General features: G+C 35.8%; 1 long non-coding RNA gene and 1 pseudogene across 1 annotated transcript in view; one reads left to right on the forward strand and one right to left on the reverse strand.

The window, feature by feature from the left end:
* Window positions 1–33,247: 33,247 nt before the first annotated feature.
* LOC123600479 lies at window positions 33,248–76,064 on the forward strand (annotated as a pseudogene).
* A 47,768-nt stretch (window positions 76,065–123,832) lies between these two features.
* Window positions 123,833–144,179, reverse strand: part of LOC123602594 — a 23,719-nt gene continuing 3,372 nt past the window's right edge. The window contains exons 2-4 of the long non-coding RNA XR_006714517.1: window positions 141,818–141,823; window positions 129,658–129,661; window positions 123,833–124,263 (exon numbers count right to left, since the gene is read on the reverse strand). This is a non-coding gene — a long non-coding RNA (uncharacterized LOC123602594). The remainder of the gene's footprint in view (window positions 124,264–129,657; window positions 129,662–141,817; window positions 141,824–144,179) is intronic.

Here is a 144,179-nt window from a genome sequence, read left to right on the forward strand (position 1 = left end):
CCAAAACCTATTTTCTCTTTTCCCTGGAAACATAGCAAAGCTACATTTCCCAGCCTCTTTTACGGTTATATGTGGTTATGTGGTTGACTATAGCTACCATAAGTTAGGCAAAGGTGATGTTTGCTACTTCTAGGCCATTAAAATATCCTTTATTTGCTCCAAAATCACATTATGCAGATAACTAGAAGATATGCATTTTAGTAGACTTCTCATCAAAGACTGCTGTCTCTTTTATTTAAAAAAAGAAAAAAATAAGACACAATAATCCACTGCCAACAAGAAATCCACTTTAAATATAAAGACATCATTATGTTGAAAGCAAAAGGATGTAAAGATATACCATGCTAGTATTAAGGGAAAAAACTGGGGTGACTATATTTATATCAGGCAAAGTCTATTTCAGTGCAACAAATATTACCAGGGATACAAAAGATCATTTTATAATGATAATACTTTTAATTCATTAAGAAAATTTAATAGCCCCAAATGGTTATGTACCTAACAATGGATCTTCAGAACACTTGAAGTAAAAACTGATAAAATAACACACAGAAGTACACAAAACCATAATTTCAGTCAGAACTTTTCACAGCAGTGTTTCAGTAATGATAGAATGTATACAGAAAATCAGAAAGAATAAAGAAAACTTGAAATCTGTGAACTACCTTTACATAATACCAGATGTATAGACCCATATATGAAGACCACTCCATTTATGAATAGCAGAATACACATTTCCTTCAAGTATATACAGAAAACTTATGAAAATAGACCTGTTCTTCACCATAAAGCAAGTACTGACACACTTAAATGATTCAAGTCAGGCGAAGTGTATTTCTCTAGAAAATGGAATTAATTTAGAAATTTAGAATGAGAGAAAGGTACTTGGGAAAATTCCAAAATATTTATAAATTAAATAGAAACATCTAAATATCTCCTGGGTCAGGGGCATCTGGCTGGCTCAGTCGGAAGCGCATGTGACTCTTGATCTCCAGGACAGGAGTTAAGACCCGTGTTGGATGTAGAGATTACTAAATAAAAAATAAATACATCAAACCTTTAATTTTTTTTAATGTTTATTCATTTTTGAGACACAGAGAAAGACAGAGTGTGAGCAGGGGAAGGGCAGAGAGAGGGAGCCATAGAATTCAAAGCAGCCTCCAGACTCTAAGCTGTCAGCACAGAGCCCCACGTGGGGCTCAAACTCATGAACTAAGAGATCATGACCTGAGCTTAAGTTGGATGCTTAACCTATTGAGCTACCCAGGCACCTTTATACATAAAAATTTTTAAATAGGGGGTCCTGGCTGGCTCAGTCAGAAGAGCACGTGACTCTTGATCTCTCGGTCATGAGTTCCAGCCCCACATTGGGTGGAGATTACCTGAGTAAACGAACTTAAAACAACAACAACAACAACAACAACAAAACACACACACACACACACACACACAAAACACTATTAAATACATTTTTAAAAGGTCAAAAGGCAAAATAGAAAACAGATCTTATGTGAACTGAATGTGAGTGACAGGGCAACATATCAAATATATGAGATGCAGCTAAAGAAGTATTTAAGGGAAACTAGAGTAGTTAATATATATGAAAAAAAACAATGTTTTCAAATCTGTGAACCTAACTTCCATTTTAAGAACTAGGTAAAAAAGAGAAAATGACACCAAAAATTTGCTGGAAAAAAAAAAGGAGATAAAGATTAGAGCAGAAACTAGTGAAATAGAGAAAGAGAAAAAAAAAGAAAACCAAAAACTGATTCTTTAGATCAATAAAATTACTAAATCTCTAGTCAGTGTTTCTCAAACTTTCACTAATTTTTAGTCCTGAAGGGGATTTTTTTAGTTATTTCTTTCTCCAATAATTGCCTAATTTCCTCTTTTGAAATTTCAATACTACAGATATGGTGCATATCTACTGTATTGTGTGTATCTGTATGGTGCATATCTACAGTGTATTCTATACTGTGTATGTATACTGTGTATGTATCTGTGATTTTCAGATAAAAAGAGTAAGATTTTTTTTTAACTTTTTTCTTATCTTGGCAAGAACTGCTTTTTCAAGACCTTGGTAGCAATAGTGCATCTCATTGAAAACGAATTACCTAAGCATTGGTTGTGTAAATAGGGAGAGTATCTAAATTACCAATACCAGGAATAAAAGAAGGGGTATCATTACAGATTTTATTTTTTTTTAATTTTTTAATGCTTGTTTATGTTTGAGAGAAAGAGAGAGAGAGAGAGGGAGAGGGAGAGAGAGAGAGAGAGAGAGAGAGAGAGAGAGATTGAGCGTGAGCAGGGGAGGGGCAGAGAGAGAGGGAGATACAGAATCCAAAGAAGGTTCCAAGCTCCAAGCTGTCAGCACAGAGCCTGACAGGGGGGCTTAAACTCACAGACCATGAGATCATGACCTGAGCCAAAGTTGAACGCCCAACCGACTGAGCCACCCGGGTATCCCAAAATTTTAGCTATATGCTGGATTGTCAAGGAATATTATGAATAGCTTCATACTAATAGATTGATCAACATAAACAAAATGGAGTGATAATTTGAAAGATGAAAATACTCTTCAAAAAAAAAGATAATCTGAATAACTCTATATCTATTAAAGACTTTTATTTCTTGTTAAAAACCTTCCAGCAAATTGGATGGCCTGGGTGGCTCAGTTGGTTAAGCATCAGACTCTTGGTTTTGGCTCAGGTCATGATCTTATAGTTGTGAGCTGGAGCCCTGAATCAGGCTCTGAGCTAGTAGCAAAGCATGCTTCGGATCCTCTGTCTCTCTCTCTTTCTCTGCCCCTTCCCCACTCTCACTCTCTCCCACCTTTCAAAAATAAATAAAGAAATATTTTTTTAAAGTCCATTAAGAAAACATTCCAACAAATACAATTGCAGAGGTAGATAAAATCTCTGAAAATTCTGTCAAGCATTTAATGATGACATAATACCAACATTATATAAAGTCTTCCAAAAAAATAGAAGAGAAGTAAACATATTTCAACTAATCTGTGAAGCAGGAATTACTCTAATATCAAAAGGAAACTTCAGACCAATGTCCCTTATTAATATGGATGAAAAAATTCTGAACAAAAATTTAGCCAATGAAATCCAGTAATATGTAAAAAGGATAATAGATCATGATCAAGTGGGGTTTATCCTAGGATGCAAGAACAAAGGCAGTTCAAAGGAGAAAGTCTTTCAAAAAATGACGGGGCAACAACTAGACACTTACATGGAAAAAACAACAAAAACAAAACACAACACAACATTGATTCATGTATAACTCAGCCCACATACAGAAATTAACACAAAATGGATCACAGACTTAAATGTAAAAATAAAACATGAGAAAAGATCTTTCTGTCTTTGTGTTAGGCAAATGTTTCTTTAATGAAACACCAAAAAGCACAGTCCAAAAAAGAAAAAAAGAAATGATAAATTTGACTTCATCAAAATTAAGAAATTTTATTTTTTGAAAGACTATGTTAAGAGAATGAAAACACAGGTCCAGGCTTGGAGAAAATATTTGCAAATTATACATGTGATAAATGACTTTTATCCAAAATATATAGATAACTCTTAAATCTCAATTATAATGGTAAAATAACCAAAACAAATCAATCCAGTAAAAAATAAGTGAAATATTTGGAAAGACACTTAAAGAAGTTACAGGAATAATTAAGCACTTTAGAAAAATGCTTAATATCATTAGTCGTTAGGGTAATGCAAACTAAAACCATGATGTAATATATCTAAATACTTATAAGTATGGATAAAATTTAAAGGATTTACCATATCTAGTTTTGGCAAGGATGTGGAACATCTAGAGTTCTCATGCACTAATGGATAATATGTAAAGTGATACTACCACTTTGGAAAACAGTTGGGTGGTTTTTAAAAGTTAAATGTTCACCATATGATATAAGTTAACTATTATCCTACCAAGGTACTCTTAGGTATTTACCCCCCAAATGAAAGAAAATGTCCACGGATGTACTTATACATGAATGTTCATAGCATCTTCATTGTAACGGCCAAAAATTGGAAACACTCTAAATGTGCATTAACAGTAAATGGATAAAAACAAATTGTGGGAGATCCCTACAATTCTACTATGCAATAGACAGGAATGACTATAAACTCAATAACATAGATGAATCTAAAAATAATTATGCTGAGTGAAATATGCCAGTTAAAAGAAGCTACATTTTGTATAATTTCATTTGTAGAAAATTCTTGAAAATGCAAGCTGCTGTTGTATGAAAATGGGGCAGGGGCAGGAGAGGGGGATTGCAAAGGAGCATATGGAAAATTTCACAATCATCTGTACGTTCATAACTCGATTTCTGATGTTCACATAGGCATATACAAATATCAAACTTACCTAATTATATTTATTAAGTGCATAGAGTTTATTTCATGTTAATTTTTTAAAAAGCTGTATATGAATACTTTGCACAGCTTTACTTAAACTTATTGATGTACCTCTGTACATTTGAGTACTCAGCAATAAAAATGAATAAACTACAAGCAATAATATGCATTTCTTATCAAAAGCATTATGCTAGGTAAAAAAGTTAGAAGTTACCTACTGCATGATTTCATATATACAGCATTCTGGAGAAGGCAGACATGTTTGGAAAGAGAAAACAGACTAGTGGCTTTCAGGAATGGAGGGAGAAGAGATGGATTGTTTACAAAGCAGCAGGAGGGAACTCCTGGATGTGATGGAAATAATTCTGTATCAACTTTTCTGAGGTAGTGTTTATATGACTGTATACATTCGACAAAATTCATAGAACTATCTTCCTAGAAGAGTCAAATTTTGTCTATGTAAATTATACCTCAATAAACCTGCCTTAAAGATATATTCTTTTCTTTTAAATTTTTTAAATCTTTATTTTTTTCTGACAGAGAGAGACACAGGGTGAGCAGGGGAGGAGCAGAGGGAGAGGGAGACACAGAATCCTAAGCAGGCTCTCAGGCCCTGAGCTGTCAGCACAGAGCCTGATGCAGGGCTCCAACTCATGAACAGTGAGATCATGAATGACCTGAGCTGAAGTCAGATGCTCAACCAACTGAGCCACCCAGGTGCCCCTTAAAGACATATTCTAAACCTGCATTAACAATTGACTTTCTTATCCCTTTAATTGATTACATTCACAAAATCAACAAGCTTTCTCTGTGTTCAGTGCTAACTGCATGGTGTACAGATTTAGTACGTGAAAATTTTAAAAACACAGTCATGCCTTTTCTTTCATCTTCATGCCTTTCTCTTACATAAAACCATTCTATCTTGCTGCGCCTTGCATGGACACTCTGGAGCATTGCTGTATTTAAACTGATGCATGATAACTTTTTCTAATATATTGAAGAGTTAAAAGAAGAAAATGTAATCGAATATGGAAGATTTTCATCAAATGATATATCCGTGTGTTTAATGGTTAAGCATGCATATTCTCTAAAGTAGTGCTCCCCAATCACTTTCAACCCCTAACTCTCAATTCATGAAAATGTCTCCGATTTGTGTTATGAAAACAATGATACTGTCTTTTGTTTCTCAGATATAAAACAGAATTATAACACTACACGTGACTTTTCAAATATATATATTCCTCTACCCTATATTCTCCCAGAATTCTCTTTTCCACTCCTTGTCCTCTTTCAGAACCTCTGCTCTAACACCAGGAAACAGCCACACTGTGCCCATGGCCCCTTTTCCGCATCTCAGGGCCACAACTTAGCCTGGGCTCATTTTGGACCCTCCACACCTTCTCTACCTATGACGAATCTTTTGGACATTTTGCCAATATAAATAATGGATAGATTTTATAATTTCATTCCATCTTCCGACTGGCATCCTTTGAAATAGTTATTTTGGTCATCAGAGGCAAAGTAAAAAATAAAAACAAAACTCAAAAAGCTCAAGCATTCAGCCCTCACTATTGGGGTTTTTGCTATTCTTTCCCAAAGGAAATTAGAGACATGCTTGCTGAGACCTGTTTATTCTAATCAGATCCTAGTGAACCTTGGTACCATATGTTTTCAAGAGGCTTCATAGAAAAAAAAAAAAAAAGATAGCAAAAGAAACTCAATTGCCTTGTTTGCCTTTGCAGAAAATAGCTTTCACAGACCTTAATTTTGCAAGTCCTGTCTTGCGCAAATGAGTGTTAACAACCATGGTAGGCTGAATAATGGTTCCCCAAATATATCCAGGTCTCCCAGAACCTGTGACTATGCTACTTTATATAGAAAAATTGACTTTGAATATGCAATTGATTGTTTAAAAATCTATAAACCATATAGCTTATTGAGAACAATCTGGCATTATAACAATCTGTCTTCCTGTTACTAAATTAGTCTTTAATACGTCAAGCTACCTGTCTGATGTTTCTCGAACCTGCTAGATATGTCTTATACTTAGGGTCTGAATTATCTATTGCTGCACAACAAATTACCCCAAAACTCTGTGACTTAAAATAACACATTTACATAACCTCAGATTTTGTGAGTCAGGAATTTACGAGTGGCTTAAACAGGTGGCTCTAGTCAGGGTTTCCCATGATCTTACAGTCAAGATATTGGCCAGAGATGTAGTCATCTGAAAGACTGACTAGGCCTAGAAGATCCACTTCACAATGGTGCATTCACATGGCTACAGGCAGAAGGCCTAAGTTCTTCACCAGGGGCCTTCTTCCTATGGCTGTTTGGTGTGTCCTCACAATATGACAATTGGCTTCACTGAGTGACTGACCCAAGAGGAGACCAAGACAGAGCTTCCATGTGTTTTATTACCTAGTTTCAGATACCACATAATATCACTTTTGTTTTATTGGATGCATTGAAAGCAAACTACAAAGTCTGGGCCACATTAAAAGGGAAGGGAATTTACATCCAGTGTTTGAAGGAAGTGCCAAAGAATTTGTGGACTTACTTAAATTATGATAGGCCTTTGCTTTAGCGCTCCTTACTTGTTGAAATGTTCTCCTCTTTGATTCTGCTTGGCTACACTCATCAGCTCTCAAGTCTTTGTGCAAATCTACGTTGTCAAAGAAACCTCCCATGACTCTTGTAGCAGACACCATTATACCAATCCCCTAATGTTCATTTTTCCATTTCCTTTTACCATTTTCCTAGCTTTCCATCTAACACTTGCAACCACGACACTCTATGAAAGATTGTTCTTGTGCCACTGGAGCTGCTTTGCCATTTCCAGAGACCCAGAAGTGCCTGGGAGCTTACATTCCATCTCAGTCCCACCAGGGTAGCCCTCAGCATGATGTGGAAGTATAATAGCCCAGCCCTCTCATCTCTTGTTGAGACAGAAACTGATTTAGAGTCCAGAGATCCTGCGCAGTATCAGGCTAGGGCCAGTAATTCGCTTGAAATTGAATCTTTGCTTTCTTTTTCATCATTATCCTGTTTGCCCCAACATTTTCTTTTGATAACACTTGTAATAAGTCATTTGTACCCTTACTTTGACCTTTGGGTCAGCTTCCTGAGACACTGATGTAACTACCCAATTTAAACCTGCAAAATTTCTACCACCTACCATACATGTCTCTTAGCTCTTCTCTCTTTTTCTAAATGTTTATTTATTTATTTTTGAGAGAAACAGAATGTGAGTGGGGTAGGAGCAGAGAGAAAGAGAGACAGAGAATCCAAAGCAGGCTCTGTGCTGCCAGTGCAGAGCCTGATGCGGGGCTCAAACTCATGAACCATGAGATCTGAGCCAAATCAGACACTTAACCAACTGAGGCACCCAGGTGCTCCTCTTATTTCTTTATTATTCAGTAGCACCTATCACCTTCTACTATACAATGTACTTACCCATTTTCCATTTACTGCCTGTCTTCCACAACTAATAAGTAAATTCAACTAGCACAGAATCATTGTCTGCTTTTTTTTTTTCCTATGGCTCTAAGTAAGTTTTGTTCCTTCCATTACTTTGGGAATATTAGAAATTTCCCTGTAAGGGTGATGCTTAGTGACCAGGTGAAAAGTGAGCAAAGTATCAATTACCATAGAAATTTCACAAACCCCATTACAGTCCAAAAAGCAGCTATCTTCATAAATGATGACTGAGCTTTGAAAATTTGTACAATTTTAACACAGTAGAATCTTTAGGATAAATTAAATGTGGACAAGCATCTGTCTTAGGCAATCAGTGGCACAAAAGTAGAAATCTAGTAGCCAAAGATCTTTTCCAGCATCATATTGATGATTAAAATTGCAGACCTACAGTCCCTGTTATTTTTCACTGCAGAGTGAAATATGATCATGAATAAGCAAGAATAGAAACTGAAAGTCTCCTAACTACCCCCACTATAATCATCTTACTTCAGAGTACAGAAATTCCAATCTAAGAGTTTGGAGCAAGATGTGTGTGTGTGTGTGTGTGTGTGTGTGTGTGTGTGTGTGTCAGAGAGAGAGAAGAGAGAGAGAGAGAGAGTGAGAGTAAGAGAATGTGAATGTTATATACTGCATTCTTTTTCTCTTTTTTCCAGAAATGTTCTTTTGTCATTTCTAAATTTGTTTATGTATTTCTTATTGTTGACATAAGATATCAAAATGCCTATGTACCTCATTCAGAGGCTTCTTTGGTATATACTAGACTCTATCAGAGATCCAGCATGTAATGAATATCAATTTCACCCTGTTTATTGCAGATCTGGCTCATGGAATCTCTTATACCAATTCCCTACCTGTGTGTAGCAAAATATATTTTGTATCTTTGATTTTCTCTTCCCTTTCCTTTTTCCTGTGGCTATTAAATATGATGGAGTGTAGTGTGAAAGAATGTGAATGTGAAGAAATAAAATTTATAGCTTGCTATTCTTGATTTTTACTCTTCCAACTAAATCATAAACATTCATTTTATCTATTATTTGACAGCATATAGATAAATGTTTCATTCACTGTACTAATGTCAAGGAGTCCTACATTTAAAATGTCTAAGCTATCAACCTCAGTTGAGTTGCAACCTTCTAATATTTTATAATGGATGATTTCATCATTCATTCATTTATTAAATAGGAATTGAAGGATATGGCAGGGAAAAAAATAGACAGTAATCTTTATCTCTGTCTAGTTTTTTGGGTTTCAGAGACTGTGCATGTAATCTTACCAACAATACCATTCACATAGACTACACGATGCATATTACATAATATGACACACTCTGAACAATGTGAACACAAAACATAGTTTAATTATTCAGTATATCGTGGTGACTATTTTTGTGTACTACTCATATCTCTGTTCTAGATACTTGGGATACCTTGAAGAGGAAAATAAACAAAAGTTCTTAATTTCATTTTATATTTTATTTTTTACATTTTATTGAGATTTTACATTTTCTTGAGAGGAGGTAGATACTTGAAAATTTTACAAAAGCAACAAAAAATTAAAAATTCAAAAATAAAATTATAGTCATGGCTAAAAGGTGATAAGTCATATAAAAATAAGCAAACAAATAACATGGCCAGGGGGACCTGAGGGAGTAGGAATTGCTGAGTAATTTGCAGCAATAAATAGGGCAGTCAGATAGATATTGCTTGAAGAAGGTAAAGGATTTTTGCCAAATATCTTATGGTAGAGTACTTTAAGAAGTGGGAACAGCTAAGCTGCTAAGAGCAAAACTGCTAAGATGTTAAGAAGGATAGTGGGGTCCTGTGGGCCATTGCAAGAGCTTTGGTTTGTAATCTGACTAAAACTGGCAAACCCTGAAGTTTCTGAGCAATGAGTAAAATAGTTGACATGTCATAAACTCATCACTCTGGCTGCTCTATTTTGACAATAGAAGCAATGAAATCAAAGAGAGGTCATCGGATAATCCAGATGAGAGATGATGGAGGCTTGAGCTGGTGGTAACATTGGACATGCTGATAAGTGGTGGATTTATGAATGCATTTTAAGTAATGAGCCAATAGAATTTTTGATCTACTGGGCCTGAGGTTTAATAAAAGAAGGAAGTTAAGTTGACTTCGAGACTTTTGACCTGAGCAATTGAGAAAATGTAAGTATATGGTTGCCATCAACTGAATGTGTGAATCAGGTTTGGAAGTTCAGCTTGGGACACGTTGAGCTGAAATGTCTAGATCCCCAGTGGAGTATTAGAGCAGGTGTGTATATAAGTCTGGAATTAGAATTCTGGGGTGGAGGTATATATTTTGAAGGAGGCTGGAAGGTTAGATAACTATAATTGAGAAAAGTTTCATTATTATGGGGGATATCCTCACTGAGAGGATAGCATTTGCATAACACCTGAAACACAAGGGGAAGCATCATTCAGCTGTCAATGGGGAAAACATTCCAGACCATAGTAACAGAATGCACAAAATCCCTGGCTGATGGAATTGGGAGAACATTGGGCCTACTGTGTTGAAGAACAGTAAGGAAGGCAGTGTGGCTAGAGCAGAGTGAGCAAAAGAGAGAGGAGGAGGAGAAGGAGAGGTCAGAGAAGCCTGGAGTCAGATCATGCAGAGCCTTCCAAGTCCTTTAATATCAAGAAATGAGGTTTTTTTTAATTTTTTTAATATTTATTCATTTTTTGAGAGATAGAGAGAGACACAGAGTGTGAGTGGGGCAGAGAGTGAGGGTGACACATAGTTGGAAGCAGGCTCCAGGCTCTGAGCTATCAGCACAGAGCCCGAAGCGGGGCTTGAACCCATGAACTGTGAGATCATGACCTGAGCAGAAGTTGGTCGCTTAACCGACTGAGACACCAGGCACCCTAATAAATGGGGGGGTGTTAACATAGATTTTGGTCAGAGAAGTGACATAATTTGAAAAGTTTGTAGGAAACATTCTAGCTGGTGAAGTGAGAATATTTTGCAGGAACTGCAAAGATGAAAACAAGACAAAAATTCCACAAATTACCTTAAAAATCCAGACCAGAGATAATGGTGGTGTGGACAAGTGTAGCAGTGAAGATGTAGCCTTTATGTGTGTTTCCCACATGCAGATTTTGAGGCAAGTATTTCAGGGCAAGTGGACAGGAGAGAAAGCAGGGGACTGGAATAGACAAGAAAGAAAGTCAACAGAGAATACATCATCTAACAAGTTACTTTGCCTGTAGGCATCTGGTGCCCAATTCCTCTGGAAACCTCTGAGAGAAAGGATAGAGCATACTTGAGAGTTATTCCAGTCAAGGGGTCAGGAAGCTGGAGGAGATTTCCGTCAAATTTCTGCTAATCAGGGGCTGAGGACTACTTAAAGGGACATTTCTGATTTGCCCTCTTGTGGTCAAGAATGTTCTATTGCAAGTCAAAAGCCCTCAGGTGGAGATTCGTGGTTTTCAAAATAAGCAGGCTTTATCATGTAGAGGGAAGTGCTGGGAGAATATTAACTTGGTGGGGACAGCAACTGCTTCAGTGGTGAGAAGGGTTTGAATTGTGGATGCATTATGAAACTAAAGCCTGAACACAGAAATGTGAAACACACACGCACACACATGCACACATACACACACACAACTATATTTCTATTAAAAGTGTTTATTATGAATATGAGAACTTCAAGTTTCTCATTTCATTTTTTAAACAAATATTTACTGACATCTACACAGTGCCACGCATTTCTGAGGAACTGAGATATACCAGGAGGAAGAAAGCATTAAGTATTGACCTGGAGGCACTCAAGTTTGAGTAGGAAGTTTAATTTTTTCTTCATTAATTACAGTATGCACTAAAAGATGAAGAATGGCAGGGCACCTGGGTGGCTCAGTCGGTTAAGCCTCCGACTTCAGCTCAGGTCATGATCTCACAGTTCATGGGTGCGAGCTCCAGATCAGGCTCTCTGCTGTCAGCACAGAGCCCACTTCAGATCCTCTGTCTCCCTCTCTTACTCTCTCTGCCCCTCCCCCTCTCGCTAGCGCGCGCGCGCGCGCTCTCTCTCTCTCTCTCTCTCGCAAAAATACATATATTTTTTTAAAAGATGAAGAATGGCGTAACAAATAGTAACAAAATCACATAGTACTTATCTTAGGAAAATAATGATAAGAGCCTAGATTAATGAAGTGATCCTAGAAATGGAGGCTAGAAGCCTCATTTATTTCATTCCACCTTGAATTGCCAGGTCCAAACCCAGAGCCGGGCACGGAGAAAGTGTGCAATATATACAGTCATATCGCTGTCTCACAACATGGTAGCTTCCTTCTTCAGAGGCAGTAAAAGAGTCTCTCCCTTACAAGCAAAGGCCCATTTTTTATTTAAAGGTTTTCATCTTATTATACCAGGTTCACCAAGGGTAATCTCCATTTTCCTTCTTTCTTTCTTTTTTAAAGTTTCTTTCTTTCTTTTTTTTTTTTTTTTTTTTTTTTTTTTGAGAGAGAGAGAGAGAGAGAGAGAGAGAGAGAGAGCATGAGCAGGGAAAGGGCAGAGAGAGGAGGAGAGAGAGGATCTCAAGGAGTTCCATCACAGTAGATTTTAGCCTGATCTTTTCAGCTTCATACTCTCTGCAATCTGCCATAAACTGGCATCTGAAGGTCAGTCATCTATATTTAAATATACAATTGTATTTAACATTATAAAATATTACCATATTAAATCCTCATTCTTTCCTCTATTTTGGTTGCAAATGAAAGGATCTCAATTCAAATTAGCTACAGCAAAATGGGCCTTTTCTTTTTTTAATGCTTTACAAACCAAAAAATTCAGGATAATTTCTGCCTTTAAATTAGGCTCTGGCTTTAGTCTTTCTTCTTTTAACCATCACAGCAATGTTTCTGAGCTATATTCTTAGGGGACTAACATGAATCATATCCATTCTTAAGTCACTATCATTGTCAGGAGAAAACCACTGTATACAACCTATCAGGCCTTGGTTACATTCTAATTACTAGACTCATCTCTAGTAAAACAATACTGACTGAATATAGAAGGGAATTAGGTCTTTCAAAGAAATTATATTATTTTATGAAAAAAGAGGTGGGGGAGTCAGACATTGGGGAAAATGTCTATACAGAATATTGTCTTAAAATTAGCATGGGTCAGCATATCCATTTTTTTTTTATTGATATATAAGTTCTCTTACTACATTGTCTCTATCCAATTCATTAGCTTCTCCATGACACTTCTTTAGGATAAGGATAGCTTTATGTTCCAACATCACTTTATTATCTAGTCTCTAAATTCACTCTCCATATCCAACTCTCTGGTCTGGTGTTGTTCAATCTGGAAAACTCCCCCTGCCTTCCCTCTAAGGAAACATCCTCTTAAAGAGTGGGGGAAATCTCTTATTCAACAAAACCAGTTTCTTTGTGAAATTGTTCATGTCTCTCGAGCAGAATTAGCTGTCACTTATTCTCTGTTCTCAGTAACACCTTATACAAACTTTATTTTGAACTTAATTTGTATCCAGTAAATTTGTATTTAGAGTTCTGCCTCTTTTGCTATAGATTGAACTTGAAGTAAAAAAAACCTACCACATTCAGCCTTCTATAACTAGTGCCTTGTATGATGCCTATGTATTTCAGATCTCATAGAGTGTTTGCCAAATTCATAATATTAAGAAACAGGCAGGGATACAATATTCAAACTTCATCTTGCCAGCCAAAGTATGGGACACTCAGGTGTGTTGTGAAAATAGATCAGACTAAATATCTTTTTGGGGTGGGGGGGAGGAATAAAACTACTATTAGCAGTCTCTGGTCAAAAATTGTTTTTATTTATGACTTTGTATGTTTTTGTCTATTATTCCATATAACTAAATATATGTTCTTGTTTTATAAGAAAATGTTGCCAATGGTGATGATGAAGACTTATCTTTAGCTTCACAATAAGTAGAAACACAATTTTTAGGGGCTCCTGGGTGTCTCAGTTGGTTAAGCGTACAACTTTGGCTCAGGTCATGATCTCACCATTCCTGAGTTCAAGTCTCGCACTGGGCTGTGTGCTGACAGCTCAGAGCCTGGAGCCTATTTCAGATTCTTTGTCTCCCTCTTTGTCTCTGCCCATCTCCCGTTTGTTCTCTGTTTCTTTCTCTCCCTCTCAAAAATAAATAAACATGTAAAAATTAAAAAAAAAAAGAAATACAATTTTTAAAGGTCTTTAAGTACAGTGTGAAGATTGTATTTTTATTTGGCTAGGTAGACAATTATAAACTGCATCCTCAATGACCTTTATAGTCATTCAATAAATAAGCAAAGACTAACACATATCACAAGTTTCACAACGAGTCCTAACCCTGGTCATCATGGAGAATATAGTCTGTTCCATTTTTTTCTGCTTGAAGGTGGTTGGGTAGAGTGTGGATGGAATAACAGAACTTGGGGATAGTTCTCTGAGTGGTGGGCAGTGAAAAAAGGAACTTCCAGGTTGCTGTAAGTCTATGGAAGGTTGTTATTTATTATTTTATGACACATTACAGAATGCCAGTGTGAGAGGAAATAATAGAGATCATGTTTCTTTATTCTGAATAAATCTCACAGCACAGACAGTACACAAAAACCTAATGCCACACAGCATATGTGTGGTAAAACCGACAATGAAAACTCTGATTCCCAGGATAGTCTATGTTTTTGTTTTTGCTTTTATATTTTTTATTCAGGATACTTCTTAGAAGGCATTTTAGTGGCACATGATATTATTCACTTGAAATTAAGATTAATAAAATAGAAATAGGGGGATGTCATTTGAGGCATTACATGGAGAAAAATTTTCCTTCTATTACTCACTAGCTAGCTGATCCCAACATCCTCCTCTTAGGGGTTTCTCAGTCATCTGGCAATATGTTACAGATGGATTTTCTACAGGTGACATGCTCCCTCTACTCTTTCCTCAGAAGGATGCACACACACATATGCATGCACGTGAAAGGGAAACCAAGTGCAAGCTAACTCTGGTTATCAATAAGGGCAGGGTGGTATGATGGCAGGACAAAGGGAATGTATGAGCTTGTTGACTTGGCTAGGTCCCCCCATGTTAGCTTTTCCATCCGTATGTAGGAATCCTTGACTAGATGACTACTGAGGCCCCCTCCTCCAGGAACGTGAGTCCTGTGAGCATGGAGTCTCTAGACAGTGCACACAAAAGCACGCTGCAGCCCCTCTCTGCCCAGTCTGCTGGTACTCCTTGGCCTTACCAAGTCTCCCTTGGAGAGACCATCAGTCTCTCTGATCACTGATGCTGGTGTGATCTCTATTTCAAGCATGCTTTCACTTACTACTGAGATAAACACTCTTTCCCCCCCCCTTCACTCTTTCTTCTGCTTTTCTTAGTAGTTTCGAGGAAACAAAAATTAAGTTCATATTTTACTACTGCTAGCTCTCACATCAGTAAACCGCATTTGCTACCTTTGATGATGACTTTTTTTCAAAACTTAATGAATGTGCCTAATCTTCTTGGGCCCTCTTTCCATTACATCTGTTTTCCTTTTATACTTCCTGAATTCCTAAGTCACTTAATTTCTCTGGATGCTGCCTTCAGCTGGCCTCATTCCTCCCTGCTCAATTTATGCTTTCTTTATTTCTTCCATGTTCCTTCTCAACACAAAATGTTGTATTGATCCCAGCCCAAGAGAGAGTTCAAAGTCTACAATGTATAAAGAAAGTGGTCATAAGTGACTACCTGAGGCATAATTAAAATAAAAAAAAAAGTACTTGCCTAATGAGTAAAAGCCCTTAAAAGGAAAATACAGCAAAGTCAGAGAGAACACCATGTATAAGTTGTTGTTAGCAGCCTAAATGTAGAAGTCATTCATCGTAAGATTGAAAAAAATATTCCTAGATATGTTGTTCATAATTTCCATCCACAATAGAAGGGATGGTCAAAGCTTTGGAACCAGTAACTTCTTAATTCATGCCACTTTACTCTCTAGGACGCAAGCAAGTTATTTATATTGCTAAGCCCTAATGTTCTTCACTGTTACCTGTGGTTGAGATTATCTATCTCACAGTTTTTTTTTTTTTTTTTTTAGACATAATGAAATTTGGTTTTGTGACCTCTTAGTTTTACTAGGTGGTAATAAAAGGGAAAAAAAGATAAATAATAATTCTGGCAAACTGTAGTCATGCTGTCCCTCCTTTTGAAAGCTAATTCTCAAAAGAATTCATTGGTTCACTCTAAATAGAAATGGATCTCTAGGTTTTCCAATATTTATGAGGTGGCAAATCATTTAGTTACACTTATTCTTTTAGAAGAGTTTAACTGTTTGGTGATAAATAGATGAATTTCTGATGGCCAAGCACTTTCTGATCATTATGATAGATGACTTATTTCATTCATTTAATAGTCTAAATATCTCTTTGGCCCACAGTCATGAACACTGTAGAACAGACATAAGCATTAAAAATTACCTCTCCTCATAGAACTTTATGCTCAAGCCCTTATCTCATTTATGGAGCAAAACATTGGCCAGTATAAGTCCAGATGCAGATTCTAATCATTATAGGTTTATAGTAAATCTGAGCAAGTAAAATATCAGAGGTCCTAATTTTAATAGAACTTTTCCAAAGCCTGGGAGAATGCCCAAAAATGTATTCACATTATCATAATTTTTTTGAAGCTTTACCGAGGTATGATTGATATATAATGAATCACATGTATTCAAGTGTGCAGATATGTAAATAGCCAGGAAACAATCTCCATCTTTAAGACAAACAACATATCTATCACCAGCAAAAATTTTCTCATGATTACTATAGACTTATTATAATCTTAAGTCCTCCATCCTTGTTCTTCTTTGCAAAGATGGTTCAGCTTTTCTGGTTCCTCTATATTTTTATATCAATGTTAGAATCAGTTTGCCAATTTATAAACTAGTGGTTCCATTTAATTCATAGATTGATTTTGGAGGTATTATTATTTTAACGATATTTATTTTTGCAATCAATGTGGATGAAATTTATCATGCACAACCATTTACTTTAGATCATTTATAATTTCCATCAACAATCTTTAATTTTCAGGTATAGGTCTTGTACATATTTTGTCAGATTTACCTCTAGAAATCATATTTTTATGCTATTATAAACTCTATTTTTAAAATGTCAATTTCTGGCTCTTTCTTTGTTACTATGTAAAAATATAATTTGGGGATATTGATTTTTCTATCCTACCACTGTGATAAACTCACTTATTAGTTATACTAACACTTTTGTCGATTATATAGAATATTTTAAATAGTTGATAATTTTGTCTATGAATAAAAAAAAGTTTCTATTCCTTCTTTTTCAACCTGGATGCCCATATTTCTTTTTCTTATTATACAACCTAGACCCTCCTGTATGATGTTAAAGATGGCAAGAGCAGTCATCTTTACCTTATTCTTGATATTAGGAGGAAAGCATTAAATCACTCATCATTAAATATGTTTTAAGCTAATGGTTTTTGAAAGATATATTTACAAGGTTGAAAAGTTTTCTTTCATTTCTAGCTTATTAAGGATTTTTTAAAGTTTATTTATTTATTTATTTTGAGAGAGAGAGAGCCCGAGTGGGAAAGGGGCAGAGAGAGAGAGAGAGGGAGAGAGAGAATCCCAAGCAGGCTCCATGCTGTCAGTGCAGAGCCTGATGTGGGGCTAGAACTTATGAACCATGAGATCATGACCTGAGCTGAAGTCAGATGCTCGACTTACTGAGCCACCCAGGTGTTTCATCTTACTAAAGATTTTGATTAGGAAATGTTGGCTCAGCTCAAGTGATTTTTCTGCATATGTGAGACGACCGGATGATTTTTCTTTTTTGTCTGATAACATGGCAAATTATATCGATTAATTTTCAAATGTTAAACTAAACTTGCATTTCTGGGATAAAATCTACCTGGAATTGATGAATTATCCATTTTACGTATTATTATATATGATTCTCTAAAAGTGTGTTAAAATTTGCATTGATATTTGGTATTGGTCTCTATTTTAATTTATTATATCTACATTTATTTTGGTATCAGAATAATGCCAATCTTTTTAGAATTAGTTGGTAAATATTTCTGCCCCTTTAATTTTCTAGAAGAATTTGTATAAACTTGGTACGATTTATTCCTATGTGTTTAGTAGAATTTACCAGGAAACCATAGGAATGGAAGATTCTTGGCAGGAATATTTGTGACTAAAATTCAATTTTGTAGCAGATATTGAGTTGTTCAGGGTTTTTTTTTTTTTATTTATTCCTGAGTGAGTATGATAGTAAGTTTATGTGTGTCAACTTGACTGGACCATAGGATGCCCAGGTATCTAATCAAACATTATTCTGGGTGTTTCTGTAAGGATATTGGGGATGATATTTACAATTAAATCGGTAGATTGAGTAAAGAAGATAGCTCTTACTAATGTAGGTGAGCCTTGTCCAATAAGTTGAAGGCCTGAATATAGTAAAAAGGCTGGCCTTCATCTTAGTAAACAAGAATTATTCTGCTTGCTAAATGGTTCAAACTGGGGCATTCGCCTTTTCCTGCCTTCAGACTCGAGTTGAAACATTGGCTCTAATGGTCTTGAGCCTGCTAGACATTGGATGGGTGAGCTTGGTGACTACCCCTATAATGTTAACATCTGCCAGCCTCCATCGTCATGTGAAACAATTCTTCACAATACTTCTCTCTCCATATAAATGCTGGTTCTATTTCTCTGGAGAACTCTAATACAGTGATCTTTGGTAGTTTGCTTTTTAAGGAATGTGTCCATTTCAGATAATCTGTCAGATTAACTTGCATAAAGTTGTTAAAAATATTTCTTTAGTATCTTTTTATGTCTATATAATCTGTGATGATATTACTCCTCCCATTTCTGATGGGTATTTTGTGCCTTCTCTCCATTGTAATAAGTTCCGTTCTAGAACTCTCAGATCTATAACTTGGAAATATAATGCTCTCTGACATACAGATGTGATAGCTTTGGAGAGACAGAATGCTTTTAGATGCAGAAAACCTTTGTATAACTTTTTTTCCTCACTGGAAGTTCCTGAGGTGACTCCTACTGCTAATTTTCTAGAAACTGTATATTCTACAAAACTGTAATTTAAATTTAAAAATTTCAATGAAATCTTTCAGATTATTTTTTGAGTCCTTGATCTTACCTCTAGAGTCTGATAGGACTTTATACTGACATCAAAACACAACACACTGGGGTGTCTGGGGGGCTCAGTAGGTTAAGCGTCCAAATCTTGATTTTGGCTCAGGTCATGATCCCATGCATTGTGAGTCTCATGCTTTCGGCATAGAGGCCACTTGAGATTCTCTATCTCCCTCTCTCTGGCCCTTTTCCACTCAGTCTCTCTCCCTTTCCCTCTCTCTCAAAAAAGTAAAAAAAACATTGAAAAAACAGTGATTTGAATCATAAATATTTACATGCTTTTATGCTCCTCATTGAACAGGGGTTTCTTTTAGAACAAGAGTTCTTGCCTCATTCAACCCTGTATTCAGATCCATGAGACCATAGAATGATGCACTCAATACAAATTTTTCAGTTGACTTACTAAAGACGTGACTACATTTGTCCATCTTGGGACCATTAGTAATACTCAGGCCATTTCTCAAAAAGGAGTGGCTGGAAACAGATTAAAAATGGTTAAAGAGTGAGGGGGTGTGAGGGAGTGAAAACAGCAAGTTATACTCGCACATTTTACACTGTGCGGAGCTGTAATTTTGAAGTGAAAAGTTTCCATGACCACTGCTGTGATAATTGGTATTAGCACTATATATTCTTGGCATTTTAAATGAAAATTACTGCCTTCGTTCATACTCCCACTGGTGTACTAAAAAGCTCAGCTACCACATGACTTAGAGCTGTTAGTCCCAAGAAATACACTTAGATCATTTGGATGAACGTGTTCTTTTGATTTTCCTATTTTTCATCTCAAATTTTCCATCACTCTTGCCTTTTCAAGTACTCTTTTAGAATCTAAGAGAGACCCCTAACATTTTACAGTGTCCACTTTTTGTACCACTTAAGGGAAGCAACTTCTATAAAGTTACTTTGTTGCCTATGGCTACCAGTGAGATTTCCTGCAAGATAGGAAGAATTGTGTTACCTGCCTCCCGGCACCAGACTTATATAATTTATACATATTTATCAAATTGGCACGATGCATTTAGGATAGTTCGACTTAAAATATAAACTGTATATTATGTGGGAATATGTATGTATTTATAGGAGGGTCCCTAGGGAATTCTTTACAAAGGGTGTATATCTACATCGTTTTTTAATAGTATATACAGATATTAAGTATTTAGTAGACTTTAATATACATGCATTTTATTTTTTTTAATTTTTTTTAAGATTTATTTATTTTTGAGACAGAGACAGAGCATGAGTGCAGGAGGAGAGAGAGAGAGAGAGAGAGAGAGAGAGAGAGAATCTGAAGAAGGCTATAGGCTCTGAGCTGTCAGCACAGAGCCCGACGTGGGGCTTGAACTCATGAGCTTTGAGACCATGACCTGAGCTGAAGTCTGACACCCAACCGACTGAGCCACCCAGGTGCCCCATTATACATGCATTTGAAATATATATATATATATATATATATATATATATATATATATACATATATATATATACATATATATATATATATACATATATATATATACATACACAGACACACACATATATTATTATCAGATATATAACTTAGACAGAATAGGGAATTGGGTCAGGAATGTACTTTCTGAAGAACGAGAAAAGATCTTAAGGAAATTGTAGCCACCTAAAGAGAGAGGATTTGATTTCCAGAGAAATTAACCATGAAGTAAAATGAATAGACTGTTGGACTGTTGATTAGATATGATATGTTCTAGTATTAGGAAATAAAAATAAAGTCCAGAGTGAGCAATGTCCAGGAAATACTTGGAAGAGACAGGTCACCAGCATCAGGATGTCTTAAATGAAAGAAATTTGGATTATTTCAAATATTTTAAATATGTTATATTAAAGAACTGGTCAAGTAATTCACTACTTCAAATTTTCCTCTAATGTAAATTCTGACACAGAAAGGGGATCTAGGGGCATAATGTAAATCACTGGTAAGATCATATTTGAACCAATTCTTGTGACCCCATTGACAATATTTATTAATGGAGAAACTGTGAATCCAGACAGGGGAGATGATATTCAAGTCTACAATATATGAACAAGTGATTAAGAAAGAACAAACAAAAGAGAATTGGTATTTATCGCCCAGGTAACACTAAGTTCCTCAAAATAGGAAATCATTAAAAATTTCTTATATTGTAATAAGCCTCATCAAAAAAGAAGATCTATATTATAGGCTTTAGTTTTTATCTGGCTGCTTTTTACATGGAAAATTTTCAGTCTATGCCCCACAGTAAGCAGCAGAATAAATGTATTCAGATGTGCTTTGAATAATGTAAGCTATGGAATATTAGATTTTGTTATAAAATTAAAGTTATTATAATTCTCTACTAACTTTACAATTATAAGAAAACATTACAAGCATATTTTTCTATTAAAATATTTAAGTGATTAATGATTCTCCCCAATACTTAAAAATACATTTAGAAATAAATTGTTTTAGTATTTCTTTTTTCAATACCTCTTATTTAATGAGTGCTTAATATATGTCAAATATTTTACATATCTATCTAATCCTAACACACCTTGTAAAATGTTTTATGATACCTATATTAAACCTATGAAAACTGCGGGTCACATAATGTAAACAACTAGCTTAAGGTTATATATAACAATTACAGTTATCACACTAGTGTTTAAGTATTTGATAATTATTTATTTAATGTGTATCTCTTCTGTTAAACTTTGGACACTGAAAGTAGAGACTGTCATGTTTGCTATTTAGAAACTTTTCCTGGCACAACAAGAAAAATAAATAAATAAATGGTTTGTTGGGCTGAATTTTCAGAGGTTTGAGATTGCACAAAAGCAATTTGATAAGTAGGTTGCTGCTGCATTTGGGGCGCATATATTTCTGAGCCTAAATATCCACATTAGTAACCTCTCTTTGTTAAATATTTTTGGAATTTCCCTTTCTTTGGGAAGTGGATTTAATCTTATTTATATGAATTTTCTGGGTTGTGTTACATATGCACTATTTATGGATAGATTTGGTTTTAGGATCATGCAAAAACATCATTCAGAGTTAACTATAGAGTCTCTGGTGGGTGATTAAAATAGAAGATGCATTAAAAATAAAGTATACAATAAAGTAAGGAAAAAAAATTTTACTAGGTATGCATAACATTGTGCTCCTAGCTGGACTCCTGGTTGGCTCAGTTGGTGGAGCATAAGACTTTTGATCCCAGAGTTATGAGTTTGAGCTCCATGGTGGCTGTAGAGAGGACTTAAAAAACTCTTTTGGGGTGCCTGGGTGGCTCGGTCTGACTTTGGCTCAGGTCATGATCTCATGGTCCATGAGCTCAAGCCCCACATTGAGCTCTGTGCTGACAGCAGAGCCTGGAGCCTGCTTTGGATTCTGTGTGTCCCTCTCTCTACCCCTCCCCCACTCATTCTCTCTCTCTCTCTCTCTCTCACTCTCTCTCTCTCTCTCTTAAAAATAAATAAAATAGGGGCGCCTGGGTGGCTCAGTCGGTTAAGCGGCCAACTTCAGCTCAGGTCATGATCTCGCGGTCCATGAGTTCGAGCCCCGCGTCAGGCTCTGTGCTGACAGCACAGAGCTTGGAGCCTGTTTCAGATTCTGTGTCTCCCTCTCTCTGACCCTCCCCCATTCATGCTCTGTCTCTCTCTGTCTCAAAAATAAATAAATGTTAAAAAAAATTAAAAAATAATAAATAAATAAAATATTTTTAAAAATCCTAAAAGTGCCTTCAAATGTCCTAAAAAAGAAGTGCATGCTTGACCTTCAGAGTGGATTACTTGAATGTAGTGAACATTCATTAGGTGTGGGTTTTTTTTTTTATGGAATCTTGATTTAAAAATCAAACCAAATCTCACCATAATTTGAATATGTGTGATCTCCACAGATTTAGAATTTGTAGTTACAAATGTTAAAAATTTTCAATTCTTTCATCGATTGAAACATTTTAATTTTATTTCATTTTATTTTTTTATATGAGTATAGTTGACACACAAAGTTACATTAATTTGAGGTGTACAAAGTGATTTACAACTTTATACATTATACTATGTTCATTACATGTGTAGCTAACCATCTGTCCCCATACAACATTATCACAATATCACTTACTATATTTATGTGCTTTTATCCCTGTGACTTTGAACGGAACATTTTTTAAAAGGAAGGAAATAAACACATTAATGCCAAAATTAATAAAAGAGAGCATTTGTGTGTGTGAATGAGTAATCTAATAGAAAATTTTTATATAAAAGTACAGAATGCAATACACTATTCTGAGAACTTTATATTTATTAAATTATTTGTATATTATCCTTTGAAATATTTATTATTATTATTATTGTTATTATTCCCATTTAGCAAAGGAGGAAACAGTGACACAGAGAGGTTATGCAACTTGCCCAAAGTCAAATGCCTGTTAATAGTCTCTTAATTTTTCAATAGTCTCTGTACCTGGGTAGTGGAAACACAAACATTTCTCTCAGTAGACATTTGGCCTGTATCTACTACACCATGAAGAAATATATGCTAATGTGTGTGTGTGTGTGTGTGTGTGTGTGTGTGTGTGTGTGTGTTTATCTCTCTATCTATCTATCATCTATCCATCCGCAGGTTGAGGGTGAATTTTGCTGACTTTGCAATTTGTTTTGAGGCTCTATTAAAATCAATGTAAGAGAGGAATAGTCAAGTTCCTTCAAGAAGTATTCTATTCTGAAAATTTGGAAGCCAGCATACACTGTAAATAGAACATGCATCACTACCTGAAAAGTGGCTCGCAGGGAACAGTGGGGAAATAGTTCACTCCCAAGCAATTCAGCACCATTTTTGTGTGTTCAAAAGAAAGAATAGAAAGGAATATACTGCAGACAGTTGTAGCATTATTGGTGATTTGCTCGTCTCTCCCAGGTCTAAGAAAGTAAGTGAAATTCAATGAGCTGTAGATAATCTGGGTATCATTGCAATGAGTTTCAGCCCATATTGTATTAGCTTTGTGTTTTGGATAGGTTTAGAGAAAGAAAGATTTGTGGCTGAGTTAGGTCAGAGGAGATATCTGTTAGGTGGTGAACTGCTTTTTATGTGCTGCTTTAGTTTATCTTAAGGTTGTTGTATTTAAAATGGTAGATATTAAAACTTTAGGTGTCGGGGCACCTGGGTGGCTCAGTCTGTTAAGCTTCAGACTTTTGCTTTCGGCTCAGGTCATGATCTCACGGTTTGTGAGGTCGAGCCCCTCATCGGGTTCTGTGCTGACATTACAGAGCCTGGTTGGGATTCTCTCTCTCCCTCTCTCTGCCCCTCATCAGCTCATGTGCTCTGTCACTCTCTCTCAAAATAAAAAAAAAATAAACTTAATAAATAAATGAATAAATAAATAATAAATAAAATTTCAGGTGCCTACCATTAACTAACTGAATCTTTAAGAGTTTTGATAAAGCCAGAAATTCAAAACCTCATGTCCAGCACTCACATATTTGTAAAATGAGGCAGGTGCAATTCTAAACGGATCCTAAGTATTTGTGAGAGTCCTCTTTTATCATTTTATTATTTTACAGAACATGCATATTGAACTCTTGGATTTCTTTAAATAATAATAATTATTATTTTAAAGCAGAAAAGTTTGGGATAAATTTGCAGGGACAAAAGAAGGTAATAGAAAGTGAGAAAATATATTTTAGCTGCTTCTCTTAAACGTTTATTAAGGATAATGTCAATTAATTGGATTTTAAATAAGTTTTTAAAAATTTTTTACAAATAAAAGATAAATTGAAATAATTTGGGAGTGTTGAGTGACAAGTGGTCAGGCACAAAAGAAAGCCTCTGAAATGTTTGTTATGATAGTTCCTGACCTGTTGAGCTTTCTAGAGAGCAGCTTCGCTGAATCATGTAGGTTCTTATACCCTCATGTAATGGATAGCCACAAAAGTCCTGATATCTTTTTAAAAGCTAATGATTCTGAATTCTTTTCATATGTCTCTGTATATCAAACGGTATTTTCTAGTTGCTAAGGTTCATTGGGTTTTCTCTGATTTTCTCTCCTTAACAACCTCATTTGAGTGAATACCAGCTACCAACAAGTACTGAATAACCTTTAGTTTTAGAGTCACTCAAAAAGGAGGGGGCAAAGGTGAAGGGATTGTGCTGCTTATTGTGTGTGTGTGTGTGTGTGTGTGTGTGCACGCATGTGTGTGTATGTGTGTTGGTTTTTTTAGTAGATTCATGTCCAGTGAAGAGCCCATAGCAGGGCTTGAACTCACACACCTAAGATCAAGACCTGAGCTGAGATCAACAGTGTGTTGCTGACTGAGACACCCCCGTGTGTGTGTGTGTGTGTGTGTGTGTGTGTGTATGTGTGTGTGTTAAACAAGTCAAAAGACCCTTCTGATTTTGTTTTCTCATCAACAAAATGGGGCTTGTGCTGTGCCTGCCTCCCACAATTGTTTCATATTTCGATTAAGCATTAAGTATTTGGGAAGTTTGCCTTAAGGTACAAAGGTTACAAGCTGAATAAGACAAACAAAATCCTCTGCCCTCATGAGCATATACTCGAGTTCAGTCAGTTCTAATAGACTGACAGAACACTGGGTAATAACTCAGACTATGGGCCCTAAGAAATTTTAAAGCCAAACCAAAAATTGGCTCAATGGCTCATTGGAATAGTGTCGTTATTTATCTTCCCGAACATTTCAGAGAGATTGCAAACTAAGACTCTCTCTAGCAACACAGAATGCAGATATTCAAAAAGAAATAGAAAAAAAGTCTTGTCCCACACAGAGAGCCTGGTGGCTGACAGCTACCAAGGGAAGTTTACTGAGCGGGGGAGGGAGGCATGTCTGTGGGCTCTATTAGAAATACCTTCCTTTGGGGGTGTCTGGGTGCCTCAGTCAGTTAAGCCATGGCCACTTGATTTCAGCTCAGGTTGTGATCTTACAGTTTGTGGCATCAAGCCCCACATCAGGCTTCACACTCACAGTGCAGAGCCTGCTTGGGATTCTCTTCCTCTCTCTCCCTTTCTCTCTCTGCCTTTGCTCTGCTCTCTCTCTCTCTCTCTCTCATCTCTCTCTCTCTGCCTCTCAAAATAAATAAACAAACAAACTTAAAAAGAGAAATCTCTGCGTGGACGTTAGGGAGAAGAATGGACCTGCTAGCCTGTTATTTCCCATCACTGCTCTAAAAAATCTGTTAATGCTTGAGATTGAAAAGGCCAGTATATTTCTGTGTTTTTCCCTTTGTCTTTCCCTTTGTCCCTACATCTGTATAACCTGTCTGCATTGTTCCCTTAGCTCTTCACCCCCTGAGAGTTTCGTAACCCACCTCCCATATGCATGGGGACAAATAATATAAGAAAGACCAATTTGGAAACAAGTAACAAGGAAACAGCATCATTTAAATTCTCCTTAAGAAAAATATCATTTCCTTTAAAAGATTAATGAATAACAAAAAGATGTCCCAGAAACACATTCTTCTCTTACCATTCAAATTTAACCTTGTATTAGAATAATTAGGTAGTGAAATGAGAGAAGAAAGAAAATCAGAGGCATGCATATTAGAAAGGAAGAAGTAAAACTGTGGTTTTTTGTAAATGTCATGATTGTCTACGTAAAACATCCCAAGAAATCTATAAAAAGCTCTTGGAACTAGTAATGGTTTTATAAGATTATGAGATAAAAGATTTTATACTAAAGTCAATTTTCTTTCTATATACTAACTCATCACTGGTATTTGAATTATGTTTCAACTGATAATTAAAACAAAAAAATAAAACAGTACTATTAATAATAGTACCAAAAAATCCCAAATGATTGGATAGAAATCTAATTAAATATCTAAAGGATTTTTATGGTAAAAACTAAAAAATACTTACAGATGAATTAAGATGTTGAAAATGGGGAGATAGACCGTGTTTATTTATGCATTGCAAGTATCAGTATTAAGACATCAAATCTTCCCAAACTGATCCATAAATTCACCATAAAATTCTTTCAGAATTTTTTGTAAGTCAACAAGTTAATTTTAAAACTCATTGCAAGATAAAGGAACTAGAATAGTCAAAATAACTTTGAAATGAAAAATAACGTTAGAGGATTTGTACTATTTGTTTCCAAGTCTTGCTATAGAGCTACAGTAATCAAGACAGTGTGGACATCATGCAAACACAGCCATAGAGAACAATGAAACAGAAGAGAAAGTCCAGAAATAGACCCACACACATAAATTGCCATAATGGTCACGTAATTTTGAGAAAATAAACAAAATTGCTAAGCAAAGTGTTACAAATGTAGCTGCAGTCAATTGATTGATCATAATCAACTTTCATCTCTCTGTACATTTCTGGCCAGTTCCTAGCCATTAATTATCATATGTACTTCTTTGGAATAAACTTCTACCAATCATCTTTACTAAAACGATTAGCATTGCTGAGCCTTTCACATCAGTGACACATGGTGACATCCATTTCCAGCTTTGTGTCAGCTGTGTAACACTGCCTGGCCTAGAAAGAACTACACTTGTGACCTTTCCGATTATTGAGCTGGATAGAGTACCATGAAAGCAAAATTACACAGCCAGAAATCTAATCATGAAAGCACTCTTGCCAGAGTAGATAGGTGTTTCATCAAGCAATTTCCAAGCCTCTCTAATGTGGTAAAAAAGAGTTACTAATGTAGAACAAGCAAGACAAATAACAAAGAAGGAACAGTGTTAAAGCCTCATTAATACCGTGAAAGACTCTTAGCTGCTCAGACAGCTTTGCGATGATTAGCTCACACTTCTCTACTTAAACTTCTTCACATTTCCTATCAATGCAACAGTCAAAAGTTTCCTTCCTTACATTAAGTGGATCATTTGCATCAGTGTCCTGGGTCTGGAGAGACACAGAGCCTTGGGATTGCTAGGGGCAAGAGAGCTCCGTAATGGCAGAAATGTCAAACATCTGACATCTACCACCTGAGGATTTGACTGTGATTGTTCAGATTTCCAGGGCTAATGTGCCATGCTCTTCAGCTCAATCACGTAAATGCATTTTAAGGGTATGCAATGTTCTTGGAGTATAGTTTTATACTGGCAGATTTTAATTCTTGCCTCAGGTCTGCCATTGAGCATCCATATAAACTTTAGTGGGCGATTTCATCTTTCGAGTCTCAGTTCCCTTTTCTTTAATACAATGCCTTTGACATTTATTTACAATCAAAAATATACGAAGACAATAGACTTTAAAAGTAACCTGTAGGGGCGCCAGAGTGGCTCAGTCAGTTAAGCTTCTGACTCTTGGTTTTGGCTCAGGTCATGATCTCATGGTCATGAGATGGATCCCCGCCTCAGGCTCTGTGCTGACTGCAGGGAGCCTGTTTGGGCTTCTGTCTCTCCTTTCTCTCTGCCCCTCCCTCTGCTCTCTCTCATTTTCTCTCTCAAAATAAATAAACTTTAAAAAAGGAACCTGTAGACATTTAATCATATGAAGTGTATTATTATTCCTAAAAGAGTTCCATGAGAGTTCTTAGGGCAACCAAGTTGAGAAACAGAGGAGAGAACACAGGGATCGATATTTTTGTTGTTAGAGAACAGAATACAGTTCAGGGGCAAATGTCCCCAGAAAACACAATATGACTCAGGGCAAATGGACGTTTGGTAGCTTCTCTATTAAATGAGAATCATATGCACATACATACACAGAACCAGAGGAAGGGTTGCTGGCATCTGCTGCAGGGAAGCCCCCGTGGGCTTAGTCCATGGATTGCTGGAGAATGAGCTCATGCTGAAAAAACAGAGAGGTACACCTCCCTTGTACATATAGTGACCGTTTTCTCCTCGGATTTAACAGTCAGATAAATATGAATGGGAGATAAATACGTAAAGTGTTAGAGGCTTTCTTCTTCATACTTCCTAAAGAACACAAGTTTCAATTTTTCATTTCAACCAAGGTACAGATACAAGAAGAAAGAATCAAATGCCCTAAGCCCTGACCAAGGCTGTAGAACTTTGACTGTGATTTTAATGACATAAAAGTGATCAACTGTGTTGGTAAAGAGAATTTTACAGAATACGATTAATTTTCTTTGAGGAGAAAAAAACTGACAAAAATTATAAACACAAACTCTAACAAAAGACAATTTAAATTTTTGTCTGTGATACTCTCTCTCTAGGAATCAGATTTCCTCATGAATTCAAAGAGTAGTCTGAAAAAAAGTATTTAGTCTGAAAAAAAGGTTTTTAGTCTCAGAATCAAAAGTCAGAGAATAGAGAATGAATACTGTAAAAGGGAAAGAAGGTAAACAAAGGTGGAAGGAGTGTGCAGAGAGAAAGGAAGAAAGAATGAAGGCAATTGATCTAGAGAACCAATAAGCACTTTTTCCATTTTGTTTTATTTATTTTATTATTTTTTCATTTTAATTCCACTGTCATTAATATATAGTGTTATATTAGTTTCAGGCATACAACATATTGATTCAACAATTCCATATATTACCTAGTTTTCATCAAAATAAGTGTAAAATGCAAACATCTAGGAGGTTAAAGGAGTCAAAAATAAAGAGGAGAATGAGATATATTCAAAACTAACCACGATTCAAGATGGAACTAAGAATATGGAATCTAATTCAATTTTCACGAGGGTTAGTGGAAGCCTAAGTGATTATATGGAAGAAAATAAGTGAGACTTTAAAAAACAGATTACTTTCCTCCTGAGATAAAATCAGAAGCAAGAAGATATTGAAAGTTTGGCTCTTAAAGCTGTAACTAAGGAGTTAATAAGAATAATTGAGAAGTCTGGAACAGAAATATTCTATCGTCACATACAACCATGAGAAATTTGAAGGGGATGATTAGATGACACATATCAACCTTTATCAGATGAGATTCAAGGTCATAGTTGTTTCTGCTGGTGTGACAATTGCATGACGACCATCCCCAGCACATTGTATCAGATTGAATCTCTTCAGAAAAGATAAACCATATGGAAGAACGTCTTGGGGAGGAATGGGAATATGGATGGAGGCACTTCCTGAGTGGAATTATCTGCTTAGGGATGTGGAGGTGAGCCAAATGTGTTGGAACATATGAACCCTCATTTACTTCACTTTTCTTGCTTTAGAGGATATCCATAAATCCAAATATAGAGAAAACATAATCAGAACAAATAGCTTGGCCTTAAGGCAAACAAACAAAATGTAAAATAAACAATGGTACACTACTCTGATCTAATCAACAGTGATAACATGGCACAAAAACAGCAAAGAAAGGCAATATAAAAAATAGTCTAAAATGTTGCAGACTTAGGAAAGATGACTAGATGTGGGGGTGCAAAACAGAGAGAAGTGAAAAATGAGGACCATAGCTGCAGGAAAATTCACGGTATAAAGCAATATACTTTTGATGACCTTGTGCAGCTAAAATGTAAGAACCTATTTCAGCTAATTCCTTTATAAAAGAACATACAGGATGTGGAATAGGAATTTATAGGCTTCAAAGTTCGCCCAATGACAATGATAGTACATAGGGCTAAAAGTCTTATGGTATAATAACATATAATATATTAATTACATATAATATGATAATGTAAAAACAAGGGTGAAAAGCTAAGAATGTGGTGAATGCAAAGATAAGAAATGAATTTGAAAAAATTTCCTTTCCAAATATATGTATTAATATATCAACACAATCAGGTGGAGTTGAAGTTATTAGAGAGAGCCCTCATTTAATTCATGATTAAATTGATTACCAGAGACACAAAGTTAAAATAGCCAAAGCAGTGCTCTAATCTTGTAGCAATTTATAGGTTCAGATAAATCACTTCTAATATGGCATTCTTGAAATGCCATATCCAACAGAAAACATTGCTTTTTAAATGTATGCTTGAGGTGGTCTTTCATGAAAGGCAAACATTACAAAGCAAATTTAATCCAGGGGTTTGAATTATAACTGGTTCCAGAGTTTAACTTCGAGGACTCAGCTGATCCCAGAGCCTGAATCTTCACTACAGACACTTCAGCACATGGTGATGGGCACCAGCTGAGGATGGGTCACCCAACCCAGAGCATTTATGGTGCAAGGAGGAGAGTCTGTGCAATTGGATAAAAAGATACCAAAGCAGAGGCTAACAGTATGGTGGTCAGATCAGAGGCAACTGTATAAAGTAGAGACACCTAATAGGTGACACCTTTGGGGGTATAATGGCATCTCGAGAAGGAGATGCTACAGAAGACTCTTAAACTCAGGCTACCCCACATGTAGATTTGGGTCTAGAATTTATGCACATGGATGCTCTCTTTCAAAACAAAAACAAAAACAAAAACAAAAACAAAAACAAAACCAGAAAAATTAATTAACTTTTCTTTGATAGTTAAAGTTGCAGAAGCTTAATAGATACAAATGTAATTTCTCTTTAAGACACTGGACTCAAATAATTCCAGGGAAATGAGATTACAGAAAAGTATCATTAAACCCCTAAAAAAAAAAAGCAAAGGGAGATGGTTAGCAAAACTTTTTAAAAATACATACAATCAGACCCGCGAAATGGATGACCTCTCCCCTCTCATATATAAAGGTTAAATAAATTTAATAGAGCTAAGAAGTAAGTAGGCAGAGGTATTATAAAATAATCTGAGGCCATTGAAATTAAGGTGACATAATGGAAAAAGAACAAACAGTATAAATTAATAAAGCATATTATTAATTAGGACTCTAAACATTAGTACTGAAATTTAATAAAAAGATTAAATTAGCTGAACATAAGGAGGAGACATATAGACCTAACATATCACAAGAAATAACTCAGAATAAATTTCACAGACACAAAAATAAGAAAATATTTGAAATGAGGAATGAACAATATGGAGTATAGAGTGAGAAAATTCAAAATGAATCTAATGAGAGAATTAAAAGTAGAAATGAAAGAAAACATACAAAGGGATATACAAAGAGAGAAAATGGCTGAAGATTTCCTAGAGTTAGTGAAATCTACCAGTTATTACATTTAGGAAGCCAATAAATTCCAAGCAGAATTAAAAAAAGAGAAAAGATACTGACATTTAGAGACTTCACAACATAATTAAAGAACAGCAAAGTTAAAGAGAGAGATGTATAAGCAGAGAATTACTAGGAGCAGTCAAAGGTACTGGGGAGAGCTATTCAAGGTCAGCAATAGAACACAATAATAGAAACCAATAATAGAATACCAATATACAGTAGAATCATATATCCAAAGCCTTGAGGAAAAACAACTGTCATTCAGGAATTTCATGTCTACATTTTCTCTAAAGTACAAGAATTACATAAGCATTTTCAACCAAAGAAAATCAGAGATCCCACTGTCAACAAGCTATTCTTTACTAAAAATACTTCTAAGTATAGTATTTAGAAGGAAGAAAATGACCCAGGAAGAAAGGTTTTAGGTGAAATCTTGACATTAATATTTATTTGGGAAGCAGATTGGATCTGTGACATATTGTATTTTTTTTATGTTTATTTTATTTTTGAGAAAGAGAAAGAGCAGGGGAGGGGCAGAGAGAAAGGGAGACAGAGGATCTGAAGCAGGCTCCATGCCAACAGCAGAGAGCCTGATGTGGGGCTTGAGCTCCTGAATCGCGAGATCATAACCTGAGCCCAAGGTGGACAGGTAACTGACTGAGCCACCCAGGTGCTTCCATGTTTTTTTTTAAAGGCCCAGAATAATTATGATCTCCTATGTTCTTTTAAAATTTTGAGATGATACTTTTTCCTCCTCCTTTTTAACTTGTGCAAGCCTTGTGATTGCTTCAATAAGTAGAATGTGGTAAAAGTTATTTTTAATGTCTTTTGATAACTAGGTTGTAAAGGTTGATGTGGTTTCTATTTAGCTCTGCAGAGACCATAGGGAAAGATCGCAAAAAGGAAGACATGTGCAAGCAGTCCCAATTATTCCTGTCCTCAACTGTTTTGAGTTTCCTAGTAAGGCGATTAATGTGTAACAGAGATTTCAGAAGATGCCAGCCCCAGCCACTATCTGACTACAACTTCCCCAAAGAATCTGAATAAGAACCACCCACCTAACCCAGCCAATCCCCTAAATCATGACAGATAATCACTAAATAGGTGGTTATTTGGAGTCACTAAGATTTGTGCTGGTACACCACACCACAATAATAACTGGAAGCTGTTTCAGCACCTGAAAGAGGAGTGATGCTAAAACATATGGAATTGGCTTTCAAGCCAGGTATTGGGAGAAAAAAATAAAACTGCCTTAGAGAAACTTAGCAAAAGCCTGATGGGTCTCGAGGAGGCTGTCAATAAGAACCTAAAAGTGAGGACAGTGATCTCAGGACCTGTGGGAAATGGGCACTTGTCCTGTGGTGACAGAAAGTTTAACAATACTATCAACTGCAGTGACATGGAAAATAGAAAAGTACCAATTAAACCAGAGGATCTAGAGAAAGAGGTTTCTAAGCACAGTGCTGAAGGTGCTGGTTGTCTTCTGATTGACTATTAAAATATGAGAAGAGGGATAACCAGTGAGATAACTGGTAGATAGAAAGGCACCAGGATCTGCATGGACCTAAAATAAAACTGATTCTTATTCCTTTTTTTTTCTTCCAAGTTTTTATTTAAATTCAAATTAGTTTACATGTAGTGTAGTACTGGTTTCAGGAGTAGAATTTAGTGATTCATCACTTACATGTAACACCCAATGCTCAACACAAGTGCCCTCCTTAATGCCCATCACCCATTTTACGCATCCCCCACCCCCCACCCCTCCAGCAGCAACCCTCAGTTTGTTCGCTATAGTCAAGAGTCTCTTATGAAAACCGATTCTTACTCTGATTATCATATTCTCAATGTTAAAATTGAGAAATTGCTTCTGGGAAGACATAAAATCCAGGGTGCTGTCAAGGAGAATGGTTTAAATACAGAATTCCAGTTATGGAATGAGTAAGTTACAGTAATAAAAGGCACAGCGTAAGGAACACAGTCAATGATATTGTAATAGCATTACATGGTGAGTGATGACGGCTACACTTGTGGTGAGCATAGCATAATGCATAGAGTTGTGAAATCACTAAATTGCATACCTGAAACTAATGTAACATTGTGTGTCAAACTATACTTAAATTTAAAAAAAGGGTATGTGACAAGATATGATTTACAAGCTTTTGTTGACACCTCAGAAAGATTTAAGGAGGTGGCATAAACAGAATTCCATTCAAGGATCTTAACAGCATGTCTTACAAATATTTTCTGTTAAGCAATAGAATTTCTTTCTTTCTTTCTTTTTCTTTCTTTCTTTCTTTCTTTCTTTCTTTCTTTCTTTCTTTCTGAAGAGAGAGCATGAGTGGGGGAAGGAGCAGAGAAAAAAAAGAGAGAGAGAGAGAGAGAGAGAGAGAGAGAGAGAGAGAAAATTTCTTATGGGGCCCAGGCCTAGTGTGGAGCCTGACTCTGGGCTCAATCTCATGACTACGGACTATGAGATCAGGACCTGAGCCAAAATTAAGAGTTGGACGCTTAATCAACTGAGCCATACAGGTACCCCTAAGCAATAGAATTTCTAGAAGTCTTAAGATTGTTGTCACTTAACAACCTTGTAGGAAATCCAAGACAGAAAAGGCATATTTTGAAGAGATTCTGTCTATTAAAATGACAATAGCTTTTGTCTATTAAAATGAACCATAATAAGAATTATAGGAACTACCAATGCTTTAAAAAGAATTATGTTGGCAGAACACCATCAACTAGATCTAAAATGGATAGAGACTGTACAAAATCAGCAAAGGTCTTTGGATCCTAGAATTATCATTGACAAAACTGACTCAGTTTTAAATATTGTTATTTACCATGGCAAACAAAGGATGACTTAGAAGAACTAAGAACCCAGAGGTTGAAGTTAAAAGTCATTGCAAATAGTTCCCAAATAGTCAGACTTAGTCCTAATGAAAGAAATTCCAAAATGATGCATTTTGGAACTACTATGGATCAGTGACTTCTGGTACCTTGTATTTTTCACTATTTTGAGTGGAATGGTCTATAATTCCTATCATGACTGTCCCACTATTGTATGTTGGTTGTGTATGTGGGGGTGGGGCAGTGCAGATTAATTATTTCTTTAGTTTACACAGGTCTTTATATCAATTAGCTGACTTAAAGTTATTGCAACAGAAGAGTCTCATCTACTTATAAACTTTACATATATTATGAGATCCTGGACCTCAAGCCTAAATCTGATGTAGTTAAGAGATGAGATATCATAGGGAAAGGCTGATTTCATTGTGCTTGCGAGAGGGATGCAAATTGTTTTGACCAGAAGATGAATTGCAGTGTATTACATTTTCCAAAATTAGCTATGGCAATATATTCAGTCTCATGTGGTCTTCCTATCTACTCACCATCAATATGAAGAACCTAATTCTTCTCTTGAAGTTGAATGGAGCTTTGTGACTGCCTGAATGAATACAATGTGGCAGAGTTGACACTGTTTGATTTCCAACACTACATTATAAAAGATAGTATGGTTTGGCCTGACGTTCTCTCTTTAGGGACAGATGTCTTTGGAGCCTAAGACATCATGAAGGAAATCTGGATCCCTTGATGTTGACATGATAGGGAGGACACATGGAGTTATCACATGGAGATCAAAATAGAGTTCCTTCAGCAACAAGCTCTTTAAGTGTTCCCTTCTAAGGCATTAGATATGTAATCCAATGAACCTTCAAATGATTCCAGACCCAGCCTGTCTGAAATAGTATGTGTATCCGAGATTGCAATGACAAAACAACACAAAGAGAAAACAAACAAAAACCCTATCTGACTAAGTGATAATAACATATTAATGGTTTTTAAGCCACTTAGTCTTTTAATGACTACTAACCAACAACAGATAACTAGAACAGAGTTAAAGTACAAACTGCTCTCTGGTTTAAAAATGAAATGAAAATATGAATTATCCGCATACTTTTGTTAAGTCAAATAGATGGGGTAAAGTTCATATGTTAACATTTAAAAACATCAAAATAAAATGTATATGTAGGGTACATATATTTATTGATGGCAAAATCACAAATAAAAACAAGAAAATTATGAACACCAAATCAAAGAGAGTGGTTACCTTTTGGGAAGGTGGATACAGTCAGAGGAAGGCTTACAGAGGACATTAAAAGCATGATGGTGTTGGGGCACCTGGGTGGCTTAGTCAGTTAAGTGTCTGATTTCAGCTCAGGTCATGATCTTGCCTTTTATGAGTTCGAGCCCCACGTTGGGCTCTGTGCTGACAGCTTGGAGCCTGGAGCCTGCTTTGGATTCTGTATCTTCCTCTCTCTCTCTCTGCTGCCCCCCACCCCTACTCACACTCTGTATCTCTCTCTCTCTGTCTCTCTGTCTCTGTCTCTCTCTCAAATAAGTAAACATTAAAAAACAAAAAGTATGATGGTGTTCAATTCATGAAGCTTGTTGAAGGGCACAGGCTTTTTAAACACTTTAAAAAATGTTTTATGTACTTTTTTGGGGGATGCACATGATTCTACAATTAAGATGTAAAGATATTAGAAATCTCCAGCAAAATAAAAATCTCAGTAAAAAAAATAAAATAATTGTGATGTACCACCTGGCTCTTTTCATCAGAGTAGGTTGGCCGTTGGTACAAGAGAGATCAATTCTCGTATATCAATGCAGGTAGTCAACAAATATTTAAATGTCCAAAGTTAATCATTTCAGAAATAACATTGTTATCATAGATCTACCAGAGGAAATAGTTAAGAACTGCAAAAAGGTGGCTGTTTTAGGAAATACAAATGGGATGGGGTAGTAAGATGTTGGGCAGGAATTTTCATAAACTTTTTTGCATATTTGAATCTTTAATATCCATTAAACTATGCTTAAAATACTATAAAAGTAAATGTTAACTTTACCAGTTAGTGTAAGTTGTAGCACAGCAAATTCTAAAATTTTAGAAAAATAAGATTGTTGCAAATGCTATTCTACGAGAGAGGAGACACTACGTTGTTTACCTAAACTCTGTAAACATACGGTATAAAAATTAGTCTCTAGTTGAAAGTTTTCTTTCAATTTTAATTTTAGAAGTTGAAATTCCAAAAGGTTGAAATTGTAAATCTATCAAAGACTAATTGTCTCATATCTTAGCTAGGCTGACCCAATAACTTTTATGTTTGTTCTGATGATTTTTTTGAATACTTTTTACTGTCTGATACATTATGCCTACACACACACACACACACACACACACACACACACACACACACTAATTGCCCATCAAAAACAATAATGTGATTCTAAGTTACAGTGTGTTTTGAGGTTTGGAAACATCATTTTCATGGGATAACTATTGTGGGGGTTAATGATTTGCTTCTTTTTCCCCCAATTGTTCTTTTGATAAACACATGTCTCATCTTGATACTTTGGGCTCATTTAAAAAGTGAGAGCCACCTCAATGCACAATAAAAATTCCTAGACTAGAGCATATCATTTATGAGAGAGTTGCTTAAAATCTCTCTTGAAAATATTAAGATATTTCCCCCCTGTGTTGATTGAAAGTATTATGTGAAATCTCTCCCTTATTCTATTCATAGTGTATATAATATTAATGGGTTTTCAGATCTCAAACATCCTTGAGATAAACCTCACTTGGTCCTAGTAAGACAGATGTAATATTGCTGTCTTTGAGATAAAGACAAAAGGTGACTAGCCATGGGATGTGGGCATCTTTTGGGAGATGGTAAAGTTGGGTAAATGGACTCTTTCCTTGAGCACACAAAAAGGAACTCAGCCCTGCTGCCATATGGATTTTATCCAGTGGGAATCATGCCAGACTCTGATACACAGAACTGTAAGATAATAAAAATGTGTTATTTTAAACCTCTAAGTTTGTGGTAATTTGTTACAGAAGCAATAAAAAACTAAGACAACACTCCTAGCTGAACTATTTCCCAGGAAATGACAATGATATAAAATTATAACACCCCTATATAAGGGGAAATGAAATGATAGAACGTGCTATGACTGTGTGTAGCTTTTGCTCATGGCATTGCAGGCAAGTTCTCATTGAGAAATTGATCATGGTCTTTAAGCGTAATCACCTTGAAAAGCATGATGGGGAACACAATGCTGTATATACCTTTTTATTTTCTGTGTGTACTCACTCAACATTAAATCTGTATTCCCAGTCTAAATACGAATCAAATTCAAACTTATCCTCAGCAATTTATAGAGTACTACAATTTAGGCATTTTAAACATGAGTTAGTATGACCCTACTTCAGCATTTATCTTACTTCTTTTTAAGCCTGTTACAATATTATTAAAAACTATTAGAAGAGGAGGTGCCAAATTTAAGGGATACATATTGTAGGGTACATTTCCAGATAATGTATTATTACAACCGAGTAAATCATACTAGTATGCTCGAATTTAAAAATGTTACCAAGCTCTTACTATTTGCTAACCTTGAGAGAACGAAGATGAATAAGATAAAGTCCTAGCCATTAGATAAATCATAGTCTCTCCTAGCAGGTGAGAGAAATATAGTCCAAATGTAATGCATTATGATAGTGTGTATAAAGCACATGCACATAGATAGACTGGGAATAATAAAGGGGGAGTGTAAACGGCAAGATGAAAAATGATAGGAACTGAAACAGGCAAAGTAGTCAAGTTATGAGACAAGGTTATGAATGGCCTTACAAACTGTGCCACTAGGCTTGGGCTTCACCTCTAAACCATGTTTTTCAAATGTTATTAATTTGTATGCTATTTTTAGGATGTGTATTTTCCACACATCAACTGAGGAAAAAGCTCTTATTCCATGATCTCTCTGTAGGATATATATATAAATGGATCCAGTTGTGTCTCATTATCTAAAACATAAAGTATAGGCTCAGGGACACCTGGGTGGCTCAGTCAGTTAAGTCACCAGCTCTTGATTTCAACTCAGGTAATGCTCTCACCGTTCCTGAGATTGAGTCCCATGTTGGCCTCTGTGCTGAGCATAGAACCTATTTGGGATTTTCTCTCTCCCTCTCTCTCTGTCCCTCCCCTGCTTGTGCATACTCGTGCACTCTCTTTCTCTAAAAAAAATAAAAGTAAAAATAAATAAATAAATAAACAAACAAATGAATAATAAATAGATTATAGCTTCATGTATCATATACATTTATATCACACATGTCACATGTGTATATACATAAAGTAGGACTCTTATTGAGTGAAAGTTTTTACATGCTTTTATGTGTATAAATTACAATATAGACATTATTACTCTGGTTCTGTTTTGCCATTTTTCTAGATTATCTTATTTTTAAAATATTATTGTATACAATATATCTAATATCTCCAAAAGTATTTTATGAAGATGGAAAAAGTGTTAGACTTAAGCCCTACTTCTTATTCTTCCCACTTACTACACTGCTTCCTGAACCCTCTGGTGAAGTAGTGAGGACTATGTAGGGGCTGAGGGTTGGGGTAACTGAAAGCCTGGGGTTGACCTTTCCTGAGCAAAGATGGCAGACAAAGACTGCCCTGAGATTACAGCTGGATGAAGGAGACAGAGTGGCCTAGACACAGAAGGCTAATAACCTATCCAGACAGAGGAGGAAGCCAAACAAATGCCTGTGTGTAAGGCACAGATTGGAAAGTCCATGGTCAGGAGGAACATTCCTTTTAGGTGAATGAGAGTTCCATCACCCATAAATCCCCTCGTTCTGGCCCCTGGGAATGTTTGTAAAATTGTCTCACTGGAATTGAATACAAAAGGAGCCTAGTCAATATTCAGGATCATGGAAATAATTTACCAATGACCAGGTCAAAGTGGCCAATTGACCTGGAAATACTAGAGGACCATGGGAGAAACATCAGTGAGGGTGGTAAGGCTGGAAAACAGAAGCAGAAATAGGAAAGCTATCTGGGAAGATGTCGGGTAAGGACTTCTCAAGAGACTGAGAGCTGACCAAAGCACGAGATAATCAACAAAGTGGTACATGCTTAGCTTCAACAATTAACAGACATAACAACTTCATAAACATAACAGCTATAAATAGATCAGAGCACAGGGTAAATATAGATCCCATGGTAGAAAGCCCTGTAACTGGTTAAAAGTATGGATATAATCTGGATTCAAATTCTTATTTTTCCACTGTGGGATCACCCATCTTACATTGTTTAACCTCTCAAATCTCAAAATCTCATGTATTAAACTAAACCAGCATATTAATAACATAGGTTGCAAATACAGCTGTGCAGATTCAATGAATTAGTACACTCACAGCAATTAGCAGAATGTTTGTGACATGGCAAATCCTGGATAAATGTTAAGGAAGACAACTGATGATGATGATTAGAAACAACAGTCACAATGGCAGGGGAAGGGGTTAATTGACTTGGGGAAAGCGTGAAATATCAGAGTAATAATTATATCTAGTATATAAGGAGTGTCTTCTAGATCTCAGGTATCATTCTAAGTCCTTTATGTTTTTTAATTCATTTAATCCATACAACACCTCTGTAGTAACTGCTACTGTCTTTTCTACTTTACCAGTGACAGGTAGAGGGTACAGGACAGTTGGAGTAGCCAAAACGAGAGAGCAAATAGTGGAGTTGGATTTCACATGCAAATGGCCTGTTTACTCTCCATGATGGTGAGTTGGCTTCATAGAAACCGTGTTGAGCAGAAACTTAAAGAAAAAATTCTAACAATTATCACTAAAGAAACTTGAGTATGATGACACCTGAGGAAAACAGGGATTTGAAACAGTTTCTAAAGAGAAGAGTCACTGGGGAGCCTAGGTGTCTCAGTCAGTTAAGCATCTAACTTTGACTCAGGTCATGAGCTCACGGTTTGTGAGTTCCAGCCCTGTGCTGACAGCTGGAGCCTGAAGCCTGCTTCAGATTCTGTGTCTCCCTTTCTCTCTGCCCCTCCCCAGTTCATGCTCTCTCTCTCTCTCTCTCTCTCCCTCTCTCAATCTCTCTCTCTCTCTCTCAAATAAATAAATGTTTTAAAAAAACATTTTAAAAAAGAGAAGAGTCACTGTAGAAATCTGGGCAAAGTTTTCAAAATCCAAACTTTGCCAACAGCAAAAAAAGAAAACAAGAAAAAAAAAACCCAAAGAAACCCCAGAAGTTTCAAAAATTTCTCAACAATACCCAAAGGATCCAGCTAACCACACTATACTGATTAAATAATTTATTATGCTGAAACACAGAAAATGACTGTACTAAAATGGAAATCAAATGAAAATTATTTTTTAAAAAATTCATTTTTAAGGAAATAAAATGAAGAAATCTTAGCTTTATCAAAAATCCGATATGTGTGTGCATTTTCATACATCGTTCTCAGAAAGCACAGCAATATCAAAATTATGGCAGAGGGTTAATTTTAGCAACAGCCTCTTCACAAAGGAAAACAAATGAATTGGATCTCCAGAGAACATTTCCTCTCACTTTCCATGAAGTGAATTTCAAGACTTGAAAAAACTTGTAAAAATTATGAGAGAGGCTTTAATTCGAACATTCATACCAAGAAATCTTAAATCACTGTATTTCTCTACATATCATCTTTCTGAAAGTAATATTGCTTTAGTACTCTAGATTTACATTGGTTTTTAGAAATAAAACTCCATTGAAATAAAACTATATGAGAGTCTCCAGTGTAAAAAACAGCTCTAAGCAGGGCTCTCCTAGACAGTTAAAGTAGTGGTGTGGATCCCAAATCTGGCCCTCTTACATTTTCTTCTCAACCAGGAAGTCATAGAAAGGAAAATCATAGATGGATTTTCTGAAACAATCCAGCTCCAATTAAAATAAGTACAGTGAATTTACATATTCTAACATGGAAAACTGTCTCCAGCATATCAAGTCAAAATGCATTTTGTAGAGCAATATGCATAATATGATCTTTAAAAAAATAAAAATCACAAACAGAAGGGTGTGCGTGTATGTGTGAGTGTGTCTAGAAAAATGTCTGATAGAACATTTATTACAATGTTAACAGTGGTTACCTCAGGGAAGTAAGCTACAGAATTTCAATGGTACACTTTTGTGTTGTTTCGACTGTTTACAGTGGAAATGTATTATTTTATAATAAATACACAGTTTTAAAAGAAAACAGTGCTCCATGCTTTCACAGTGATGACTTAAACATAGAGATTTACTTGTACTCTTGTTTAATATAAGTCAAATTCAAATAACCCAGCAGCAAGCTCTTGAAGTCCAAGTGGGGAATGTTATGTAAATCTCAGGCATATTTTTCGCCAGCCAAAATACCCTGCTCTTTTGAAAAAAAAATTTTTTTAACGTTTATTTATTTTTGAGACAGAGAGAGACAGAGCATGAACGGGGGAGGGTCAGAGAGAGGGAGACACAGAATCTGAAACAGGCTCCAGACTCTGAGCTGTCAGCACAGAGACCGACACGGGGCTCGAACTCACAGACCGCGAGATCATGACCTGAGCTGAAGTCGGATGCTCAACCGACTGAGCCACCCAGGCGCCCCTTTCCTGCTATTTTGAATGGTAGTGTTCAAAATCTAGGTTCAGCGCTCTTTGACACCAAAGATAAGACGTTTAGTGAAGATAACAATTCTTGAGATCAATCATCTCTCTGCTCATGGTGAGAGTAGCATCCTCAAGAATTATATGAATTAATAGAGAACATATTTAAGTAAGGGTAGGAACATTCTTTAAACTGTGTTTTAAATGATAATTTCACTTATAATTATCAGCTTATTAGAACTCAGGGTAAGAAATATAGGATCTGACAAAAAATTCCCTTTATTTCTGGAGGTTCACTCCTAGCTTCAAGCCACAGAATATAGTAGAGTAACTTAAAAAAGTGTTTGAGTACAGTCATCTTGCACTTAGAAAATCATGATATTTTACTTATGTCACAGATAGAATGCTAAATTTTTCCTTGAAATATCTCTTAATTTACTTATGAACTTGCATACCCTTTCTAGTCAGGTATAAATGATATCCTAGCAAAAGTAATATAAAGTAGGATGGAGGTGTCATAGCTGAATATTAAGATAGCTTTGGTATGGGGCACCTGGGTGGCTCAGTCAGGTAAGTGGCTGATTTCGCCTCAGGTCATGATCTTCTGGTATATGAGTTGGAGCCCTGCGTCAGGCTTTGTGCTGACAGCTCAGAGCCTGGAGCCCCATTCGGATTCTGTGTCTCCCTCTCTCTCTACCCCTCCCTGTCTTGCACTCTGTCTCTCTCTGAAAAAACAAATAAACATTTAAAAAAAAAAAGACAGCTGTGATATAAATCTGTGAAGGTAAAACAAATGGGCTGATACTTATTCAGAAATTCAAGTATTTATTTCTCATTATTTACCAACTAGATGTAATACACTTTGCTAGTTATTGAATTTACCTATGGTTCATGTCCAAATCTAAAAATAACCTGCCTTTTACTTTTGTCTTTGGTATCTAAACTTGAGGCCTGACATTTAGTATCTGATACAATAGCTTTTATTTGTTGTTGTTATACGTAATTAAATTCAATAAAATTTATTCGAGTTATATGCATACATCATGGCTACCGGCCTCCAGTATCTCAAAACATAAAGATTCAAAAATATATTTAAAGTACAAATGAGAAGTCTGAAATAAGGAAGTCTGGCCACCAGATCTCAGAAAATCAGACAATGATACTGATGATGCCTATGCTGGTTAACTCTCTCCTACTCAAAATTACCAGAAGTAATTAGTCACACCTTTAACAAGGCTTCTACTTTGTTTCCCAGTCTCTAAAATTAGGTAATTATTTGAAGCCCAGTAACTGGGCTTATGAATTCATGCTTATGAACTCATAAGACTTCTTCTGTATCCAAAACCAATTCAAATTCTGTTTGCATGGCTGTACCTACCATAATTCCACTTGAAAAATTCATAGATATCATGATAGATTTGGGATTTGGAGGATGAAGGGAGAAGTTGGTAACTTTTCCATCAACATAAGAAGAAGAAAGAATGAAGAAGGCAAATGATGAGGTTACACATTCCCAGACTTAGCCTAAGGGACCAGCTCCAAAACACACTGAAAAGGAAGGTCATGACTGGAAAGGCTAACAAACCTGAACAAATAAAAAGATTTTTGAGACTCACTACAAGTTATGCTACCAATTCCAAATGGCTTTACCCTACAGAGTTACATTTCTACCCGACAACTTAGAGCAGAGACAGCAGTCTTTGGCATGGCTGATGAGTGGACATGAGTGGGGAAATGTGAGCTGATATTTTTCTTGGCCTGCGTGATTCTGACTTCATAGATCTCCCTGGCATAACCAAAAAAGACTAAGGATTTTGGTACGGTGGGAAGGGTGAGGCCCAGCCTGAGTGGCTGAGAACCAAATGCTAATGTGCTCTAATCCTGACAACAGGTTGGAGATGCAGTTCATGAACATTTACATTACCCACAAGCTCCTGCTTTCCCTGTAGACTAGTTACTCCCTACGTCTTAGCTCATCTATCACACAGTATTCAATTCCTGCTCATGCCTTCTGCACATTTATTTTGAGCAAAAATATCCCTCAGGGAAAATGGAATTTAGAGAGATTATTGAAAAAAAGATAAGTAAATTTTATCCCTTAATAGGTTTGAGGGTTTTTTTTAAATAATTTGGGCTTTGTAATAAAGGAAAATATAAAGTGTCCTTGGGGTCTAGACAGACACAACTGTTTAGACCATTCCTAATAAACATCATTCTGCAGAATTTTGCAGTTGTAATAGATTGTAGCCAGATAATATCCAAATATTACAAGGGAAAGGACCATAATGAACATACAAGTAGTCTCCTAGTCCATTTATTTAGAGATTCTGTTTATTTTTATTGAAAAAGATATGTAAGTCGTCAATGAAAACAATATGGGATAAAATATATACACAAAGAAATAAGAATAAATCTTACCCTGAGAATAAAAACAGATTATCTCACCATTCTGTGAATTTGCTACATTTGGAACACTCAGATCTGCTACTATGCAACCTCTCCTGATGATTCACTCATGTATTTAAAAAAGAAAGGATAATTGGGTGGTTATATTTCAATCATGCACCACTGTAGGAAGAACGAACAGATATTCTCCTATATGTGTGGACTTTATAATCCAAAAACAGAGCTAAACTTAAAAATTTTTTTGAACATTTATTCATTTTAGAGAGACAGAGCACGAGTAGGGGAGGGGCAGAGAGAGACACACAGAACCCAAAGCAGGCTCCAGGTTCTGAGCTGTCAGCACAGAGCCCAACACGGTCAAGCTGTGAGATCAAGACCTGAGCTGAAGTCAGATGCTTAACCAACTGAGCCACCCAGGTGCCCCAGAAACTTTAAAGAAATAACCACTCTTGAATTGTAAAATTAGAACTGTATTTGAAAAAGGTAAAATGCATAGCTCTATATTATAGTAGGAAAATTTGATTTATTTAAAGAAATAGAGAAAGGGAAACAGAAGGAATGTAATAGTTGAGCTGAAATATGAAGGTATTGATTACTAACAGTTGAAGAAGAGAAAAGGAAATCATGCCTGGCAGATGATCTGAATATTCAATTCCCTTATAGGTGTAATGAGCAAAACACCTGTGGATGCAACCAAGACAGTTGACAAAGAGAAGATTAGGGTGTGTCAGTGGAGACAATGATTCTAGAATCATTCTCCAGCCACTGATTGAGACTCTGGTAGCTGGTCTTGCAAAGAAGTACAGAATATCAATATAGCTCTTTGAGTCTCCTGGACACATTGTGACTTTGACAGCTTCAGTAATGCTTTTATAAACTGTCTTATTTTACTCACAGCAAAATCTGCTTTATATTACAAACAGCAAAATAATCCAAGGAAGGAAGATGTGAAAAACATTGCCAACTTTATAAGAACTATATAAACAATGGATCTTCATTAGATTTCAGGAATTTGAGGCCATCTTCCTATACTTTTACTAGAATGATGATTAATTTTCTTACTCAGCTTGTAAACTTGCAAGCAGTGTGAGAAAGGTGACAATCAGGGCTGGTGCATCACCAGCACTGATTACATGCCATGATGGTCACCTCCACAATAAACTGGGAAACTTTGTTTGGTGGTTACTCTCAATGCCACCAAACATGCTGTCTTGGTGAACATCTTTATGATATTGAAGCCCATGTGGTACCAGGCGAACTTTTGCTCAGAGCTTCATGCTGCATATTTCCAGATTTAACTTCAATCTGACCATATAATGGCAGGGGTGACCTGGAATATTAGTCCCCTGGGAGGAGGGGCTTCCTCTGTTCATTCACTGCGGCATCCTTAGCCACTAGGACAAGGCCTGTACACAGTGGTTCTTAAATGACATTTGTGGGATGAATGACTAGCTTCCTTCGAAGAAACTTTGGTTATGTCAGTGCCATGGGAAACTGCCATATAGGAGAAGTCACATCTTTAGTGTAAATCTGCCTTTTATATGTTATTATATAAAAATGAATATAAATAGATGAGATGATATTGTGATCCTACACTCTACTTTGAAGACAAATTTTGTCTAAAGGGAAAACTAATTGAGGCTTCTCTTCCATTTACTTACTGATTTTACTTATAATTCTGTTTTTAACATTTCCCCCTACGTTGAAATTAGTTATGTCTATCCTTTCACAAATGTCCGTTATCACTGTAGAGTTTAGTTGATACGATTACCATATAAGAACTAACATAATACACCAACATAAATCATATACATAGAGCAAATGAGAGGTTTTTTTCTTATATAAGTGTCCCATGGTTTTTCCTACCATTGATGACCCTTACCTTTTTTATCACCTCTCTATAACATAAGCTGATTTGGAAATTTTTTTACCTACCTGTCAATGACTGATTTAGTTTTGTGTGCATGTAAGCAGATTTAAAGCCTCAAGCTAAAGGCATGTGACTCCTAACTTTGAAAATGGATTTCAAGCTTCTTTCAATCAAAGAAAAGGTATGTACAGCTTAGAAACTGTTGGCATACAAGTATCTAGATCTTCATATCTCTACAAAGACCTGGTCTTGAATTGGAAAAAAAAGAAAGAAAAGAAAGGAAACAAAGAATAACAATCATCTTCTGTAGTTAGGACAATCCTTTATTATGTTGTATTAAAGGCACTCAGCAGAGAATGGCAGAGATACATGGACCTTTATAATTCAAATGTGGGGGCGCCTGGGTGGCGCAGTCGGTTAAGCGTCCGACTTCAGCCAGGTCACGATCTCGCGGTCCGTGAGTTCGAGCCCCGCGTCAGGCTCTGGGCTGATGGCTCAGAGCCTGGAGCCTGTTTCCGATTCTGTGTCTCCCTCTCTCTCTGCCCCTCCCCCGTTCATGCTCTGTCTCTCTCTGTCCCAAAAATAAATAAACGTTGAAAAAAAAATTTAAAAAAAAAATATATATATATAATTCAAATGTGGAAACTGAGGGACAAAAAGAAGGGACTTAACATAAAGTTTCATATCTAATGAGTAACAGCAAACAAAAAAGACTAGAACAGTTGTCTCTGGTACAGAGCCCTGGGAATTTTTCAGTATTCTTACAAAATCGAGTCTTAAATCTCAGGCTATCCTAAAACATGAAATATTAATTCAGTGGCAAGAAATATGAATCAAAAAATAATTCAACACTACATGATCAGAGAGGCATGGAATAGATATAGATCCAAATAAAATAAAAATCAGTATTAATAAAAACTCACATTTTAAACCTTCTCTCTGTGAACAAATAATCATGTTTCATTATAATTATTAGTATGTCATTGCAAAAAAAGGTGTCATTTATGATTCTTATAATCATATCTGTAATTTTATATGGCTCATAAAAATGTGACATCCATGAAATAGAGTATCAATTGTAAGATGCCTTTTATTTGCTTTACATTTTTGGAGAATCGATTCAATTAGCTTTCATGATTAGATCCAAATATTGAACTTGCAAGTTATAGCTCAATGTGTAATGGGTGACTTAATGGATATCTTAATAACTTAAACAAAATATGCCATTGACATGAAATATATTAGTAAGTAAATAGGTGATTATTTAAGTGAGTATAAAACAATAACAGAAGAGAGAGAAGAAATTAGATTATCAATCTAGGGAGGTTTATTTTCAATATCTCTGTTCCATCTATCCCAAATTTCAAAGACTATTTTATTATCCTTTCTAGCTTCCCAGCTACCCTGGGCTCGAATATCATCCTTAAATTCATCCTATATGATATAGCATGAACCAAACGCATTTAATGTATTTTTTATTAACTTACAAGAGTTTTAGCAACGTCCTGAAATACCCATATTGTGTGCTCAAATTTTTTAAGAGGATAATGTTTAATCAAAACAAATATATATTGGTAGAATCTCAATTTTGTGCCAGGTTTTTGGAAGGGGGAAAGGAACTAAGAATTTTGAGCATTACAGTATATATGAATGACAATCTACAAGGTAATTTATGTCTAAAATTTTATTTAAATCTCAATTCTGTAATGTAGGTGTTAATTTTAATTTTAATAATTTTCAAACTGAAACTTTTTTCGAAATAAATAGAACTTAGTAAAATTTTCATGTTTATCTTACTAGGAAATGATTTTTTTTAATTTTTCAATGTTTATTTATTTTTGAGAGAGAGAAAGAGACAGAGTGTGAGTACAGGAGGGACAGAGAGAGGGGGAGACACAGAATCCAAAGCAGGCTCCAGTCTCTGAGCTGTCTTCACAGAGTCCCACGTGGGACATGAACTCACAAACCTAGAGACCATGACCTGAGCCGAAGTCGGACGCTTAACCAACTGAGTCACCCAGGTGCCCCGGCAGGGAAATGATTTTGGACTGCTTGCATTGTTAGCATTTTACTTAGGATTTGCACTTCTAAATTCTTAATGACAGAGTTCTTATTTTGTGATTTTGTTGTCAGATTTCATGCCAGTATTCGTGTCTCTCAATAAATTTACATCAGTTTTCATAACTTGCCTAGGCTAAAATTTAACTGAAACTTTAGGAAACAATTTCCTTTATTCATTACATAGGCAATTATGCCTTACCATGATGGAACCGAAAGGTACAACCTTTGAGAATTCAAAGAGTAATAAATTTTAGAAAATACAAACTAATCTATAGTGACAGAAAGGAGATCAGTTGTTGCCTAGGACCAAGGTGAGGAGGCAGAGAGGGATAGGGAGTAGAGATTATAAAGGTATTTGAGAAGGGGTGCCTGGGTGGTTCAGTCCTTAAGCATCTACTCTTGATTTCAGCTCAGGTCACGATGTCCGGGTTCGTGATTTCAAGCCCTGCACCAGGCTCTGAGCTGACAGTGCGGGACCTCTTGGGATTCTCTCTCCCATTATCTCTGCCCATCCCCTGTTCATTTTCTCTTTCTGAATGAATGAATGAATGAATGAATGAATAAATAAATAAATAAATAAATAGATGTATATAGACACACACACACACACACACACACACACACACACACACACACTAAAAGGTATTTGAGGAAACTTGGGAATCTGGATTATGTTCATTATCTTGTTTAGCTTAATGGGTTCACTGGTAAATACATATGTCAAAATGTATCAGATTGCGTACTTTAAATACTTGTAGTATTTTTTTTTTTTGTGTCAAGAACTCCTCAATAAAGGTGTTAAAAAGAGAGAATTCAAAGAGCAGACATAAGGGAATTAGAGTTGTACTAATTCCATTTCTACTGCTTTGTTTGATGAGCTTTAAATTTTGTTTACCATAGCAATTAGCAATACAGTTGTAAAATTGATAAAAATGTGAGCAATGTTTAAAAAGGGCTTTACTCAACATAATACATATTGTAGTAGAAAACAAAAGTCCCATATTCTTGACTAAATGTGAAGAAATCAGATGTAGATATACTGAACGATGCTTTAATTTTATTGCTATGTACAGAAAACTATTACAAAAGCCAACTTATTAGTAAAGTTCATGTAGGAAAAATATTGCTCCTCTAAAAATATCTGAATTTTAAAGCCCAGAGCCCTCTCTTTTCTCATTGAAATAGTTGTATTTAACAGCATATTTTAAAAATAAAATTCGATATCTTAGAGATAGAATTGTACCACTATAGCATATTGCTGTGATTTTTGCTTAGGTTTTGAATAGTTTATATACAGCATGTGAATTATATTCACTTTAAAAGTTTGACAGAAAACAGAATTAACGTCTCCTGGGTTTATAATTGATCATTATTGGAGATAATACTTTGATAAAGTTTTCAAACAATTCCATATTGCTTTTCCTGCAAAGCATTTTATTTCTTCCTTTGGTGATTTTTTTTCCAGAAAATTCTGATTAAGATTTTTGTATGTATTTGCACAAAGATGTATATATTATTCTCATATCATTCATTGCCTCTGAATCTGGTTTTTATTTTTTCTTATTTTGAATATTATTTCTACTTCCTCCTATTCAGATCAAGAATGAAGTCACCATTAACATCCTTACTTCTGTTAGTCTCATTGACGGGTTTCTTGTATCATACTCATATAGACATTTTCAGATTAGTAATAGTAAAAACACTATTTTTTGTTAAACAGTAAAATGCTTTTTATTTTTGACATGATTTTTAAAACTCTGAGCCTTGTTTCTTTTCAAATCTATTTTTATTTTCTATGTTATATTCTGACTCAACATCCATATTTATTTAGTCTTCTTCTAGTCCAAAGATGGTGACATATTCAGGCTTATTATAGGTTCTTCAAGAGAATTTATAAATGGAATAATTTGTTATGTTTTTACTGTTTCTCAAGTTTCTACTTAAATTCCAGTTAGTATACAGTGTAATATTAGTTTCAAATGTAGAATTTAATGATTCATCACTTACATAACAACAGCTAGTGCTCATCACAAGTGCCCTCCTTAATACCCATCACCCATCTAAACCATTTCCCATCTATCTCTCTCCATTAACCCTCAGTTTGTCCTCTGTAGTTGAGTCTTTTATGATTTGCCTCCCTCTTTTTTTCCCTTTCTGCTATCTTCATGTTTTGTTTCTTAAATTGTATTTGTGAGTGAAAGTCATATGATATTTGTCTTTCTCTGACTTATTTTGCTTAGCATAAGATTCTCTAGCTCCATGCACATCATTACAAATGGCAAGATTTCATTCTTTTTATGGATGAGTAATTTCCATTACACACACACACACACACACACACACACACACACACACACACTACATTTAATTTCACTGAGTCAAAACCATTCCCGGGAAATTCTTAGGATCTCACATGAATGCTCAAACAAAATTGAAATAAACTTATGTGTTATGCCCTTTTCTAATTACAAAGTTTTGAAATTGAAAAAATGCACTTTTCTATCCTTCCTCTACCCATTTCCTTTCAATGGATCCTCTTATTTTACAGAAAGTAAAATGATACATGGTATTATATTGTCCTAAACTCGAATGACTTCCCTACTGCCAGTCAACTTCTTGACTACTTCTTATCCATGAGCTGTTCATATATGCATGCTCATATCCATGAGAAATATGAATAGATTTTATATATTTTAAAAAATATTTATATATGATATTTTTAATCCAAATTTACTCTCTCAGCTTGGGTTATATATTATACACGGAGTATCCATTATATAAAAAAAACAAGCCTACGATATCTGAAATTTAAAAATTATATACAAATAGAAAAGAGGAAATATAGTTAAACATTTTTCAGATACACAGACCACAAGCAGTTATTAATATGATACAATTAGTTTTGGTAGAGTAAAAAGGGAACAAAATTCAGATATAAATGTAACTTACTGAAAAACCCACACACTCATACTGAAAAATCAATATGGAAGTTCTATTTGCATTATTTATTTTCCAATCATAAGACTTACTATATTGCTAAGAATATTGTTTTAAAAATAAAAATCATTTTATGCCATATTTTATATTATACAAATGTAGACATTAAACTCAATTTGATAACAACATTGCCACCAAATCTGACATTTATTTGCTGACTTAGACTCAATATTAAATGGGAAAATAATGGTTTTATTGTTTATTGTCTTTGAGGTAACATGATTATCTTGAATTCTGAAGAAATCTAGTATTCCTAAGAAAAGTGCTGACCAGCTTTCAAACTACTCAATAAGTACTTACTCTGTACTAAACAGTTTTCTAAGTGCTTGATAAATTCTTGCTTGTTAAATTATTTCAGTTATCATTCATATGGAAGATAGGTATTATCAATGTGTTTCATAGATATCAAAGATCATATCTTTCATATTTTAATATCTCTAAAATCAGGATTTATCTCACAAGTAATGATATCTTACAAGCAATGATAGCTTGAAATTGATGTTGGCTGGGGGTTAGCTGTGATATGGTTGTTGATACCTAAGCATTAATAACCATCAAGAGTAGCAATATCAAAATTTGTAGATAGGATGTCAAGAGTTTGGAAGAATATCTAAGAGCCACTACTGAACCATTATTTTAACCTTGAGGGACCAAACCATTGTGGAAAGGGGAGGTAGTGTACCAAACATGTTTATAAACATTGCTAAAACTGAAGCAAAAAATAGGCTGGGTTTACCTAATTTCAAAGTCAGTTTAAGAGCTCAGTACCATTTTTTTAAAAAATATTTTACCAATTATCTTGAGATGCTATATCACAAATGCTATTTATGGCACAAAAGATGGCACTGTATGGAAAAACAAGGAGATTAATCACTCCGAGCTGAAAATTGAATTGGGATCATTAAAGTCTGAATGCGAAAATATTTAGAAAAGTCTTAATATTTTTCTTATGTTTTCCTTATTACATACAATAGTGTTATATTAATAAAATCTCTAATAAAGATTAAAAGAATTATTCTAATCAGTATAAAATAAAAATTACTAAAAATTAAGTTGAATTGGCAAATCTTTCTTTTCTTAAAGGTATATCAAAGAACGAAGTACCTTTTATAATCAAAGTTATTTCAAAATAAATAAAATATTATATTCCTGTTTTATTGATGGGAAGCTCATGTTTAGTGAGGCTAAAACCCCTTGGAAATTCTGAGATCCGAGCACAAATAGAGAATAATATAAACAAACTGTAAAAACCTAATTCTTGATCCATACCATAACATAATAAAGCTAACTTAGCATGAATATTTAGTTACCATAGCAGACAAATTAAAACACCTGAGGTTTGCTCCTGGGGAAGGGATTTCTGATTCAGTTACACTGAAGCAGGAGGTAAAAGAACAGATTAAAACCCTGGTCTAGAAGTGCTTGCCCTGACCTTTGACCTTGGGCATTAATCTCAACCTATGGCTTTGGAAAAGTGCATGAAACCACCTCCAAATCATTTCCTGCCCTATGTTCCCCCATTCCTTGTCAGCTGAAAAATGCGTATTAGATAGCCTGTATAAATGAACAAACTGACTCCACTTTGAAATACAAAATCTCATATTTAAGAAAGTTTTCAATTCCAATTATTTTCGAAGCATGCAATTCATCTTCACTGAGCCTTCACATTTTATAATCTACCTGTCAAGAACCCCTTATCTCTGATTCTCTCCCTTTAGCTCAAGCCTCAGCTCAAAAAATGTTTCTTCTTTCTTGAAGCTTTCCTTGGCATGCCCCTACTCACCTTGATAGGGTTATGTTCTCTTCTGTGTGTTTATCGAATACTAATGTAATGGTCATACAAATGTTATATTTAAGCATGCTTTGCCCCTATGCTAACCCTGTGTACCTAGCATTAGGCCCTCTGTAAGTTAGCAGATAATGTTAACTGAAAAGGAAATATTAAAAGATAATTTGATCTCATAAACTTACTCTGAATTATTTTCCATTGCTGATCAAATTATCTAATAGAAAACATAATACAAATTTTGAAACAAATTGGGAAAAATACATCCTTGATGAAGCACTACAGAAGAGATTTTGTCTTATCTTTCCTAAAGCAAACATGCAGGGATTTAGCAGGGAGATCTGGACATGGGTTCATCCACTGAAGCAATTCCTGGTCTAAAATGAAAAGGTTTTCATTTCTTTAAAAATATTAGACCAAGACTGCAACTCAGTCACCTTGGTTAACTTATCTTAGCAGAGGTGCCTGAGGGTCTACAATCCACTTGAGATTCTTACTGTAGCTTCTTTAAAAATATACTAGAGAGCCGAGAGTGAAAAAAATGTTTCATTTTCTTCATTTGCTATATAATAAATGTTTATTGGACAGATTGAGGTATTTCCTTCAGGAGAAAAGTGATGGAAGCAATCACTTGGCTTACTATAGTCCTTCCAATGGATTTCTGGTATTTGGCTCCATATTTTGTGTTGTTCTTTGTAAACAGTTTGTAAGAAATAGTGAGATGTTCCACTAAATAAATAAAAAAAAAAAAAATAGAGTTGACCTCTGAGATTTAAGCTAATCAAATCTGCAGACAATGGGATAAGATAGACAGTTTGCTAAAACCACTGGAACTACTGTCCAGATTGTAGGAACTGGATGGGAAATATAAGGAAACATAGTATCAGGGCACCTGGGTGGCTCAGTCAGTTAAGCATCTGACTCTTGATTTCAGCTCAGGTCATGATGTCATAGTTAATGAGTTCCAGCCCCACATCGGATTCTGTGCTGAGAATGCAGAGCCTGCTTGGGAGTGTCTTTCCCTCTCTCTCCACTCCTCCCCTGCTTGTGTGTTCTCTCTCTCTGTCTCTCAAATAAATAAATTAATTAAAAAAAAATAGTCTCAGAAGAAGGAAGTGACCAACTTAGAAAATTAAGTTTAGACTATCCCTGATCCCTAAATCTTTTCTAATCATTTACTCAACACAGCTATATCTTGCTATTTTGGCTTCCCAAAGGCTCCAATAAAATGAAAGTCCATGTATGTGAGTGTGTGGGTGGAGAGGAGCCTTGTCATCTTTCTCCAATACAAGAATAAAGATCATCAGAGCCTTGCTAAGTCCTTCAAGTAAAGTCCAGTATGAGGACTCCTTGAGCTGACATTTTGTGGGTCCAAACACCTCCTCTAACTTAACCACTGCTGTCCTGCTTTACCAACATCAGTTGTTTCTTTGCTTTTCATCCTAAAAATGTATGTGATTGCATCCTGTACATTTACCTCTTTTTCTTTCAAGGTACAAAAATCAGTAACTATCTACACGCAGTGATTAGAATGATCTTCCCTCCTAAAATCCATGGTAATCATGTGATATTACTAATGGGCTGAAATTTACCTTCTAACTGTGTTTCAAAGTATAATTTACCTCATTCCCCTCATGATCTGAGAGGTTATATCTAACATGTTATAAATTGCCACATCATTCAATAAATTCACTTAACAGAGCCATTGGGCCCCTGGGTGGCTCAGTCAGTTGAGTGTCCTGACTCCTGATTTCGGCTGTGGTCATGTCTCACGGTTCGTGGGGCTCTGCACTAAGAGCACAGAGCCTGCTTGGGATTCCCTCTTTCCCCTCTTTCTCTGCCCCTCCCCTCACTCTCCCTCTTTCTCTCTCCCAGAATGAATAAATAAATAAACTTTAAGAAAAGTTAAACAGTTCACTAAACAGAATCATAGAACCAAGAGTCAAATGGGACAATATAGTTACCTAATTTAACCTTCTCCCTGAATATTTAATCTTGTATAAATTTCTTTAAATTGTAAAGTGAGGCCTGGATCTTGAGGCACTGGTTACTGAGACACTGGGCTAACCTATTGCATCAAAACCTCTGGCTGTAAAAATGTGTGTATCTAAAGCTTCCAACACCTGTTATTAGGTCAAGACATAAGTTATACAGAATGTTAAATGTTTTTCTGCAAATATACTCCCCCAGGCTGAACTTTACGCTAGTTTCTTAATTTGTTCCTTAAATAGTTTTGACACGTCTCCAGACTAGCCGATTTCTTTTGAATACATTTCATTTCATCTATATGGTTCTTATAAAGAGCAGTTCTCTAATGATTGTATTATCTCAAAGATATTCTGATAACAGGTACAAAGAAGAGTGGTATCTATTTTTTAAAAAATTGTTAATGAAATAAGCTCTATGCCCAACATGGGGCTTGAACTCATGACCCTGAGATTAGGTGTAGCATGCTCTACCAACTGAGACAGCCAGGCACTACCTCCACCCCTCACCCTGAGTGGTACCTATTTTTATGTAACACTCCCACTATCTATGCTGGCCTGGTTAGGGTGAGTGAGCAAGATTGGCACACTGTATCATTGACATATATTGCATTTATAGCCAGTTGAAACCCCTGAACATGATTCCTACTGTGAATTATGTGAGCCCTGTCTTCTGCATCCTATTGATACATGGCACTTAGATTGAGTGAGGGACCTTGTTTTTCCCCATCCAGTTGACTTAACCATAATGTGATAAGAGAAATTATATTTCTGACTATTCTGAAAATTACCCATAGTGTCTTTTGAGCTGTGTTAACTACCTTTGGTCTTAAGAGGCCATCCAAATGTAACCCACTGAGACAATTCTAATTAAGGAGTATTTTTATGCTATTTGAGTTGTAGTCCTTGTGATCTCTGGGTTAGAGTACTACAATGACCAATTTTGGAATGATTCCTTGAAAAAGCTTAGTCTAGCAGTGGCCCTATTCTCAGGCTCTGCTCCTTAATGGAAATCTAACACTGGTGATATCTTTCAGATCCTTGTTCCTGGTCACTGTGATCACCATGTTCTTCCCTTATGTCTAGAGGTTTAATTTCTCTGCAGAGGAAATTCAGTTTGGAGTCTATTTTTCAGGGGTTCTGCAATTTATCTTGACTTATTTGGGCTTCTAAGATAACTATGGACAATTAGAGTTGCATGATCATACAAATTCAAGAATCAGATGGATGACTTGTTGGTAGGTTTTGTGGTCTCTGCATGGTACTTGTTATTTGGAGCAAAGAGAGGCAGTGTGACAGAAAGATTAAGTGCTCAGAGTCTGGAGGTAAACCGACCGGGATTTCAAATTCTAGTTGTGTCAGTTATTAACTTTCTGACCTTGGGGAATTTACTAAACTCACTGTGCCTTGGTATCTTTACCTTTGAAATGGTTTAGAAATCTCACTGTGTCTCAGTTTGCTCATCCACAATGCACAATGTGTCTAATGTTCACATTGTAGACTACGGATAGGTTTGTTTGGCAAAATAAATGAAAAAACATCCAAAAAGTGCTTAAAATTGCTTGTCACATCGTGTGAATATATATTTTTTGTTTTATCCCTGCTGTTCTATTTTTAGTATGGAGGCAAAACCTATCTTCTTTTAATTGTTCCATGTGTGACTGTGTATGCACAGACACACAAAAAGGAAGGTGTTAAGTTGTGAATGGAAGCAAAGATGTCACTTGTGCAAATCAACAGAATTTTACAGCATGTTTGGGGATCTGAAAACACATATATACATATGCACAATATCATGTATGGCTTTGGATTAAAAAAAAAGAGGAAAATATAACTCCACAACTTATTCTAAAACATTTTTGGATGTTTATCTTTAAAACAATGAGATATATATACATTTTTTTTTCCAGGAAGCAAGATCATTGTTCCTGTAATATAATCATACTGGGAAGAAAGTGTGGGCTTAATGATTCAAAAACTGAGGCAAGAATTCACTAGACAAATGTGAATGGGTAAGGAAGTCTCTGTTCAAGGGTGTTACATTGGAGGAGACAGACCAGACATGCTGACCTCATCTTCCCTGAAACAAAGAGTAGAAGTATTTCTAAGAGTTGGGGTATGAGCATTGCAGGCCATGTATGTTCACAAATTGGCTTTAACCAAAGGAAAATTAAACTCTCTAGTATCTTCATGACAGGTGGTATAGTCTCACAACTTGGAGCAAGGCACCCACCCAAATTGGGCTCCTACCCTTCCATAGAGACTGGGAGATAGGGAGAAACACTATCTTCCTGGATGATTACATTTCATTGTGATAACTTCCAGGGCCTTGAGAAAAATAGACCTGGGTTGTAAATGACAAAAGGCCATAAAACAAAAATTTATATATCAAAGGCGCAAAGAAAGAATTTACAATGAAAGGTTTTTCTGAAGTAAATGCTTCAAGAAAAGGGAAACTAGAGGCCTAGAGACAGGAAGAAGCCTGCCCAAAGTTTCATCATGCTGAGGGAAATATAAAGGCACTCTTTTTCAACATTTAACTTGTAAATTGAATTATAAATACACCAACAACAGGATCATCTTGGGAAAATTACTTAACCTTACTTACCTCAGCACTCTCATCTCTGAAATGGAGATTTTACTACCTGATGCACTGGATTAATTGTGAAGGTTTAAGGAAACACTGTAGGTAAAACACATAATGCATTGCCTAGAAGATTGTTACTCAACATAGCAGTTGCTATTTTATTACTGTCATTGTTTTTATTACAGAGTACAATTGTATTTGCTCCATACAACATCGACCTATCACTCTGAAATGTAACACTACAGGTATTTTTAAACAAAATAAAAAAAATTTCAACCTAGCGTTTTGGCATTAAAAGCAACACAGCTATTATCTTCTTGCTAGTTAATTGCTGACACAGTTGAGGTTCCGTTCTGAAAAAACTTTTGAACTGCTTCAATAACATTAAAATCTGACATTATAAACATACTTCTCACATTTAAATATGCTTTTTCATTCTAATGAATAATTTTATGTTTTAATACATCATTGCTATTTTCCCTATAATTATATTTTTTAGCACTGGGAAACATAGAATATCAAATCATAAAAACGTTAAGGAAAACTAGAAGTTTCTATATCACCATCTGCTGCTTGCAAGGTTCATAGTTCCAAAGTTAATAGTCAAATTCATTAAACAAAAAACAATTCATGAAAATGTGATGTTAAATTAATGGTCCCCATCTTATGAGGTAACTAGATGAGTAAAATATGTTCTCTTTTTGAAGAATAGTTAGTACTAGCTTTTTGCTGTAAGTAACCTCTTTCAAGAAGCCAGCTGGTAAGTGGGAAAAGTAATTGAATTATAAAAGTATAAAATTTAAACATAGAATTGGATCCAATGTGTGTGGCCCCAACCTACATATGATTGCACAATAAGGAGTTTTTACAATATTTTTAAGTGAACAATTCATTGGAAGGAATCAATCAGGAAATATAATAGGAATCATCCAAACTATATAGATCTGCCTGTTTCCCAAGTCTAGAACTAGGACCAATTTTGCCCAGAGTATAGATCTATATGGACAAGCAAAAAAATCTTAGTGTGTCCAATTAGAAATCTTTATTCTTTGAAAATATTTTATATGCTCATTTTTACAGACCCTTCAAGAGATATCATTTCTCAGTATGTCAAATAGGATCAAAATATTCTCATATTGAATAGGTCATTGATGCCTACTCGTTTGATTCAAGGATTTGGTACTTAAGATTTGTCAAACATCAGTCCACTTGAGTGAATATTTTCTAAGTAGTTTCCAAGTACCCACTAGACTTTAAAGATGATCCCAATGAGCCAACAAATATATTCTGAGCACCTTATTTTCTTTTAGAAGCATTTATTAATTGACTTAGGAGGAGTATAAAAGAAATTGTATACTTAGTGTGGTAGGTAGAGCAATGGCCTTCAAGTATGTCCATATCCTAATCTCCTGAACATGTGAATACAGTACTGTAAATAGAAAAAGGAATTTTCCAGATGTAATTAAGGATCTTGAAATGGGAAGATAATTCTTATCTGAGTGAGCTCAGTGTAATCATAAGGGTCCTTATAATGGGGAAGTCATGTAAGTCAGAATCAGAGAAAGACATGACAATGGAAGCAGAGGACAGAGTGATATAGAGAGTCATGAGCCACGGAATGAAGTTGGCCTCTAGAAGGTGGAAAAGACAAGTAAAGACATTTCCATTTAGAGCATCCAGAAGGAATAAAGTCCTGCTGACACCTTGACCTTAACCCAGTGACACTTTGACAGTTTTATAACTGAAAGATAATAAATTTTCATTGTTTCAAGCTGATAAGTTTGTGGTAACTTGCTACAGCAACAATAGGATGATAATACATGTTGTATTATCACCTATGTTTATATTTAATCATATAGATAGAAATCACAACCTAAAATAATGTATAAAATTAATTTTAATGTAAAGGGAAAAAGAAAAGACTGTGTGTGATCAGAGGTCAGCAAGGTCTTTTGTAACATACAGCATAAATGAGACAGATTTTGAGTTGGAATTTCAAAAATTAAAATTAAAAATATATAAACAGAATACCTCTTCATTTCACTGAATTTCACTAAACCATTCTACCTTCCATGCTATTTCATTTCCTACTAGACTGCTGGCATCCCAGATTGCATCTTTCAGGTACTAATCAACATTCTTATCATACATTTGTTCTCAGCATCCTCTTGGGTGCCTTCTGTCCAAAAAGCCACTGGAATTCTGAGTTATGTTGCTACCATAGCTGCTGAGACACTGCAGGACAACCCTGATGCCATTGCTAAGTATGTTGGTTCCCAGGACTACCTAAACTAAAACAAACAAACGAACAAACAAGACTCAAGTAGTAAAAGTGAAGTTGTCTTCTACTGAGACCTCATCGTCCCAGGGCCATATAGATACTACAAAACTTCTGTTTCCTAACTCCTGAATATTGCCAGTTGTCAAAAACTGAGTTAAAATATCTCATTCAACTTTTGGCCTTGATCTATATCTGTCCATGGTTAGGTTGGGAGTTTTTGGAGCCAGAAAGAGGAGGACCTATCTAACTCAGATACTATGTTGTTCAGCCCATTCTAACATAGGTCAAAATTCAACCCCCAAAATCAAGAAAAACTCAATTCATTTTTGAACCAATATTTTTCATGTACACTAAATCCTTGAGTCTCCCATTTCTAATTATGTTAGATATCCTTGAAGAAAATCAATATTTTCTGAGAAGAAAAAAAATGCTGAATGCAAAAGAAAGCAATACAAAAGTATTGTGGCAGCAGGGACTCTTCAAAGGAAACAGGGACTTTTGAGACCATCAGAACTTGAGCATAGAAGATTATAGAGATTATGGAGAAAAGGAAACTGGGAGAATGGATAATGACATTCTGAAAGTTCAGGATTTGGCTGTTCTTAGGAAGAGGAGAGATAATAAAATTTCAGTGGGCGGATTTCAGCTAAGAAGCAGAGAAGTTAGCACAGCTTTGGGCTGTCTCACAGGCTGAAGAAGGACAAATTAGAGTGTGAAGCTATCAAGAGAGCAAATCTGAAGGGCCAAGATTCCCAAGAGAGTAGTGCAAGTAAATAGGCTGAACACTGTATTATCTTCTATTTGAGGCATTTGCTGATGTGTTACGCTGCATCCGGGCAAGAGGGCAAGACATTCTACAAAAGGCCACTAAAAACCAGAGGAAACTTTAATATTAGAGATGGAAGAAGTGAGATGGAGTATACATAAAGAAAGAAAGTCCCTAGTAAATAAAATGAGTTCTAAGCTGGAGAGGGCAAAAGGAGACAATCACTGACCTTATAATAACTGTGGCCCAAAACAGGTTGTTTTTGGTTTTGTTTCTTAATTGGAGTAAAGTGACTTGACTTCACTTATGTAGATGACCCGAGAATAGAATATACCTGAAAGAATAAAGTATCATACAGACCACCACAATTTTTATGAACATTTTCCATGCATAACAAGTTGAACCAAGAGAGAAAAACAAAAACAATACACACCCAGATGAAGTAGCTATCAGTTTTCAAAAATAAACATTAAAACATCTATCGTTACATGTTGCAAGAAAATAGATGACACAGATGAGGATATTTCCAAAGAAGAGCAGTTATGGTTTTGAATAATTGAAATTTTTAAAAACTGAATATCATAGTTGAAATAAAAGACTTAAAATGGGTGAGTTTAACATAAACTAGATGCAGCAGAGGAAAGGATCAGAAAACCATGGCCAGGCAAATACACAAAATGAGAAATGGGAAAAATTCAAACAGGTCTATGATCTTGTGGCAAAAGGTCTGACCAAGTGGAATTATAGTGCCATAGAGGAATGGAAAATTGAAGAAGCAACATTTGAAAAGATATTGAACAGTTTTCCCAAGAATATGTAATAATTTAAGCTAGGTATTTATAAAGCTATAACAAGCTCAAACAATGTAAAATAAACTAAATAAATACTCAGATCCATTATAATAACTCTGCTAAAGATAAAACCATAAAGATAAAATTTTCAATGCAGCTAAAAAAAAGACACATTACCTTCAAAGAGCAACAGAAGATTGATAAGTGACTGATGAAATGATGGAAAACAGAAAGCATTTTTCAAATGATAAAAGCACAAACTTCTAATATAAAATCTTATAATCTTCAAAACTAACTTTCAAAATAGAAATGATACTGGTCTCTTTAATTCACTTTGAAATTTACTTTAATTTCCTTTGAAAAACATCAAAATAAATAGGATACATTAATGACTGTGTTGGAGTTAAATGAACAGCAAGATAATGTGATACAGCCAATATAGTAAAACATTAATGGTTATCTAGGTAGTGGATACTTATTTTCACCATGAAATCTGTCAACATTCATCTGTGTTTGAAAATATTCATAATAAAATACTGAGAAAAATGAAAGCATAAGTCTCTTCTAATGGATAAAAAAATCAGAATAAGAAAGCATCTGATATGAAAAGATGTTCAGTATACTAAGTCATCAAGGAAATATTATTTAAAATTCCAGTGAGCTACCATCGTAATTCCTGAAGAATGGCTAAAAATTAAAAAAAGAAAAAGGAAACTGATAACACCAAGTGTTGGCAAGAATGTTCAGCAACAGAAATACTCATATTATTAGTGGGAGTTTAAATTAATACATCCAGTGGGGCGCCTGGGTGGCTCAGTCGGTTAAGCGTCCGACTTCGGCTCAGGTCATGATCTCACGGTCCGTGAGTTCGAGCCCTGCGTCGGGCTCTGTGCTGACAGCTCAGAGCCTGGACCCTGCTTCGGAATCTGTGTCTGCCTCTCTCTGACCCTCCCCTGTTCATGCTCTGTCTCTCTCTGTCTCAAAAATAAATAAACATTAAAAAAAATTTAAAAAAATAAATTAATACATCCAGCGATAATAGCTACTAAAGTCAGAGTTCTGTCTGCTTTAATACCCAGTACTTCCATTTCTATGTGTTTACATATGTACAACATATGAAATACACACAGTTTTTTTTTAATTTTTTAATGTTTATTTTATTTTTGAGAGAGAGAGACAGACAGTGTGAGCAGGGGAAGGGCAGAGAGAGAAGGAGAGACAGAATTTGAAGCAGACTCCAGGTTCCCAGTGTCAGCACAGAGCTTAACACAGGGCTAAAACCGACCAATTGTGAGATCATGGCCTGAGCCAAAATTGGACGCTTCACCAACTGAGCCACCCAGGTGCCCCAACACTCAGTTGTTAAGAGGAGTAGAACTTATTATTAGCCCAAACCATAAACTAACCAAATTCAAGGGATGTGTATTTCACCATTGGTTGAGAGCCAACAGTCTAGAGGTGTAATCTTGTTTCAGCTTTATCAAGGTATAATTGACAAAACCATAAAATATTTAAAGTATATATCAAAAAATGGCAAGTAAAGACAAGTTTATTTCTGACCCAAGTTGCAAAGATAAAAACATAATAAGCTTCTCCTTCCTGTGTCTAACAGGTCCATGAATTTAGCAGGACATCTACCCTGATACCCAAGGCCACAGTAACCAATGGATATTGATAAGCAAGGTGGACAGCTATACACAGGTCATTTAGGAAGCTGAAAACAGAGGCACAGGAAGCAAAGGACTTATTTTCATTTATAAGAGAGACTGGAACATGGAAAATAAAATTACCTATTTCCCTGAAATGAATTCTCAAAAGGCCAGTGTAGTTGTCACGAACGGAAAGATATGTAAAAAGAGAAGCATGAGGACAGGTGATATGTGAAAATATAGAATTAAATTAAGATGCTGACAAGATGGTATTCTTGCCTGTGGAAGGTTTTTTCCCAGAGAAAACCATGGCTAGAGTAGAATAATTAATTTAGTAAACATTTATAAAATTGATTCAATTCATATTCTTGTCCTTTCAGAACAGATGACATCAGGAAGGTCTGTCAATAAGTTACTACAAAAATTCTAAAACCGGGAAGACTAAGAAGAGAATGGTAGGCCTTACCCTAGAAGAATTCATGCAATCTCCATTTAATAAGTATATTTCAGTATGCACGTGCATTTGAGAAATGTTTGTTGGCCTTGTCTACTGTAATAAATGAAACAGAATCTCTGTCTTCGTGGAGCTTGATTTATAAATAAAGCTTATAAATAAGTAATAATAATAATAAATAAAGCTTACTTTCTGGGGCACCCAAGTGGCTCAGTCACTTAAGAGTCTTACTTTCTTTTAGGTCATGATCTTGAGGTTCGTGAATTTGAGCCCCACGCTGGGCTCTGTGCTGACAGCTTGGAGCCTGGAGCCTGCTTCAGATTCTGTGTCTTCCTCTCTCTCTGTCCCTCCCCCACTCACACACTCTCTTTTTCTCTGTCTCTCAAAAATAAAATAAACATTAAAAAATTCTATAATACTTTTTTATGAATATAATTTATTGCCAAATTGGCTTACATACAACACCCAGTGCTCATCCCAGCATGTACCCTCCTCAATGCCCATCACCCATTTTCCCCTCTCCCCACCACACATTTCATATATATATATATATATATATATATATATATATATATATATATACACATATATGTATATAAATATACATATTACACACACATAATATACATAACATTATGTATTATGTACATATTACATATACATATGTATATGGCAAATATTGCATTGAAGGCACATAAAGAACCTCTCAAAATTATACATGTCTTAGAGATCAAGGGAGCCTTCTTACAGAAGGTAGCTTGGTAATATTTACATGCAGGGGTTTAACAAAGAGTCCTAGAATGATAGAGTGTTTTTTATATTAATACTAATGATAATAACTGTCATCCAGTACTATTTGTCATAGGCACCGTGCAAGGAACATTTCACACATTATTTCTTTATATCTTATATTATTAATGAGGAAATAAAGTATCAGTATGGCCATAGCACTTCACATTTGCTGTATAATGTAACATAATCAAAGGACTAATATCCCATCATGTTCACAGTTACTCAAGGGAAGAGGATTACAGAGGGCCATGGGTTATTGGGAGTCAGCTTAGTATTCTGCCTAGCACACCACTCAAATCCTTTTGGCGTTAAAGGCATACACTATCTTTCCTATCATTGCTATGCTGAGGTTTATAAATCTGTCAGGATGTTTCCTTTGGTGGCACAAGGATCAGAAAGCTAAGAAGCAAGGGTCCCAGTTGTCTCCTAGAGTGATATTCTGCAAATGATCCTCCACTGGGAATGTAGTATATTATACTTACCATCCCTATTCCAGAACCATGTTTCTAGGCTCTGCTGTCTCTCTGGTCTCTAGCTGAAAATTTCATCAGCAGTTAGCTCTTGGAATGCTTTTATACATTAGTAGTGAAGACAATTTGGGGGAGTTTCTTATTGATATGGCTAAAGTTACATTGCTTTCAAATAGTATTTCACTAAGCTTGTCATTGGTTGTAGTTCTTTTCATCCATAAAAACAAATGAAAAAAAGCACAAACAGAATAGAAGAAAAGTAACTGTAATCACTGTACATTAACGTGAAAATTCCAAAGATCTCTTGAACATACATACACCTCTTCTCTGTAAAGGTCAATTTTTGTTACAAAACAGGATGCAACTTGAAGGGTGAAAAAGAAAAAAAAAATACACATACTTAACTCCAACCATGACAAAATTCTGGTATTTTAAATAATTCAACATTTCTAAAATTCTATAAGGAAATTAGTCTAAGGGAAATAACCTGTTTTCTAAATAAGGGCCAAGTGAGAGAGAGAGAGAGAGAGGTCCCTTTTCATGAATGAAATGTTATTTTCTAGTTTCATCCCAGGCACCAATCAGTAATATGAGTTGCTCTTGGGCTTCAAAGTAGAAAACAATCAGCTGCACATATTTTCAGAAAACAAACAAAACAAAACAAAACCAACAGCACTCTTCAGGTTAAAGTCCTAGTAATATGGCAAGAAACATGTCCTTGGAAATGTATACAAAAACAATGCCTTATACTAGAACTTTTCATTTTATTGAGTTAGAAACCATCAGACTCATGAGGTCTTCTAGTCCATTATTTCCATCATTTGAACGTGTTGTGGCACCTGGATGAGCATGAACTGATACTCGCACTCTCCAAAGATAGATCCCTTCATATACAGGAACTATGCACATTAAATATCCCAGTGTTATTTGAGAGTTACTTCCTCATACACAATTAGTGCAGCTGTCACATATAAAATGTATATGTAAATGCACATGTATGTAGTTCTAGAACCCACTTAATTTAGAGGAAAAAGCAATTTTGTAAGTATTTTTGAATGTTAAAAATCTCTGCAACATTATAAATTAGTGAATTAATCAATGTCTAAGCATATGGAATGGAAATTTACCTATGAAGTTGATGTAAAACTTTGACACTGAACTGTTTTATACTTCCCAAACTGGTCATTTTAAATGGTTTAAACTAATATAACACCTTATTATAGCATCAAGCTAATATTATTAATAGTATTTACTATTTTTACTCCATCTTGAATAAAGGAAAATCTATTTCTCTTTGTGCATCCTGTGATTATCTATTAGGAAAAAATTAGCTTAACTTTCGTATAGCATGATTTGAAACACGTGTAAAATACGCGAAAGTGAATATTTATCCACCTTTCCAGTTGTATCTTCTGCCACTCTGTTTACACCTACTCTGAATTCCTAGGAGACTTTCTTTCTTTAGCAAATCTGGCTAAAGCACGTCCATGGTTTATTTCACTCTTGTAGTTTTCTCTGTGTCTAGTGCCCTCCCCCATAACCTTACCATGAGAGGCACAAGAGAGGTCGCCTAGAATTTCATCTCCTATTTGAAGCCTTCCTAGAATTGTTCACTCAGATCCCACACACAATGAGACTTGGTTTAACTGTGATTGAATATATGTTATTTGTACCAATAGAGTGCAAGTTGCTTGAGGTGAGAGATCACATTCATTTGTTTGTATGTGATTTGCAGTCAGTGTAAGGTCTGTATGCACACAAAAAGTGTTCATTGAATTGAAGATTGCTACTAAATGCAGTGCATTCCAAACACTGGGAGTACTGTAGCAAATCTCCCAAAGGCATTTTCTTATACATGGAATGTTCAGTTATCTACTGGTGTTTTCTAATTGCCTTACCACACATTTCCTACTACATTACCAGGAGTCCTGCTGAGATAGTACTGCCAGCAGCTACATATCTTGCCAATTTGTGTCAGAAAATGTTGAAATGTTGCCTTTTCAGTGATGAACTAAACAGTAGGGGCTCGGAACAGTTACCATGGTAACAGAGACCAGGGAAAGTAAAAAGGGACTGACAAATTCCATTGGAGGGATGAGAGGGCTGGATCTCCCAACAAAGATGAACTGACAAAGTCCCCAAGGCCAAATACTTCTCTCTTCTAGTTTTGAATCCTCGGGGTCTTTGTAATCAGAAGACTATCCTGACTCTGCCCCAAAAGATGAGGCCAACCCTCAGCTCTAGCTGACTCAACCTGTGCTGACTCAATGTGTGACACATGTGGCTCCTTCCCAGACTACTCCCCTTACTCCAGAAGATGAGATACTAAGACTTTGAGTCATTTAAAATTTACTCTGAAATCAGTGACCTTTTCACCAACTGCAAGGTGCTTTCAATTCCTCTTGAATTAATAAACAATTCAGGTAACCAAGGTGACAAGATTTGAACCTATACTTCGTAGGAATTTCAATTCTAATACTTCCAAGATCAATAACAGTTCAGATCTCCTCATGTAGAACTGAACTGGAGTTCTCTGTCAGAATGCTTACAATATGGTGAAAAGAGGCACGACAATATTGGATCCCTGAGAAAACACTTAAGGAAACTTTAAGATACGAGTAAATATATTATTTTTTATTACATTATTATATTTCCCTGAAATCTTGTTCTTCTCTTTACAAGGTAACAACAACAAAGACATTTTATATATGCTTGTCATGACTTCTGTTTTAGGTTTTTGAACCGGAGTTAATTCCAAAGGTTCAGTTATTTTGTGATAACATTGATCTGTACATTTATGATAGGTAAATTTTTGTGTACCCAGGGTATAAAATTTTTAGAGGCACCTGGGTAGCTCAGTCAGTTGAGTGTCCAACTTCGGTTCAGGTCACGATCTCACAGTCTGTGGTATCGAGCCCTGTGTTGAGTTCTGTACTGACACTGGGAACCCGGAGCCTCATTCAGATTCTGTGTCTCCGTCTCCCTTTGCCCTTCCCCCGCTTGCACTCTGTCTCTACCTCAAACAAAAATAAATAAACATTAAAAAAAATAAGTAAAATAAAAAGAAATTAAAAAATAAAAAATTTTAAAGGTAATATGTCATTTTAGGTATCAGTACATTTTTATATAGGTATAGACATGTAAATAGGTCATTTATGCTGACAAGGAATGCATATTATCTATAATAAATAGAAAGTAAGTTGGGTAATAAATATAAAATAATACATTCTTGAAAATATATGTCATAATATCATATCATATATTCACCTGTATATACTCTTATCTACAAGGAAACACAGGAGCATTTAACAGTCACTTCTTGGAGTGGAATTGAGAGAATTCAGGTAGAAGAGGTCCTTATCTATTAAATTAATTAGATTAAGGGTGGATCTGAAATTATTACAAAATAAGCCCATGTTATTTTCTATGAAACATACATTTTTAAAGCGAAATTCTAAAACAAATTACATTGCACATCTTCTCTGTTCGATGTTTATGTAATTATTTTCTGTTCTTATTTTCATTATTTCTCTCATTCTTATATGTTGAGTTTGCTGTTGCCTTTTCTCACTTTTTAGATGGCTACTTAGATCATTGATTTTTAGTCTTCTTTTATAAAGGAGGCATTTATAGCCATATGAATTTTAGTAAAGGATGGTGACAGCTGCATTATATACTTGTTTGTTTGCTTTGTTTTGTACATTTTACTTAAGCTTATATACCAAAAAGTTCAGAAATCATCATGTTAGGGTCAAATATCTTTATAATAGTGAACACATCCATGTAGACAGCACCAATAGGAGGAAACATTATAAATAGGACACTCTGTGCTTCTTTTAGTAACATTTGCTCACCCCAAGGGCAATGCTATCATAATTTTTAAGTACTTGTATTAGTTTTGCCTAATGAAATTTTTTTACAAATAGAGTAATACAGCATGACCTGTTCATGTCTGCCTACTTTTGCTTAGTATTATAGTTGTAAGTCCTCCATTTTGTTCTATGTATTTGAAGTTCATTCATTCTTGTTGATGTGTAGTATATCATTGCATGAATATGCCACAGTTTTTCATTCATTCTTTTCTAGATAAGCATTTGAGTATTTCCAGTTTGGACTATTGCAAACAATTCTTCTGAGAGCATCTGTGTGTGTGTGTGTGCACATTTAAGACTTTATGTAGACATACATTTAGTGAATATATGTAGAAGTGGATCATACATTCAGAGTTCGTAGATACTAAGAAACAACTTTTCAAAATATCTGTACCAATTTATAGTTCTACAATTAATTTAGGAGAGTTCCAGTTATTCTATATCCTTATCGAAATTTGGTAGCATTTTTAAATTTTTCGATTTTACCATTTTAGTAAGTGTATAGTGATATTCAATTGTAACTTTAAATTGCATATTCCAAAGGCTAACGTGCTTGAGCAACATTTTCTATTTTTATTACACTTTCATATACCCTATTTTGTGAAATGCCAATTCATGTTTCTTGTACTTTTTCCTTTTAGTTTTTGCTATTTTCTTTTTTTTTTTTTTTTGGTAGGAATTTTTAATGGATTTGAATATAAATCCCTTGTTCAGTATGTGCATTGGAAATATTTTATCCTATTATGCAACTTGATTATAACTCACTTAATGATGCCATTTGATGTTCTGAAGTTTTTTATCTTAAAACTGTACAAGTTATTTTTTTTCATTTATGGTTAGTTCTATTAGAAGCTTCTTTCAAAAAAAAATATCCACTCCAAGGATATTCTATTAGGCAATTTTCTAAACTTTGCTGTATTACTTTTTGATAAACAATTCTGGGAGTAGTTTTGTGAATTGTGTAAAACAGTAGTGCACATATATTTTTTTCCTCTGTGAATGTCCAATCCTTCCATTTATGCAAAAATCGTCCTTTCCTCACTGCACTATCACCTAGACATCAAACAGGTGAGCATATGTGAATGGAAACATTTTCAGTGATTCTAAATGCTTCCACCAGATACCTATTCTACACCATCTTTATTATTGTATATTTATAATGCGTCTTATATCTGGAGTGTAGAGCTAACAAATTTTAACTCAGAATGTTGTCTGAACATTGCCCTTTGCATTTACATATAAATTCCTGAAGTCAATTTGTTAATTGCCACAAAAACTAAAAAAACAAATCTGTTGGGATTTTAATTGAGATTGCTTGCAATCTCTAGATCAACTTAAAGGGTATTGCTATCATTTTAAAAATTAAGTCTTTCAACTCACAGTGGTATATTGCTTCATCTATTAAATCTTCCTTTAATTTTTCTCATTTTCTGGACTTTTCAGTATTAATGCCTTGTTCATTTTTTGTTAAATTAGTTTTCGGTTAATTGCTGAAGTTACTGTTACCATATGATAACTTTTACATTTTGTTCGGCTTATTCTTTTTCCTCACGTAAAAATAAAATTAGTTATTAAAAAGAGAACTTGAGGGACACCTGGGTGGCTCAGTTGGTTGAGTGGCTGACTTTGGCTCAGGTCATGATCTCGCTGCCCATGAGTTCGAGCCCCGCATGGGGCTCTGTGCTGACAGCTCAGAGCCTGGAGCCTGCTTTGGATTCTGTGTCTCTGCCTCTCTCTGCCCTCTCCCCTGTTCACCCTCTGTGTCTCTCTGTCTCTCAATAATAAATAAACGTTAAAAAAAATTAAGAAAAAAAGAGAACTTGTAACAAATGAGCTTGATAAGTAAACTTATTCATTAGCTCTTCAGCTTCCCAGCCCATGCAATTTTAAATTTTATAAATATCTCTAGGAGAGACTATATTTATCTTAAAGCAGGACCTCACCCCATGAATATCTTTTTCCCCCTAAACATTGAAGATAGTGAACTCTCTTATATATATGTTTTTGGCTTAGTTTTCCAGCCCTGTATCCAATCCCAGAGCTAAGAATTAGCTTCAAATTTGAGACCACTGAAAGGTTCATGTGTTACTCTAGCCCTGAGTTTCTGCAAAATGCATTACTGGATTATCTTTCTGTCTTTGGAAAGTATCTTGTCTGGAACAAGCTTGATTTTAACCGACAGGCAGAAGCAGACAATGTCACAAGTAGAGCAAAAGTAGCTGGTCATCCTCAACTCATCACAATTCTTTTTTTTTTTTTTTATGTTTACTTATTTATTTTGCATGAGCAGAGAAGGGGGAAAGATTGGGAGAAGGAGGGAATCCCAAGCAGGGTCCATGTTGTCAGCACAGAGCTGGACAGAGGGCTCGATCTCACAAATTGTGAGATCATGACCTGAGCCAAAAGCAAGAGTGGGTCACTTAACCAACTGAGCCACCCAGGCACCCCCCAACACAGTTTTTTTTCTGTGAATTTTAGCTCATGCAGGCCTTATTGCCTCCAAAGTCCCCCAATGCCTTTTAAAAGTATGGTTTTGTTATTTATTTGCTAGGTGTGACAGGAGCATTACTCTGCTGCAAACTGCTGCATCTTACCTGGAAATGTTTCTGTGGAGTTGTTTGAGCAAATTGTAGATAAAAAACTATATAGTTTATTTGGTATCTGTGTACATAACTTCTAGATAGGGTTTAATTTTCTTCTGGCAGGCAGCCTGGTTAGGAGTAGATTACCTTAATCTTCTCAAAAATTAGGTGCTTCAAATTTTTTTTCAGTGACAACTGGTTTATCTCCAGTCTAGTTTATCTCCTTAGATAGAGTCTTTTGGATTCTAGTAGAAAATTCTGGGTGTTTAAAGAGCCTCTAATATGACAGGTGCTCAACTCTAATTTTTATTCTACCAATCTCCTGATATGATGAGGGTACAGTTTGGACTCTCAGATGTTCAGCCTCAGATTTCTGCTTAACTTCTCAGCTCAATACCCATCCCCACCTCCAACAACCCCCCTACTCCTCCCCCTGGCAAATTGGAAAACTACTTCAAAAGGAAAAGTGTTTCCAAATGTCTGGTTCATTTTGCTTAGGTTATTTTCTCTCTCAGAATTATAATTTAATAAGTCTTTGCTGTGGTATGCTCTCAAATATAATTTTTGTCTTTTTTTTTACCCCAGCTTGGCTAGTTGTTCTCAGTGAATGGGTTGGTCCACAACAAATTATGGTGCTGCTTCCAAATTAATTATCATGTATTTTAATTCTATTTCTACTTTTAACCACACAAGATGTTATAAGTATAGTCACCATGTATTTTTGGCCTACTCTACATATTTAGTTTTTTCTTTTTCCCCATTCCTTCTTTTAATCTCTTTTGTTTCCTTAAAAAACTTCTAAAATTCCCTTTAGTATAGCTATGCTGTTAACCTATTCTCTGCAAATAAAAGAGAACACATTTATAATTCTCTTCAATTATTCAGAATAACCTATGGGAAAAAATAGGTGCTGCTCGACTTAACATAACATGAAATTATATTTTTAATCAATAAAGCAACGTACTAAACTTTTATTCACAGATAATGTCAGATATTTATAATTATTAATTTATATAATTGTTACATTTTAGGGTAATGAAATAAATTTATAATTCATTTGATTAATGGAACTTCTAGGGGCCTGTGAAAATGACTATACGATTTCTTTAACCCAAATAGGAAAAAAAATTAAAAGACATAAAACCAAAAAGAAATTGATTTACTTGAAAAAAAAAACACTGCATTCTGAGCATGGTGGATTTTACTATTTTACTATATATATATATATATATATATATATATATATATATATGAAATTTATGAAATATGAAATTTTTATGAAATTTATTTTGAAGCCTAGCTCCATTATTCATGAGAAAGAAATCACTTCAAAATTTGCCCCACAAGGAGGAGTTCTGACCCTTCTCATTAACCTTCTTTTTCCTCACCCCTAATCTCAGCCTTCACACATTTCAACAGATCTCTGATGTTATTGATGCATGTTAGTCCTCAAATTGAAATGTCATAATCCACTTAAAATTCTTCTCAATTCACATCAAACTCAGTCATCATCCCTGTGCAACAGAACTCTTAAAGAGTTAGAAATAGAATTTTGTAGTGCTCTATGCATTTTTAAAACAATCCAGTAAGTACAAGAAATATATAATACTTATATAGGACATAAAAATAAATTAAAATCAGTTGTCAAAAGTCCTCTTTAACCTAGTAATTTTCTGGAAACTTTCGTGGTTGCTATAGATATAATTAATTGGCACTCTGTGCCTTCACAAAACAAGAGGGGATTTTTCGAGTCACGTGCATAACTAATTTCCTTCTAAATCAAGCATAATTTCCTTACATTAATGGTAGCGAAATAAGCCTGAATTTCCAGGTTATTTGTGACTGACTCTATAAGAGAATCTTATTTTCTTATTTACTTCTTATTTCTAAACCACAGAACACAGAAGAAAAATGTATTCCAAATGACTTTGGATCAAGCTGAGTCTTATGGACAAATAATTATCACTACTTAGTGGGCCGTCGACTCTGCAGGGCTCCCGTGCATTTCATTTCAATGACCATGCAATTTTGGCATCAAAGTGTATTTATCAATTAGTAAAGGATGAACAGTGTTTGATAATCTTTGATTTGTCAATGACAAGAGAGAGGTGACTTAAAACAATGTAACACATATAACAAAAGTCACTTAAAAGAGAAATAAGTATATATCTGATAAAAACAATTTAGCGCTGGCGGTGTCAGCATGCTTCTTTACTCCTCAAAAATGTTACATAAGACATGAATAGACACTTTTCCAAAGAAGACATCCAGATGGCTAACAGACACATGGAAAGATGCTCAGCGTTACTCATCATAAGAGAGATGCAAATCAAAACCACAATAGATAACATCTCACACCTGTCAGAATGGCAAAATTTAACAACTCAAGAAACAACAGATGTTGATGGGGATGAGGAGAAATAGAGTCCCACTATTGGTAAGACTGCAAACTGGTGCAGCCACTCTGGAGAACAGTATGGAGATTCCTCAAAAAATTAAAAATAGAACTACCCTACTACCCAGCAATTGCACAACTAGGTATTTATCCAAAAGATACAAAAATGCTGATTCAAAGGGGCACATGATCCCCAATGTTTATAGTGGCACTATCAACATTGCCAAATTATGGATAGAGCCCAAATGTCCATCAACTGATAAATGCATAAAGAGTGTGTGTGTGTGTGTGTGTGTGTGTGTGTGTGTGTGTACACTCTGGAACCAATACTACACTGTATGTTAACTAAAAGGAATTTAAATAAATACATTAAAAAATATTACATAGCTATGGTAGAATGGGGATGAATTGCAAGGCCATAATTTGTACTGGAACCCCACTGTAGGGTGGAGCAGGCCCTAGAGGACCACACCCATTTGGAGTACTGAAAGGAACTTTTGACAGCATGGGAGATAAAAGACTAGACATAAGGCAGACCCAAACCAGCTTAATCCTGAAAAAAGAACACAGAGTGAAATCATAGATAATTGTCAGCAGTCAGTACATAAGAAGACAGTAATCTGGAAATATGAGACAGAAATAAAATCTCAGGGGAAAATATAAGGGACGTGGTATTGGCAGGACTGGAAAACATTACTAGTTCTAGAAAACCAAGTACTAGACCATGTTTGATAAGATGTATCTCAGACACAAGGTGATAAAAAGGAAACCTCAGTCTGAGACCTGGAATAAGAAGGTCAAGACTGGAGTAGCCACAAGCCTGATTTAAAGTTGAGAGTAAAGATTTTCTGAGCTACCTGGGGAGAGGCCATAGGGCATTCTTCTGTATTCTCATCATAAACTGAAGGGAAACTTTCAGTGTCCACAGCCCTTGATATCTTGCAAATGAAGGAGGAAGATGTCCTCAAATTCCTTACAGCAGGAACTCACTCACATTGCACCAACCTGACTTTCAAATGGAACAGTATATCTACAAAAGGATAAGTGCTGGTATTACATCATAAATCTGAAGAGAACCTGGGAGAATCTTCTGGCAGCTCATGCTATTGTTGCCATATAAAACCCAGATGATATCAGCATCATATCCTCCAGGAGTACTGACCAGTGAGCTGTGATGAAGTTTGCTGTTGCTATTGGAGCCACTCCTATTGTTGGCTGTTTGATTCCTGGAACCTTCACTAATCAGATTCAGGCAGCCTTCCAGGAGCCAAGACTTCTGGTGGTTACTGATCCCAGGGCCGACTACCAGCCTCTCACAGAGGCATCTTATGTTAACCTGCCTACCATCATTCTGTGTAACACAGACTCTCCTCTGCATTATGTGGACATTGCTAAACCTTGCAACAACAAGGGAGCTCACACAGTGTATCTGATGTGGTGATTGCTGGCCCAGAATTTCTGAGCAGCATGGCACCATTTCCCATGAACACCCATGGGAGGTCATGACTGATCTGTACTTCTATAGAGATCCTGAAGAGACCAAAAAGGAAGGGCAGGTGAAAAGGCTGTGACCAGGGAGGAACTTCAGAGTGAATGGACTGCTCCAGCTCCTGAGTTCACTGCTACTCAACCTGAAGTCTCAGACTGGTCTGAACCCATGCGGGTGCCCTCTGTGCCTATTCAGGAGTTCCCTACTAAAGACTGAAGTGCTCACAGCCTGTCACTGAAGACTGGTCCACGGTTCCCACTGCTCAGGTCACTGAATGGGTAGAAACAACCTTAAACTCTTCCACAAAGGCAAACAAAATGGAAATAAGTTTGATGGGAAACAAATGGTTTCTTACCAAAAAAAATTGACCATAAAAATAAAACAAAAACATAAGATCACATGATGGAAGAAATCCTAATTTTCCAAGAATATAACTTTAATCACCTTATATTCTTTTCATAAATGAAGAAATATCAATGAGCAGAACTAGTTTTAACAATTTAGAATAAGGTATAGTTATGTTTTTAATTATTTTGGTTTTTGCTTTTATTTTTAGGCATATAAATTTAGATGGGTCACTGATATAGAGAGATTATAAGGAGGACACATTATTCTCTAAGGACTTGAATAGACTGTGAAAATACATTCAAGAGTATATTGCAACAGAACAAAGAAAAGTGTAGACTTTTATCTCATATTCCAAAGAATACAAATGAATAAAATATCATCAGGAAGAGAATGATTGGCAGGAAGAATTTTTTGCTAGGGAGGCATGAGTCTGAACTCTATTTATAAAAATCTAAATGCAGAGGTGTTTTCAAAAGCAGTCATAGTGCCTGAGGCACAAAAGAGTTAAATATTTCAGTAACTGGAAGAGCTTTTATCCATAATCACACATACCTACTCACTTACCTGTCTGGTATATTGATTGTTTTTAAATGGACATGGACAGGCAATTTTCCAAGGAACAAATGGAAGTGACCAATGCATGCACACACACACACGCACACACACACACACACACACACACACACTTTAACCTGTTCAGTAATTACATTATATTGAGATATTATTTTTTCATCTATGGAGATAACAGACTAAATGAATGGCAATATAAAATTGTAAGATGTGCACACCGAGGCATATTCTTGTCAGTAGATATATAAATTGCTACAATCCCAAAGAAATCAAGTTGACAGTTAAAGAACTGTCAGATGTTGCTGTTTTTTACTCAGCAATTCCTCAAAAAAAAAAAAATAGATATACTGGCAAATATAAATTCATACGGATACTTACTGCAGCATATTTTAAACTGAAAAATACACACATATATACATATGTACCCCCAAATAGTATTGGAGAAATATTTAAGTTAATCATGATATACTCATCTAAAGTAACAGGGTATCTGTTTTATGTAGGCCTAACATTCTTTAGCATCTTAGGAATTTACGGATGTCAACAAAATGGCACCTATTGTCAAAGGATGCAAAATAAAGTTAATTACTGGCAAAATAAATAGCAAAAGAATACCTAAAATTGAATGAATCAGGTCTGAACTGGACTGAAACAAGAGAGAAAGAGATGTTTCAGCTATACTGTGTATATATCCTAGGATAGATAGATGATAGATAGATAGATAGATAGATCTAGCAAAGAAGAAAAAAAGGCCAAGTTTTTGCCTCATTAAATTTATACTCTAGTGGGGGAGAGAAACAAGTAAACAAATAAATATATAATGCAATTTCAACTGTGCCAAGCATGAAAGATAATAAAGCATAGTAATAATTACAGCAGATTTTCTAGTTTTATATTTAAAAAATCAGACCTGGAATGTGTCAGTGACATTTGAGGAGGGATCTGAGTTAAGCTGGATAACCATGTAAAGGAAGGAGGCCAAGGGAGTATCAAGTATCAAATTCTGAGGAAGAGATTTTCTTCTGGGAAGAAGAGGAAACAGGAATGGCAGGACCAGTGATGGAGGTAAGATGCCTAAAAAAGTAGATCTAGGAGGTAGCATGGACCAGGATGGTATGAAAGGATTCAGTGAATAATTTCCCTAGCCAATTAAAAGGAAAAATAAAAGGAGCAGTGGACACAGGAGTCATACAGATGGGGGATATTTGCACTAGTAAATGGTAGATTAGTAGAAATACTAAGCCTTGTAGCAAAAAGGGCTTGATAACTTCACCTTAGTGCTAGATTCGTACTAACTAGCCCATAGTTGGTGCAGGCCTCTGTTACCGCACGGCAAAGAGCCAAATAAAATGCATTTTACCTGCAGTCAGGTAGAACTCAGCAGGAGGAAGAGAAAAGAAGACTTTCAAACTGCAAATTCACCAATCAGGGAGTAGGTAAGTCACTGCTTCCTAAATGGGAAAAAATAAGGGGAAAAATTAAGTCCCTTCTCTGGGCATGGAGAGAGAAGCAAGCAATGTTACTTCATCAAATCCAGAGAGTCATGATGGTTGGTGGCTAAATGTTCTAACTGCAAAGTTTTTTAGTCCATAACAATAAAATTAAAAAACAAAAACAAAAACAAAAAATACCCTGGCTTACTCAGAGCTCTTGCATTTTCCTGACAGGTAGTGTCCACTTCTGATGGTAAAGATTAGCATTTATGAAAGTTTTCCTCAGCACAATCTGCCATGAACTACAGAGTTTGGAAGAGGAACTGCTTTTTAATTTTCATTCTTGTTGCAATGTGTATTTAAGATGAAAACCTAATATGATGTAGTTAGAAGTAAAATAGTTTTCCAGGCACCCGGGTGGCTTCACCAGTTGGTTAAGCATCCAACTCAATTTCAGCTAAAGTCATGATCTCAGGGTTCATGATATTGAGCCCCACATGGGGCTCCATGCTGATATCGTGGAGCCTGCTTGGGATTCTCTCTCTCTCTTTCCCTCTCTCTCTGCCCCTCACCCTGCTTGCATGCAAGCTCTCTCAAAATAAATAAATAAAACTTAAAAAAAAAAGAAAGAAAATAGGTTTCAAGGAAGTTTCGGTTTAAAATTCAAGTTTGCTGGTCACTAGATTCAGGTTTACACAAATTATATAATTTGATATAATTTGATATCATATATCCTGTGTTTTTTCATTTGAAAAGTCAGAATGTTACTATCTATCTCATAGAGCTGCTGTTGAAATGGAAAGCCAAGTATTGTAAAGGAGCTTGGAAGATTTCTTTAACCTCTTTCTGCACCTATATTTAAAAACAAAACAAATAATTTCCAGATGTTTTATATAAAAATCTATTGAGTGTACACACAAAGATAGGGGAAACACAAATTTAATTTTGTCTTTGAGTTTCCAAATGTCATGTTTTCCATCCTGAGGAAATGTCTTTAAATGTGGAGCCAGAAGCCTTACAACACTCCAGTGAGAGATGCTCCAATTTCCATGATTTATCATGAGCAGGGAAAACAAGTCCATGATTAAATTAATCCTAGTGGAAAGAAAAAACTCAGAGAAGAAATAATTTCCCAAAATAATTGACTATCAAGGAAAGAGTGAGACCATCAAGGGGGTGATGTGGAATGAGAGTGAATACTCGACCGGCTTTCCATCTAGTATTGCAGGTACAATCTGAACTTGACATAGTGGTTAACACCAGGCACTATCAGCTCAGGGAAATATGCAAAAGGAAACATCTAGCACTAATGAAATGGAGGGTAATTTTATGTTTTTTTTCCAGGACAATTTTTTAAATGAGCCACTTACCATTAATGAGCCACTTACTCAGCAAGAAAAGTTTGAGTTTAAATTAGACTTATATTTGCACTGGAACTCACTGCTGTGCATAACTTCAGCTGCATTAATGCTATACCTTAACTGTGCACAGAGAAATATGTCTTCTTTCTGTATTTTTCTTATAAACATAGCATCTAGAAAACATTTTCTAAAAACCCTATGCAAGATAGATAAATGACTATATAAATATATATTAGATATGTTGCAAACACTCATAAGGGAAATCATTAATATCTTCTTTCAATTATTTCTATTATCTATCATCTATCTATCTATCTATCTATCTATCTATCTATCTATCATGTATCCTCTTTCTATCTATCTGTCTATCCTCTTTACTTATACATACACACACATCTACAAAATGATTACTATTTATTATTTAATGATTTGGGGCTAATCCTGTAAGGACCAGATAGAAAACTTAATCAATAAAAGTCACACAATTCTTTCATTTAATTAAATTTATTTGAAATCTTCTTTGTCAGGCATTAATATTTACATTTGCTTTCTTTTGGTTTGAATTTACACTTATCCTGTATATTTTTTCCAGCCTTAAAATTATTTTCAGTAAAATATATTATAAGAGTTTATCACTCTTGTATATTGTACCCTCCATTTCATTGGTAAACAGTTGTGACAATATTGCCCCTCTGTCTTCTGCCTTCTCTTCTTGGGGGTAGCCTAAGCTCTAGATCTCTCAGCTCTTATTTATCCATGAGGATGAATACAATTGGTTCTATCTTTAAGAATCATTGGGGCGCCTGGGTGGCGCAGTCGGTTGAGCGTCCGACTTCAGCCAGGTCACGATCTCACGGTCCGTGAGTTCGAGCCCCGCGTCGGGCTCTGGCCTGATGGCTCAGAGCCTGGAGCCTGTTTCCGATTCTGTGTCTCCCTCTCTCTCTGCCCCTCCCCCGTTCATGCTCTGTCTCTCTCTGTCCCAAAAATAAATAAACGTTGAAAAAAAAATTTTTTTAAAAAGAATACCATTGAACACTTTCTCAATCATTCATCAATCTATTCCCCTTTGTAGTCATTTCCCTTTATCGTCATTTCCAATGTTCTTATGCGTGAGGTTAAGCCTTTTATCCTAAAGTAGAAGCCTCTCAATCTTTTTATTTCAGTGCTGTTATATCTGGCTTATCTCTCATAAAGTGCATATTTTTAAATTGTAGATTTATCCCATTTTACTTCATGTCATAACAGATTGGTTGATGTTGTTTTATTCTACATTTTATAGTTTTTACTACTGCATTTTCTATGTATGTTTATATGTATATATACGCTATTATACATGTATAATTTTCTTTAGTTCTTTGATCTATATGATCGATACCTTAAACTATTTTAAGTGCATGTAATGGTATATATTTAAATAAGTATAACCTCTGACTTTAATTCAGAACATTCAGAAATAATATATCTTTTCTTATTCAAGATGGAAAATAAGTAATATTTTTCATTTTCTCCACCTCATTACCCACCTCCACTTCAGTTTTAACTGATATGCAATAAAATTTTTAATTCTAGTAGGTTAAAGTTAAATTTTTATCTTTAACTTATGTATAATTTTTTATTTAGATTACTTGATTATTTAAATAGAATTGACTAGGTTTTCTTTCTTTTTTTCTTACTTTTTTTAATGCTTATTATTTATTTTTGAGAGAGATAGAGAGACAGAATGCAAGCAGGAGAGGGGCAGAGAAAGGGGGAGACACAGAATCCAAAGCAGGCTCCAGGCTCTGAGCTGTCAACACAGAGCCCAATGTGGGGCTCGAACCCATGAAACATGAGATCATGACCTGAGCTGAAGTCTAATGCTTACCCAACTGAGCCACCCAGGTGCCCCAACTAGGTTTTCTTTTTAATAATGTTTCCTCACACTTAATATTTTATTCTAATTTATCTTTTATTAAAATAATATTTTTCAGGAAAAATTAGTTGAATAGTGAAATTCATGAGACTTCGGATATTAAAAAATTATTTTTGTATTTGTTGCATAACTATGAATATATGTAACGTTACAGAACTGTATGCTTCAAAATGATTAAGATTGTAAAATTTGTGTTATATGAATTATACCACAATTAAAAAAATTTTTGTGGCTTTAAATGTAGATAATATCTTGGAAGTTATATTTAGAACTCTAGTGTCACAAACTCTTTTTCTCCCCCTCAACATTTTATATATATGAGTGAGATATATATATATATATATATATATATATATATATATATATATATGAATGGTAAAATGCTCATGTAATTTTTTTCACACCCACAAAAGCCTTGGGTAGATATACCACCTATAAGATTGTGAAAACATGAAGACAAATATATATTATATAAGTATATATTATATTTATATATTTATATATATATTTATATATTATATAAATATATATTATATATTATATATATTATATATATAAATGTATTTTCTCCTTTGAAGGAGAAATAGTGGCTTGCCCACTTCTATCAATGTTTATTGTATTTTTTAAAATTTTAATTTGATACTTTCACAATGTTTATATTTGTTTCACTTATCATTGGATTAGCTCTGTCAACCTGTAGACTAATACATATATCAGTACAATTTTCTTCTGCTATATCTAAGAGTATTGCTTTTGTCTCTTTTTTGTCTATGTTTTGGTTCTCTATTTCTAACCATATATATCAATATATGTCTTTCTCTAAAAATATTATTTTTGGACTCTTTTTGAATTTTGGATGATTTCTCTAACCTGCTGTCAACATCATTAGTTTCATTTTCTTTAGTTTTTACTGTACTTTTTGGCTTCTAATGTCATTTTAAACTCTGTGATGATACAATTTTTTTCTACCATATATCTTTCAATTTCCTTTGCCCTAAGATTATAATTTTATCAATCATCTTTTGTTTCATAATGCACATGGTCAAACACTTAAATAATTTGAGAATATCAAAACAACTTATGTTCCCTTAGGAGGACACATATATAAAATTTTCACATACAAAGCTTTGTTTTTAATATTTACATTATTTTTGTTTCTGAATTTGTTTTCTTAATATTTGTCTTCATGATTTCACAATCTTATAGGTGGTATATCTACCCAAGGCTTTGTGGGTGTGAAAAAAATTACATGAGCATTTTACCTGTTCATGCACGCAAAATTCCCTTGTTGGAATTTAAATTGAGACAGTGATTGATAAGTGGATATCCATCCTTTTCTTTTTTCTTTTTTTTCAACAGTGGCAGTCTTACGAGATATAAGTGGGATTGTTGGGGTTCTTAGCATTTGTAGTCAGAAAACTTGGCTTCTAATATGTTTGTTTTATGTCTCTCTTGTCCTCTTTGTTTAACTGTCTTATAACAGTAATCTGAAGTCCATCTAGCTCTGTGGAATTCAAAGAGTGAACTGAGCTAATTGGGGTTTACCCATTCTAAACTGCGTAACAGATTAATAATAAGACATACCTAATGGAAATAAATTAAGTTAAAGACCCATAGACCACATAAAAGTTTTTTGTTTTTTTTGTTTTTCGTTTTTTTAATTTGTCAAGCCAAATGCAATTTCTTTCAAGTTTTTCATGATGTTTTGAATAAGATCAGGAATTGAGCTCTCAACTTGTGTACTAGCTTCCCTACCCTCCAAAATTTACTAGTCCCAATTAGGGAAAGTACTTCTATATAAGAATGATGTCATAACAATTGTAAAGTGGGATTTAAAAATGATATTGAATTATAATGTAATTTTCTTTCTTACCCAGGAAGTCAAGGCTTGTAAAGCTCTTTATTTGAAAGAGAGAAAAATGTTCTACATATAGTGATCCACATCAACCACATGAAGTGCCAACGTCTCTAGCCTTTGTTTCCCAAAAATAGAATACTAGGATTTTCAAAATGTCTTCCCACCTGCTAACCATTATTCTAAATAAAAGAAAATATGTAAGTAAATTTTTGGTGCTCCCCAACTGGACTATATCCCTCAGGTATCACTTGAAGCTTATGTGATATAATTGTCACCATGACTACCAGTAGGTTAAATAGTGTCCCATCCCTTCCCAAAAATAATGTCTATCTAGAACCTCAGAATGTGACCTTCTTTGGAAATAGTGTCTTTGTAGATGTAATCAAGGTAAAGATCTATGTGAGATTATACTGAATTAGGATGGACTTTAAACCCAGTGAGCATGTCTTGATAAGATATAGAAAAGGACACACAGAGAAACAGGAGAGAAAGCAATGTGAACATCTCTATGAAGACTTAGGCAAAGATTGGAGTCTAAGGCAAGAAACACCTTGAACTATCAGAAGCTTAAAGAGGCAAGGAAGGATTCTCTCTTACAGTCTTCTGAGGGAGTGTGACTCTACTGATGCCTTGATTTTGGACTTCTGACCTCAGAGCTGTGAGAGCATAAATGCCTGTTGTTTTCAGTCAACAAGCTTGTGATAAGTTGCCTGACATCCCTAGGAAACTAAGACAATTCCCTGATTTAAAATGTGCTGTTTTGGTCATTTCTATTTCTTTCTGAGAAGAGTTTGTAAGCTCATTCTTATGCTACCACCCTTCTCAAAAATTCTATTTTAATTTTAAAAAGTATTTAACTAAAGGTTCTGTTTTCAGGTCATATAATCAATGACAAAACTCATAAGTTGCTTTAACTAATGTAGATTTGCATAAAGTTTAATTTTGTTTTGTTCTTTGTGTGGGGTTTGATAGAAGGATATTATCTAAGTTAATGATCCTTTTTTTTTTCATTTAAATGTTTAATTATTATTTTTGAGAAAGAGACAGAGCACAAGCAGGGGAGGGACAGAGAGAGAGGGAGACACAGAATCTTGAAACATGCTCCAGGCTCTGAGTTGTCAGCACAGAGCCCGATGAGGGGCTCAAACTCATGAACAGCGAAATCATGACCTGAGCTGAAGTTAGATGTTTAACCAACGTTAGCTACCCAGGCAAGCCAACTAAGTTAATGACTCTAATTTCTGTTTATAATTATAAACACACTTCTATCTATCAACAAAAGTAGTCCGCTCAAATGATGATTTTTCAACTCTGTTTAGAGGTCTTAAGACAGATATGGTGCTAAGATGGATATTGTACAATTTTAAAAATAAAATACCAACAGTCATTTTGATAGGATACCAGAAAAAGGATTTATTCTCCCCTATTTGATAATCCTTGGTCTATAATTAACTTCAGTTCTTTACTGATTGAACCATCCTTGGATGGTTCATATATGTGTGTGTGGGGGGGGGGGGGTGTGTTTTAATCAGAGAAGACAAAACTCAGGAAGACCAAATACACATATGCAAACTTTGGAAAATGACTCAGCCTCCTTATGTGTTGACTTTCTGATATAATGAAATGATTAGGAAGTAAAATCTTAAAAACAAAACAAATAATTAGCATAAAGTTAATAAAAAAGGTTTTCTAGTGGTCAGAAGTTTTTGATAATGGAAAGAATAGGGGCACCTGGGTGGCTCAGTTGGTTGAGCATCTGACTTCGGCTCAGGTCATGATCTCGTGGTTCATGAGTTCAAGACCTGCATCATGCTCACTGCTGTCAGCACAGAGCCCCCTTTGGATCATCTGTCTCCCCCTCTTTCTGCCCCTTCCCTGCTTGTGCTCTCTCAAATATAAGAAAACATTTTTAAAAATGGAAAGAACAGGGAGTTGCAATAGGAAATCTGGTACTGGATTAACTCACTCCAACAGTGAGTTACTAGAATTCCATTCTGCAACTTAAAACAAGCCAAATGTACATCCTGGTAAGAGTTTAGAGATATGCTTGACTGTAACCTCAATAAATAAAAGAAAATAATAGAAGCAGAGACTAAGATGTATATAGTGCTTGGGGTATAGAAAATCTTGAGTGGGAGATTAAACAGTCCTGATTTATCTCTGAACAAGGGGGATATGGAGTAATATGAGAAGTATTTCTTAAAATTTCTGCATAATTACACAAAGTACATTTCATAAAAATAAACATGATGATGGAAATAAAACATAGTTTGAAACAAACCCCAAGTTTCTTATATTTAAAAGTTTTTTTTTGTTTTTTGGTGTTTTTTTTTTTTTTTTTTACATACTTGTTTTTATCAGAAAGATACATTCACTCTCTAAAATTTTGTTATAGAACATTCTCACAGGAACTGAAAGAAGTGCAGATAAAGTTAAGAAAAACATCAGGGTTAAGAAAGAGAGACACAGAAGGAGAATAATAAACAGGCAAACTAAAATACATAGAAATGCAATCAAATGCACTAAGAAAAATTTCCATAGGAACTCAGTAGAATCTCATTTTCTTGATTCACATATTCTATTGCTAAATCCTTTGAAGCATCAAGGAATAAGAATTTCTATTTCTCAGGGAGGTTAGAAATTTCCTTAAGTCTACAGAAAATCCCACGAGCACAGAATATAGCAATAAAGTACTGTATATGGCAGAATATGATGGCCCAGTTTGTGAGTTTACAACTATTAGTTTTAATTCATAACTTAATGAGAAAACTTGCTCACACAGTATAGGATAATTGCTGGGAGAAATACAGGGACTTAGACTCAATTTTCTATGCATGTTGAAGCTGATTTTGGCTGGGCTGTAAGACTTTTTACCTGGAGGTTAGAGGATTGTGGAACATTCTGGCATAACCAGGCCTCATTTGGCTTTCTTATGCAGCATTGTCCTATTTCAGCCTCAGCTGGTCAAGACTAAGGTTGCAATTTATTTTATTTTATTTTTCAAATATCACCTGGCACTTTTCCTTCTTTCATTTTGAAATCAAGGAGTTTTTTAACACGGAATGGAAAAACATAGAATAATCCTTCTGTGTTATGGCTTCTTGGTGTTTTAACATAGCCTAGTTAAGCAGCTGGGACTAGGGGTAAAGACAAGACTTCCTGGAAGATTGCAAAGGTTGAGAATACATCAGAGAAAATAGGCAGCACACGTGCCTTTGATACTCTGAAGAATAATTTATAAATTAATTAAATCAACTCTCCAAAGATTTTGTTTGTTTATTCAACATTACTAGGTGCCAAGAACTATGTTATTTAGATGCTAGAAATAAGAATTGTACAGCCTAACTGCACAGAGTTAATAGCTGACAAAAAAGTGCAAAAATGGAAATAAACATCAAAATATTAAACCGATAATATTAAAAAATATTAAAAAACCAAGTGGTAATATTAAAAATATTAAAACTCTAAATATTAAAATGGTAATGATAATATCACAAAAGGAAGGTCACTTCCACTAGGGTTGGGATCATAGAAGGATTCAGTGATGTTCGAAAAAAAACTGGTGAGTCTTTGAAGAAAGACATTGAAATAGAGGGAAAGACATTCTGGAGAGTAAAAAAAACATGCATTAAGGCACACAGGTAGGAATTACCAGACTGGACGAATAACACTGAAGAAAGTCAGATTGGCTGGAGAGTAGGAACCACAGTAACAGAAAATATTATCTCAACTTGAAGCCTGGATTAAGTCATGAAATTGTGTCAATAAGTATTTCATTACAACTCCAGTGAACTTTTAAAAGGAAACTCACACAGCAGCTCAAGATTTGCTTCTCTAGAGAAGCAAGCCTAAGAGCTCTCTAGCCTACATTCCTAGTGTCCATGTCTGAGTGCTTAGGTCTTTCACAGATGCTATTTGGCTCTTTTGCATTCAATATTGTTCATGTCACTCAACTTCATTTCTTCATTGAGTATCTGAGATCCTTGAGGATAAGGATATCTTCTTTTGTTAACATTCATATATTGATCATGACACTTATTACAAAAGACTTAGTTAACTCCCTAATAATGGGATTTGAACAACTAAGCTAGCTTCCTTCAGTAAGGAATGTATTCCTTACATGTATTCAAATGTGCTAGTTAAAGATAATAAAATTTTACATTGTATTTTGATGTAAATTTTTTATCTTTAAATGCTTCCTGAAAGGCATATCTTGCAGAGATCCTTTTTACTATTTTATAGAAAATATTATAATATAAATCCATATCAATGGTTGGTTCATTCCCTAATTTTGGATCTCTAGACGTTTTGCCAATCAACTTAACTGATGTGCCCAGATTTTTTATCATCTCAAAATTGAGCTTTAATAATGGTAGCAGAAATACATGACTAAAATGTCAATATTAAGGTTTTGATAAAACATAAGAAAACTGAAGTGACCAGGGAATCTGAGATCTGAAAAGTTTAACACTCTCAGTGTAAAGATAACCCAAGAGAATGTCTGTTTCCTATGTAAGACTCCTTTTTTTTTTTTTTTTTTTCAAAGTTTTTATTTATTTTTGGGACAGAGAGAGACAGAGCATGAACGGGGGAGGGGCAGAGAGAGAGGGAGACACAGAATCGGAAACAGGCTCCAGGCTCTGAGCCATCAGCCCAGAGCCCGACGCGGGGCTCGAACTCACGGACCGCGAGATCGTGACCTGGCTGAAGTCGGACGCTTAACCGACTGCGCCACCCAGGCGCCCCAAGACTCCTTTTTGAAATTGCCTCCAGAATTACATGTCAGCCAAAGTGAGTCTCCTCATGTTATTGGTGGTTGGAAAAAGCACAGTTGTAACCATGATAAATTACAACCACAGCATTCTTTTACTAAAACAAATGAAAAACAAAAACGAAAAACAGAAACACTTGGTCCTTCTGTGAGACAGACTACTGGTTTATTGCCAGTCATTTTTTAAACTTGTTTTTAATGTTTATTTCTGAGACAGAGGAGAGAGAGAGAAAGAGAGAGAGAGAGAGAGAGGGGGAGAGAGAGAGAGAGAGAGAGAGAGAGAGAATGAGTGGGGAAGGGGCAGAGAGAGAGGGAGATGCAGAATCCGAAGCAGGCTCCAGGCTCTGAGCTGTCAGCACAGAGCCTGATAGGGGGGGGGGGGGGGGGCTCAAACTCACAAACCTTGAGATCATGACCTGAGCCGAAGTCGGAGGCTCAACTGACTGAGCCACCCAGGCGCCCTGCTAGTCATTTTTTATTTCTAAACTTTTAATTTCTTGAAATGTGCTTCTAATTTCTTAAAATGTGTTTCTAATCTAGAAGAGATGATCTGTTGTTTATATGTACATTTCCCAAAAAACTGCCCAAAGAAACTGATAGTAAATAGCAGAGATTTGCAGATAGATTATTCTGGATTTAAATCTTAGTCCTATCCATATGATCTTGGTAATATTACCTAGTGTCTATGAGCTTTAGTTTCTCCACCTAATACCTATCTGAGGCTCTTGTGAGCATTAAGTAAGATTATATAAGTAAAAAACCTGCTAAACTTTTATCTAACCATTTTATTGAATAAGATGGCACAACATAGTTTTAATAATTTCACCCTTATTTAAGTGAATATATCAAAAGCCTTTTTACTGTAAAAAGGATACATATATATATATATATATATATATATATATATATATATATATATAAATTTTTACTAATGTGAGAAAGAGAGAGAGTGCAAGTGGGGGGTGGTGTGTGAGGGGCAGGGAAAGAAGGAGCCAGAATCAGAAGCAGGCTCCAGGCTCTGAACTGTCAGCACAGAGCTTGACGTTGGGCTCGAACCCATGAACTCCAAGATCATGACCTGAGCTGAAGTGGGACACTTAACCCACTGAGCCACCCAAGCGCCCCAAGGATATACATTTTTAATGCCAGAATTTGTTATATGATATTGCACAGACAACACACAGTCTGGTTATAAACCCCAAATAAAGTTTTAGAGTTATCTTGGGACTTGAAAAACTCCAATTTTGTGCCTGTCATGTAATTTCTATTTCTCCATTCAAAGGAATCAGGCACATAACGTATTTAAAGCTTTGCATTTTTGGTCCTTTATTCTAAATTTTTTTTAATGTTTATTTTTTGAGAGACAGAGACAGAACATGAGCAGGGGAGGGGACAGAGAGAGAGAGACTGAGAATCACAGATTCTGAAGCAGGCTCCAGGCTCTAAGCTGTCAGCACAGAGCCCGACGTAGGGCTTGAACTCATGAACTGCGAGGTCATGACCTTAGCCCAAGACAGATGCTCAAACAACTGAGCCACCCAGGCGCCCCTAGATATATTAACTTTTAATTTCAGTAAATATCCAAGCATGGGTAGAAGATAGGTGTATATTTAACTTTATAAGAGACTTTCAAGTGGTTTTCCATGTAACTATTCCATTTTACATATCCAGCAACACATTATGAGAGCCTTCAGTTGCTTTTTATGCATGCCAAAATTTGTTGTTCTTTATCTTTTAAAATTTAACTATTCTAGAGCATGTGAAATGATATTCTATTGTGATTTCTATTGTGATACAAATAAAATTTGCATTTTATTGATTAACTTAAGTAAATTTTTATGCACTTTTTGGCCATGGGCATTATTTTATCTAGTAAAATAATTATTCATGTACTCCGTACATGTTTTTAACTGGTCATTGGCCTTTTGTTAATTTTTGAGTCAGGGTTCCCTATATATCCTAAATATTAGTCATCTATCAGATATATTTTGATGTCTAATAAATTGCATTATCTAGATCTTTTGTATTTCTGGTTTTATTGTCTGTATTTCTTTTTTTTTTTCAGGTTATTGTCTTACCTTACTTATTTGTGTATTTGTTATTTATATTGGGTAACATATCATTTATATGATAAGGAAAGATAAAATGGAATTTTCGATGATGCTCTTCCTTTAGAGATGATTTACTTCTGATTCTGGAAGGCAGATATTCTTGGGAAATTACCTTAATTTAATAATATGCTTAGGCTGGGCACCAGTATACACATCTGACTCTCTTTTTCTGACCTAGCCTCAGAAGTCACAGAAGGTCATATCTATTGGATTCAAACAAGCCATAAAGTCACCCAGATGCATAGCAGAGATCTCAGTTCTCAACTTAGTAGCAAAGTTCTATAAAACCATGTGAGGCAGATGATATTGTTGGAACTTGTAAGCTATCATAGCACATCCTCTGGCCTCATCAAATTTTGTCCATTCCATATGCAAAATATACTCATCACCTCTCAAAGCACATGGCAGTGGGACAGACATAAGAAGATTTCAATAGGTAATTCCAAAGAAGAGAAAAATAAGAAGGCATATCATAAACTGATGCATACCATTTCTATATCCCAAATCTACATATATTGCCAGTTCCAATTATAGACCATTCCAACTCCCAATGAATTGTTTTTATAGCTCTTGGCCTCACCTTCTAGACTCTAGTTGTTTTCCCTACAGGCCATCCTTCATGTAAGGAGTGAATTTGGGGCCCATGGGTGGGTCAGTCTGTTAAGCATCCAACTCTAATTTCAGCCCAGGTCAAGATTTCACAGTTTGTGAGATGGAGCCTTGCACTGAGCTCTGTGCAGACAGCACAGAGCCTGCTTGGGATTCTCTCTCTCCCTCTCTCTCTGTCCTTCCCCTGCTCTCTCTCTCTCAAAATAAATAAATTTTAAAAAATTAAAAAAAAAAGAAGTGGCTTCAAAAAATAAATAAATATAATTTGTAAAAAATAAAAAGAAGCAGCTTCTCTGGAAAAACTTCTGCCAACTTCCACTCATAAAATATTTGGAGTTCAAAAGGCCCATTTCATTTGACCCTTTGTCTCATTCAAGCTGTTATGATTTCTTTCCAACTATTTTTTGTGTCGGGTATAATTTATTCCATTAGACAAAAGCTGTGCCTACAAATGTATTTGAGAGAAAGCCATTACCCTAGGGTCCTAATAAAGTTGTTGTGGGATGGTTTCCTTAAATATATTAGAATCCTTACTGTTTAACAGACAAGATCTATAAGGCACAACTTTAAGATTCTTAGAAGGCCACTTGCCTCTCTGAAATGTTTTATGTGTCATTGCCTTAGATATTCTGATTCTTAATAAAGGATACTATAGTCCAACCCTAGACTGGTTCTTAAATCTCAGATATTTTCTTACTTCAAAAGTGCTTTTCTAGCTGAAAAGATGGTGTGCCTTGTACATATTCTTCAGACCCATTCAAAAACCAGGTATTTTATTATTTTGTTTATATCCCTCCTCTATAATTGTATAAGAGGTAGACAGGCAATACCTTCACATTTGCATGGAAATCTCCTTATATAAGTCAAGTGTCATCAAGTTATGATTTTTAGGCTGAATCCAGTCCACTGTTAGCCAGATTTGGCCATGTCTATTTATTTTTATATTGTCTACGATTTATTTTATAATACAATACTTAAGTAGACGTGGCAGAGAAGATATGGCACTCAAAACCTTAAATATTTACTATCTCATCCTTTACAGAAAAGAAAAAGAAATGCCAATCTTTAATTGAGGTCATAGTTTCTTAGATACATTTTCTATTTTCAGGGTTACCACAAGTGGTACTTTCATTGAACTTTTGCCACTATGTCACAAGTGTTTCCTTCCCTCCAGCTTCCAGCAACATTTTTCAGACTCTTCATTAAACTTGATTGTCAGTCATCTCCAGGCCTATCATGTTTTAGGAATAGTCTTTTCAACATCCTTCCTGCTTCTATCTACTGTTCCATCCCAAAGTCAATGAGACATGTGTCCGGAGTTCTGTTACCCACTCCCAGTACCAAATTTCATCCCAGTCATCTGTGTTGCATAAATATTTACACCACCACTTAGAAACGTAAAGCAACAACAATTATTTCTACTCCGCTGATTTTTCTAAATCAGGAATTCAGGAACAGGAATGGCTGGCTGGGTTATTCTGCCTTTGGGGTCCCTCACGTGGTAGCATGAGTCAGGCCAGGGGATGTGGCCTCATATATTTCTAGGGCTTCTCCTCCTAGCCTCTTCACATGGACAGGACTAGATCTTCTCAGACCCTGGGAGTCTCAAGGCATCTGAAATGCATACTTAAGGCTGAGGGCTTCTAGAATAACTATTGTGGTAAATGAGTTAGAAGTGGTCTTAGTTTTTTTCCTAGCTAGCTCAGAAATCACACATCATGACTTCTACTATACTCTGTTGGTTACAAACAAATCACAAAGTTGCCAGATTCAAAGGGAGAAAAAGTAAATACCACCTCTTAATGGGGAGTGACAAGATGGGAGGTGTTATTGTGGCTCCATTTGGCTAGTAAATCTACCATATTTGGCATGCCCATCAAATCTAAAAAGAAAATAAGTATTTTCATCTAAAAACAAAGTCCCCTAACCCCTCTAATTTTACATTTAAAGTTGTTTTCTGGTTTTTTTTGGGTTTTTTTTTGTTTTTTTTTGGCACAAAGAGTGCCTACTTCATTAAGTTGCAAAATATAAGTATTGTCTAATATTATTTACTGGTATAATATTAGATTTGCTTTCAAGGCTTACATCCCACTATTAAAGTTCTCAAAATTGGAATATCAGACCCAATTTGGGGCACAAAAAGAAAGTAGCAGATTATGTGGAATCTCTCACATTAAATTATAGCTTTTACATCCCTGGTAGCAAAACATGACTTTCTTGGGAAAGGCTAATCTATTTGATCAAAACAATTGTAGAACTACAAATGTATTGGTGTTAAATGATGGAAACGCCAGCCTAAGAACTTAGATCAGCTAAATTAATAGCATCAATGGTCATGGGTATCACCACTTGCTTACCTTGAAATCCCATATATCATAACAAAAAGGTATATAATAAACATTTAAGTGACATATGCATGTAAATTATTTAATATAGTACCAAGGATATAAAAATCCATTAAATAAATGTTGGATAGGGTTATGATTATTAGTATGATAATGTTAGATGCAGTATCAGTAATAACACTAATACTGGTGGATGTAATAATTCCATGCCATTTGAATAGATTAATATACAGTCAATCTAAATAAAGTCAGCTAATTTTAGATCATACTACCACAAACATCAATTATAGCTTATGAAATGTTAATTTTTAGAAAATGTTTTGAACATTTTAATGTGTCCCACTAAAAATAAATCCTAAACAAAAATAAAAACAAACAAAAGAAACTGCAGAACTTTTCCATTTTGACTTGTAGTTAAACTAATTTTTTGCATACCCTATGTTTTATGCCCACAAATACACACATACACTCAATGTGTAATGAATTGCTTTGGGTATGACATTCTTTTGGGGACCTTCATGACCAATGAAGGCTATGTTAAAAATTTTGTAATCATAGAATACTACTATTTTTCACAATATCTAGGATAAAGATTTACACTGAAATTTTATTTATTTAGGAACACAATCTGGTACAGTTTTATGTTTCCTTTTTTATTGTCAATATGTGTGGTTTAATTCAAGCTATATTAAATGTCTTTATTAATAATCTTTATTGCCTGCACACAACATAGATTTTAATATCTCCATAGAGCAAAGATTTTTAGTGCTCTTAAACAGAAAGTCTATTGGAATTTTCTGAATGAACTCAATTGTTGAAGTTTCAAAGTATGTGTGTATTTCACAAGAAAAATTTTAGCTGAAAATGGAATATTTTTATAGTTTTCCAACAAAAGAACTAAATGATTTAAATTTGCATTTCTAAGAGGCAATCCACTGATCATTTCTCTAAAGTAAGATAGAAATCTGTGTAGAACACTTTTTAAAAAGCACTAAAGGGCTAACTACAGAGAATTAAATCAAATCATGTCTTAAAATAAAATCCATACTAGTAGCTAAAGAAATTTACAGGAGTTATTAAATTTAAAAAACCTGTGGGAAAGAGACAACAAAATCAAGATAAAACTAATTAAAATGATCTCACCATGCATCCAGCTCCTATAAAGCTAAGCCAAGTTTGTAATTATAATGCAAATCTCTATTATCAAAAGTGATTTCTCCTTAAATGTTCTGAGTAGATGTCATTTAAAAGTCATCAAAGCAGAGAATTTTCAACTAGATTCCCCAATAATAATAACAATAATTAAAATAAATCTAATAAAAATGATAGGGTGAGATTTCTTTGGGTAAACTTATTTTTGATTTTAATTTGTTTCAGGTTTTTTTTTTTTTTTTTTTTTTTTTAATTCCAGTCAGTTAACATATAGTGCAATTTTGGTTTCAGGAGTAGAATTTAGTGATTCATCACTTACATGTAAGAATGAAACTGGACCACCTTCTTACACCATACACAAAAACAAATTCAAAATAGATGAAAGACTAAGTGTGAGACAGGAAAGTATCAGAATCCTAGAGGGGAACACACACAGCCACCTCTTTGACATCAGCCATTGCCACTTCTTACTAGACACATCTTTGGAGGCAAGTGAACTTATTTTTTGTTTGTTTTTTTGCTTATTTATTGATTTGACAAATGTGTGAAAGTTAAATGTCTGCCAAGGTTAGAAAGGCAGCAACTATTTACTCATATCACCTACAGCCATAATTGTAACAGACTTTTAGACATACAGATATGAAAGACCAATCCGTAGAGTTTTATGATAAACCTCTTTAACTGCAAACCTCTTTAAATTGTATCTTTTTTTTTTTTTTTTTTTTTTTTTGCAAGCCTAGTTTGGTTTACCTAATAAATTTTTGTTGCACTTCTACTCTGGACCAAGTACTGTGCCAGACTCTTGTGCTAAATTAAAAATCGAGTATAGTTCAACCTCTCGAAAAGCTCATAATTCAAGGACTTAGGACATGTTTTCCAAATTTTTATGGGCACTAGACAGAACTATAATAACATGGCTTTCATCCAGAGTCTAGGCCAAATACACAGCGAGAAGTTGGGAAGGTGTATAAAAGCTGTCACGTTGTTTAATTACAATTGTAATTTCTACAGTATTTTAAAAAATAGACTTTTAATTGAAGCACCAACTTCCTGATTGGAAGCACAGTAAGATTATTATTCCCAAACACATTGGTACTTAGTGCACAGAGAAAGCAGAATAATGCTCAATGCCTTTTTTCTCTGGAAACATCTGCCTGCACATTTGTAGTTCTTATAGACTCCTTTTTTTACTCCTCTCTCTTTCCATTATAGATTATCTTCAGGGAATGTTAATTAAAGGAATGAAATTTCATTATAAATCAACACTGTTCTTACTTATTCTGATGAGAGCATTATCAGGCTAAGGGGTCTCTGGCCAATTGCACAGGGTTGCTAATATAGTGTGCATGGATGTTGTTTTGCCACAAATAATGTGAAGTGTGGCATTCACCGAAAAATTCTTTCCAGAAAATCTTCTATTATGGTGAGGTCGGAGATCCCCAGTTCACTAATTATGCGGACGACTGACACAATATAAAGGCTCTCTCAAAAGTAGAGTTTTGTTTTGTTTTTTTACCACTACTGATAATGTTTTAAATGTCTATTTACTTTTGAGAGAGAGAGTGAGAGAGAGAGAGGGAGAGAGAGGGAGAGAAAGAGAGACTGCAAGTGAGGCAATGGCAGAGAGAGAGAGAGAGAGAGACATATGAAGTGAGATCTGCACTGACAACACAGAGCCAGATGCACGGCTCCAACTCATGAACTGCGAGATCATGACCTGAGCTGAAATTGGACACTTAATGGATTGAGACATCCAGGTCCCCCTCCACTACTAAGATTTTTAGCATATTTTTGGAATGAAGAGACTTACTTGCATGTAAATTATACTTTCTGATTCTGTGCTTCAGAGTGTTTTGAGACACACAAGTATTAAAAAGTATTTCTCTGAAACTGTAGCCTTTTTTTAGTTAAAAAAATTAAGCATCTTCTTAGATAACATTTTTTCTTTATGTCACTTTTGTCATACAATATAGATATCTGTAGTAATAGCAAAATTTCAAGTTATTCACTTGATTGTAAAAATAACTCCATTTTTTTTTAAATTTTTTTTTCAACGTTTTTTTATTTATTTTTGGGACAGAGAGAGACAAAGCATGAACGGGGGAGGGGCAGAGAGAGAGGGAGACACAGAATCGGAAACAGGCTCCAGGCTCTGAGCCATCAGCCCAGAGCCCGACGCGGGGCTCGAACTCACGGACCGCGAGATCGTGACCTGGCTGAAGTCGGACGCCTAACCGACTGCGCCACCCAGGCGCCCCAAAAATAACTCCATTTTTGATCAGACCTTCTGTCTGCAGGACAACTGCCATAGCAGGTAAAATAAGACTTCAAATTATTTTGTCTGTATACTAAAGCTCATTCCAGTGCATTTCAGAAAGTTCCCGTTTTTCTTATTCCTGTTGAGATTTTAAATGAAAAAAAAATCTCTGAAATGAATACTCTCTTAATGAATACATCTGTTTGCCATTCAGAGCATGAAATGCATCCCTAATAGTTGATGGTGGCACTTACTTACTCCAGATAGCCAAGGGGTGTGAAGAACCATGAGCCATAGGAAAGAAAAGTCAGATAGTGTTGACCAAACTACTAGATACACCCAGTAGAGCTCAAGAAGGTCAAGTATTGAGCTGTAGTTCTCTTGGTACTGATTCCTTTTGATGAACAAAATTAGTACTTCACTTTTATACGCAAGGTCCTCATTTTTATGCAAATGAATTGGTACCATCTGCTCTGTTTACTCCTAAACACATGAGAACAGGTTTTACTCTCTCACATAATGTGCTAGGGGATAACACAGAGCTGCTCTAACAACTAGACTGGTCAATAATAACCTAAAACATGTATTTGAATACTTTGTTTCACACATACACACACAGAACTAAATTTGAATCATGGCATCATTGGATATATAAAGGATAAATGCCTTTTTGTTTTATTTTTTTCATTAAAAAGTGTTAATGTTTATTTGTTTTGGAGAGAGACACAGAGCATGAGCAGGCGAGGGGCAGAGAGAGAGGGAGACACAGAATCCGAAGCAAGCTCTAGGCTCTGAGCTGTCAGCACAAAGTCCAAAGCGGGGTTTGAACCCAAGAACTGTGAGATCGTGACCTGAGCCAGAGTCAGACGCTTAACCCACTGAGCCACCTACCACCCCATTAAATGCCCTTTTTAGATCATTAGACTGTGATTCCCTGAGTGATGGTTGGAATGGCTGAAAAGCAAGATAGTCAATACGTGGGGAGCCTCCACACAGCAGGAGTGTTGAAAGAAGACAGACCTGGGTTAGTAGTCCCTGGAAATATCATGTGATGCCCAAAACACAGGAAAGGGAACAGTGATCGTGATGATTTTGAACAACCAACAATATCCTAGCATTGTGAACACACAAGGAACACACAAAGCTCCTGGAAAGAATTATAAAAGGGCCTCTGTTGGACAGCTGGAGTGAAGAGAGAGAAGAAATCTGTGCCAAGGTAAGCACCAGGAGCAGAAATTTCAAAACTACCAGAAGGTAAGGGTAAACCCTTGAATGAGAATGAAAACACATGTCAGGAAGAGGATTTAAGCAGGAAGAATGGCATGATTCCAAAAACAGCAAGGGGACAAATGGAAACACAATGACATTCTTCTCAAGCCTTCTTACTTGAAGTTAAGGAGTTAAATTACCTTGAGCAGTGACAGTGAGATTCAGTGGCCTCTAAATAAAATTGTCCATGTCTTTTAGCTAACCAGAAACCACACTGAGCCAGATAAAATGAGGAAGCTGTGTTGATTTCCCATGTAAATTAAATTTTTGCTCATTCATTTATTCAATATATCTTTTTGAAAGCCTACCAATGTATCACTGAGATTCCAGTATTTGCATAGCACATCAGCCAGAATTATCATGATTAATGCAACCTTGAATGTACAGCCTCACCTCCTCATCTTCAATGTGGAACATCTAACTTTCCTATAACACAGCTGCACTGAGAGTTCAAGTATTAAACCACAGGTTGAGTTGCAGCTAAAGGGCCAAACCCTAATCACTTGAAACCTATCTTTTCATTGGAGAAAAATAATTCAGTCATCAAATCACGATGGTAGAAATCATCACCCCCCAAAATTCATTAATTCCTAAATACTAATCATATGGCTTTCAATTGCACAGAATAGAAAATATGCTTACCATTCCATAGATGACAGAAAACTAAGTTGTTATGGCTTTGCAGAGGGCTGTAACAATTAAAATATAATTTTTAAAAACTTACAGTGAAAGAAGAATGAAGTTTAATGTGCATAATTTAAACTAGCCCAAGCTTTGTGACACCAAATGCAATGACTTGTAAATATTTAGCTGGAGATGTGACAACGCTACAATATGGTAAAATTAGATTTATGAAGTTTTTCCTACTATGTGGATATAAAACAAAAGGTGCCTAATTACTTAGCTCATTAAAAGTCTCATAAACCATATTAACTAGTGTACAAAGAGATCAACGGCATATGAGCAAATGCAGGTAAAATAAAACAAAGAGCTGTGCTGACAATTCTTTGCAATGAGACTAAATGAGTGTACAGTGAAGGTGAAGTTAGGGAAACAAATACTCATGGGCATTTGCATGGAAAAAAATATATATGGGATTGTTATCTAGTTGAGAGAAATTTGATTCTTGGGATACAGAACACAGTTGGGTAAGGAAGGGTGCAGATGGCTGTGAAAACAGTTGACCAGCACAATTGGCGTCTTCGAATAGAGTTCTATGCACGACACCGCCGTGCATTAAGTAAAGACAGGATGAAAAGAAACTGAGAATCACTCTAATGCTGTGTTCCTATGATTCAATAAAATAAATCTTCATCAAATAATAAACTAATATCATTTTCTCAGGATGTATTATTGCATCCAGGTTAACATGTGTACCCTAAATTTATAACATCTCCTCTATTCTATCTATAATAAAGATAACCTGAAAAAAAAGGCATATTATCAGACATTTAAAAGATATAATTTCTTGGGGCGCCTGGGTGGCGCAGTCGGTTAAGCGTCCGACTTCAGCCAGGTCACGATCTCGCCGTCCGTGAGTTCGAGCCCCGCGTCAGGCTCTGGGCTGATGGCTCAGAGCCTGGAGCCTGTTTCCGATTCTGTGTCTCCCTCTCTCTCTGACCCTCCCCCGTTCATGCTCTGTCTCTCTCTGTTCCAAAAAAATAAATAAACGTTGAAAAAAAAAATTAAAAAAAAAAAGATATAATTTCTTACTTGACTTTTCCAGATAAATACATTTTACATTTTTCTGCCCTTACTCAAATTTGCAAGTATCTTTTATTTATTTATTTATTTTTTAATTTTTTTTTTCAACGTTTATTTATTTTTGGGACAGAGAGAGACAGAGCATGAACGGGGGAGGGGCAGAGAGAGAGGGAGACACAGAATCGGAAACAGGCTCCAGGCTCTGAGCCATCAGCCCAGAGCCTGACGCGGGGCTCGAACTCACAGACCGCGAGATCGTGACCTGGCTGAAGTCCGACGCTTAACCGACTGCGCCACCCAGGCGCCCCAAATTTGCGAGTATCTTTTAAAAGGATATGCAGATATATAGGATATCAACTGTCAGAAATTAACACTCATTGAATATTTTGGTCTTTGTAAAGTAGAGGTTTTGTTCATCAGGCTGATGGCAAAAGATGATGCTTCATTAAAGAGAGGAATATATCAGGATACTAAAAGGGCACTAAATTTTTATCTGGTTCTTTGGGACTTTGAATCCAATAGTCTTTTTAAATTATCTTCCAAAGAGAAATAAGAGATTTCAATAAAGTTACAGGCCTAGAATATTCTGAGTCTCTACTTTTTTTAGAAGATTTTTTTCAAAAACTGTGAGGCAACTAGGTGACTCAGTTGGTTAGGCATCTGACTTTTGATTTCAGTTCAGGTCATGATTTCATAGATCTTAGGTTCAAGCTCTGCACTGGGCTACAAGCTGACAGTGCAGAGCCTGCTTGAGATTCTCTCTCTTCCCCTCTCTCTCTCTCTCTGCCCCTCCCTGCTTTCTCTCTCAAAAAAAATAAACTTTAAAAATAAACAGAAAGACACAAAAAACAAAAATGAAAACTATGCAAACATAGAGTTTCTTGGGGAGCTTTCTGGGTGATATTTACCACATACAGAAAACAGAAACCCATCTTTCAAGTGTAGCCCATCTCTGATTTTTTCCCTCTTTAACTACATTATCATCGTTGTGAATATCTAAGTCACTACACTTCCCAATTTTTATAAGTTATTCAAGAAAAATGTAGTCATTGACCAGGTAGAAACATAATTACTTAGCTATGCAAATAACGGGGTATTGATAAAAAAATAAAATGAGTTGTTTTTTAAGGTCCATGGTAACATGGTGGAAGTTCAGGATTTGATCCCAAAAGAAGGGCTTGTCTTGATCTACCATAATCTTCATGTTTTGTTTTGTTTTTTAATGCTTTAATAGTAGCTTTGGGAAAATCACATTTTCTCTTGCTAGATAAATTCTGACATATCAATACCATAAATATCTTTTGAATCTTATTGTAACATCCTTCATGTTTGAGTTTTCTTCTTTAATTTATTAACTGCTTTATAACTATGATTACCCTTCCCCCTCTGTGTGTGCTTCTAGAAGCTTCCCTATTTATCTATGACACACCCAGTTCTATAAATTATTCCATAGGCTTTTTTTTTAAAGAACATCATATAAAATATTTTTTGTATTTAGCTCAGAGTATGTTTCATTTTCTCCAGTAAACGTGTCCTTTCATATGTGGAAATAAATTTGCTTATAAACTACCCCATTTTGGCCAAGGAAAATTATTCATTTAAAAGATTTCTATTTCCATGTCTCATTAGAAAAGAAGTGGACGTTTTAAACAAGAAACACTGAAAGATATTCCCAAAAGGAATAAATTCACATACTAGAACTGCATTCACACCTATTCAGAATGACTGAATGTTATTTTAATAAGCAAACCTGAAATCTTTGATTCAGAAGTGTGGTTACTATGGTTAATTCATTTTCCAAATGGCTGTTTTGATGAATTATGGATGTGCATTTTCACACCTGCACTACAGAAAAAATCTCTTACTAGCATCTTTCAACAAAATACATATGCACAGGGCAGTCACCAGTAGACAAGGTCAGAAATTTAGCAGGATCGTATAACAGCCTAATGCCTTATGGGTCTATTCTGCCTGAGTGGATAAACACAGTGTAAAGGTCACAGATTTTAGATTGTGAGGCATAGAATATTTGGTCTTGAAACATTTACAAGTTTGACCTTTCAGTGAAGTGTGTTTCCACATGGCTATACCATTAAAAACTCAAAATATATTTTCATCCATTTTCTAATTGCTAATAATCCTTAAATTCCTAATATACTATCATCCAAAAAGGTCAGTATTACTTTATAAGGTCTGTAGCCCCACCCAATGTAGTGAGAAAATGTCCCTTCCTGAATTTTTTAGCACTCCTTGTTTGTACAAACTGTTAATGCAACGTTGGTCAAATAGGTTAAATTAGCAGGTAATATCAACAATACCTATTTGCTTTTCAGATTCTATATGTTACCAGAAGTCCTATAATGTCCAGTTTTTTTTTTTATGATGCCAGAAGTCTCCATCTTGTTATTACTTCTGAGTCCAGAGTAAACATTAAGAGAAACTACTCACAGAGATTGAACAGGGTATTTAGTTCACGGTCCTGGGATGGAATAAAACAGTATGGGTTCAGAGAGAATGTGCTCATGGTTGACATATGAGGTGAAATATCTGATCTGGAGATGTATATCTGTGTAAAATGAGACAAGTCAAAAAAAATGGGAAGAGAAGAGAAGTCACTAAGATCAGATGTCAAGAAGATCATGAATTGATAAGAAAATGAAATAGAAGATGAATTATGGCAAGAAGCTGAAAGCTTTTTCACATGGTTGCATGATACAGATTGAGTCTGTATGTTCAGGAACCACCATATGGCCATTCACACTCGCCTAGGGGAGTTCAGAGAGACCTCCTATTCATAAGTCCCTGGGGTCTCTCTTCAATGTCCTTTGTATACCTGGTGCCTTCTTTGTAGTTGATCCATAAGAAATTCCATTTAAACACAATATTTTCTTGCCATGAGAAAACCCTATTTCTTCATAGACCCATCACTGTCTTAAGAAATAACCTTGAAACTCCAAAAGCTCCCTGAACTATTAAGAGAAAAGTGTAATATACTCTTTAGGTGTTTACTTCACTTTTATTATCATTCATTAGATATGTACCCCTCTCTATCCAGGTGACACTCCTCTATTATTGTCTACCACTTAGACATGCTACCTCACCTCTTCAGATCTCCCCATTTAAGCAATTCTTCTGCTCAGTAGAATAATGTCTACCACACAGTAAGGCCTGGCATATAAGAAGTTCGCCCAAATGGCAATTGTTTCTTCTCCTTTCCATATGGCACTTCCTGTTGACAGGAAAATAAGAAAAAAAAAATTCTTTTAAAGAATTAGAAAGGAAATATAGAGAAAGATATATGACAAAGAGAATTATAAAAAAATAAAGAATAAGATGTAAACAAAATACCGGTGTGAAAGAATATGCTATTGTGAAAAAGGAAACATAGATACTGAAGAATAATTGATAAAAAAAATACATAAAGTTAATTTACTTCTCCTAAAACTGAAATAAATAAAAGCATAATATCTAAGCTTTTCTTGCCTAGAGAGTCTTTGGGGGAAATTATTTGATTCATGATACATTTTATATATTGATTCATGATATATTTCACATGGGAAAAAAAGCCTCAGCTTAAGATGTGCTCTTCCAAAACACAGAAGTAGATACATCTGAGAAAACCTGAGTGTGAACACACAAAAGCACAGAGGGAGACAGGACAAAGTTTAAGACCAGAAAAGTATTAAGGAACCAACTCCATGATTAAAATCAACTCTAATATTCATGATCTTGCAATGGCAGAAAAGACCTGTAAGACACGTTTTCAAGGAGATACACATGCAAAAATCTATGGAATTGGATAGGGATAGAATCTTTGAATCTAGCTCCTTTCATCAAAGTAAAGATGCCTTTCATAGCATCCAGGGGAAATCTACAACTTAGCCTTTGCAGGTTTCCAAATCCAAGGTCTAGTCTCATTGACACATGTTCCTTCTTAAGCTACTGCTAATAAAAAATCACTAATTCAACATTGTTCTTGAAAATTCTTGCTAGAACCGTTAGCTGCCAGTTCCCTCCGTAGTGCATGAATAACAGGACTTCAGTTTCCAAATCCTACTCATCTCACCACAGCACAGAAATATGCATAGTAGGAGAGTCTTATTAAAGGCTCATTAATAAAATAGTAGCTTCCCTGGAATATGGCTTAGAAGGAGAAATTGTTTCCCCTCAAAACCCAGAAAACAAAAGTAGGAAGTGTGGCTGTGAAGAAGACTGAAATGGTAATGAGGAGGAGATAGTGAATACGATAGAAGTAATTCCTCCAGGACACACAAGGAGAATCTTAATGAGAGAATGGAATTCTTTCAATGTGCCAAATGTTAGGAAAAGTCATCCTACTTGTGTGCAGTTGAGCCAAGATATTTAATATTTTTATTTTATTAATGTTTATTTTTGAGAGAGAGAAAGAGAGACAGACAGACAGACAGAGACAGAGAGCAAGCAGGGGAGGGTCAGAGGGAGGGGGGACACAGAATCTGAAGCAGGCTCCAGGTGCTGAGCTGTCACCACAGAGCCTGACCCAGGGCTCAAACTCATGAACTGCAAGGTCATGACTTGAGCCAAAGTCGGACACTTAGCCGACAGAGCCACCCAGGTGCCCCAAGCCAAGATATTTATCATTGAGATATCTAATAGTTTAATAATAAATGGAATATCCAACAAAAATATTTTTCTCAAAGTCCCTGAAAATATAGCTTTTAATAATGCTGCAGATTAAGTCTAAATCTTCTCCACGTTACTATCATTTGTCTTGGATAACAAGATTTCTTCTTTTGCTCACAGCAGAATTCGAGAGGGTCTAGAAGTACTATGTCATGCTTAAGGCCAGGCTTGGAGTTACCATTCCCTTCTGTCTATACTTGAAGTCATGTGATGAAGCCTAATAGAGCATGAACTGAAAGAGAAGTAAAGAATTGCACAATAATGCCATCGTCTACAATAACCTGTTATGTATGAGACATTATTGTAAGCATTGACAATACACAAACAAATAGCATGAAGATCCTTTCTTCTTGGAGCTTGCATCCTTTTGGAAGATACAGATAATAAATATGAAAGGCATCAATGGGCACATTAAAAGTTTTTTAAGGCATGTTAAGTGCGTAGAAGCAATAGATTAAGTGAATTGCCCAAAGGCCAACTTTGGCCTTCTCTCTGTTTTTTTGTAAATAAAGTTTTATTGGAACACAGTCTGCCTGAATGTTTATGCTAGTACAGATAATCATTGGCTAATTGCTGGTAAGACTCTAACTCCTGCCTCTAGATGAAGATTACAATCAGCATCAAAAACAGGATTAGATGTTTTTAACAAAACACTCCGTGTCATTTCTTTCAGGAACAAAGTTTGAGGCTTTGTCAGCAGAAAGACAACTGTACGGCCTTATTTTAGGTTCACATTTCATATTGGAATAACCAAAATAAGAATTACATTTCTCATGTTATTTATCAAAGGAGAAAAAAATAAAAAAAGAGCTTGATCCTACTGAGAAATTGATTGATTTTCTTACTTGGTTTTCACCTGTATAACATGTTGACAATTACCTTTTACTGACAGCTGAGAAAAGGTTAAACTTACAACATTTGACCCAGGAGCCATTTACCCAAATGTTAGCATTTGAACACGCCTCCAAGCAAGGTCTTAAATAACTGTATTTACCCTTCAAACACAATTCATAGGCTCTAGTCTTTTGCTATCTTTTGTAACTAAACAGAACTCTTCTTCCCTTCTATAGTTATGTAAAATAATCAACAGTTTTGTTTTTTTTTTAACATAGGAACTCAAAATGTTTGAATTTCCTTAGGTATTTTCAATTCTTTTTTTAATGAAGCATTTCTTTTCATGCCTTTAAATTGACAAAAAAAAAAAAAAAAAAAAATAGGGCACCTGCGTGGCTCAGTTTGATTTTGGCTCAGGTCATAATCTCGTGGTTCGTGAGTTTGAGCTCCGCATCAGGCTCTGTGCTGACAGTGTGGAGCCTGCTTGGGATTCTCTTTCTCTCCTCTCTCTTTGCCCTTCCCCTACTCATGAACTCTCTCTCTCTCTCAAAATAAATAAATAAACTTAAAAAAAGTAAAATCAATTGCAAAAAAGAAAGAAAAAAGAAAAAAAATGATAATTAGTGCTTTTTCCCTATTTTTGTCCTTTTTCTCCTGCCCTGGGAACTGGGTGTTTTCCCAAATAAGTTAGTAAATGTTAAAGACTGAGTAAAGTGAATCATGCTGTCTGTCACTTAACAAAAGACAACCAGAAACTGAAATACAGATGTAGGACAATTGTCACTATCTCATTTCTATACCCTTTACTACAAATGCGGCAACTCTCTCACAGTAGACCACAGACCCATGGTATCTCTCTGATTCCCACTCTAGGAAATGCAAAGTAATTCGCTGACTTCTTATGCCCTGACTCTCTGCTCCTTCAGATCAGGTATTGACATTATATTGCTCCAGATTTGATGTGAGTAGTAACTAAATAAAGCAAATCTAGCAATTATCCACCTACTCAGATGGCAAACATGGGGCCCAAACATAAGAGGAAATTAATGAACGGTTGCAAAGAAAACCAGTAAGAACATTTAGAAATCCAGTCAACAGCTCTATGATTCACTCTTCCCGAGTGGCCAAATGAATGGATCAGAGATACTGCTCCACACTATAATTTCTCTTAAATTTTTTAAAACATTTATTTATTTTTGAGAGACAGAAAGAGACAGTGCAAGCGGGGAGGGAGAGAGAGACAGAGGGAGACACAGAATCCGAAGCAGGCTCCAGGCTCCAAGCTGTCAGCACAGAGCCTGAGGCGGTGCTGGAGCTCACAAACCATGAGATCATGACCGGAGCCAAAGTCGGAGGCGTAACCAACTGAGCCACCCAGGTGCCCCTACACACTAATTTCCGATGTTAACTTTTATGGAAAAAAAATGAGAAAATTAAGTGGGTCTATCAAGCCTAAAATGATTGAGAAAATTCAGAGAAATCAGGTATAACAACCATTATACTGTATTATACTACACCAATAATTAAACTCCAAATTTTAGGGGTTTAAAAAAATAAAGGTTTATATTTCACTCAAGCTACATGTCATTCCAAAACATGTTGGGCTCTGATCGACCCCCTTATCATTTAGAGACTGAAGCTTGTGGGGGAGGCTCCAGCTCTGGAATACCATCAGTCTTCATGGAAGAGAAAAGGGAATATGGCATATTGCATTCCTGCTTCTAAAGATGTTTGTCCTGAAGTGATACTTATCACTTCTCACCTTTCATTGCTCAAAGAAACTCACGTGTCTAACTATAAAGGGACAGATGATTCCATTTTACTATGGATCTAGAAAGATAAGATGAGAAATACTGATAAACAATACTAATGACTATCACACCATAAAAAATACCAAAGCACTGAGATATTTCCCAACTATTTTATCTCATAACAGACATTATTCACATCCTGTCATTCATAAAGACAAACTCTTTATTGAGATAAAAGTAATTCAAACCCAAAGCTAACATTTTCTCAAGTGTCTGGGTATTTAGGAAAATGATGTTCAGCCTCTACCAGACCATTTCTTTTGAACATGTAGTCAAAATAAAGCTTATCTTCTATAGCTTCCAGGTCCCTTGGCATATAGTGCAGGATCCCACTATTTCCAAAGAGTCACTTTAGTCCATAGATGGATGCCAAGTTTTAGTTATTAAACAGAGAGGCATAAGACAGGGAGGTCTTATGTTGTCATCATGCTGACATCACTCAAAGCAAGCTGAGGTGACATTTTATAACATGAGCATACACAGGAGATTGGGCTAACCAAATATGATAAAATCATTTCTAAAATATCCTTAATGTAATTTCTTTTTTTTTATTATTTTTTTTTTTACATTTATTTATTTTTGAGAAACAGAGTGAGACAAAGCATGAACAGGGAGGGGCAGAGAGAGTAGGAGACACAGAATCTGAAGCAGTCTCCAGGCTCTGAGCAAGCGGTCAGCACAGAGCCTGATGCAGGGCTTGAACCCACAAACTGAGATCATGACCTGAGCCGAAGTCGGACACTCAACCGACTGAGCCACCCAGGCGCCCCTGTAATTTCTTTTTTTTTGATCTAAGTTTTACATATTCATAGTTTTTAAATTATCTTTTTTATGAATAAAGCAATCATTCACTTTATCCTCTTCACATTTTTGTGTGTATAAAAATATTCTTTTACTTCTTTCAAATTATTACTTTATTATTTACCTCCATGTCTCTACATTACAGATTTGTATAGATGACTTTGAAATTTTCCATTTAAGGCATTATTATTTTCCACTATTTCTTGCTATGGGAAGATGAGAATTAAAATTCTCTATTTTTTCTACCTCTGGCCAACAAATACACACACACACACACACACACACACACACACAGTGAATTGGCGCGCACACACAACTATACAATTCCCATTAAACTATTTTTCCAATAAAGTTACACCATGATTTTAGTTAGATTGAAATTCAATGTTCATATAAAGTTGACCAAAGACTTTTCCTAGTTAAATTATGTAGCAAACTGGTTTTCTTCAAATGTTTTTGTTATTCTAAAACTAAAAATTCACTTTTTAATTTTTTCCTTATGTTCTATAGAAATAACAGTAACTGATTCAAATCTAAACTCTTAAATTCTCTAAATATTTTCTTGGCATATTGAGACACATCAAGTGCACTATCAGTTTTATATTTCTGGATAATTCTTCCCTAGATTTCTGAGTTGCTCTAATGTAGATTGGTATCCACCTTACCTGATTCACAGCTGTTATCCTTAAATAACAGGATATTTAAGGATATCCTATTACCAGCATTCTGAAATTTCTTTTTATTCTTTCCTGAATTGCATACCATTTCCTATTTCCCTTGAATTCTTCATTCATAGTTTCAATAGGCAATATTCTCCAGTATCTTCCTGTTCTTAAATGTTTATTTAATTATTTGAGAAAGAGAGAGAGAGAAAATCCCAAGCAGGCTCCACGCTGTCAGCACAGAGCCCAATGTGTGGCTCAGGCTCAGTCTCACAAACTGTGCTATCATGACCTGGGCCGAAATCAAGAGTTGGATGCTTAACAGACTGAGGTACCCCTCTCCAGTAACTTTCTAAGGAAAATGGTAGAATGGAAAAATTTTGAGAGCATTTAGATATGAAGATGCCATTTTTCTATATTTAAATGATAGTTTGGCTAGAAATAAAATTATAAGTTTGAAACAATTTTCTCTCATAATTTTGACAATAATGTTCCAATATATTTTTGCTTTCAATGTTGCTGTTGAGAAGTCCAAAACCATTCTAATGTGTCTTTTGTTGGCTGGTTATTTGGTTCTTACTTATTTTGGTTTCATTACTAATTTACTTTTGGGGGGCATGTGGGATCTTTCAAACTAGAAATTAAAGTCATTGGGTGGCTCAGTAGGTAAAGAATTCAACTGTTGCTTTCAGTTCAGGTCGTGATCTCATGGTTCATGAGTTCAAGTCCTTCATCAGGGCTTGGGATTCTCTCTCTTTTCCCCTCCCCCTCTTGTGCATGCTCTTTCTCTCTCTCAAATAAATAAACTTTAAAAAGTAAAGTCCTTCAGGGTGCAATTATTTTTTAAAAATTTTACTAATTATTTCCATGTCTGTTTTTTTTCTAGAATACCTATTATTTGAATATTAGCCATCCTAAAATATATTTTTAATTATCTTAATTATTTTGTACAATTTTATATCTTTGTCCTCCAGTATGTTTTTTGTTGTTGTCTATTTTTCATTATCTTTATTTTTGTGGATTTATGTCATTTCAAAAAAATTGCTTTCACTGTATAGTGAAAATATGGGAAAAATTACAGTGAGATATAGGATTTTAATCCAGTATTTTTACCCAGAAACCACCAAGTAAGTTTTCAAAACCAAAAAGTTAAGCTTTGTATTCAGCAGTTGTTTCTTTCCAATAGTACTCAGTGAGTAATTTTATAACCACTTTTTAAAGCCTCTTTATCTACTTTTTTTTAAAGAACACTTAACATGAAATCTACTTTCTTAATAAATATGACGATACATACACAATACAGTATTGTTATCTATAGGTACAACGTAGTACATCAGATTTAAAGAACATATTCATTTTGCATAATAGAAATTTTATATATGATGAGTAGCAACTCCCCATTTCCTGTTCACCTCAGTCCCTGGAAACCACTATTCTACAGTTTGCTTCAACAAGATTGACTATTTTCGCTATCTTATAGAAGTGGAATCATTCCATATTTGTTCTTACATGACTGGCTTAGTTTTTTGAATGGTTTTATTTTTTCATAATTAAATTTAACTCCTTAGCAATGCCTACAGCTGACTCATATTTGTTTATCGTATGTAAAAGTCTTTTAAGTGTTTGGAGAAAGCAAAGATGTACATTCAAAATCATACTTGTTCAAATACCTAATCTTCACATCATTTCTTGTGACTTTTTTTCATTTAGAGAGAGAGAAAGAAAGTGCACAAGGGTGGAGGATGGGGAGAGGGGCAGAAGGAGACAGAGAGAGAATCACATGCAGGTTCCACACTGAGTGCAGAGCCTGATGCAGGGCTTTATCCCACGACTGTCAGATCATGACCTGAGCCGAAATCAAGAGTTGGCTGCTCAACCAACTGAGCCATGCAGCCCCCTTGTGACTGTGTCTTATACATCACAGCTTCTAGGGACTTTATTCTGTCCTAGACTAACTACTGATTGATAGCCTTCCACTAATAGTTTGCCAGCAACTACAAAAATCAATAATCTCAATGTAATTGACATATGGAAAACATTAAAATGATGAACTATTTTTGTAAATTATTGTTTTATCATATAGATCTCCACTTTCCAAAAGGTTAGTTACTTAGTTCCTGAGTTTTATGCAATGTAATTTTTACAGTTGTGTCATATCTAATAATTCTTTCATTTAGTTATAATCAAATTATTTTTAATGTTTATTTATTTATTTTGAGAGGGGGGAGGGGCAGATGGGAATGGGGAGAGTGAATCCCAAACAGGCTCTGTGCTGTCAGTGTGGAGCTTGACATGGGGCTCTAACTCACGAACTGTGAGATCATGACCTGAACTGAAATCAAGAGTCAGACATTTAACTGGCAGAGCCATCCAGGTACCCCTCAAATTTTTCAATATCAGATGTATATTGCAATATGAAAATTTTAATAAGCTTGCTTTCAAAACCTGAAATAAACATGAATAAAGCACATACTAATATAGTTAGCACTAAGAATGGTGCATAATTAGGTATTTTGAAAAACTTGTTTTTTAAGGCCTTCTTTCTCTCATTCAGCTGAAAAAACGACAACAGCCTTGCTTCAAGCAGGGCAGCCTATGTGGCAGAAGAGCCCCAACCTGGGGTAGGCCAGCCTGAAGTGCAGCTGTGTGAAACAGAACTGTTCTCAGGGGGCAAGGCCCATTTGCACCAAGGCTCCAGGCTGATCTTTAATCTGAGATGCGATGTCACAAGTAGTGACAGGTACTTTAGATCAAGAAATGTCACCAGGCAACAAATTCCTCATGTGCTTATGCGAGTAGAATGGACGCTTAGCCCTATAAAGGCCAAAAAAGCTCACAAATATTTTGTCACATTTTATCAAAATTCTGTGGTGATGGAGAACTCTCTTAGCACTGAAATAGAAGGGTAGAATGAAAATTAGGAATGACAAACCATTCGAAATTCTAGAAAGACATATACCAACACAAGATGAAAGCAATCAGAGTAGATTTGTACATATGTTTATTATCAAATAAAGGGAGGGAATATACCATGAGAAATAAAGACTCTGAGGGAATGAGATTGCTGCGTGTTTCTATATGCAGGGCACACAAAAAGGAATAAATAAGCTGGTGGAGGATAAGAGAATAGAATAGTTGGAGCCATTTATGTCTTAGAAACAATTTTGTGCACCTTGACACTCCTTTATAACGTCCCTGCTCCATCCTCATAGATGCACCAGTCTATTTGCAACATGCAGCCCTCAAAGTCCAGTTTTTATCAATAATTATGGTCAAGTCATAACAATCATGACAAATCATAATAATCATATAGCCCCAGTACGAAGAAATTGTATACTCTTGATATTAATAAGCTATAATGTCACATCTAATATCTCTAATACCAAGTCCTTAAAAAACAAATTCCAAATGTTTATAACATTGGGTTATAAGTTTTTGTTAATTTGTTTATTTTTACTTTATCAAGAGATACTGAACATACTGTTTGTCTTGGCCATATATGGAGATTTCCAAAAGAACATTCATTTATTTACAAAACAATGACAAAAACAAAATATAAGTTTTTTGTAGGTGGTTGTTGTAATGTTTAGAAAATAAGTATAGTCAACACATAGCGGACTAGGAAATCATAGGCTAGAATAATAATTCCTGAGTGTAAGAATGTAGGATGAGATAAAAGATTCATAATACATGGATAGGTGAATTGTCTATTATTACAAAAAAACCATTCTATTGTGATATAAAGATTTCTAGTTTATTGCAGTCAGATTTCCTCAATGGATATTATCAGAGAATAACTAAGATGTATCATATCTATTTGAAATGTTATATAAATCATTGAATTACATTGTCATTAAAATATGTTAAAATAAAATTAAGAAAATTTTATCAATAAGTAAACAAAGGAAAGTTAAGGGTTATTTTTCTCCCTGAATTCTTTTCATTGTGGTCTTCTCTTAAAAATCTCCAAGACACAGGACATTGTGTGGATTGTAGATCTAAATGTGAAAGGTAAAACAGTAAAGAATTTACAAACTTCAAACAATAACAAAGGAGCTCTTCATGATCTTAATGTAGGCAATTATTTTATGTGTGTGTGTGATGTTAATTTTATTTAATTTTATTTTTTTAATATAACTTATTGTCAAATTGGCTTCCATACAACACCCAGTACTCATCCCAACAAGTGCCCTCCTCAATACCATCACTCACTTTCCCCTCTCCCGCACCCCTCATCAACCCTCAGTTTGGGAAGATGGCAATGTAGGAGGACACTGGGCTCACCAAGTCCTGCTGATCGCTTAGATTCCACCCACATCTTCCTAAATAACCCATAAAACCACCAGAAGACTATCAAAATGGACTCTCTGGAGCCAAGCGTAGACAAAAGGCCCACGGAAGCAGGTAGGAAGGGAGGAGAGGTGGTGCATGCTACACGGACTGGCAGGAGGGAACCTGGGTGGTGGAGGAGCAGTCCGCGGGGCAAGGCAGAGCCTCTGAAGTCTGGCTTGCAAAAGTGGAGGGGCCGGACTCCATGAGTTCTGACAGCCAGAGGGACTTAACATCTGGAATGTTAAAAGTCAACAACTCTGCTCTGGGAGAGCAGGGAGGGCAAGAGAATGCTGGGAGGGAGAGTTGTTGAGCCCCAGAAGGACAGAGTTCAGCTCGACAGGGGGAACAAAGGAGCTGGGAAGCACCATCTCCCTCTCCCATCTCCCAGGTGAAATTCCAAAGGGAACCGGTTCCCATCACTGAACTTGTTTGCACCGTGCAAACACCGAACACTGTGCTTCTGTGGATCCATCCCTGATGGACCTGCCTCCCTCTTGGTGCTGCAGGGTCCCTCCCACAGGGGACCAAGGACAGCAAAGCTAGATAAGCCTTCCCTTCCCACCCCTGTACACCTTGTGGATCCACCCAGTCTAATAAAACCCTTGGCCAGGTCCCATCAAAGCAGCACCACAAGCTTGGCAGTGTGCAAGAAGCCCAGATAGGGACCACACCACTCCACAGTGAGTCCTGCCCCTGGGAGAGGGGAAGATAAAGTACATACCAGTCTGACTGTGGCCCCAGTGGTGGCCTGGGGACAGACATCAGGTCTGACTGCAGGCCCACCCACCAACACAAGTTAAAACGGACACCACAGGGGAAGTGCCCTGCAGTTTGGAGCTATGCACAGGGACTACCCAAAATGGTGAAACGGAAGAATGCTCCTCAAAAGAAACTCCAGGAAGTAGTGACAGCTAATGAACTGATCAACACTGATTTAAGCAATATAATGAACAAGAATTTAGAATAATAGTCATAAAATTAATTGCTGGGCTTGAGAAAAGCATAGAGGACAGCAGAGAATCTATTGCTACAGAGATCAAGGGACTAAAAAATAGTCATAAAGAATTAAAAAATACTATAAATGAGGTGCAAAATAAAATGGAGGTGGCCATAGCACTGATTAAAGAGGCAGAGGAGAGAGTAGGTGAATTAGAAGATAAAATTATGGAAAAAGAAAGATGAGAAAAAGAGAGATAAAAACATCCAGGAGTATGAGGGGAGAATTAGAGAACTAAGTGATGCAATCAAATGGAACAATATCCATAGCACAGGAATTCCAGAAGAAGAAGAGAGAGAGAAAGGGGCTGAAGGTGTACTTGAACAAATCATAGCTGAGAATTTCCCCGATCTGGGGAAGGAAAAAGGCATTGAAATCCAAGAGGCACAGAGAACTCCCTTCAGACATAACTTGAACCAATCTTCTGCACAACATATCATAGTGAAACTGGCAAAATACAAGGATAAAGAGAGAATTCTGAAAACAGCTAGGGATAAACAGGCCCTAACTTACAAAGGTATACACATAAGAATAGTAGCAGACCTATCTACTGAAACTTGACAGGCCAGAAAGGAATGGCAGGAAATCTTCAATGTGATGAACAGAAAAAATATGCAGCCAAGAATCCATTACCCAGCAAGTCTGTCATTCAGAATAGAAGAGAGATAAAGGTTTTTCCCATACAAACAAAAACTGAAGGAATTCATCACCACTAAACCAGCCCTACAAGAGATCTTAAGGGGGACTCTGTGAGTGAAATGTTGCAAGGATCACAAAGTACCAGGGACATCACTATAAGCATGAAACCTACAGACATCACAATGACTCTAAACCCATATCTTTCAATAATAACACTGAATGTAAGTGGACTAAATGCTCCAACCATGTGTCTGAATGGATTCAGACAGGTGTCTAAATGGATAAAAAAAAAAAAAAAAAAAAAAAAAAAAAAAAAACAAGACCCATCTATTTACTGTATAAAAGAGACTCATTTTAGACCTGAGGACACCTTCAAATTGAAAGTAAGAGGATGGAGAACTATCTATTATGCTACTGGAAGTCAAAAGAAAGCTGGAGTAGCCATACTTATATCAGACAAACTAGACTTTAAATTAAAGGCTGTAACAAGAGATGAAGAAGGGCATTATACAATCATTACAGATCCTATCCATCAGGAAGAGCTAACAATTATAAATGTCTATGTGCCAAATACGGGAGCCCCCAAATATATACAACAATCACAAACATAAGCAACCTTATTGATAAGAATGTGGTAATTTCAGGGGACTTTAATACCCCACTTACAACACTGGATAGATCATCTAGACACAAAATCAATAAAGAAACAAGGGCCCTAAATGACATTGGATCAGATGGACTTGACAGATATATTTAGAACTCGGCATCCCAAAGCAACAGAATATACTTTCTTCTCAAGTGCACATGGAACATTCTCCAAGATAGATCACATACTGGGTCACAAAACAGCCCTTCATAAGTATACAAGAATTGAAATCATACCATGCATACTTTCAGACCACAATGCTATGAAGCTTGAAATCAACCACGGGAAAAAGTCTGGAAAACCTCCAAAAGCATGGAGGTTGAAGAACACCCTATTAAAGAATGAATGGGTCAACCATGCAATTAGAGAAGAAATTAAAAAATATATGGAAACAAATGAAAATGAAAATACAACAATCCAAACACTTTGGGATGCAGCAAAGGCAGTCCTGAGAGGAAAATACATTGCAATCCAGGCCTATCTCAAGAAGCAGGAAAAATCCCAAATATAAAATCTAACACCACACCTAAAGGAAATAGAAGCAGAACAGCAAAGACATCCCAAACCCAGCAGAAGAAGAGAAATAATAAAGATCAGAGCAGAAATAAACAATATAGAATCTAAAAAAAAACTGTAGAGCAGATCAAGGAAACCAAGAGTTTGTTTTTTGAAAAAATAAACAAAATTGATAAACCTCTAGCCAGGCTTCTCAAAAAGAAAAGGGAGATGACCCAAATAGATAAAATCATGAATGAAAATGGAATTATTACAACCAATCCCTCAGAAATACAAACAATTATGGGGCAATACTATGAAAAATTATATGCCAACAAACTGGACAACCTGGAAGAAATGGACAAATTCCTAAGTACCCACCCACTTACAAAACTCAAACGGGAAGAAATAGAAAGCTTGAACAGACCCATAACCAGTGGAGAAATTGAATCAGATATCAAAAAATCTCTCAACAAATAAGAGTCCAGGACCAGATGGCTTCCCTTGGGAATTCTACCAGACATTTAAAGCAGAGATTATACCTATCCTTCTCAAGCTGTTCCAAAAAAATAGAAAGGGAAGGAAAACTTCCAGACTCATTCTATGAAGCCAGCATTACTTTGATTCCCAAGCCAGACAGAGACCCAGCAAAAAAACAGAACTACAGGCCAATATCCCTGATGAATATGGATGCAAAAATTCTCAATAAGATACTAACAAATTGAATTCAACAGCATATAAAAAGAATTATTCACCATGATCAAGTGGGATTCATTCCTGGGTTGCAGGGCTGGTTCAGCATTTTCAAATCAACCAATGTGATACATCACATTAATAAAAGAGAAGATAAGAACCATAGGATTCTGTCAATCGATACAGAAAAAAGCATTTGACAAAATTCAGCATCCTTTCTTAATAAAAATCCTCGAGAAAGTCGGGATAGAAAGAACATACTTAAACATCATAAAAGCCATTTATGAAAAGCCCGCAGCTAATATCATCCTCAGTGGGGAAAAACTGAGAACTTTCCCCCTGAGATCAGGAACACAACAGGGATGTCCACTCTCACAGTTGTTTAACATAGTGTTGGAAGTGCTAGCATCAGCAATCAGACAACAAAAGGAAATCAAAGGCATCAATATTGGCAAAGATGAAGTCAAGCTTTCACTTTTTTCAGATGACATGACATGATATTATACATATAAAACCCAATAGATTCCACCAAAAGTCTGCTAGAATTGATACATGAATTCATCAAAGTCGCAAGATACAAAATTAATGTACAGAAATCAGTTGCATTCTTATACACTAATAATGAAGCAATAGAAAGACATTTAAAGAAACTGATCCCCTTCACAATGGCAACAAGAAGTATAAAATACCTAGGAATAAACCTAACCGAAGATGTAAAAGATCTATACGCTGAGAACTATAGAAAGCTTATGAAGGAAACTGAAGAAGATATAAAGAAATGGAAAAATATTCCGTGTTCATGGATTGGAAGAATAAATATTGTTAAAATGTCAATACTACCCAAAGCTATCTACACATTCAACGCAATCCCAATCAAAATTGCACCAGCATTCTTCTCGAAACTAGAACAAGCAATCCTAAAATTTGTATGGAACCCCAAAAGACCCCAAATAGCCAAAGTAATATTGAAGAAGACCAAAGCCGCAGGCATCAGAATCCCAGACTTTGGCCTCTACTACAAAGCTGTAATCATCAAGACAGCATGGTGTTGGCACAAAAACAGACACATAGACTAAATGAATAGAATAGAGACTTCAGAATTGGACCCACAAAAGTATGGCCAACTAATCTTTGACAAAGCAGGAAAGAATATCCAATGGAAAAAAGTCTCTTTAACAAATGGTGCTGGGAGAACTGGACAGCAACATGCAGAAGGATGAAATTAGAACACTTTCTTACACCATTTACAAAAATAAACTCAAAATGGATGAAGGACCTGAATGTGAGACAGGAAACCATCAAAACTCTAGAGGAGAAAGCAGGATAAAACTTCTCTGACCTCAGCCACAACAATTTCTTACTTGACACACCTCTAAAGGCAAGGGAATGAAAACAAAAATGAACTATTGGGACCTCATGAAGATAAAAAGCTACTGCACTGCAAAGGAAACAATCAACAAAACTAAAAGGCAACTGATGGAATGGGAAAAGATATTTGCAAATGACATATTGGACAAAGGGCTAGTATCCAAAAATCTATAAAGAACTCACCAAACTCCACACCTGAAAAACAAGTAATCCAGTGAAGAAATGGGCAGAAGACATGAACAGACACTTCTCTAAAGAAGACATCCAGATGGCCAACAGGCACATGAAAAGATGCTCAACGTCACTCCTCATCAGGTAAATACAAATCAAAACCACACTGAGATATCACCTCACGCCAGTCAGAGTGGCCAAAATGAACAAATCAGGAGACTATAGATGCTGGAGAGGATGTGGAGAAACGGGAACCCTCTGCACTGTTGGTGGGAATGCAAACTGGTGCAGCCACTCTGGAAAACAGTGTGAAGGTTCCTCAAAAAATTAAAAATAGATCTACCCTATGACCCAGCAATAGCACTGCTAGGAATTTACCCAAGGGATACAGGAGTGCTGATGCATAGGGGCATTTGTACCCCAATGTTTCAACAATAGCCAAATTATGGAAAGAGACTAAATGTCCATCAACTGATGAACGGATAAAGAACTTGTAGTTTATATACACAAAGTAGTACTACTTGGCAATGAGAAAGAATGAAATATGGCCTTTTGTAGCAACGTGAATGGAATTGGAGAGTGTTATGCTAAGTGAAATAAGTCATACAGAGAAAGACAGATACCATATGTTTCCACTCTTACGCTGATCTCGAGAAACTTAACAGAAGACCATGTGAAAAAAAATTACAGAGAAGGAAGGAGGCAAACCATAAGAGACTCTTAAATACTGAGAACAAACTGAGGGTGGATGGGGGGTAGGGGAGAGGGGAAAGTGCGTCATGTGCATTGAGGAGGGCACCTGTTGGGATGAGTACAGGGTGTTGTATGGAAACCAATTTGACAATAAATTTCGTATTAAAAAAAATAAAAATGAAAATGAAAAAAATAAACAGGTAAGACAGGCAGGCAGCTGACACCTCATCAGCAACTTTGTAACCCATGATAAAAGTCATGGATTCTATTTTAAAGGAGTTGGAAGCATTATGTAATTATAGGTGGTAGAGTGAGGTCGTCTGAATTATGAGGGTTTCTACTTTGTTAATTGAAGGAAGGGAGTGAGTTGAGGAGAAATGCAGATGATTTGCGAAAAGAAGATGCAAAAGTGCTATTTAGAAATGAACATGTTCAAGCAATAATGGGGTCTAGTTGAGATCTGTATGGACAGGATTGAACCACTGTTATTTCATGTAGACTGAATCAGCCTGTAAAGAGTAACAGTCTTTATCCCTCTCTGCTGCCTCTTCTTTTCTATATCAATGGCTTGTTCTACTTCACATTAAAATTTATTAATGCATTCAAATAAAAAAAACTCAGTTTGTTCTCTGTATTTGAGAGTCTCTTATGGTTTGCTTCCCTCCCTTTGTTTGTAACTTTTTTTCCCCTTTCCCTCCCCCCATGGTCTTCTGTTAAGTTTCTCAAGATCCACAGATAAGTGAAAATGTGATATTTGTCTTTCTCTGACTGATTTATTTCACTTAGCATAATACCCTCCAGTTCCATATACGTTGCTGCAAATGGCAGGATTTCATTCTTTCTCATTGTGTAGGCAAATATTTCTTAACCATACAATCAAGTGATATAAAATTATTGACAAAGTATACTAAATTAAAATCAAGTACTTTTGTTTACCAAAAGATATTACTATAAGGTGAAAGTCAAATGACATATAGGCAGAAGGTTTTTGGAACACATTTAAGTGAAAAAGGCCCTGTATCCAGATCCAGAATATATAAAGAACACTTATAAATTGGTAAGAAAAAGGCAGTTAATGTAATTAGAAAAAAAAATTATCAATAGGCATGACCAGGCATTTGCAAAAGAGAATCAAAGGTCAATAAAAATGTAAAAAGATGAATAATAGCAAAGAACTGTAATAAAAACAAAAAGGGATACCTTTAAATGTCAGTCAAAAAAACTAAAATTAAAAGCTAACAACTACAAATTTTGGTAATGTTTTCATGAGTTTTGGTGAAGTAGTAATCTTATAAACTTCTGATGAGATTATAAGTTCTTCAAGCATTATCTACCAGACAGGAACATACAAATTCTTTGTCCCATTTACCCTTATCCCTTTTACTGGGTCACTGATAGAGATAGTATGTCTAGCATTCAGCTAGAGATTGTTCAGAACACAACAATTAAGCTACATGAACGGCAGGTTCAGACCTCCATTTTTGTTAGCCCTCTTGCCCCAAAAGTTATCCCTCAGCTAATACTTGAGGGATAATGGGAGGTTTCATTATGACCAGTTGAGAGAAGAGGGTCACAGTGCTGAGACTGTTTCACAGATGGATCAGCTCAACACGTGAAAGTTCAAATAGATGGCTGCTGCCCTAAAAACATACTTAGGTTGATCCTGCAAAACAAAGGTGTAAGGAAGTTCTCCAAATGTACAAAACTTTAGGCAATATAAAGAGAAGTGGCCCAAGAAAAGCATGTACAGAGACTTATGATAAGTGGAAAACAGTTTAGCAGGTTAAAAGGTTTTTCAGCCTCTCCATGGCTTGACCACAGTGGAGCGTGGCAAAGTGAGCTATGAATAGAGTACCCTTGGTGTCAGAGATGAAGGCTACACATGAGTCTAACTACATGGAATCCCTCTCACCAAAGATAATTTAACTGTTGCTGCTGCTGGATAGCTGACAAGTCAACTGTGGAGATCAACGCGGAGGCACCAATAGGGAGTCATTTCTTAGAAGATTATCAGCTACCTACTGCAAGTTGATTTCTTCAGACTCCTTACATCTCACAAAGGTCAGTCATAATCCTGACCAGAATTGACACATATATCAGAAGTTGGTTTGCCTTTCTCGTCTTCAGGGCCTCATCCAAAACCACCATTTCACTTTCAAGAGTATCTGATTCACCTTCGTTGAATCCTGTGTAATATCATTATAGAAAAAGGACTCTTTATGGAAAAGAAAGTACCAACCCTAACCATGGGATTCACTGGTCTTTCCACATACCACACCAACAACTAGGTGCTGGTCTATTACAGTAATGGGATAGCCTTAAAAAGATGCAAGTGAAACATTAGCTTGACAATGACACCATCAAGAATAAGACAGTATTTTATTTATATTCTCTAAACTACCAGCCCTTAGAGGGCATTTGGACTCAATAGATAGAATTCATCATGAAGGAACCAAGGAGTGAAAGTAGTAGTGGCATGGCTTCCCATCACTTCCAGTGACTCAGGGAATGAGTGTGTGTGTGTGTGTATGTGTGTGTGTGTGTGTGTGTGTGTGTTTGCATGTGCGTGCACGTGTACACGTGTGTGCACTTTCTTAGCTAGAAAACTCTGGTTCTCATGAAGGAATTCTTCCACCAGAGGAAATAGTAAGATTTCAATTAAACTTAAGGTTATGGATATTGCGTAGTCACTAGAGAGAGAGAGAGAGAGAAGAAATTACCAATATAAAACAACAACAATTACCAATGACAAGGGTAATTAACCTTGATAATCATGAGATAGGACTGCTGCTATAGTGGAGGTGAGGAGGAATGTTTGTACCTGGGATCCACCAAGGCACCTCTTTTTACTCCCATGCCCAGTTTTAACTGTTAGTTGACAAGTATAGCAACATGATGTAATAAATGTATGGAAACTAAGGTCTCTAACACTTCAGAGACGAAGGGCTGGGTCACTCTCCCAGGCAAGCCCCATAGACCAGAAGTGCTAGCCGAGGGAGTGGCAAAGAGGAGTTAGGATCTTTAAGGAAGGAAGGAGAAAATAAGCAATAGTCAGAACCTTGGAAGCAACTAATGTACGGAGCTTGTGATTCATACCACTAACCTTTTTCTTGTAAAATTTTTGAGCAACTGTGATAAATCAGAATCAGATACTGTAATGGATGAAATGAATGTAAGGTGAGATTCATATGCAAAGGTGCACTGTGGTTAGTGTAGTTAATGCTTCCATCTACATCTCATCCCCAGTTAGTGTGAGTGTTGGTTCCTATCAGTTCATAACCCCTCCTTACTTTGGAGAATTGCTCTCAACTGACAGCAGACACCTCTGTAGAGAGGTATTCCCGTGATGCCCTGTCTTCTTCACTACAATCAGTTCAAGGAACAGCTCACAAATAGTGATCAATGGATATATAACAAAATGCCAGCTCCCTGGCTTTGAGGGGAAAACTACTCTGCTGTATGATTTATGCTTCTGATCCTCATATGGATGAGACCAATTAAGACTTCACTTTACCTGAGGTGACATTCTAAGTTGGCTTTTCACCATCGCTATTCTGCTTCCCTCACTTTTCTGTAGATTCTTCTGAAAAGCATTCCTTCAAGAAATCAGATATATCTGAATATTTGTTCTAGTATCTGCTTTTTGAAAACACAACATGAAATATTCTTTGAACCAGCAGTATGTTTTCTAGGATATGCCTATAAAAAATACATGCATATTGCACCATATAACATGTACATGAATGTTTATAACAGTATTGCTCATAAAATCCCCAAAATGGAAATAACCCAGAAGTCCATCAGCTCTTTAATGGAAATGTATACTCTTCTATTTTCATCCTATTGCCATATATTTGAATACAGTGTGTGGCAGATTGTATTTTCCAAAGACAGCTGAAAAAATCTCTCCCATTTCAAATGTCCTTCTTAAAATATGACCTTAGCCTTCTTCCCATATAGTAGTGCTTTCTGTAAGTCCTTCCCTTAGGCTGTTTTTTTTTCTTTATTGTTGGCCTTAACAATAGAATATGGATGAAGTGATACTATGAGATTTCTGAGGCTAGATCATCAAAATTCCATGATTTCATCTTGATTTCTCTGGATACTCACTCTTGGAATTAAGCCATCCTGCCACATTGAAGTCCAACTAGACTATACAGAGAGATGGCATGTGATGTTTCAGCCAACTTCCCAGCGGCAGTCCTAGTGGACAACCAGAATCAACTGTTGGACATGTGTTAAGAAGCCTCCAGATGGCTCCAGCCCCAGTCACTGAATCATCCCCAGCCTTCAAGGATTCCCTGTTGAGCCATCACACATTGGCAGGGCATAAATAAATTCTTTACTGTGACCAGTCCACGTTCTTGCCCCATACAGAATCCATGAGAATAATAAAATTTTTGCTCTATGTAACTGGGGTTTTGCTTTGTTTCTGTTTTTTTGTTGTTGTTGTTTTATACAGCACTAATAAATAGAATACAGTATAGTTACATGTAGTAAAAATTGGCAATGAAAATGAGTAGAAGCATATTGTTGGGTCTCATCTACATAATATTGAGTGAAAAACACATATAATGTTCAGTGAAGAAGATACAGAATATATGCAATGTAAGATTCTATTACATATATTAAGAACAGGTGAAACTAACTTATGCTATTAGAAATCAGCATAGTAGTTACCTTTGGGGAAATGAGTAGTGATTTGAGCAGACACAAGGGGGACTGCTGGGCTATTGGTACAATTCTACTTCTTGACTTAAGCAGTGACTACACAAGTATGTTCCCTTTGAAACAATTCATCAAACTGTAAGAACTAATATATTTTTAAATTTTTGTATTAATTATACCAATTAAAATAAACATTATCTTACCAAAAGCAGAAATTGACCTTCAATTTCTTAACATTTTAGATTATTTACCTATGCTATTTTAGCCTTCAATTTTGTGTATATAATTTTCTTAGGTATTTTGAGCTTCGTACATTTTTTTCCAAAATAAATATTGACTATTACATTTTTATCTGGTTATATATGATACATTTCTTTGATAAGTATGAAATACAGGAAGTTATTTATAAATACTAAAATATTTAATATTTGTGATTCAATAGTTACTATTTTTAAGTGTTTTGGCACTCCAGTTCTAGAATTCTAAAACAGGTTTCTAAAATGTATTATTTAAAATTGGTATGTCATTTATTGTGCATTTCCTGAGTCCTGAGTTAAAACCAGGCACTAATTACTTATAGATAATTAACTATTACAAAATTTGTGACAGGGACACCTGGGTGGCTCAGTCAGTTAGGCATCCAACTCTTGACCTCAGCTTAGGTAATGATCTCACAGTTTATGGGATCGAGCCCCACGTCTGGCTCTGTGCTGACAATGCGGAGCCTACTTGGGATTCTCTCTCTCCCTCTCTCTCTGCCCCTCCCCCATGCACACTCACATTCTCTCCCCCTCGCAAAATAAAACCACATTTAATAAAAATAAAACAAAATCAACTATTGCATTAAAAGATAAATGGTGTTTTAGGAGCTCCATGAGAGGTCTAAGAATAAAACTGTGTAGTATATATCAAGCTTCAAGCAAGGAAAAAGATGTCCATACAAATCTTTTTTTTTTTTTTTTTAACTAGGCAAAGAACTTTATTAATCTTGTTTCAAACTTTATTCCCAGGCTTCTTCAGCTTAATTAGCTACAACGAATGAATTGTGTATAAGCAAAAACTGAAAAGAGCTGCAGTGTCCAGGGGGTTTGAGCTTAAAAATATTAGAGATCTAGATTTTATCAGATCCACGAACAACATATTTAAAAAGCAGTGATAATATAAAATAGAAGCTCCCAGTAACTTCTTCAGGTTTTATCTTCTTCAGAAATTGACTCAATTCAGTGTGCTTCATTCTTGGAAGCTTCATCAAAATTCTCCACAAGATCTGGAACTTTATCATCATCATCCTTTCCGGTAGCAAGTGGTGCCTTTCCATCCACAGATTGTTTGGGCAGAGCTTCAGCCAGCCTTCTTAACCTAGTCACACTGTCTGCACCAAGTTGGTTTAAGATACTGGGTAGCATGTCTGTCAGCTGTCATGATAGTTTCTTTCATCTTGTTGGAGCAGAAATGGGACCACGCGGGGGACTAGGGTTTGGTGCTCAGGGGGTTTCGGGTGGACCAGCTGAGATTAGGCACACACACGTGGGGACACAAGATCTGTACAAACATTTTTTTATATCTGCAAAATTCATGAAAGTTTTCTGGTGAATGTGATGTGACCTCTAATTAAGAAAAAATAATCCCACAAGGTCTCCTGTGCCCCAGAGATAGTTATCTCTAAGATTGTGTGTTTTCACTTGGCAAGAATCACCTCAGACTATTATCCATGCTATTCTTTTAAACAAGCAGTCATTTCAATTATCTTTTTAGAGATACCTGTTCATTTTAAATAAAACAGCCCCTTTTGATCAGATCAACTGAGTATAAACTTGAATAGCAAGACCTGACAAGATTAGGGTCATGACACATGAAACACTAAGTAACGAAATTAGAATCTGTTGAACTGAGACTGCAGACTTTCACCAAACTAAGACCATCTAAGCAGAAGTTACAGAAGTTAACAATAGATGAATTTGAAGATAAATATTTCCCAGACATAACACAGTTGATTAAATAGAAAACAAAATCTTTCTTAAAGAGTTTGTTTGTTACACAATCCAATGTCTGATCTGGTTTTTATAAAATATGCTTAGATGACACTCTAAAACTATTCATGAGGCAGACCAAAGAATTAATTAATTGAAATTAAACAAGTTGATTGCAAGTACAGATTACTGAACGTTAAGAATTTTCATGCTTATTGAAAAATAAATTTCTGGATCTTAAAATGTACTAAGGAATAATGAAGGGAAGATTATATCTTTTAATATGGTGCTTCTTGGTGATGCATTTCATTAGAAACATGTCTTTTCTTTGGATCAATTGTTATTGTCATAATATAGGACATTACAGGGCCCTTGAAAACACTTCTTTTACTATTTTATTTGTTTGTTTGCTTGTTTGTTTATTTATTTATTTTGAGAGAGAGAGAGCATGAGTGAGGGAGGGACAGAGAGGGACAGAGAGAATCCTGAGCAGGCTCTGTGCAGTCAGCCACAAACTGTGAGAGCCACAAACTGTGAGGTCATAACCTGAGCTAAAATTAAGAATCTGACACTTAACTGACTTAGCCGCCCAGGTGCCCCACTGAGTATTTTTAAACACTCTTGGATAAGTTGTTAATCGACTTCTTAGGGATTTTGAGACTTATATACCAATTTTTTTAATCTTCACGTATTACATGTTAAGATATTTTTTTTTTAAAGCAGGCTTTTTGAAAGCCAGTTTGGAATAATGAGAAGACTTTAAGATCTGGAATCAATCATCTTAGGTTTGAATAGTAACTCTAAATTACCATCTAAGCAAACTTAAGAAATTTATTTAATCTCTCTGAAGTGTAATTCCTTCCTCTGAAAAATGTCATGTTTAGTATTTATTCCAAAACTTTGCTGTCAATGTCAAACAATACTATGAGTTTAAATTAATTACTTATGCACTGGTTAAAAAAAACTAAAAAAAGTCTATGATATACTTACTGCACTAAATTTCTAAATATGGAGGATATTATTAAATTGGATCAAAGTCCAATTCTGTTTCTGCAGAGTAGCATTCCTATATTGGAAAATAAAAGCCATATTCTTTGATTTCCAAAACAAAAAAAAATTGTACTATTTTATTAATATACTTCTATATTATAATAAAGATAACAAAATTAATATTAAAGGTGTGCTTCTTTAGTGTCTCAAACCTTGTATAGTGTTTAGGAACTGAAGTATCAATAACTAGGTTGTATTATTGTCTCATTTGAAAAATGTCTATCCCATCGTTGTCATAGAATCAAGGAAACTGAGCTAGAAGAGACTTAACATTGATCAATTTCAGCCATATTTCTTTGAAAATGTTAGCATGTCAGGGCACCTGGGTGGCTTAACTCGGTTAAGTGTCCGACTTCAGTCAGGTCATGATCCAGTGGCTCGTGGGTTTGAGCCCCGTGTCAGGCTCTGTGTTGACAGCTTGGAACCTGGAGCCTGTTTCAGATTCTGTGTCTCCTTGTCTCTCTCTGCCCTCCCCTGCTCACACTCTGTTTCTCTCTCTCTCAAAAATAAACACTTAAAAATGTTAAATAAAATGTTAGAATGTCTCCAGAAATTTAAAATAAAACATATTAATGGATATTCTTTGGACAGTCAAATTCATACTCTTCCTGTTCCTTCTGTACTAAATACAGATCATGACATTATAATTATGTTATCTATATTCAGACATGTTGGTATAGCACACTTTTCTTACAGGGTGCTTTTCTAAAAATAGGAAAGATCAATGATATTCCTCAGAATTACAAAGAAACTTAAAGGCTTTTCTAATTTCAAAGACTGGACTCTTCCCAATAAAAGACTTAGTCATCAATTATAATAGAAACAAAGTATGTTGCTGCGTCTTTTTGCTTCTTTTTTAATTTTTTCCCTTAGAGTCTGGAATTATTGATGCAGAGATATTAAGCTTCTAGGGAATAGATAAGAACAAGTCACAATATATTTTAAAATATTTTTAGCCTGGGGATGCCTGGATAGCTCAATTGTTAAGCAGTCAACTCTTGATTTTGGCTCCGTCATGATCTCATGGTTCCTGGAATCAAGCCCTGCATCAGGCTCTGTGCTGGGCATGGAGCCTGCCTGGAATTCTCTTTCTCCTTCTCTCTCTGCCCCTCCCCAGTTTGTGTGTGTGCACCCTCTCTCTTTCCCCCTCCTTCTCTCTCTCTCTCTCTCTCTCTCTTTCAAAATAAATAAATAAGCTTAAAAAAATTTAGCCTATTTATATTGGCTTAAAGAGGGGATAAAAAGACAATCTGCAATCCTCACTCTTAACATAGTATAGGAGGACAACATCTACATAAATACAGAATGTCTTAGCTTCAGAATTCCATTTTGGAACATTCACATCATGATATGGGACTGACGACATTTAAATCTAACTCAAACCTTAAGGTTAATAATAAAAAGTTTTCCTAGATGTGAAAAAAGAAAATAAAAAAGGAAAAGGTAAATGGAGGGATATTTTACAAGGATTTTAGTCTTTTTCTATATTCCAAATCCTGAAATTGGTGAAGAGATGCTTCTGTTGCTAGATTTCCCCAAAGAAAAGCAAAACTTGTGGTTCTTGTTAATTAGGTCATAAATACACAAGATTTATTTGAAATAATTTGAAAATTGATGTGGAGGGAGAGGCATATGTGTGTGTGAACATAACAATCTAGGCTTTATTTTGAATAGCATGTGATTGGGCACCATATCTTTACATGATTAGAAATCTTCAGTTCTATGTCAGTTATCCATTTACTGCCTCTCAGCTCCACATCTACCCTTTTTGCCTTGTTTTTTGGTACTGTAACTGGATCTTGTGAGCATTTCTGCTTTGTTGGTTACCATAATATTAGGGTTTTTTTAAGTTTATTTTTATTTATTTTGAGAAATAGAGAGCAAGCAGAAGAAGGACAGAGAAAGGGAGAGAGAATCCCAAGTAGCATCTCTGTGCTGTCAGTGCAGAGCCAGATGCGGGGCTTGAACTCATCAACCATGAGGTCATGACGTGAGCCAAAATCATGAGCCAGATGATTAACTGAATGAGCCACCCTGACACCCCACCATAATATTAGGCTTTTGAAGGGTCATTGCAAGTAGAAGGATTTTTTTTTTTACCTGGTTTGGAGCTTTTCTGCCAGTTTCCTGGCTAGTAGTGTGCAAGAGATCACGTGGTGCACAACCCCAGAAGGTTTTAACTGCAGCAAAGCAAGTACCTTTTCCGTGAGTTTTACATGTACCACATGAGGTGGTTTTCCAGCTGCAGCCTGTGGCATCTCAGAGAATTTCTCTACCACCCAGTGGGCCTCAGACACAACCTCTCCAATGAAGTAAATATCTTAAGCTTGGTGTAGGGTCACTCCCCTTCATAACTGGCTATTTCCTTGGAGTCTCTCATTTTGCTTTAAATGTAGTAGCTGCTCCCTATTTCAGTCATTCCCATATTTTTTAGAGTTCTCTTTGTCTCTCCTACAAATGTATCTCCTCTTTACTGGTGATAATTCTTCATGTAAAAATTCTCCCACTTAAATTATTGGTGTGCTGCCTCCTGACTCTACTCTGATAGATAGATATATGTCCCAGAAATCTTCTGTTTTTCAAAAGCTCTTTTTCCTTATTTCACAAAGGTTAAAATCAAAGGCATGGGAATCAGATTGCCTGAGTCTGTATTCTGGTCCTGCTATTGAACTTTTTGGTGATGTTTTGGAAAAGTTATTCCACCTCGGTGAGCCTCTGATTCCTTGTCTGCAAAATGGAGGTGACAAGAACACTACTTGTCTGATAGGGTTGTTGTGAGGATGAAGTAAATTAATTCATGCAAGGCAAATAGGAGACAATCAATTAATGCCAACCATTATTATTATCACTCCTTTACTCTCTCTTCATGGAGCTATAGACACAAAAAAAATATAATATACATATTCTTTCATAAATTTTGTATAGTATATAAAAAGTAAAATAGAATGTCTGACTTAAATATTCCCTTTAACAGGTAGCCTTTCCTAACCATATTTCATCTTCCTACTCCTTTGTGTTATATACGACTTTATCCTTGCAATTATCATGCTGCACTGTAAACAGTTTCTTTGAAAATCTATCTTCTAGACTAAAATGAAAGTCAGATGCTACAGCTTGCTCGTGCCTCACATCTAATAAACACTTATGGAACACTTAAGGAAGGAATGCATTTATTTTTTTTCTATCATTCCCTTCAATTTTCAAGAAACAAAACTAACCTGAAATATAAAACTGATCCCATCATCTTCAATCCGAGAAACTATTTTATTTCCTGTGACACAGAAGGAAAAGAGAGAAGTACAAACCTAATAGGGTCAGGCGCCAAAGGAGATTCCGGAGAGACGTGATAGGTGCTTAACAGTTAAAGACCTATGAGCTCTGCTAATGCATGCTGACTAGAGTAAGCAATACCCTCTATCCCAAACCACCTCTCTTTCCTTTTCCTTAATTAGTTTGTTAATGAGCTAATGCTTCCAATGGACTGTGAAATTAAAACAATGTGCTTTCTACTGTGATCGCTAAACGTTTTCACTGGACATAAAATGTGTTTCACCCTCAATGGGATTTTCTTTTCTCTATTTATAAACAAATCAAAAAGACAGCATCAAAGAGGTGCAGGTGTCTGGTGGGTAAATAAATAAACACTCCCAGCATGTGGAACAATTAAATAATCTCAAACAAAATGGGATCAGAAGCAGATGCACTCACCACAGGAACAAGGTTTTATAGGCAAAGGGAATAACTCCAAATGAATCTGCAACAGAGGCACTCGGCTCAGTGGGCCAGCCAATTTTGCATCTGTCCCTTTGGCGATGTAGAGTGCTCTGGACACTCTCAGGACACACTTGGGACAGATCTCTTCAGGCACTTCTGAGGGAAGAATGATGGAGTTTAACATTGCCAAGTAATCAGATAAAGCTGAAGTGGACTCACAAACGCAGACTCTCCCAGCAAAACCAGAACACAATATTCCTTAAACAGGCACCATACTTTCTTGTCTCTGTGCCCTGTTTCTGCTTCCTGGAATCTAGTTTTCTTGCTTATAATGCCCACCCCAAATTAAACATTTTGAGGTTAAGTAATATTCATTCTAGAATCTTTAAAGGTCATTTACTTCATGAAGCATCACCTAATCACTTTAGCCCTTTGTGCATTAAAATAGCACACTTGCTTTAAAAACAACAACAGCAGCAAAACTTTCTAACAAAACTTATTGTACAACTAAGTGAGCTGTTTGGAAAAATATTTGTTGAATTTAACTTGGAGGCAGAGCATCTAAAACAATTAGAGGTGACATAAAATTAGAGAAAGAGAAATAACACCAGTTTGGGAGGGGGACAATTCATAGCATGTTTTGGTGATGAGATAATTTACATGAAGAAAGTCATGTGAACCTTAAAGGATGGAAAGGATTTCAACGGACAAAATGGTGATCACATGACCCAGATAGGAGTGGACCCCGCAAGACAGAGACAGACAAGGGAAATAATACTGGATTGAGGGCATTAGAATTAAACCATTTTGATTCTAGTGTGGGGTAGGCTTGAATAAATGGAATAAGTTAAGGCTACACAAGGAGGTTAAATCAGGAGAGGGAAGAAAATTAAATATTAAGCATGAGCTTTGGACTCAGTCTATTAAATATTTTAAGACCACTAAAGGTTTCTAAGATTTGAAGACATTAATTTGATTCTGCACTTACCTTTAAAGTTTCAAAAAAAGAAAAGTTTTACATTTTCCTGGAAAATATACATAGATATTTTAAGAAAGAAGTGGTGAAAAGAAACATTCTTATACATGTAGTTTAATAAGCAATTGGATGGCATTGTTGAACATTAGAAAAGATGTCTAAAATAGCTAATGCAAAGCAATCATTATGCACGTGGAAAAAGTGGCATTGCTCAGACTTCCACAAAATGCACTTAAGTGTAAAGAAATCTACAATGACTCATTTGAACAGCTGGGGAGAATTTGAAAACAACAGCTAAGTCATTGAAAAAACGAACTAACCTGATTCAGAAAAACAATAAAAAAGATAGAAATCTGTGTGAACATCCTACTAAAACTTTTAAAGTTTTTTTTTTTTTTTTTTTTAATTTTTTTTCAACGTTTATTTATTTTTGGGACAGAGAGAGACAGAGCGTGAACGGGAGAGGGGCAGAGAGAGAGGGAGACACAGAATCGGAAACAGGCTCCAGGCTCTGAGCCATCAGCCCAGAGCCCGACGCGGGGCTCGAACTCACGGACCGCGAGATCGTGACCTGGCTGAAGTCGGACGCTTAACCGACTGCGCCACCCAGGCGCCCCTAAAACTTTTAAAGTTTTAAAAGTTCATTTGGGGGGCGCCTGGGTGGCTCAGTCGGTTGACCAACCAACTTCAGCTCAGGTCATGAACTCGCAGTTCATGAGTTCAAGCCCAGCGTCGGGCTCTGTACTGACAGCTCAGAGCCTGGAGCCTGCTTTGGATTCTGTGTCTCCCTCTCTCTCTGTTCCTCCCCTACTTGCTCGCTCTCTCTCTCTCTCTCTCTCTCAAAAAAAAAAAAATAAGTAAATATTAGAAAAATTAAAAAATAAAAATTCATTTGGAAAGCAGTTTTTATAATCCTGTTGTCATATGGAACTTAAACTCTGTAAAATAAGACATTATATAGACCCTAGAACAGAAAAGATAATGCCCCACAGGGGAGAAATGATTTACAGCAGTTGAATGCATTCATGTAGCATGTATTGAGTGCTTACTGTGGGAAAAGAGACAAATGGGATATATTCCCTAATTTAGAGTATATTGCAATTGTAGATGACAAGAACATAAAGATAGACCTTTGAGGTTTGTGACAGCTACCCTATGGTGAGAGATCATTAGACATGTGCTGGGTTCTTGTGGGCCCTTGAAAACACAATGTCGGGGGCTCCTGGGTGGCTCAGTCGGTTAAGCATCCGACTTCGGCCCAGGTCATGATCTCGCGGTCCGTGAGTTCAAGCCCCGCGTCGGGCTCTGTGCTGACAGCTCAGAGCCTGGAGCCTGTTTCAGATTCTGTGTCTTCCTCTCTCTCTGACCCTCCCCCGTTCATGCTCTGTCTCTCTCTGTCTCAAAAATAAATAAACATTAAAAAAAAGAAAAAAAAAGAAAAAAAAAAAAGAAAACACAATGTCGGATACCTCCCCTAATCAGATTGAGGATTCAGGGAAGCCTTTCTGGAGGGAATGGTTGATATACCCAGTTTCAGAGGACAAGTGGGAACTAATGGGGTAGAGGAGATTTAAAGTCATCCCAGGCTGAGAATGGTTAAATGCACAGAAGTAGGAAGTAGCATGATGTGAGGTACAATAATCAAGGTGTAATCTTTTAGTATCACCTGAAGGGCAGGACAGCCCAGTGGTTAAGATGGTAGAATCTAGAATGAAGCAAATCTGAATTCCCATCTGAGCTCTATTCTTTATATTTGAAACCAAAAATCATAGCAGTGCTGTCTAGGAAATGGCAATTGAGAGCCCACTCAGGCGTTGTTTTTTGTGGAGAACCTTAAAGCAAATTTGTGCCCCTGGAGAGAGCCAGCTCTCTGAAAAGATGGTTGGGAGGGGTATTCATCTCTGAGAAGGCTGCAAAGATGACTGTTTACCAGGAAACCTACTTCTAGAAAACATTTAAAGGAACTGCATTTGAGAGAGAGGCAAAAAGAAAGCCAAACAAAAACGAAAACAAAATGAATAAATAAATAAAAGATTAAAAGGATGAGTATTTAGTGATGATCTACTTAAGAGACAATGATATTCCTCTAAATCAGTATTTCTTTTGACAGAGTAATCGGTAATAACAACAGCACTTACTTATTTATTGATTTTTTCTATAATTAAATGTATTTGGGGCGGCTGGGTGGCTCAGTCGATTAAACGTCTGACTTTTGATTTTGGCTCATGATCTCACGGATTGTGAGTTCAAGCCCCATATCAGGCTTGATGCTGATGATGCAGAGTCTGCTTGGGATTCTTTCTCTTCCCATCTCTCTACTCCTCTGCCACTCAAGCTTGTGCTCTCTCTCTCAAAATAAATAAATAAAAACTTAATATTTAAAAATATACAGTAATTAATTATATTTTACATATATTATTTTTAGACAATGCATTTGAATCATTCTATAAAGACCATATTGCAACCGAATTTTACAATGCAAAGGTTTAGATTATGATACACAATACAAAATTAGTATTATTACTTTATCAGGTCATTTTGACTTCCATGTAAAATTACATTTCTTGGATATTTATTTACTATATTTACATAATTATTTGCTTTTTGCATGTTAAAAGTAGTTATGCATTTTTTTTTTAATTTTTCTTTAAATATATTTATCTCCCCTTAATAATCTGCATATAGAGACAGAGGAGAGAGAGAAATGAGTAAAGGAGATAAACCAGAAGAGGTAAAAACTAAAATAAGATAGTATTTACTAATTTACTATAGAAGGAAAACAAATTTAAGAGAATTCCTAACTGAGATGATGTTGCTGATACATGTGATAATGACGCAGTTTGGGTGAGATCTTATCTCCTCTTTGTTAATATGTATTATCTTTTAGTTGAACCAGTCAGGTAAGATAACTAGCTATTATTACTCTGTATGTTATATTATTCTTGCCATTTCAAAGCCTGTTGACATTTATTTTTCTTCTCCCATAGCAATCCGAATAGATTACTCAGGATAGATAATTAGATAATTTTCTCAATAGAAGGTGGAAAAAACCCAGAATCACAGAAAGTATAAAAGCATGACAAAGGTGATACAGCCAACTAGCACCAGAAAATCAGCTTCATAAGCTGATCTTCCTACTACAAACATACAGAATTATTCTATACATTTTTTTCTCCCTTCTTTACTTTTTTTCTTGTTGTTTAGGGTTTATCAAAGAGTCTGCCCATGGGTCTCTTTAATTTAATTTTGTATTGGGGCACCTGGGTTGTTCAGTTAGTTAAGTGTCTGACTTCGGCTCAGGTCATGATCTCGTGGTTTGTGGATTCAAGTCTTGCATCAGGCTCTATGCTGACAGATCAGAGCCCGGACCTGTTTTGGACTCTGTGTCTCTCTCTCTCTCTCTTTGCCCCCCACTACCCACGCTTTGTCTCCCTCTCTCTCTCTCTCTCTCTCTCTCTCAAAAATAAAATAAACATTAACAAAATTTTTTTAAATTTAACTTTGTATTTGTTTTTTATGTTATCAGTCTGTTTACTCTCAGTTAATCATCTTCTTAATAATATTCATAGGATGTATGCATATAAATTGTATTAGGATTGCTTTTTAGCAACAGAACCAACTTTCAAGTGTTTTTATTAGTTACATGTATAAAAATAATTTTATTGTACTTTAATTAGTGAAGAGAGGTATACCTCATGCAATCCACCGCATATAAGATAACCTTGGATGAGTGTTTTAGCTCCTGGACAGGTATAGCATTTATTCAACTTAGGGGTATGGTTCAAAGTGTGAGTCCAAGGCTACAGCTCAGTGGAGGGGTGCTCAGCCTGAAACTCAAAGGACCTCTTAGTAATGAGATTATTTTTCATCATTAAGGGAGAAGGGCTCTCTCATTTATCGGGGCATGTGTACTGGAAGACGGATGCATTGGCAAATATTCGCAGCCTGAAATCAAAGCCAGTATGGGCCATTGGTCAGAATCATTCAATTCAACTCAAAGACAAGATATTACCTTCTGGAACGCACATAAAGAAAAAGGTAAAGTAAACTATATTTTGAGATAAGACATCTACTATGCGATGACAACTGTTTTATAGTCACAAACCAGCCTCAAAAAACTGTCCTATTTTGGTCCTGGAAATATACTCAACTTCTTTAGCATTGTTTTCCTCTGTCAGCATTTGAAATGGCGTGATCATTCATTTTCTCTTTAATCAGTCTCTTCCCCAGGCTCCTCCAGAATAGTCTCTACTCTTTTTGCCAAATGATAGGCTGTATTGTGTTTTTTCTATTATGTATGGTGACCAAAGGATTGGATTTGGATGTCACCATGTACTTCCAAATGTTTACCCATCTTTGAATTATGTTTATTACAACAGTCTGTCAATAATGTGTTTAAAATATTAGCAATGATTACTACTAATCAACAGATAGTTGAACAATAATATTGAGTGATGACTGCAGTTGTCTTGTGAGCAAGGGAGCTCTTATTCCAAAATTCCAAAGGAACTTAGTTTATGTTTAAAGCAAAGAGTATGTATTTTACTATTCTACCAAGGAGCTTTCATACTGAAGAACTGACAAATTGATCACATCAAAATGTTCTGTTTAATTTCTAGCATATCTTTTCATTATTATTAGCTAGATATTTTTGCTCCTACCATCTTTGTCAATTACCCATTACTGCATATCATACCAACCCAAAACGTAGTGGTTTACAACAATGATAATATTTTGCTCATAAATCTACAAATTGGGCAGGTCTCAGTAGAACAGCCTTTTTTCTTTCTCCCTGCAACTGAATATCAGCTAAGGTAGCTTGAATGTTGAGAATGAAATCACCTTGGGGCTTGGTCACTCATATGTCTGGTAGTTAATGCTTGTTGTTGACTGAAACTTCAACTGGGATTGCAAACAAAACATCTTGACGTGTCTTTTTGATGTACCTCCTTGCCTTCATAACAGCTTAGTATCTGGATTCTTCCTGAGACATCTCAAGAAGCCAATCATAAATTTTATTACCCTTTTTTGGGCTTAACCCTAGCAGTTAATTTTATTTTAGTCACAGGCTTACCCATGTTAAAAGGAAAAAAAGAAACACTTCAACAATCAATGGAGGAATAACAATATCACATTTTAAGAAGCATATGTAGGATAAAATATATTTTCGTGGACTTTCCTGGGAAATATATTTGCTACAGTCTGACCTCTGGCCACAATAGTTTATCACCTCTACACATGCAAAATTTCCTCATCCTTTCTCCCCAAGATATCTCACAAAGTATCATCTATGATGGTATTAGACTTAGGCTGGAGGTCCAACATCTTACCATCAAAATATGTTCAAGTGCAGTTGAAGGTCTTTGAATCTTATTCCTTGATAATGACCCCTTTATTAGATTTGTTCCCTCATTCTGTTGTTTAAAAATGATAAGGTAGCTATCAAATTTACTTCAAAATAAAATATATTCTAGTATCTGAAAGTCACATCTATGTAAATTTCATACTGTCCTCGAAACACCCATTAATTCCAAGGTATTACTACATAATTGATTCACAGCCTGAAAAACTGAACACCCTAGACTGATGTGTATAGCAACAAAAGAAGTTTTCACAGAACTGTCTGTCTTATTGAAAGTTTTATGAGATTGATTGTGCTTATTTACTGAGGGATATTCCACTATGCCATCAATATTCTCTGTATTTCCCACTACTATCTGTGCTCATGGTTATGGGAACGCTTACATAATCCAGTGATGGAGAAAAAAGAGGCTTCCATAATTCAACACTGAACTACAGTGGTGTGCCTTCCAAAACATAAAATGCCACAATTTTGAGCCTTTCAGGTATCAATTGCCACTAAATATTAACATGAGTAAATTTTTTTCCAACTAACTGCAGTATAGTTTTGTAAAACAATCTTTTATAAGACAGTCTGCCACACAGAATAATAAGAGTTAGGAAGATTTATTGGATGTGCAGTTTCATTTCCACACTGATCATCTCAAGATATCTTAACACACATAGGCGCTCTTCTTGCCTACACTCTGACCAAAGACCATAAGTCACAATGTAACAATATTACGGTGACAAGATCAGTTATCTTCAGAAATAAGGACGCATTTGAGAGGGATAGGGCACTATTAGTAATTATATTAGGGCAAAAGTTGTAAAACAGAATAATCATGAGTACACTGGGATATGTGCATAAGCAAACATGGGTGTACTTTGTGTTTGAACAACAGTTGGAATCCTAATTCTGCCCCTTATCTCATGCAATTCACTTAACCCTTATACTCTCAGTTTTCTTACCTAAAGAAATAGAATAATCAGACATCTCACTATTTCTATTAAATTATATAAATAAAATACTCTTAGCATATCTGGCACAATTAGGGTCCTCAGTGAATGGCAATTAGCTTTGTTATTATTGTATTCTGATTGTCTAGAATAGTATCTGGTACATGATATATCCATAATAAATATTTGGTGAACAATAAAAAGAATTAATACATACATAAATCAATGAAATGAAGAAGTACCATTAGTATTCAATGAAGTCAATTAATACTCCTGGTGATCTGACTACATGTCATAGTAGGATTGGAAAATAGACAAAAGCATGTCCTGGGACACAGTCAACCTGGATTCAGAAAAACTATAAAATATGGAATGAATTGACTTCTTATACTATTTACCAGAAAATTAATCTGTATGCATCTGGAGCATAAGAACACTTGTGATTTAGGTTTCTATCCATTTGATTTAATCATGTAAGATATCTTTACTGTTTTCAGTTTTAAAACACTTTCTCAATTTCCCTGTTGTGTTATTGGAGATTGTATTAGTGAGAAAAGGAGAGGTTACACTGCATTATAAGTAACAAGCTATAAGCACAATTCTTTTAATGCATTCACAAACATTGTTATGGTTATATATTATGTAACAATCAATTGTACCCCTTGGCAAATTTCTCAACAGAAATTTCTCTCCTTTTCAGGCCAGGAGAGAATGGGATGACATTTAAAATATTGAAAGTAAATTATTGTTGGGGGAGCCTGGAGGCCTTATTTGGTTAAGCATCTGACTCTTGATTTTGGGTTAGGTCATGATCTCATGGTCATGAGACTGGGCTCTGTACTGGGCCTGGGTGTTGGCTCTGTACTGGGCCTGTAACCTGCTTGGGATTCTCTCTCTCCCTCTCTCCTTCTGTCCCTCCCCATTCCTGTGTTCTCTCTCTCAATCTCTCTCTCTCTCTCTCTCTCTCTCAAAAAGAGAGAGAGAAGGAAAGAAAGAAAGAAAGAGAAGAAAGAAAGAAAGAAAATCATTGTTACCTACAGACTCTATACCCAGCAAAACTGTCCTTCAGAAACAAATGTGGGATAAAGACATTTGGGAACAAAACTGAGGCAGTTCATTACCACCAGACCTACCTTACAAGAGATGCTAAAGGAAGTTCTTTAAATAGAAGTAAAATATCCATACCGCAAGTTCATTGGCTGAACACGGCCACTGTCTTTGCTCTGCAAACTATCAGCTGTCTGTCCTTCTCTTCACTAGAGCCTCACTTAGCTGCACAAATTTCAAGTGTTTTCACCAGCCTTTCTGGTCAAAGGGGGCCAGAATATACTCTCCACCCCAGGTAAGGTAATGTCACAGCCCTCCCTGCCTGAATGGAAAGAGGAGAAAGCACTCTAAGCTACTTTTAATTTCCCAGTCTCCCTAGTTGGAAGGGGCTGGGAGCTACACTCAGCCTTGGACCTCCTGCATGCATGTAATACAGGAAGCTTCTATGCCTAGTATTGACTTTGTTTGGTGGGTGATCAACTCTGCCCACCCACTTCTTTGACCAGCTTGAGCACTGCTAGGTTGCACACAGGCATGGTCATGAGCCCCTCTGATCAGGTAGAGCTGGAAGACATTCTTGACAGGAGGGAAGGAGTGACTCAGCACCTTACCAAGGCACGAGCAAATACAGCTCTAGGGCCAGCAAAACTCCTTGTTTCAGGATCTTAATCAGGTTATTCTGTACCTTGCTGAGTTCCCTGATTGGAGTCTGTCAGTTTTGCAGATGAGAAAAACTGCTGTTTGGGACTACTACTTAGATACTGCAGCTATCAGCCTGGTCTGCAGAGATCTATTCACTGGTTGTTACAAGCTCCCCCTTGCTTTCTCTGTTGTAGTCAGATTCCCAGTGAAATCTGCCCCACAGATTCCCTTGCAATTCCCATGGTGAAATATCAAAGTAGGGGTTCCCACAAAGTGACCCACAATGCTGAAGAGGGGTACCTGGATGTATCTCCTGAGTTCTATTTCCCCACTGAAGGTACTCGAAGTTCAGGGAGACCTCTCCACATGGTGCTGCACTGGAGAAATGTGGTCAATGTGTAACTGTTTCTCTTAGCTTTCTATTGTGACCTCTCTTGGTCTCTGAGGTATAAGGGGATGCTTCAGCCTCATCCCTATGCTCTAGGATTCTCTCAGTGGTGCCTTGTTTTCAAATAGATGTCCATTGTTCTTGTGAGGAGGAACAAATTCAGGAACAACCTATGTCACCGTTTTGGTAATCACATTCAGCCCCATTATTCTTTAATATTATCCCATAACATTTTTTTTCTGTTTTTTAGAATAATATATTTACTAATTCTAATTTACATAATTTACTAATTTATAATTTACATAATATTCTATTATGTTTAGGTAACTAAATTAGTTTCCCAGCATTGCCATAACAAATTTTACCACAAAAACTTGGTGCTTTAAGACAAGAGAATTTATTCCTCACAGTTCTGAAAGCCAGAAGTCTGATGTCAAACTTTCATAGAACTTAAAGAGCAAAGTGGAATTCTTTTTTACCACTCAATTCTAAGCTTTGAAAATTTAGGTCATGGAGTTTCTAGATCATTTCTTTAGCATGCTTCTATCCATCAAGTTCATCAGAAGCTGGCCATAGGGTGAGGACTCAAATGACAGCAATTTATTGAGGGAGTGCTCTCATAAGAAACCATTACAAGAGTGCGGGAAGCAGAAGAGAGGAGAGGAACTTAACCCGAGGTGTTATTTCAAGCAAAAACTTGAAAACAAAAGCAATTTCAAGCAAAAACTCAGCCTCAGCTTCATCATGCTTGGGATTTCTAGGGGTCAATTCTGCCATACCCTTGGTCTCTACTGGGGACATGTGAACTAAGTTTTATTCTTCACCAGAACCTCTCCAGGTTAGTATGAACTCAGGCACTTCTAGATCTTTGTATGTATAGAAAAATGTAACTGAAGAGCAGTCCTGTGAGGACAGTCACACCTGCTATCGTCCACCTTTAACATCTTTCCAATGCACGTCCATCTCCCATCTCACATTAGGTACACTGTGTCCTGCCAAGACATTTTTGAGATGACATGTACTCATAATTCCGGGGCAAAATTTACAGTAGGTAGTTTAGAAAGATGAGCTATCTCTAACTACTGTAGTTTATCCTGAAATTGCAACTGATACTCATTATATACTTCTATCAACTATTCTGGATTCCACTCACCCTACCGTGGCTCTTCTGGTGTCGAAGAAGTTTTCCCAGTGAGAAGCATTTCAACTCCTGAGTATATTCCCAAATTAAAGTTGTAAAGAGGAGATATAAGGAAGAATGTTTGGGGTGCCTGGGTGGCTCAGTTGGTTGAGTGACCAACTTCGGCTCAGGTCATGATCTCACAGTTTGTGGGTTCGAGCCGCATGTCGGGCTCTGTACTGACAGCTCGGAGCCTGGAGCCTGCTTCGGATTCTGTGTCTCCCTCTCTCTCTGCCCTTCTCCCACTCATGCTCTATCTCTCTCTGTCTCAGAAATAAATAAACATAAAAAAAAAAAAAGAATGTTCATAGTAGCACTACTTAGTAGGGAAAAAAAAGAAGATAGCAAGAAAATATTTAAAATTAAGAGAAAAGAAAATGAAATACCTTATGCCAGTGAAAATTAATTCCTATATGCATAACATGAATACATTTTAGTGATCTAATGAGTGAGGAAATATAAAGAAATGTCTTTTTTTATAAAGTTCAAAAGCACAGAAAACAAAAAATTCATTGTTTACACATAAAATGTATACATGTGTGACTAGTACATAAACAGAATAGTGCTTTCATCTGTGGAGGAGAAAGGGACTTAGGATAGGAAAGGCCTATATAAATATGTAGTAGTAAGTAAGGGATTGAATAGTGACTTTAGTAATACTCATTATATTATCAAAGTAAACACATAAATGTGGGCCAAAGATAACCGTGTATCTACTACCAAGGATATCACTAATCCATCTGCACACCTGAGTTCCATTAAAAATAAAAACTTTCCAGATTGACTGATTCGAATGTACAGCTAAGATTGAAAGCTACCACACTAGATGATCTGCAAAAGTTTCTTTTTGTAACAAACTGTGGCAAAAAAATATAGGGAAGATATTTCATTTATGAAAGTACACGTATGGGGTATTTGAGGGAATGAGCTTTTTTTAAATAAACAAATGTTTTAAACATTTTATCTTGATGTATAATAAAAGTCTGAAACAAAACATACCAAATTTATTTTTTTATTTATTTTTTTTTTTAATTTTTTTTTTTAATTTTTTTTTTCAACGTTTATTTATTTTTGGGACAGAGAGAGACAGAGCATGAACGGGGGAGGGGCAGAGAGAGAGGGAGACACAGAATTGGAAACAGGCTCCAGGCTCTGAGCCATCAGCCCAGAGCTTGACGCGGGGCTCGAACTCACGGACCGCGAGATCGTGACCTGGCTGAAGTCGGACGCTTAACCGACTGCGCCACCCAGGCGCCCCAAAACATACCAAATTTAAATTTGATCTCATAATATGCATTCAAATACTAATAAACTCCTTCAATAGGAGTAGAATGATTTTAACAGTCCTGTAATGCAGAAATGGCTCCACAAAGTCATATAACCCAAGTAGGTCAATTATATACTGAAGGGAAAGTATATAGAAATACAAAGTTTCACTGGAAAGAGTGAAAAACCAAGGGACTTCTTAACAAACTCTAAGCCCCATTTTAATCTCCTTATTTCAACAATGCAAGAACCTGTTTGTTTATTCACATGGACACTTTGACCACTTTAACACAAAGAAGAACCATAGTATAATAATGAACCTGACATGAAGATAAATGACTCCAATTAGCTTCCTCATTAGTTTTAACTAAGATTACTTCTTTAGTCATGACTGATTTATCTCCGTTTCACTTCACTAGAGCCTCAGGAAGTTGCCTGCCAGATTAAAGCCAGGTAAAGAGAGTTCATTTAAAATCTAGACAGTCGTCTGCTATTTTCCCTTGGATCAATCTGTGACTGGCACTCAAGAGTGGATTCACATATGTGTGATTTTGCCATTATTCCTATAGAGCAATGATCAGCAATTTTCAAACAACATTCACAAAAATAGTGATAAGCATGTAATGTATGTCTATATTGCATGTGATGAAGGAAAAACTACACATTTTCAACAAGTATCTGCAGAACTCTTGAAAAATCCTGGTTTGAATTTATGTTTTTCACAGTCTCACTCTGTTTCACTTTGTCATTAAACCACAGAGAGTGGGGACTGAGAATGGGGACAGGCACATTGGTGGAATAAACTAAAAGCATTCATCACATGCTTAGGATTCTTCCTAGGTGCCTGGAGTTGGCAAACTGTGAACAAATATGAAACTATGTTCTTGGGGTGCCTGGGTGGCTCAGTTGGTTAAGCATCTAACTCTTGATTTTGGCTCATGTCAGGATCCTATGGTTCATGGATCTCTGTACTGAGAGCACAGAGCCTGCTTGGGTTTCTCTATCTCCCTGTCCCTCTGCCCTTTCCCCGCTTACACGTGTGGGCTCTCTCTCTCTCTCTCAAAAAAAATAAACACTAAAAAAACAAAAAAAAAAAAAAAAAGCAACTGTGTTCTTTAGGTTTACAAAAAAGGCAGACCAGCCACAGAGATTTGCCTTTCCTTAGGCGAAGGAAATCTTCCTTAGGTGAAGATTAACATTTTGTGCTTTCTTGATGGAGACTTAGCCTACAGAAGGCAGTAAGTCCCTTGTGAGAAACTATGTGTGCCTGTACCCAGAGTTTACTCCAGGCAGAAATTGCCCAATTTCCCTGCGTCATACTTCCCTCAGGGTCCATGTGGTATGGGATCCATGGGCTGAAGTACTTTCAAACACTAACATTAGAAAAGAGACGGATGCTTTCAACAGAAATTCGAGATCCTGAAAGCTCTCTTTCTATACCTAAGTGGTGGAAAAATGATTTGCTCATCTGATTATTAACTGATTATTCATTCAAAAGCCATAAAGGCAGAAACTTCTGCACCATGCACCACCTGATTTTTTTTTGTCAGAACTCAAGATAACTTAGCACCTGACTCAGTTCTAGAGTTAAAGAAACATTAAAACAGAGCAGGAAGACCATAAAAAACAAAAACAAAAACAAAAACAAAAAAACAGTAACAACAAAAAATCCACAGATACTTAGAGCTCAACGATATAAAATCAAGGTAAAGATTTACACTAGGAAGTCACCTTTGAAATAGAACTGAGGGAAGAGTCATGTAAAAAATTGGACATATCTCTAAGAAATTCTGGTTTCTTTTAAGGTAAGGGATTAGAAGAGACAATTGTGAGGTTACAGGCACTCATTTCTACTGGAACAATATTGTATCCAGACCGTCTCATTGAAAAGTGTTCAAAGAAATAAATGTTGAGTCTCAAGTGATATTTCCAATTAAATTTGGATACTGTAGGTTTTAATCTCAATTCTATAATTATGTTCTCTTTAGCTATGAAAATTGATTCTGAAATCCATAACATAATTTATTTTTTACTTTATTTATTCTATTATGAAATATCATTCAAAATAATGATGCTTTTGAGAATATTAAGTGATTCATATAGTTGTATGTGATGTTTATTTGTACCATGCACAATGGTAGATTTAGTAGAAAATAAAGTCTATCAAGTTCTCTTAGCTATAATTATTAATAAGAAAAAGAAGAAAGGAAGGAGAAATGAAAGGCAGAAAAGGAAGAAGGCCATATTGCTATCTTAAAGTAACATACTTCCTAATGAGAAACACAGATTTATGCATGATTAAGTATTGCATGAGGAAGAATGCAGTAAGGGGATGGCAGAAATATAGCCACAGCCTATGGAAGTAATAAAGAAAAAACAGACGATTGTGGCTTGGGAGATGAGGAAAGTTTTCACAGCATAGGAGCTTAGCACTACACAATAAGAAGTATTTCAAAGGGCAATAATAACCAAGAAGTCGTTCTAGACTAAAAAGATTCATGTTACTATAACCTAAGCCAAACTAAAAAATTAAAAAACTAAAATATAATGGGATAATATATCACTTTTAACTTGGTATCAAACATGAATTACAGTTAGATTATGTTAGCATCACCTTCACTTAATTGGATATCCAGACGATGATCGTACTTAATTTCCAATAACTGAGATGAGAGAATACATTTTGCACATAGAATTCTTAGAAATAATTTGATATTACTTCACTGACTTTTTTGTGTCTGTCACTCTACTGTTACCTCTAAAATTGTTGTTTAATTT

Source organism: Leopardus geoffroyi, chromosome D1 (genome assembly GCF_018350155.1).
Source record: "Leopardus geoffroyi isolate Oge1 chromosome D1, O.geoffroyi_Oge1_pat1.0, whole genome shotgun sequence".
In the NCBI taxonomy this organism is placed as follows: Eukaryota; Metazoa; Chordata; class Mammalia; order Carnivora; family Felidae; genus Leopardus; species Leopardus geoffroyi.